The following is a 144,179-nucleotide window of genomic DNA, read 5'->3' on the forward strand; positions in this document are numbered from 1 at the left end:
CACAGATTTGTACCAAAAGGTAATCAGACATTACATTTGCCCTATAGTATCTGCCTGGTGAGTTTAATCTGAGTCTGCTCACCGGTTCTTGAGTTATCATTGGAACAAGTTAATATATCTAAGTTTTAGTGATTGTTATTTAGGCCAATGAAAAATCAAAGAAAGCTTAGAAAGGGCTCCAATGTATTTTGACCAAAGATGGAACAGTTAAAAATTGATTAGTCATCAAGAAATATTATTCACAATAATAACATGGCATGTAGATTACATCAATGTATATCCCTATCGAACTTGGTTCAAATATATTGCATTGTTTACATGACAATCACAATTTAGTGAAAAGAATATGCAAATAGCTAATTTACATATGTAAATTATCACCAATAGTAATATGGCAAGTCCTTAATGAGAATCCCAATGTAGTGAACAAATAGAATGCGAATTAGTAATTTAAATATGCAAATTACTCCTATAGTGAGATGTATGGCATGCAGATTACATGTTTATGCCTATCAAATTTGACTCAAATCCGTTGATCTGTTCATAAGATAATCTCAATTTAGTGAAAAAACAGTATGCAAATTAGCTAATTTACATATGTAAATTACCCCTAATAATGGTATTGCATGCACATTGCATCAATGCACAAGTCTATCAAATTTGATCGAAATTCATTGAGTTGTTGAGTTAAACAGTATGCAAATTAGCTAATTAACATAATCTAACAGATTTGGCTCAAAAAATAATCAGGTCTGAGGAATACTACAAAGCTTATATGTACTAAATTTCATTAAAATATCATGAATGGTTCTTGAGATTTACAGACAGACAGACAGACAGACACACAAACACACACACACAGACACATGCAGACACATGCAGACACCTTAACCATACACAGGTGCCAAACATTTCCAGTGACTGGATAAAAAAATATTGGGTAGTAGGTAGGGATTATATTTTTTATTTATTTTTTTCCCAGTTCAGTCTGATCCCATAAAATCACACGGTGTATTTTAAACAATTTTTGACATGATGGAATTAAAGGGCCATAAGCTGAGTTTGGTGTATTTTTGTTATTGTTCGGTTGTTAATTTATATTGTACAAATGATGTCCTTATGAACTATGGGCGAGTACAAAAAAATCCTGCTGTACGTGTTTCCTAGTACAGCCATGGCAAACATATCACTGATTTACACCAATTCACGGACTGATTTGGGGTTTGTCTGCCATCTTGATTCAAATCGGAAATAAATGATTATAGCGCCACCCACTGTTCAACTATCAACGCTCAAATCCTGCGCCCCTATAACTGTGATGTTAATTATTCTGTTTGAAGACAAAAATAGCATTTTTACTCTATACATTACGCTATTTGGCTTCCTTTTAAGTAAATCCTAGATTGATCAGCAGGAATTATATATTGTGATCGGTGGAGGGACCAGGGTTCTCCGCAGGACATTATAGCGCCGTGGCCCACAGCACCTCAATTTTGGAGAAGCAATGGAACCAAATTACCATAACAATGATAACAATAGGGGTGATTAACATATTCTTTTGTTATGCTTTTTTTCTGGGGAGAACCCTGGAAGGGACACAGAACTAAAGTCAGTGCATGCCAAATAACTACAGTTATACGGTAAATTGTTGTTCGAACAAAAAAGAATTTTCCCGTGGCTGTACTGAAAAACACGTACAGCAGGATTTATTTGTAACCGGCCAAATCTCATAAGGACGTCACTAGTATAATATAAGATAGCAGCCGAACCATAACAAAAATACGAAAAATTGCTCACCAAACTCACCTTAATGGCCCTTTAACGATCAACTATTGGTCATTTTAGAAAATAGTATGAAGAGATTTTTGAACACAGAATAATTGTGGCTGCTAAATGTGACCAAAGCTAACTCACTTACATAAAAATGAAATTTTTGCAGTTAAAGGAAAAGTAAACCCAGCAAATATGTCAAGCTACACATAAAGGAGAGCAAATCTTGAAACAAATGCCATTTACAGAATTATGTTATCATTTTTCGTTCTCAAGATATTTCATTTTAGATCTGGGGTATGGGGGCTGCCATTTTAGGTATGAGGGCACTATTTTTATTTATATATTTTTTAAAGGCAGCCATATTATGATGTCATATACCCTGATATGGAAAATGAGAATAATGTTTTCATATTAAATAACGCTTGATATACTTATTCAATTTCTTCAAAATTTCATATATGGTTCAAGTGGATGGATACCAATATACTTTCATTGGTAGCATGGTTGTCATGGCAACAACAGTGCGAATATTGACAAAAATTCAAAACGAGAAAAACATGATTTGTGCAGAGTTGAATAAATGTTAAAAGAAAAAAATCATAAACCAAGGCTGACGATGTTCTATCTAACTTATTTAGAAACTTTTTGTGCATAAATGTGGCAAATTTTAGAAAGATTGAAGAAATTACTTAAAATGTTTGAAAATTATTTGACACAATCCCGTTGCTATGGTAACATATTTGCTTGCTTAATTACATTTATATTGTTAAATACTATTCACTCTGAAAATAGTTAATGAATTAAGCTAATATGAACAGTTATTGATGAAATCATAATTTTCAATTTTTTGATCAGTGCCTGTGATGTCATAATATGGCCGCCTTTTAAAAATATGTGAATATAAATAGCGCCCTCATACTGAAAATTTCAGCAACCATACCCAGACTTTAAAAATGAAATATCTTGAGAACGAAAAATGATATTATAAATCTGTAAACTGCATTTTACAGTCGACGCAGAAAATAAGTGGTCAAGAACACTGCAATGTCCCTATCAACTTCCCTGGGAATATTGCAACACACATAGGAACATCACCGGCGTCGTTGTTTTGACTTTGTTACATTTTACTAACTAACACTCTGTCCTAGACACGGCCATTTTAACCATAGGGTGGGAATCATATAAACGGCAAAAACACGCCACAAACGAGTCATGCTTGTTTAAAAATTATACAGAACTATCACCAAGCTAAAGAGAATATTTTGTCGACACGAGTACTAAGTAGAGCTATGGACCCACAGCTATGTTCGTCGGTACATTTGAATCACTTTGTCGACCGTGCTTTGTGGGAAGGTTGATTTCCATGGCGATGTTCCGTTGAGTCGTACAATCCATCTATCTCTGTATTATGTGTTCTCATATGGATAAACTTATTGGACTCAAAAAAATAATTCACATTATAATAGAAAATTACGTGGACACTTATTTCAGGTTATAATGACACATAAATTATATCTACACGATCGTTTATGAAAGTGTATCTGTCTTATCAAAATTGCTCCCCTCCCCGGAAATGGAATGGTTGACTGCGGTGGTTACTTTGTAAGCAGACAAAACAACGGCGCCAGTGATGTTCCTATGTATGTTGCAATATTCCCAGGGAAGTTGATAGGGACATTGCGGTGTTCTTGACCACTTATTTTCTGCGTCGGCTGTAATGTTTATTCCCCGTTATGTGTAGCCCAATATATTTGCTGGGTTTACCTTTCCTTTAATTTGCATAAAATAAACTTTCTGATTTTAGTAAGGTTACTGGAAACATTCGCCTTATTTGATGTCGTGTTTTGTAAAAAATTTATGAAACCTGTTAATGAAACTGGTTCCAATAGGATATCGAAATAAATAAACAAATAAACCATCAATTCACATGCTGAATTTTTGGAACACTGATTCAAAGACTACAGTATTACAAAATTGGATTATATTGAGAAGCCATCCAATTAATTATTTTTGACTTTTAATATATCAGACTCCTTTCAACTTAATATAACATAGTCAAAATTAGTTCATATGTCAAAGGATTTAATTAAAATGCCATAAGCGGAGTTTGGTGTATTTTTGTTATGGTTGGGTTAATCTATATTGAACTAATGACATCCTTATGAACTATGGCGGGGTACAAACAAATTTGCTGTACATGTTTCTCCGCACAGCCATGGCAAACATATTGATTTGCACCAATTCACGTATTTGCGACCATCTTGTCTCAAATCGGAAACTGAAAAAAAAGGTTGTAGTGCCACCCAGTGGTCAAACCAACAATGCTCAAATCCGGCGACCCTGTAACTGTGATAGTAAATTGTGTTCCACAGCGAAAATAGTATTTTCACTGTATACATTACTTTATTTGGCTTCGATATTAAGTAAAGTCTATTTAGATCAACATGAACTATATGAGGTGATCGGCGAAGTGAAACAAAACTAAAGTCAGTACACACTAAATTACTACAGTTATTCAGCAATTTCTGTTCGAACAAAAAAGATGTTTCCCATGACAAACACGTACTGCAGGATTTTTTGTAACCAGCCAAAGTTCATAAGGACGTCAATAGTACAATATAAGCTAACAGCCGAGCCATAACAAAAATATGAAAAATTGATCACCAAACTCGGCTTATGGCCATTTAAACTAAATTTTACAGACGATATAACCTGTAAAAGGATCAGAAAAATAAAAGTAATTGCATATATTAGCCTTAGTACATGATATTTATGCAAAGAATGAGTATGGAAGAAATGGTCAAAGCATTTCAGAGTTATCGGTATATAGGGCACACATTTTTGGACCAAAAATTACCATTAATACCAAAAAAAAAACACTTTAAGGAGGTTCAAGCGAATTGTTAATTATATGTCAAATAGTTCATACTTTCGTGAATGAGAGTTACTAGAATACTAAAAATGAAAAAAAAAATACGGGGTCACCAGCCAAAGTAAGCTGTGGGAGTCCAAAAGTTACCATCTTTACCGGCTTCTTGCAATTTTTGCATTGGTTTCTATGTAATATATTTTTCATGAGCGATCCGATAGGTGTCAGGCCATGTGCATGACTTGATAGGAGTCATGGGGGGGGGGGGGGGGGTTACTGGCACTTGTATGCTCCCATTGCAGGACTATTTTTCTATATTGAGTTTTAAACGTACACAATAAATGATATTATTTTTTATTTATACAGTGTGCCCTCTAAAAAATGGACTAAAATTGCTTACTCGAATCAAATACAAAATGTTCAACATTTGTTTGCGTAGACCTTCAGGTAAACAAGCGACCTCACGCTCCAAATAGCTCAACTGTCTAATTGTCAATGAAATAAAACAAAGACAAAAATTGAGATATTAACACGAAATGAACAAATTGGAGAGAGAACCACCCAAGGTACTTGCATATCAAATTTGAAACCATTCTGAGTTGTGGTTCTGGAGAAGAAGTCGAAAATATCAGTTTTGATCAAAAATGACCCGAAATATTCACTAAAAACACAAAATTCAAGATATTGACAAAAAAAAGGAACAAATCTGAGAAAGAACCACCCAAGGTACTTGCAAATCAAATGTAAAACCATTTGTAGTTGCAGTTTTGGAGAAGAAGATGAAAATGTAATTGTTGACGGACGATGGACGGACAACAGACGACAACGGCAATTTACAAGGCTCTGACAAAAACTGTTGGGTTTATATTGTAAACCCATGCTATCTCATCATCATGGTGTTTCTTATACTTAGTGGGCACACCACACATGCACTTATACTAAGAAAACCAGGAAGTATGGCAAAAAATATCGCGACACTTTTTGGGAAAGGTGGCCATGGCCAAATATGATAATATGTGTCTTTATAAATAAAAAGGTCATTCATACCAAAGTTTTACAGTAAGGCAATTTTTTTTCAGCTGGGTTTAACCAAAGTGAAGGTAAAAAATACATGGTTACATAGAATAATTAATAATACAGTAACTGTACCTTGACTGGTGTGAGTTCCAAGTCCCTCTGCATTGGCACAATATAGCCTATAGCTTGACGAAGTGGACTTCTGTCCCGCAAATAAGGGATGGTGTAACCCTCTGCCGTCATTTCGATTGGAACAAGATTTTTTGTTGCTTTGTTATGCGCCGCCCGGCATATAGTAAATCCACCACCTTGTTCTAATTTCGGGAATGCTGTATAAAGGGTTTCACGAATATGGTTGAAACAACCATTTTTATCGGTGAAAACAACTTTCTTATCTCCTAGTCCTGCCATGCGCAGTTCGTCTTTAACTGCACTATTTGGAACCGACTTCGCATTTTGATCAGCTAACACGCAGAACTTGTGTGTCCACGATGTTGGGTAGACAAAATCAGCCATGTATGACCCAGAGCGGAGTTTCTTTTTTTTCCCAAACTGCGCTCCTCGTGCACTTTGATTTCTTCCCACGGAGAATAATTGCCTGAACTCACTGTCGGCCGATCCTCTTGGAAACGCTGACGTCATCACTGATGGCGGGGTTAAACTGGACGAAGTTCCAGCATCGGATCTCGACTCGTCTACAGACTCAGGCCCCGGGGATGACGATGGCGACGCGTTATTCAACAACTGTGCAGCGATACTTAAGTACCGTCTTGCTCTATTGATTGACCTACCACTCGTAGCCTGATCTTGACTATTCATTTTCACGATTTAGGATTCAAAGGCCAAAGCAGACAACCTATATTTACCATATCTATATTTATTTATTAACACACAACATCCCCCGGAGGGGATGAAAAGGGTTACAAATCAGATATTAGTAAAAGAAAAATAACCACATAAAGAGTAAGGGAACAAAAAGGCATAAAAAAAAAAAAAAAAAGATAATAATTTGAATACAAGGAATGTATTACTGGCTTAGTTTATGTAGGTGCTGCTGTCTTGTATTAAAACAGTTTTTTAAATATTGCGCTAAAGGAATAGACATTTTCTCGTCACTTAGTAATGATATGAATTTATTTTCATTACTAAATTTGTCAAAATTTGGTATACGTTTATTAGCTACAATGTAAAGTTTTAATCTTATTTCATTGTAATGAGGACAATTTATGACAAAATGTTGTTCATCTTCAACATGGTCATTGTCGCACATATTGCAGACTCTGTCTTTAAAATCCAATCCTGTATGCCGGCCTGTTTCAATTTTCAGACAGTGGTTGCCAAGTCTAAATTTTGTTAAGGATTTGCGAAGTTCACTGTTTTTCATAATTGTTAAGTAGTTTTCTTGTTCTATTTTGGTTTTAAAAAGTTTGTAGGTTCTTAGTTTATTTTTAGAATTTGATTTTTTCCTATTGTCATTATTTATTTCATTTTTCCACTCAGTTGTAAACTCTTCTTTTAATTTCTCATCAATTGTGACAACGACGACATGGCGTTAAAAGTAGCGCGTGAAAAAATCTATATTTTTAGCCACTAGAGGTCGCTCTAGCAAAATGGTTACAAGCTAAATGCAAACATGCAAAATGGCTATACGCATTGTCGAATGACATTTCACGTTGTACTCTGTGTGATTGAAAGGTACAGTGTAAAAAGACACTATTTATAGCAGAATGGCATCAGAAATATTCGAATGTTGACTTCAGGAATGAAATGATGTCATGTGAATGCACTGTGTATAGCAGAATGGCATAACGAATAGTCTAATATTGAGTTGTGCAATGGAATGATTCATGTAAAATGGCACTGTGTATAGCAGAATGGCATTACGCATAGTCGAATGTTGGGTTGTGGAATGGAATGAAATGATGTCATGTAAAATGGCACTGTGTATAGCAGAATAGCATTACGCATAGTCGAGTCTTGGGTTGTGGAATGAAATGATTCATGTAGAATGGCACTGTGTATAGCAGAATGGCATTACGAATGTTGGGTTGTGAAATGGAATGATTCATGTAGAATGGCACTGTGTATAGCAGAATGGCATTACGAATGTTGGGTTGTATAATGGAATGATTAATGTAAAATGGCACTATGTATAGCAGAATGGCATTACGAATAGTCGAATGTCGGGTTGTGGAATGGAATGATGTCTTGTAAAATGCCATCATTAATTTTGGCATGGATTCAACGCCATAAAATGATATTGAAGATGAACATCACTTCCTCATAATATGCCCAGTATATAGTAAAGAGAGGGTCATTTTATACAAAGAAGCTGAAAAGATTATCCATGACTTTACAAATCTGACACCTGAAAATAAATTCATAAAAAAATGTCAAATAATACCTTAACAATTCCTCTGGCTCAATATCTGAAATACAGCTTTGTTATTAGGCAGCAGCACCTACTTAGTCATTGACTTTTTTTATATATTCATTGAGTTTTCGTTTTTTTATTCAGTTTATAGTTTTCTGTGGGTGTTTCATTTTATGTTACTTTATTTTATTATATTTTTCCGTTACTAACTTTATTTTAGTCTGTTTTTGGCTGTCCTTTAAATTATTAGCTATTGTAATTTGATTATTTTTTATCTGTTATTTTCTTTTGTAACCTTTAAAACCTCCTTCAGTAGATTGTTTACGAGTTTATAAATACGGATACTTTCTATGAAGGCTTGTGAATCTTTATGTGATTATGTAGTCGGTACATCACTGATTGGTTGTCTCTACGACTTCAGTTGATTGCCATGCTAACACACAAATGTTCAGTTAGACCCACATATAAGGCCCACTTACAACACTTCAAACCAATTCACTGGTCTATGATTTTTAAATGGTCTCGAGATATAGGGGTGTACTCCACCCAAATATTAGAGACTCGAATTAAAAACATTGAGTTCAATTTACATACACATATCCTGTGAGCTATATGGTGACATTTGATCTTTGACCTTGTCTACCTAAAATTGTCATGCCATATGGGTTACATAGGGAATCTGTATGCCGAGTTTGATGCTCTTTTTTGTGTTACCTTTCGTGTTTATGTATGTTCAGTAATGTAACCCCCACCATTTTTGTGCCGTAAATGCTGCCAGGTGTTTTGAGTTACATGTGGAACACGTCTGCTATGCCTTAAAACCAAGGCTATTTGTTCCTGTAGTTATATAACAAAACATATATATACTCAAACTGTGTAAAGGTCTTGAGAATCGCACAGTGAAGATGTGTGCCAATTTTGATAGCACTGGCTATTTTTCTTATGTAGTTTTATTATTATATTATGAAGTACAAAAACAAATATAACCTTGACTTGACTTGACAAAAAGGTTACTGTGTCGTGTGGATGATATTTTATCTTCGAGTTATAACACACACGTCTTACCGTTGTTGAATTAACGCTTAATATGGCTGAATTAACTTTTAGTATGGCTGAATTAACTTTTAATATTATAGATGAATTAACTTTTAATATAGTTGAATTAACTTTTTATAGTTAATAATATTAACACGATTAAAACGCGTATATGATTGCGTTTTAATTGAAGTGTAATTAAACTCAATTAAATTACAATGCAATTAAACATAGAATTTGGATTGGTACCCTTTTAATTTTCACAATTCACTCGATTTCTTAATTTTAATTTTTTAATAAATCAATACATAAACAATTTTATTAATTCGTACTACTATATGGAGGACTAAATCAATGGCCCACCAGACAAACACATTTTCGACGTAAGCAGTCAACGAGGTCAACGACCTGTTAAAAAGCTGTGAAATGCTGACTCAAGATCATCGACAATCATTATTTTACATCAGATATCATTGATAGCAATGATTTCATTAATTTGTACCACATTGGTTATTAGTTGGACATTTATTAACGAAAAATCGACCGAATTAATGAACATGGGTGACGAAGATGAACGGACAAAGACCAAGAAGCAAATTTATCCCAAATTTCATATATATATAGTTATGAGTCCCGCAAACAGGTTTTCAGCAGGTCATACCGAACAATTCCTTAGTTGCAATAATTATTTAATTTTTTGGCAGCATTTATCCGTTATTAAAGTGTAATCTGTGACATTGTTTATTGTTTTTCTTTGAAAGTGATCTTTATTCCATTTGTTCGAAAAGTTTGGAAATGTTTAATATCTACATCACTACGGTGGCTTGTTAGGACCATTCACAGTTTTTCGAATTTTTCACATTTTCACCTGACAGTGTATTTTTCGGCTTCATTTCGAATTTCCGACAATTTCACTTTAATTTACACCTCGGTGGAATTATTTAAACCGCGGTGAGAATAATTTCCCCGCGGTAATAATATTTGCACCACGGTGATAATATTTAAACCGCGATGGAAATATCAAAACCGCGGTGAAAAAAAATTAAAAGGCCTTTAAATTAATACCATATATTATACTAAGAATAGCTGCATACGTGTGTCACAGTTGGTTGGGGTTTCGTCATGGGCCAAGCAACGTTGAACGTCAAATAGCACATCGTCTACTTTTACTACCCACAGGAACCTCAAACAATTAAAGTGTTTTCTGTCGTGTTTGACATACATAGCTGAACTTCTATTATACCATCTTAAATCAATGTCAGAACTCCCGATCGGGTTTGTGCATACCTGACAATTAATGAACTGTTACCACGTGATTCACTAGATTCACTATATACTAGAAATTAGAAAATTAAATGTATCATCACGAAATGAGCAAATTTCACCGATACAATATCAAAGGCTAGCCGTTTTTAACAAGAAGTCGAAAATTACAGAAATATTCGCTAAAATTAGGGAATTTAAGCTATCGTCACAAAATCAACAAATCCGATATAGAAGTAGCAAGACATCCAGTGGGAACGTCGTATGCAAATGAGATTTTAATGACACTTTATTTGAATTTAATGACCGTTACAGTGACAGTTTAAGAACAATTGAATTCCAAAACAACCTCACGGTGAAACCAAACGTCTTAGTGTGCGAATCGTCCAACAATTTCTTCCCTAGTACGTAGTTGATAGACTAGTCTGTTCTGCTAGTCATCAGTCAATGTACACATAAAAAATATACGGTTCTGACTGTTGTATTCATGTTACATAGTTTTCCTTTAAATTCAGCATTGAAAAAGGTACAATCTGTAAAACCTGAGTTTTTCAGAAATTTTCTTCTCTACAAGACGCCGTTATAGGCCTTCAAAACTACGTTGAGACATTCAATATCGCTCGACCTTGTCAACAATGGGGCTTAAAATAACCTATTTTTTTCTTTTTGAACTGAGGCCAAATCCTCTTTGTCAAATATGCTGATGTTTCTCTACTAAATAAACATGAAGCCAAAAAAAACTATGTAAATTGACACCGGTGGTTTGGTAGTTCGACAACCTTTCAATACGGTTTGTTACAACATCATGATGCGAGAGAACCACACCCACATTTTCAACCATTTTAGCAATGAAGTTGCCAACAAATACCGGAAAAACAAGTTCAAATAAAATAAAGCTAGCGATTGGTAAGAATGGCTATTAGTATATTACCCGATGCTCTTCGATGCTCTTTTTATGTACTTATTTTTCATTTCAAGGTGAGAAATAGATAGCTGAAATTTACTGTTTCACTGGGACAACTCTAGTTCTGTTCTATATATATTTATATTTGTTTAATTATTTGCGTTTTCGGCCCTCAAATTACTGAACATGATTCCAATGAATTACGGTCAATGTTTGTTCTGTTACGGCTGATTGTGTTGAATGACAGACGTCAGCACCGACGCCGTTCTAAACTCAGTGTGGACAAACCAACGACGATCGACATTCCAAACAAATTATTGCCGGGCCACAACTTGAATTGACCCCCCCCCAAAAAAAAACCGATGTACTTTACAAATTTAATATTCCGCTGTCCTTTTCCCTCAGCGCCATTTGAACGCTGTGAAAGTGTTGGCATTCTAATAAAGTCTTATGGTATAGTGGTCACGTGGTTGGCATCCATCTTGAATTTAAGACAAATAATTCTGTGCTATTTTTCTCGTACTTTATATGCACATGCTCTATCGATATAACGAATACAATTCTTAGTGATCATGTTACTTTAGCTGTCACATATTTATATATTTCGAGCCCTATAGGTTTAACCTTATTTTTGTCTACACTGCTTATTTGAGTTTCGAGTCGCATGCGTGAAACTATTTTGTAATTTGCTGTTTTTCATATATGCCGTTGTTCTAAATCAATTTTGTTGAGAACAGTTGGGCGTACTGCCTTAAAATTTAGCATGCTGGTAAAGATCCATGACTTTTGCAGAACTGATCAACTTACAAACAGTGCTCCAATGAACAACATACGTGACTGAAATATATCTCATTATTATACATAACTGTAATATCTCAAAACTGAAGCACTGTTACAGATATGGCCATGCAATCAGTGCTATAATGAAGGTATTTGACAAGAGATATGAAGAACATATCTTATATGGTCATGTGACCCCACTGATATGCAATATTACAGCACTGTTACAGATAAGGACATGATGCTATATGAGGCATAGAAAACCAGTAGTGTGTGACTAAAATATCAGATGATCATAAACGGTCGTTAATATATGAATAACTGTAATGTTGTAAAGTGTTGCCCTGTTTGTTGATAGGTGAGGACAGGTAGCGTATTTCCCGTCAACAGGTAGGGGGTTCTTTGGAGTGAAAATATATCACTAAGTGGGACTGGTGCGGGGCAAGGGAACACTTTGATAATCGAATCATTTTAACACAGTATACGCTATATAACACAGTATATTGTATTAATAATACAATAATGACATGAAGTACATGGAAGTCACGTGGGGTTACACAGGTCACAGTCACATAGACTTGCCAAGACAACAGCACATTGGTGCCCTACAATAAATCTTAACATGTGTAATGACCGAATTTGAGATTCAGATATAGGGGATACAGCAATTGCAACTCTTTGTAATTGTATTGTTGCGAAAGAAATTGTCATGGACATGTATCCTAACATGAATCAAAATCGGTCCAAAGGATTCTGAAATATGACTCCGGACGGACAGACGGAAGGTAGGAGGGCATGTATCCTAACACGTCAGTCGGCCAGTCGGCCATTTTGAATCGAATCGCTGAACCACTGCATGTGCATATGTCCCACATAAAGTACTAGTCACATGCAAAGAATGGACGGAATCGGTCCAAGGGATTCTGAGATATGACTCCGGACGGACGGACGCACCAGTCGGCCATTTTCGATCGAATCGCTAAACCACTGCATGTGCATACATATGTCCCACATAAAGTACTAGACACATGCTAAGAATGAACGAAATCGGTCCAAGGGATTCTGAGATATGACTCCGGACGGACGGACGCACCAGTCGGCCATTTTCGATCGAATCGCTAAACCACTGCATGTGCATATGTCTCACACAAAGTACTAGGCACATGCAAAGAATGAACGGAATCGGTCCAAATGATTCTGAAATATGACTCCGGACAGACGGACGCACGGACGGACGAAGACAAATTATAAGTCCCCGTTTTCGAACTTCGTTCGAACGGGAACTAAAAATGTTCTTTAGGCACACAAGTCACATGACCTGACAATCTTTGATTAACATTTTCTTTCGCACCCTTTTTGCATAATTGTTGGCAAATCACAAGTCTGGTAAATATGTTTATAGTGTTGCAGAGTACATACACAGCAAATTTCAGTTCAGTAGCTTCAGCCATACTAGAGAAGACATTTGGATATCTATCTGCGTTCGTTGCTTCTTTTTCGCCATAATTCATTGCGCTAGAGTGGTTTTTGTTTAATGTTAGCAATATGAGGTGTGCGAGACACATAGAGGCAACAGCAAGATTAAACCGAACAACGAAGTTCGAGAAAAGTATAACAACCAACCAATTCAAAATAATAGTGTGAATTCAAGTTCTCTTGTAACTTTGCATTTCCATTGAATCAGTGAGCGTGATTTGCGACTCGAATGTGCTCAAACCTTTCGATGCGAGTTTTGAACATTTCCAACTGAGCTTCCTTCCTGTTTATTTCGCCGGGAGATAGTGATAACAATATTTGCAGTGATAATGACAACAAGGAAAATACTTAACGAGAGTAAATTTACTTGAGTGTTGACGGGATAGAATAATGAACCACCGGAGAAACCGGCAAACCAGGCTGTAAAAGATTTTTAGAAATGCGAGAAATGAAACGACAGAGGGCGCCAATAAACGAACGTTCTTAATATCTGAAGGCAAGGACATTAGATCACGCCACACAGTGTCAGGTTTTTTTGGATGACGAGTTTTGTTCATAACCGTTAAGACGTCGTAAATTGCCCCCTTTTCAAGTTTGTACAATGGCAAAAATGTAACTTGAAAATGAGGTGACTAGATCGGTGTTGATTTATTATAAAGGATCTTCAGAGTGAGTAGCCAATATCAGGGGTTGGGAAAAACTATATAAGCGATAAAATAACTGTTATAAAAGCAAATTGTTGATTACAAGTTCACAACCTCTGTAGGATCTCACAGTAGCAAAATGCGCCCAAAAATCCATTTTAGTTACTATCTGAAAAAGTTTTGGTGTTACCCAAATACATCCCTAGAAGTTTTGATCCAATACATTAAAATACATATAAATAATAAATTGTCTGTTTGTTCGTTAACATTCAAAATATTATAAACAAACTTGCCCTGATTGTTGATAATAACACCCTGATTTGTACTTAGCAGAGGAAGAAACACTTTTTGTTTTGATACGGAAAGACTGTCACACTCAATTAGCGCATACAATTCATTACCAACAGACTGGTTAGAACGTAGCGTACATACGCTGGAGGTACAACCTGGTATTGGTAATTTATGTGATGAAATTCTGGTACAGAGACGGTGGCACGAAATTTTGCATGGGGGGGGGCGAAATCTTCTCACCATCCCTTGCGCCTTACTAAGGGGTCCGAGGGCATTCTCCCCTTTAAAATGTTGTAATCTAGACCCTCTGAAACCCTATTTCCTGCATTTTGAGGGTCAAATTTTGCTGACACAAAGAGCTTCAATTTTATTTTCGAGGAGCGACGCCCGCAATATTATTTTTTTCGAGGGGGCGATTGCCCCTCTTCCCCCTGTGCCGCCGCCACTGTGGGAATCGTTCTATTACTAACATTTTTATCTGGTTTAATAGGGCTTTCTGATTTATGAATAGTTGGTAACCAAATTACTTTCATTATGCAATTTAGTGATAAATGTCGTAGTCTGTAAACGTGTTCTAGATTTTGGTTGCACATTACATTCTTTAGTGATTCAAGCAAATACGTTCAGCCCATTGTAGAGTAGTACCATACAATTTAATAGCGAAACGTACATCCACACATTGGCATTAAATACAGAACAGAGACTGGCATTGTCAATTACTGTTTGCATAGTTGTTTCTTAGCTCAATATTCTAGTTTGTGATTGTAATTATCGAGTGCCAAAGTGTTCCTTGGCAATTCAAGTAATGTAATTAATGTCAAAACTAAAACTAAAGAAGAGACTATTTTGTTCTATTTGCAAATGATTGCAGTCGATTCCAACATTATTCAGCAAGCTTGTATTTATGAATACTGCAGTACACATGTAATGTAATGCTCTATTAGTAGCACATGCACTTATGAAAATGACAGAGGTGTGGCTATGATACAAATAAGCAAATAATTAATATACAGTTCATATACACACATTTCTAATGGATACGAACTTCTAATAAAGTAAATGCGGCATATGAACCTCATATTTAAATATTAATTAGTTTGAATAGATATGAACAGAAGCGGTTGTTTTTATGCTCCATCCATGTATAATAATGGACGTTATAAAGCATGTTTGAAATTGAAATATTGATATTAGTGCATCTGCCTATGTCTGATATTTGGGGCTAGCTAGATTTTTGTGCCAAAATAGATTTTATTGACTTACTTTATCAATTTTGATGTGCTGATTTCAAAAAAGTTAGATGCCATTTTTTTAATAAGCATCTTCAGCCGCCATTTTGAATTTCAAAATGGCCGCCATTTTTAGCATATTCATTTATACGTAATACTTGCTTATACGTATATGCTGTCACATGTAATACGAACTCATACTTTCACATGTGGGAGTCCAGTCACATGTTGTAGTCCAGTCACATGTGGCAGTCCAGTCACATGTTGTAGTCTAGTTACATGTTGTAGTTCAGTCACACGTGGCAGTCCAATCACATGTTGTAGTCTAGTCACATGTGGCAGTGCAGTCACATGTTGTAGTCCAGTCACATGTTGTAGTCCAGTCACATGCTGCAGTCCAATCACATGTTGCAGTCCAGTCACATGTTGTAGTCCAGTCACATGTGGCAGTCCAGTCACATGTTGTAGTTCAGTCACATGTTGTAGTCCAGTCACATGATGTAGTCCAGTCACATGTTGCTGTCCAGTCACATGATGTAGTACAGTCACATGTGGCAGTGCAGTCACATGTTGCAGTCCAGTCGCATGTGGCAGTCCAGTTACATGTTGCAGTCCAGACACATGTGAGAGTCCAGTCACATGTTGTAGTCCAGTCACATGCTGTAGTCCAGTTACATATGGCAGTCCAGTCACATGTTGTAGTCCAGTCACATGATGTAGTCCAGTCACATGTTGCAGTCCAGTCACATGTTGTAGTCCAGTCACATGCTGTAGTCCAATCACATGTTGCAGTCCAGTCGCATGTGGCAGTCCAGTTACATGATGTAGTACAGTCACATGTGGCAGTGCAGTCACATGTTGCAGTCCAGTCGCATGTGGCAGTCCAGTTACATGTTGCAGTCCAGACACATGTGAGAGTCCAGTCACATGTTGTAGTCCAGTCACACGTGGCAATCCAGTCACATATTGTAGTCCAGTTACATGTTGTAGTTCAGTCACACGTGGCAGTCCAATCACATGTTGAAAGACTACATGCTGTAGTCCAATCACATGTTGCAGTCCAGTCGCATGTGGCAGTCCAGTTACATGTGGCAGTCCAGTCACATGTTGTAGTCCAGTAACATGATGTAGTACACTCACATGTTGTAGTCCAGTCACATGTTGCAGTCCAGTAACATGTTGTAGTTCAGTCACATGCTGTAGTCCAATCACATGTTGTACTCCAGTTGCATGTTGTAGTACAGTCACATGTTGTAGTCCAATCACATGTTGCAGTCCAATCACATATGACAGTGCAGTCACATGTTGTAGTTCAGTCGCATGTTATAGTTCATCAGTCGCATGTTGTAGTCCAGTCACATGATGTAGTACAGTCACATGTGACAGCCCAGTCACATGATGTAGTACAGTCACATGTGACAGTCCAGGCACATGATGTAATCCAATCACTTGTGGCAGTCCAGTTACATGTAGCAGTCTAGTCACATGTGGCAGTGTAGTCACATGTTGTAGTTCAGTCACATGTTGTAGTCCAGTCACACTCTGTAGTCTAATCACATGTGACAGTCCAGTCACATGTTGTAGTCCAGTCACATGTGGCAGTGCAGTCACAAGTTGTAGTTCAGTCACATGTTGTAGTCCAGTCACATGCTGTAGTCCAGTCACATTTGGGCTCGTGAAAATACGCGGATAGCGAAAAACAGTCCGTAACTAGCGGAATCACCAGCGGTACACAACTAACCGACGCCGCCCGATCGTTACCGATTCAACCCGCGTTCTTCCGGTGCTTTGTTATGAGAGTCAGTTCCCATCAGCCTAGGGAGTTCACAATAGCAACTCAATGGCTGACATACTCGGTCATTTTTTTTCTCAGAATCGTTTCAATTGTGATATGAATGTAGCAGAAAGCTACGTTATACATTACTCGTCAGTATTTCATCTATAACATACTCTATGATGAAAGAATTTAAAGCGAGAAATGTGTTTCTCCAAGCAAATTTTATCAACAATCTGTGTTATAAAACATGCCTTCTCTTTTACCAGATATTTCATCTCTGCCTCATTTTGACGTAGATTTGAACAGTAATTTGTTCGTAATACCCACGATGCTGCCTCAAAATCTGTCAAACTATTTTCTTCTATGGCAGCTGCATTCGATGACAGCATCAGGGCTAATACTATGAAAATTGGTGATGCACCGACAAACCTGGCATAAGCAGCGCAACATTACTGTGTGTTTTCTGAAGATGTTTAATATAGCACTGGAGTTTTTTAAATTCATTTTTTCAAAACTAAGCCGACGCAGGAATTTCATGATAGATGTGGATTATATTGCATTATATTTTTTATGATTAAGTCAAACAAATAGTGTAATATACCCCGTCCGCTGATGAAACCATTTTCTGGTTAAGGAATGAGTTTATGTTTCTATTTCTTTCAATTCATTTTCTGAATAGATTCCATATTCTGCATCAAATGCAGAAATGAAACTTCTAAGTTTTTATACTATCAATATATTTGAGTTCGCTTCAATCACACTACTGAATGTGAATTGATTGGAACTCCATGTCCCAGAATGCATGTCCCAGACTAATTAGAATTCCATGACCCTAACTAATTGGAATTCCATGTCCCTAAGTACTCGGAATTCTATGTCTTAGACTAATTGGAATTCCATGTCCCAGACTGATTGGAATTCCATGTCCCAGACTGATTGGAATTCCATGTCCCAGATTTATTGGAATTCCATGTCCTTAAGTACTTGGAATTCCATGTCCCAGACTGATTGAAATTCCCATGTCCCAGACTGATTGGAATTCCATGTCCCAGATTTATTGGAATTCCATGGCCAAGATTAATTAGAATTCCATGTCCCAGACTAATTGGAATTCCATGTCCCAGACTGATTGTAATTCCATGTCCAAGACTGATTGGAACTCCATGTCCTAGAATGATTGGAATTCCATGTCTCAGATTGATTGGAATTCCATGTCCCAGACTGATTGAAATTCCATATCCCAGACTAGCTACTTCGAATTACATGTCCCAGACTAATTGGAATGCCATGTCCCAGACTGATTTGAATTTCATGTCCCAGACTGTTTGGAATTCCATGTCCCAGACTAATTGGAATGCCATGTCCCAGACTGATTTGAATTCCATGTCCCAGACTCATTGGAATCCCATGTCCCAGACTCATTGGAATCCCATGTCCAAGACTCATTGGAATACCATGCCCCAGACTAATTAGAATCCCATGTCCCAGACTAATTGGAACCCCATGTCCCAGACTAATTGGAATCCCATTTCGCAGACTAATTGGAATCCCATGTCCCAGACTCATTGGAATCCCATGTCCCAGAGTAATTGGAACCCCATGTCCCAGACTAATTGGAACCCCATGTCCCAGACTAATTGGAATCCCATTTCGCAGACTAATTGGAATCCCATGTCCCAGACTCATTGGAATCCCATGTCCCAGACTCATTGGAATTCCATGCCCCAGACTAATTAGAATCCCATGTCCCAGACTAATTGGAACCCCATGTCCCAGACTAATTAGAATCCCATGTCCCAGACTAATTGGAACCCCATGTCCCAGACTAATTGGAATCCCATTTCGCAGACTAATTGGAATCCCATGTCCCAGACTCATTGGAATCCCATGTCCCAGACTCATTGGAATTCCATGTCCCAGACTGATTGGAATTCCATGTCCCAGACTGATTGCAATTCAATGTCTCAGACTGATTGGAATTCCATGTCCAAGACTAATTGGAATTCCATGTCCCAGACCGATTGGAATTCCATGTCCCATACTGATTGGAATTCCATGTCCCAGACTGATTGGAATCCCATGTCCAAGACTAATTGGAATTCCATGTCCCAGACTGATTGGAATTCCATGTCCCAGACTGATTGGAATTCCATGTCCCAGACTGATTGCAATTCAATGTCTCAGACTGAATGGAATTCCATGTCCAAGACTCATTGGAATTCCATGTCCCAGACTATTTGGAATCCCATGTCCCAGACTGATTGGAATTCCATGTCCCAGACTGATTGGAATTCCATGTCCCAGACTGATTGCAATTCAATGTCTCAGACTGATTGGAATTCCATGTCCAAGACTGATTGGAATTCCATGTCCCAGACCGATTGGAATTCCATGTCCCAGACTAATTGGAATTCCATGTCCCAGACTCATTGGAATCCCATGTCCCAGACTAATTGGAATTCCATGTCCCAGACTGATTGGAATTCCATGTCCCAGACTGATTGGAATTCCATGTCCCAGACTGATTGCAATCCTATGTCCCAGACTGATTTGAATTCCATGTCCAAGACTCATTGGAATTCCATGTCCCAGACTAATTGGAATCCCATGTCCCAGACTCATTGGAATCCCATGTCCCAGACTAATTGCAATTCAATGTCTCAGACTGATTGGAATTCCATGTCCAAGACTCATTGGAATTCCATGTCCCAGACTCTTTGGAATCCCATGTCCCAGACTGATTGGAATTCCATGTCCCAGACTGATTGGAATTCCATGTCCCAGACTGATTGCAATTCAATGTCTCAGACAGATTGGAATTCCATGTCCAAGACTGATTGGAATTCCATGTCCCAGACCGATTGGAATTCCATGTCCCAGACTGATTGGAATTCCATGTCCCAGACTCATTGGAATCCCATGTCCCAGACTAATTGGAATTCCATGTCCCAGACTGATTGGAATTGCATGTCCCAGACTGAATGGAATTCCATGTCCCAGACTGATTGCAATCCTATGTCCCAGACTGATTTGAATTCCATGTCCAAGACTCATTGGAATTCCATGTCCCAGACTGATTGGAATTCCATATCCCAGACTCATTGGAATTCCATGTCCCAGACTGATTGGAATTCCATGTCCCAGACTGATTAGAATCCCATGTCCCAGACTAATTGGAACCCCATGTCCCAGACTAATTAGAATCCCATGTCCCAGACTAATTGGAACCCCATGTCCCAGACTAATTGGAATCCCATTTCGCAGACTAATTGGAATCCCATGTCCCAGACTCATTGGAATCCCATGTCCCAGACTCATTGGAATTCCATGTCCCAGACTGATTGGAATTCCATGCCCCAGACTGATTGCAATTCAATGTCTCAGACTGATTGGAATTCCATGTCCAAGACTAATTGGAATTCCATGTCCCAGACCGATTGGAATTCCATGTCCCAGACTGATTGGAATTCCATGTCCCAGACTGATTGGAATCCCATGTCCCAGACTAATTGGAATTCCATGTCCCAGACTGATTGGAATTCCATGTCCCAGACTGATTGGAATTCCATGTCCCAGACTGATTGCAATTCAATGTCTCAGACTGAATGGAATTCCATGTCCAAGACTCATTGGAATTCCATGTCCCAGACTATTTGGAATCCCATGTCCCAGACTGATTGGAATTCCATGTCCCAGACTGATTGGAATTCCATGTCCCAGACTGATTGCAATTCAATGTCTCAGACTGATTGGAATTCCATGTCCAAGACTGATTGGAATTCCATGTCCCAGACCGATTGGAATTCCATGTCCCAGACTAATTGGAATTCCATGTCCCAGACTCATTGGAATCCCATGTCCCAGACTAATTGGAATTCCATGTCCCAGACTGATTGGAATTCCATGTCCCAGACTGATTGGAATTCCATGTCCCAGACTGATTGCAATCCTATGTCCCAGACTGATTTGAATTCCATGTCCAAGACTCATTGGAATTCCATATCCCAGACTAATTGGAATCCCATGTCCCAGACTCATTGGAATCCCATGTCCCAGACTAATTGCAATTCAATGTCTCAGACTGATTGGAATTCCATGTCCAAGACTCATTGGAATTCCATGTCCCAGACTCTTTGGAATCCCATGTCCCAGACTGATTGGAATTCCATGTCCCAGACTGATTGGAATTCCATGTCCCAGACTGATTGCAATTCAATGTCTCAGACAGATTGGAATTCCATGTCCAAGACTGATTGGAATTCCATGTCCCAGACCGATTGGAATTCCATGTCCCAGACTAATTGGAATTCCATGTCCCAGACTCATTGGAATCCCATGTCCCAGACTAATTGGAATTCCATGTCCCAGACAGATTGGAATTCCATGTCCAAGACTGAATGGAATTCCATGTCCCAGACTGATTGCAATCCTATGTCCCAGACTGATTTGAATTCCATGTCCAAGACTCATTGGAATTCCATGTCCCAGACTGATTGGAATTCCATATCCCAGACTCATTGGAATTCCATGTCCCAGACTGATTGGAATTCCATGTCCCAGACTGATTGGAATTCCATGTCCCAGACTCATTGGAATTCCATGTCCCAGACTGATTAGAATTCCATGTCCCAGACTGATTGGAATTCCATGTCCCAGACTCATTGGAATTCCATGTCCCAGACTGATAGGAATTCCATGTCCCAGACTGATTTGAATTCCATGTGGCAGACTGATTGGAATTCCATGTCCCAAACTGATTGAAATTCCATGTCCCAGACTAAATGGAATTCCATGTCCCAGACTGATTGGAATTCCATGTCCCAGACTGATTAGAATTCCATGTCCCAGACTGATTGAAATTCCATGTCTCAGACTGATTGGAATTCCATGTCCCAGACTGACTGGAATTCCATGTCCCAAACCGATTGGAATTCCATGTCCCAGACCGATTGAAATCCCATGTCCCAGACTAATTGGAATCCCATGTCCCAGACTGATTGGAATCCCATGTCCCAGATTCATTGCAATTCCATGTCCCAGACTCATTGGAATGCCATGTCCCAGACTGATTGGAATCCCATGTCCCAGACTGATTGGAATCCCATATCCCAGATTCATTGGAATCCCATGTCCCAGACTGATTGGAATTCCATGTCCCAGACTGATAGGAATTCCATGTCCCAAACTGATAGGAATTCCATGTCCCAGACTGATTTGAATTCCATGTCGCAGACTGATTGGAATTCCATGTCCCAGACTGATTGGAATTCCATGTCCCAGACTGATTGGAATTCCATGTCCCAGAGCGATCGGAATTCTATGTCCCAGACTGATCCCAACTAATGTTTTGAACGGTTCACTGGCAGCGAAATCTACTGTCCAATGCGTTATGCCACGAACAGTATTGCAAACTGTAGGCATGTGGGTGTAAAGGCTGTATGCTTAAGTTTTTAGTTTGCAGTTTAGCGCCCTCACTTGGCTATTATTGGACATTCTTAGGGTCCTTTTGGTGGCATCAGCCAGCAGATCGTGAGTCGCTAGTGTGCTGCAACTTTGAGATTTTGTCGACCAATGCACAGAGTTATGGAATAATGTTTGTAAGGATCTAGATCGGGGAGTTTGAAAACTGACCATGTGCGCCATTGTACATGTCAATTCGATAAACCCATGTTGCAGAGAACTCATCATTTTAATTATTTAGACCAACAGTGAATTTCATTTACACTGCAATACATTGATTGATAGTTTTGTTTATTTTACCGCTTTTCTGATTACATTTTATTTATATTTGTTACAATTTTACGTAAATAGTAAAATATTGAGCTATTAACCACGCTCTGTGGAATGCAAGTCATTGTATGCAAATGTAGAACTTGACGTTGTATAGTTTATGGAAAAAAGCGTGAAACAGAAATCGGGTTTGGTATATTTGCTATTAACAGTTCCAAAAAGGGCGAATACATGTACTTCACACAAAACCAAAAAGGAAAGCGCATTGTTGCCGATTAAGAACTAATTACGTGTGCATTTAAGTTATCTAGAGTTGATTTAAGTTAATCCCACACATTTGTGGTGAGATTTGTTTGTGTATTGTCACCAAGTTGCATTGATGTTGTCATGACGATGCCATGGGGCGACGCCCTCACTGGCGGAGTCCACATGCCGTCATGACAACGCATGCAAAGTATTTAGACTATTGGTTGAACGATTAACAATGTCGTTTATAAAAAATGGGGGGTTCTAGCGTATTAAGTGAGAAGAGGACCGGGGGCGTATGGTGACGATTTTAGTGGTAATAAATATCCGGCTATACTATATTACTAGTGTCCTTATGACTGAATGGTGCGTATAAGTGTCGAGCGATCCTGGTGTACCACTCACTGCCTTGCGAGTTACCCATTACCCGTTACAACCACTTCCCGTATATTCAACCTGACGAACCATCCACCCATAACAACCCCTGATAGACGAAACCCGCATTGTTTACAGTATACTGTGACAAGCGTAATTCCTTGTTCAACTTTTGTTCGTCATCTTGGTTGTCTCGATTATGAATCACTTGTTTAACAATGGTGTAGACTTCAGTTATGATCGGTACACTGATGATGAAGACAGCACCAATCCACGCCCAGCCTTGGGACACACCGACCCAGATGTTGAACTCAGTAGCGTCCATAACATTAATAGCGATCATAGAGGCAGGCCATATTATTATAAGGATTGCTGTCAAAAGTACAGCGCTAACTATCGCTGCAATCTTGGCAACCCTGAACGTTTTCTCCACTAGTTTCAACTCAGGTCGGTTAGACAAACGCTTAGAATCGTAGTGCCCGATTTCGCTGAAATGAAAGTAACCAAAATAAAGGTAAGTGATTGCGTATTTAGACGTTTCACATACGTTTTCATAAATAATATATACTCGACTTCATCTTTGTATCTTCATTTTCTTCAATTTTCTAAAAATGTTTCCCATGCAAACATATTAGTGAGTCAACTTGGGAGTATCTAAATTCATAAGGTCGAATACCCATAAATTATTTGATTTTAGTAGCAAACCACAAATATCAACTTTAGAATCGTTTACGACCGACATTGTAGCAACAAAGGATTGCGTCTTGAAACAAGGCGAAGGGAAACCATTGTTGTGTCGGGAGACGATTGAACTACTTCATATTGGGTCAATTGACGGAACAGCTAGCTATCAGAAATTAACATTCTCAGAGAATACAAAAACATACTGTTTATTTGTTGTAGTCACGAAAGATAACACAATCAAATTTAACATTGCGACCACAGTTAAGCCAATTGCACAACCAGGTCGCAGAATCACGTACAGTCTCAGCAAGATCATTGACGGGAAATAATGAGAACCGTAAATGTGTCTATTTGATTGCGTAGTTTGCTGTGTATTCTTGGACTGCATACTCATCATATATGAATTCTTATATCTCTTGACTTATGTGTGAACAATTCAGATTCTAATTATTAAATGGTGGAGCTAGCTAGCTAGTCTATTTTTCAGTTGGTAGTTGTTTTATCTTGTTGAATATAGTAATTGATTCAATAAACATTAATTGTTGGAAATACACAGTTTTGGATTTGTTTTAGTATCTTATTTGGTTCCAATGGAAATTATGTCATGAATTTGTTTTTGCGTATCTGTTAACCGACTTAATTAGTTGATTATTAGCGAATTGCTGTGTTATGTCTGTCATCGTTTAGGCCTATTTGAAGTTTTGGACGGGACTTGGCTCAGTGATTTGGAACTAATTACCAGATAACCGCCGCTATTCAGACTACTCATTCTGACAGTTTATATTCATAGTTATTAATGTAATGAACGATTAATCAAAGATATGACGTATTCAGTACTTAGTGTGATTGGCTTTATGATTGAAAGTTACGCCCTAGAGTCTTTTTACTGTTTTGTAATTGGTTAGAGTTTTGAAAATGAATAAAGAGAGTTTGAGTTGGTCTTGGGGAGCACAGTACGATAGACGCAGTCGAGAGCAGTCCTGGAGAGCTTTGGGGCGAGCGTTGACGCAGTCTAAGAGAGTCTTGGGTCAGCCTTGCGATAGTCTTGGGGATTTTTCCCCAGGGCGCTGTGTCTTATAGAGTGCTCGATTGACCGACTAAGACGAAAGCTGAAACGTATTTCGTTGTGTGTGTCTTATTTGACTGTAAAGCTTAAGTGACTTTCCCGATCCCGCACCTCAAGGGGACGAGATATAGAGACGAGACGAGATTCCCCCCTGACACGTGTGGAGAACCCAGAGGAGAAGATTTTCCCCCTGATACGTGAGTGGAGATCCCGGGCAGGTGTTTAACACACATTGACATCCTGTGAAGGAAAGTGAAATGGCGAAGGTGTGTCTTTCTTGCGAACCGAACTAACTGGCTCGATGGCAGAGACAAAACTGCGCTTGACGACTAACGACTTTACCCGAACGACACCGATGTACAACGCTGAAGAGATGAAGACTTCGAAGCTCCTTCGGAAGGACCAGTATCGTATAGGACTGAATAATTAATTATTGAGCGACATTAAAGACAAGGAGATGATAAAGAACGACCCGGACTAACGCGACAAGAGAAGAGACGCTTATAGACTTTGACTTTAGCTATCTGTGTATTGCTTAGAGAACCGCTCCTTGGACACTGTAACTGACACTGTGTAACTCAGGACGTTGAACTCTTTTCCACAATCCCAACACCATTGCTCAGTAATGTAATGTATTGCTTGCTTTTCCTATCTTTTTTCTTACCGTTTTTTTTTTGTGGTGTTAAATTGTATGTTACTAGTATGTAAGCGCCCAGATCTTTCTTTTTGAAATGATATTTAGTGACGGGCGAGGTCCTTTATAACGATTTAAGCGCGCCTCAGTGGACAAGTATTTGCAACACAGTGTTTTGAGTTTTGTGATGTTTTATGGTGTTTTAATGAGTTTATGAGTAAGCATTATGATAAGGAAAGTAATGCCCCAATGAGTTTTTTTAAGAGTTGAGAGTTGTCGAGTACAGAGATATCGACGTTTTAAGAGTTGTTTTTGTTTATGTGTTGTTTCCGGAATACTTCTGACGCTTTTTGAGTTGATAGCACCTTTGTAACGTTTTTAATATCTTTTTGGAATGAGAGTGTGGTGCGCTTATATATGTATTATTTGATAACGCAAGCTTTTGTTCATGATTGACAGGTTTATATGTAATTCAGTAGTTTCTATCGTTTTAGTCTTTTTCCCGTCTTTATTGCCAGAGAAGTAATGTATTATGATAGCTTTATCTTTGCATTCCGTTTCCACGCCGTATGACTTTTGTTTAGATTAACGACTCGTGAGTTCAGTTGAAATTTATAAGCGTAGATGACAGGAGTTTGATTAATAGCTTGTTTATTCATTGTTTATTAGTTACCGCTTTGCAATGCTTTAACCGAGAGACGCATCCCTGGTAATCACGTGATCATGCTGTCGACTGCAGCGATTGGCTGATCGCTTGGTTACACCGCCACGCCTTAGTTTTTTTGACCTTTTGATATAGAGTTTGTAACCTTAGTAACGGAGACAGTGCAGCGAAGGGTTACCTCAGCGAACCTGTTTGAGAAAAGTGAGTCGATTGGTAGCCTTTCACTTGTTTTTACCTTGCCCGTACCATCAAAGATGGAAGGGAAAGGTATATTAAGAGAACATTTTTGTCCGGCGTTGTCGTTGTCGTTGTCGTCGTCGTCGTTGTTAATAATTGTTATTGTGTGCATAATAACTTTACTAATTCTATTCCAAACTTTATCAAACTTGGTCACCTTATTCATCAGTATAAAGTCTTCCCTGAGTTTGAACAACAGATGTCCTGTATGAAAATATCATGCAAAAATTGAGAAAATATGATAAAATATTTTGACTGTTTCTACTTGACTGATCACTGGTGATACACATCAAAGGTCACCGATTTCAGTGGAAATATGCATTGTTGTATGTGTTCAATGAAGCGAATGATTTATCTTGTAATAATATCCTTGGTAATGTATCTCAGAATCCCATACTGGGTTTCAAAACCAACTCATGGAGAGATTGCACAGTCTGATACACATTTGCAAACCTACAAATAAAATCTTTACAGAAAACAAGATGTCAGAAAATCAATATAAGCACTCCTATGAACTGGGTGCCTAACTTTGATCAAGATCTGAAGCTAATAGAAAATCTGTTTAGTTCAAAGTTATCAAATCAAAAACAATACACAAAAAATACATTAAAAGCAAAACATTTCATCCACATTTTAAAAAGACAATTATTCTAAAATATATGTATTCTGTATTTGACAAACAGTTCATTCGACAAATGAAAACTCACAGGAATATGTTTCAGCTATTAGAACAGAATGATAGAGTTTTTATAATACTAGTTTAAAAACGCACTTCAAAGATTGCAGTGTTTGAAGATGTAGATTCTCAGGAGGCAACGGTACTGTTGACTTCACCCTCCACTGGACACCAACTATTTACTGTGGAATACTTTATTTTCGCTGGAATAAATTTTCGCTGAAAAGGCTTTTTAGGCGTTTTGTGTGGAATTTATTTTCACTGATTTTTGATGAGTTTAATGTGAAATATAGAGAAAAAAGTATATTCGCTGGATTTTATTTTCACGGAAACATCCCTTCAGTGAAAATAAATTCCAAGTGAAAATAAAGTATTCTACAGTAAGTTGATTTGCATACAAAGCAGAGCTTGCAACATGATAGCTATTCATAAAGGGAGTTTTTTTTTACTTTTCATATAATACAGTAGTCACACAATGAGGCAGTTCATATTTGTCTCAGTGAATCATTAATTTTCGACAGACGCCTGTACAAAATACTTGGACTAAAGCCAGCTAAATTTTTCTGTTATCTTGCATGTTTTATGAATCTATTCACATCTAAATGCAGCACTTTTTTTTGCAATGAGACATTTGTTTTTATTCTAAAATATCTGAATTACTTTGAATAAAGCTGGAAATTATGTTCCTTAAAATAATTAAACAAATAAGGCATGTTTTTGTAAGATATTTACATCTTTTAAGGACATTCGGTAGACTGATTCCCCACTGTTGGTTCAACCCCAAAACTTGTTTGTATTCAAAATTAATTATGACAATGCATATTTATATTGAAACAAACTATGATAAAGGGAATTATATTATATAACAAAGGGCAAGGTCACCAGAGTTCAACTATGTTTTTTTTATAACCATTGATATTTGTGACTTTATAACCATTGTTTTTAGACTTTATAATCATTGTACTTAATTAGTGTGTTTTACTCTTTTGATTTATACCTTTTCTTAGTATTGTATTTAACCTGTATGACGATGAGTAGATATCGGTATCTTTGATTTGTGAACGTGCAATGCCGGGAGGCATATCTCTCAGTTTGGGTGAAGGGATGTGTCATGAATTTGTTTTTGCGTATCTGTTAACCGACTTAATTAGTTGATTATTAGCGAATTGCTGTGTTATGTCTGTCATCGTTTAGGCCTATTTGAAGTTTTGGACGGAACTTGGCTCAGTGATTTGGAACTAATTACCAGATAACCGCCGCTATTCAGACTACTCATTCTGACAGTTTATATTCATAGTTATTAATGTAATGAACGATTAATCAAAGATATGACGTATTCAGTACTTAGTGTGATTGGCTTTATGATTGAAAGTTACGCCCTAGAGTCGTTTTACTGTTTTGTAATTGGTTAGAGTTTTGAAAATGAATAAAGAGAGTTTGAGTTGGTCTTGGGGAGCACAGCATGATAGACGCAGTCGAGAGCAGTCCTGGAGAGCTTTGGGGCGAGCGTTGACGCAGTCTAAGAGAGTCTTGGGTCAGTCTTGCGATAGTCTTGGGGATTTTTCCCCAGGGCGCTGTGTCTTATAGAGTGCTCGATTGACCGACTAAGACGAGAGCTGAAACGTATTTCGTTGTGTGTGTCTTATTTGACTGTAAAGCTTAAGTGACTTTCCCGATCCCGCACCTCAAGGGGACGAGATATAGAGACGAGACGAGATTCCCCCTTGACACGTGTGGAGAACCCAGAGGAGAAGATTTTCCCCCTGATAATTAACGAACAGAGAAATATCAGCATGAATATAAATCCAAACACGTAGAAATACAAACCTAAAATTATGTTCTAACTACTGTTCTGTTACATTACGTTATTAGAGTGAACGAATTCATGAACATGGTTTATAATTATAGATTGTGTTTCATGCTCTTGAAATTGTATAATCAAATCAAGTCATTGTTGAAAAAACGTTCCCTATGAATGAACAACAATTATTAAAAATAGTCATACCTGGCACATCTGTCAGCCCAGGGAAGCAAATGGTTATCAATGTCACGTGTCTTCTCCCATTCCTCTTCCTTCTGATCATCAGTCATGTGACGGTTGGTGGCAAGGTACACAGTGATAGTTAGAATGGCACCTGTTAGTATTGCCGCAATGTTACCATTCAACATACTGAGTTCCTTACCTAAGGTATGTGAGCAGCCCAAGGACATTACTAATTATTATTATTATATCAATTTAAATGCAACATGGCTGATTTCATTATCATACATATTTATATCAACATTGGTTTGAGAAAGCAATCATTGACCTGTATTTGTTAGAAACACGTCAGAGCGCAATCCACCATCGAATGTTGATGCTGTAACTAACCATGCAGTTAGACAACACAGTGCGCCCCCAACTGTACCTATCACTGCAGCTTTACCATCCAATCGTGTCCAAAAAACAGTCAGCGCTATCGGGTCCACACTAGACTCTATAACCACACCCATGAATAGATACGCCCAACCAAGGCTAATCTGTGGGATATAGATATCAGTTACAAGAATGGTAGTTAGCAATGTGAACCCCGAGGGTGTAGAGCGGAGGTGTCATACGTCAAATGGAGCACTCAGCAAATAACCCATTCTATCATTATATGCGGAAATTTAGCTTAGAAATAAATAACCAGTCCTCCATGTCATTCCCACATTCATTACCATGCAAACCCACAGTTCCAGAACAGTGTACTGGACTCAGACTGAAAGGAAACCAACTTGCAATGAGCGCAGAATAGGTGTAGTGTAGCACAGGTGGGTTATTGAATATCCAACTGCATAATTAGCTGAAGAGGAATCATTGTGTCCAATCATCATGATTAAATTGTACGAATATCCACATGCACACTCCGCTTTATAGATGTTTGTAAAGGTTTCTTAAAATGATATTAAAGAGGTTTGATAAATATATATACTCGTCGTTAGTGCAGATCTTAAACTAGGCTATGAATTCATATAAATTTAGCATTTATGATATCTACAGGTCAATTGTGTCGTATTTATAGCGTACTCAATTGTCTACTGGATTACACTATGGTTGGTCAGAAGCTGGCTCACCGCACTGATGAACTCCCATTCCTTGGTCAACCTGGAGAAGCCTTGGTAAGCTGAGTGGGCTCTCTTTGTAGATTAGTGAGAGAGTTATCGCATTGATGGCAGTAGTACTAAAGGGCTGTACTAAAAACTCGCTATTCATGGTATCATCTAAAGTAGTGGAGTAATAAATGTATATTCGGAAGAGTTACCCAGTGTATTTTTAGATTTACATTCAGACCTGTCATCGTGTGACTATGAAAGCAATATCACATGTTTGCGTCAATAGATGGCATATAGAAATTTTGAGTGATAAAAAAGTCTATTTGGCTCGTGCAACACCAATGACATGAAAAGTGAACACAGCATGGCCTGAATGAAATAAAGTTCAACATCTTGGAGTTGGCATCACCAATACGTAATGCTATAGAAGCCATCATCTCATAATATCAGATGATAGGATCCCCTGTTTAATTAACATATCTTTCGTGGCCATAGCCAGGGTGAAGTAGAAACAATTATGCCAATGCATGCATATGTCACGGGTATGAAATCTAGCTTTGGGCAGCACGTCCAATAACCATTTTGCCAAGGTGACAATAGCCCATGGCGATGCCAGACATTGATGAGCATCTTTGCATCAGTAGTAAACATCACTGTATATAGAAATGATTTGGATTTGACGTAGAACTGCGCACATTACCAACATGGAGAACCCAACGAACACCTGCTAAACTAAGCCCTCCATCAAACATATGGCGCCATGGAGCGTCTACTGTATTCTCATTGGAATGCTTTGATACTGGTGCTACGACATTATATAAGCATATGCATATCATCTTTAGCTTTATTAAGTCGGTCCTTTATTTTACCCTTCTTAGAATTGTTGCTATAGCATTAACTTTCCTTGCAGTCACCTATCAAGGATATTTTGTGAGCTGCACATGAGCAATCTGAGGTGGTTATGTATGGGTGGGTTCTCAACAGATGTCATTGTCATTCTTTTCAGCATTATAATTTCTAGTACTCTTTGTAATATTGTATATTGTACATGGGCACACAGATCCAAATTGACAATATTTAGCTCTTGTTAAGGTCACAGTAAGAGAGGCTAATTACATGCTATAGCAGTGATACAGCTTCTAGGTAGCATTCCTAATGCATTCCTAATAAATGGGTCCGTCTCTAGACTAGACTAGATTGGCTGATTTGCAGGAGGATTGAGGGAAGCATGGTGGCTAACTCTGAGTATAGTTGAAGCATAGCTTGTCCGGAAGTCTTTGTCATAGCTGTTCCTGGCTTCATACCTGGCATATAGCCATAATAATCGCTCATGATGTCAATCTGATCCATCATCAGGGCAACATATCATTTACAACACGTGGAAATGGTCCTTTTTTGTGTGCCAAGCTTCGCTTTCAGACTGTGCATTTAGTTTCTCTGAATCATGGTTTCTCGAGGCAGTACCCAAGTACACTCTGAAGGCAATTTAAGAGCTAAAGGTTTAGTGGGATATGGAAATTGTTCTCAAAACCATTCAAGATGGCGGCATCTTTATCCATTGACCATCTTAGTACCATTGCCTGATGAACAGATATATACTTTGATAGTGTTTCTGTCAGTACTGGTGTCAATGCCTAATAATGGGTGTTATTCTGCTACGGAGGCGTGTATGGTATCTCGTTAACCAGGTGGCAGTGCTGAGGATGCATGTCCTGTTTGTGCTGAAGGCTAAACCAGGTGAATTGAGTTGAATTTCCCTTCAGCTGATCCTGGCCATTTCAATGAGTATTGGGCCTACAGGCTAATGAGAGACATAACAAATAAACTTGTGTTTGGGTTTGTTTGGATGAGGCCATCTGTCAGGATCCTTTAATCTATGTTTTTGCCATATTGTCACAAACCCAGCAAATAGAAGTGTGCAGGGAATCATGCAAATAAACAGGTTTGCATTGCTATGGGATAACAGTCATAAACGTTATTGACAGGTCATAATACTTCACAACTCTGGAAGGACAATTTGAATATACCAGGTGTGCTTGTTATTTACATAACAAAAGATATTTACGATCTACTGACTTGCCTACGTGAGGCAGCTGCTAGCAAGACCACATTCTGATTGGCTAATGTGGAAACCCAGGTGGTGTAGCTGAATCTGGGTCATTTATGCCTATAAATAAGCTAGATTGGAGACAGTTGTGGACCACTATTTCAACTGAGTACCATGTGTGTTGCTGCTGCGATATTGTGAGACAAGTGATACTGGCTTCAATCATCATTCTGTGAGACTTGTATTTATTCTTTGTATTATTCTGTACTTTGTTTCTTGGAATTATTCTGAGATGTATTAAAGCCAGGAGCTTTAACTCGATATTTTGGTGTGTGCGTATTTTATTTCTAGTACTATTGTCTTATCTACCATATCCTAGCAGTGTAAGAGCCCCTATGTGGTCCAGTGTGAGTTATGTGGTAGCCCCTCTCAATAGTAATAAGCAGGCCTTACATTGACACCATCTATAATAGCTCCTCCACACAGAATATAAACTCTAAAGTCATAGAAGTCTGCCAGTCAGTTACTCATAACTTTATCTCGGTCAATCATCCATTCTGTCTGCCTTACAGGAATTGCAAGTGGGTTGATGGTTTGTAGATATCCGTAGTGCCCTGCGCAGGTAGGTCGTTCAAATAATCTTTGGGCTGTTAACATATAATTCCCCTCTTCAAGACAATATAATCAATGGCTAGGATGAAGGCTGCTTTTTAGGGCTGACCTCACCCTGGGTTACATTGGCATGATCAAATAAACTAACTCGTTAAAGCTACATTAAAGTTGGAGGATAATGACCTCAAAACAAGTGGTAACATTATCATTACGAGTAGAAAAATGTCGTCAATTGTTATGTTATGCTACCACTAGGCATATGAATTTATAGCACTGCCAGCAGGGGTCATATCCAGATTTGTATACAGGTTGCATCTAATGTTCAGTTTAAAGGCTGTGATGATTTTAAATACCGTGCTAGAAAATCATACTATTATTATACATTGATACTATTACTCTTAAATATCCACTCTTGATTGGCATAAAATGAAAATCATATTAAATTTCAGTTTGTCTGACATTAAAAATATTGGACAGTTTGACGACTGAAAGGTTAAAAAACGGCGAAATCAAAACAGTCTTTATTCTAGTATATAAAGATGACGTAAATGAGATCCAACGAAAGCCCACCAATCTTATCAAAGCACAACTTTGACCATGCCACGGACCGTCGTCTCCTTGGTTTTCACATACACTCAAGTAGTACTCTTCATGTGACAGTCAATAACATACGGTATGTTGTGGATGCGTCAGGAGACTTTTTTTCTACAACATAATTTTATCAGAACCAGTATAAAAAAGAATTTATTTTAATTTGAAGTCAGTGATTTACTGACCTGCATAGCTTGTAAGAACAGAGTCAAGGGTATAATGAGGATAGCTACCCAAAATATACACCAGTTCTCCTTTCCAATCAACACTTCTAGATACGGTCTATATGGACCATGTATGGGACATTTAAATGTGGGTAGGACTGCTGCCTTTGAACTATCGCGATCGCTGCAATCACATAAAACTTTGTATAAGATTTATTTAAAACCTGTCATTGCTAATTAATTAACAATAGTGCAAACGATGATCGTTTCACAATGCATCAGTAGTATTACATATTACAGTACTTTTTATTGTTTCTTTTGTATGACGTGGTGTAGTGTAGAATAGTGCAGTGTAGTGTAGTGCAGCGGTATGTTTTTTGGTATGATGCGGCAGGTGTGGCGCAGTGTCAATGGATTAGCGTTGTGGGGGCAATACAGTATGAATTATTGTCTTTTGTCCTAGCCTCATGTACAATATATATTCAATATATGCATACCTGTCATCTATCCCACATCTTTCGCACTGAGACATGCTGTAACATGCACACTAATTATCTTCATTCTCTGCTCGGTCACGATGCTTTCCACATAGTAAACAACTCTTGTGTCATTCATTGCCCGGTATGATCTCCAGTGTATCTGATAAAGGTCGTATACCAAGATTGAAGCCACTGCAATAACTTCTGCAGACCCCGTCGACGTCACAGCCATCAAAATCATCAACGTCATCAACATAGCGCCATAGCTGGAGGTACAAGCCCTAGTAAGTAAAGTAAAACATCACATTCATCGTCACATTCATGATTCGTCACATGGCAATACATAAAACAAATAATCGGGTAATGAGAGCACGAATAATTTGGTCATGGAAATTCAATATAATTGATTTATTGAGAGTATTGATTAAGAAGGCATTGAGAATAAGGGAATAATAGGGTAATAAAATTATAGTAATCAAATAAGAGAGTTATCGGGCAATGGAATGTGAGAAAAATAGTTTTGATAATGCAGGAAAACAAGGATTATGAGAATAGGATAAATTAGAGTGTGGGGATAAAGGTGCAATAAGAAAAACGGTTGTAATGGAGTAATGGAAATAATAGGTTAGAACATGAATAGAACAATAATCCAGCAAAGGTAATAATGGGATAACCAAGCAATAACAATAGGAAAATAATAGGGTCATGTGCTTCAAATCCACATATGCCAGACCCATATTAGTGGCAAAAGTGAATGGTATAGCAAACCATGTAAGTCCACCAGTGATAAATCCCCAGACGCCTTGTCTTGGTTTGGCTGCCACTATCGCAAATTTCAAGACCACGTACTCACTTCCAGTATACAAATTTAGAACTCACCCACCACATTAATTATACCGAACATTAGAGCGCCTCTTGACAGGAATGTTAGATAACTATTATCTTTGTTGCCGTCTGGACCAATAGCACAATTGAGTAAATTGTATACTTTGTCTGGTGTGCCTGAAAAAAGTAAAAGTATTATTAACTGTATCCATGTCTTAAAATAAATTATAATAGGATAGAGCCAGAATAAGCGAGCTCTTCTAGTATATACCAATTCCCCAAAAATTGTTGAGGCAGTGGGTAAATCCAGTCAAAAATCCTGCACGAATATCGGCTGTGTTGGAATGACTTGAAGAACTGTGTGGGTATTACTTGAAGAACTGTGTTGGAATGAATTTAATAACTATGTGGGAATGACTTGAAGAACTGTGTTGGAATGACTTGAAGAACTGTGTGGGTATGACTTGAAGAACTGTGTGGGAATGACTTGAATAACTGTGTTGGAATGGCTTGAAAACTATGTGGGAATGACTTGAAGAACTGTGTTGGAATGACTTGAAGAACTGTGTGGGTATGACTTGAAGAACTGTGTGGGAATGACTTGAATAACTGTGTTGGAATGGCTTGAAAACTATGTGGGAATGACTTGAAGAACTGTGTGGGTATGACTTGAAGAACTGTGTGGGTATGACTTGAAGAACTGTGTGGGAATGACTTGAAGAACTGTATGGGAATGACTTGAAGAACTGTGTGGGAATGACTTGAAGAACTGTGTGGGAATGACTTGAAGAACTGTGTGGGAATGACTTGAAGAACTGTGTTGGAATGGCTTGAAGAACTGTGTGGGAATGGCCTTAAGAACTGTGTGGGTATGACTTGAAGAACTGTGTGGGAATGACTTGAATAACTGTGTTGGAATGACTTGAAGAATTGTGTGGGAGTGGCTCGAAGGATTATGTTGGAATGGCTCGAACAATTGTGCCAAAATAGCTTGAAGAACTGCGTTGGAATGGCTTGAAACATGTGTAAGAATGGCTTGAATAATGTGTAAGAATGGCTTGAAGAACTGTGTGCAAATGACTTGGAGAACTGTGTGGGAATGGCTTGAATTAACTGTGTTGGAATGACTTGAAGAACTGTGATGGAATGGCTTGAAGAACTGTGTTGGAATGGCTTTAAGAAATGTGTTGGAATGGCTTGAAGAACTGTGTTGGAATGCATTGAAGAACTGTGTGCGAATGACTTTAAGAACTTGTAGGAATGGCTTGCGGAAATATGTTGGAATGGCTCGAAGAACTGCGTTGGAATAATTTGAAGAACTGTATGGAAATGGCTTGAGGAATTGTGTTGGAATGACTTGAAGAACTGTGAGGAAATAGCTTGAAGAACTGTCTTGTAATTGCTTGAAAACTGTGTAGGAATGGCTTAACGAATTGTGTTAGATTGGCTTGAAGAACTTGACGAATTATGTTGGAATGGCCCGACGAACTGTGTTATAATGATTTGAAGAACTGTGGGAATGGTTTGACGAAATGTGTTGGAATGACTCAAAGAACTGTGTTGGAATGACTTGAAGAACTGTGTTGAAATGGCTTGAAAACTGTGTAGAAATGGCTTGAAAAATGTATGGGAATGGTTTGACGAACTCTGTTGGAATGGCTTGACGTACTGTGTTGGAATGGCTTGACGAACTGTTTTGGAATGACTTGAAGAATTGTGTTGTAATGGCTTGGAAATTGTGTGGGAATGGTTTGACGAACTGTGTTGGAATGGCTTGAAGAACTGTGTTGGAATGGCTTGAAGAACCGTGTGGGAATGACTTGAAGAACTGTGTGGGAATGGCTTGAAGAACTGTGTGGGTATGACTTGAAGAACTGCGTGGGAATGACTTGAATAACTGTGTTGGAATGGCTTGAAGAACTGTGTTGGAATGACTTGAAGAATTGTGTGGGAGTGGCTCGAAGAATTATGTTGGAATGGCTCGAAGAATTGTGCCGAAATAGCTTGCAAAACTGCGTTGGAATGGCTTTAAACATGTGTAAGAATGGCTTGAATAATGTGTCAGAATGGCTTGAAGAACTGCGTACAAATGACTTGAAGAACTGTGTGGGAATGGCTTGAAGAACTGTGATGGAATGGCTTGAAGAACTGTGTTGGAATGGCTTGAAGAAATGTGTTGGAATGGTTTGAAGAACTGTGTTGGAATGGATTGAAGAACTGTGTGCGAATGACTTTAAGAACTGTGTGGGAATGGCTTGCGGAAATATGTTGGAATGGCTCGAAGAACTGCATTGGAATAATTCGAAGAACTGTATGGAAATGGCTGAGGAATTGTGTTGGAATGACTTGAAGAACTGTGAGGAAATAGCTTGGAGAACTGTCTTGTAATTGCTTGAAAACTGTGTAGGAATGGCTTAACGAATTGTGTTGGATTGGCTTGAAGAACTTGACGAATTATGTTGGAATGGCCCGACGAACTGTGTTATAATGATTTGAAGATCTTGGCTTGAAAACTGTGTAGGAATGGCTTGAAAACTGTATGGGAATGGTTTGACGAACTGTGTTGGAATGGCTTGACGAACTGTGTTGGAATGGCTTGACGAACTGTGTTGGAATGGCTTGACGAACTGTGTTGGAATGACTTGAAAACTGTATGGGAATGGTTTGACGAACTGTGTTGGAATGGCTTGACGAACTGTGTTGGAATGGCTTGACGAACTGTGTTAGAATGGCTTGACGAACTGTGTTGGAATGACTTGAAGAACTGTGTTGTAATGGCTTGGAAGTTGTGTCGGAATGGCTTGACGAATTGTGTAGGAATGAACCAAGTTATACATTAAGTATTTAGCACGAGATAAAAAAAAACTGTGAGTATTGCAACAGAACATTGATCAAAACTATAATATTTTATTATTAAGTGGAAATATTAAATATGCATAATGTTTGCTAAAAAATCGTTGGTACTGAGCGAATTTATTTGAGAGTTCGTATCAACTAAATCAACTTACCAAGAGGGTTGTCCTCCACATCGGGTTCGTTATAAATTTTCATCACAAATATAAGAATAATGATGAATATTAAAGTTGTGTTGAAATAAGAGACGTAAAATGTAGCACCAAGTCCGCCAACAAATGTATATCCACCAATAACAGCCACTATAATCATTGCAGCTAACTCTAAGCTTAAGTTTTCAACTAGTGTTGTCATGACAGCAGCAGCACCTAATCAAAACCATACGAATACTAAATACATGTAGTAGTAAAATTTAATGAATACAATAAATAGAAACAATTATTTAGATCTATGTCGGCTATTTTAGACAAAGACATGCACGAACATACCAGCAACCACCTACAGTGTAATGTAAAAGTCTAAATGGCGCCACCTAGCGACCTTCGCAGTACAATGTCAGACCATATTAATACATCCACCTAACATCAACACTGATGTTACGATAACATTTGTCATCAGAGCAAAAAAACAAAACACCATGTGGACCTTTTTGCCAAACCTCGCTTGTATAACCTGGAGAAATGTTTTGGCACCAGGGGCTCGTATCTTCAATTGAATCGACAACATTGCAAAGAGAATGATCTGTATGGTGGCTGATCCCATACTGAAATAACAAGAATATAACAGTACGTTATTTATTATAGTGCCTCTTGTCTTTAATTAAACGTAAAATGCAACCGCTTTGCTGCAATCTTTTTGAAGTAAACCTTCAAGAACCAGTGAATTATTTTGTGTATTGTTATAGTCATTTCATTTGACAGAATAAACAGCAACGGTCAACACTTCAATTAGAACTAAAATACGGCCTTAATAGCATTATTTAAATTATGACGTTCTCAAGTTTTGATTTTTTCAAAGGCGAATCTTCGGTAAATAATGATATATTTTATAATGTAATACTTACCTTAGCCGCCACTGTGGACGACTGTAGCAGTGTTGCTGCCCACGTCCACTGTGAGACTATTGTGGTAGCTGTCAGTCCAACTGACACTTCACCGCCGGCATCAAAGTCAGTGTCAAAATTATCCTGCAACCAAAAATAGAGTACTTAAAAATATTTGTTGTGATGACATATTATTTGTATTGTTTATTTATATTATTTTGTATAGTGATTTAGCTATTTAGCTATATTTGTATTGTTTATTTATATTATTTTGTATAGTGTGTTAGCTATTTAGCTATATTTGTATATTGATCATTAACTCTCGTACTCAATAATATACCATCTTGTCATTAAAATATCGAAACCCGGATGTATTTATGAAAACATAGGTAAATAATGCGTCATACGGCACAGTCATTATTGGAATTATTTTCTAGGCCACGAATAAACATTTTTCACAAGTTTGCTTTCACTAAATTTTAATCTAGGAAAACAAACTAAAATGATGAACATTATGATATATTACGCATTTTTTTTTAAAAAGTAACTTTTTCAAAACCCAAATAAAAGTAAATGAAAATAGCTCCAAGGATCGGCTTGAGATATTGAACCATTATTTATTGATATGTCAAAGTATGAAAGTATTAGTAAAGGCATATTTGCAATACATCTCTGGAAATTAGATATGTGCTTACTTGACCGGGTCACTTGACCAGCTAATATTTTATTCTAATCATTTTATCAATGCGGACAATATTCAGTTAAGAATAAATGTGTAAATTAAATAGATTCACATTACTACAGTTAAATGTAATGTGAATGTATAATAAATAGTTCATCCTAATCTTCACCCTGTGCACAACTGTTCACTTAGTAGTGAATGTGTGTCTATAATTGATCAATGAAATTAGATATGTGCATATTTAAATAGGTTGCACGGAATTTTTTGTATGTAATAATATACAAGTTTCGATTAAATACATTGCACATTACGGCCAAATGGTCCAAGTGGTTTTCATTTTATGACGGCCAATAACATTGATAGAACGAGTGTGATATAAACCTTATTAATTAGAATAAAAAATAATAGGTTTTGCAGTCACCAATGTGTTAGCGCTGTGGATGTCTGCAAACCTAAAAACAATAGATTTTGCAGTCTCCCCGTGTGCTGGCGCTGTGGATGTCGCCAAACCTAAAAACAATGGGTTTGCAGTCACCCCATGTGCTGCTGGCGCTGTTGATGCCTGCAAACATAAAAACAATAGGTTTTGTAGTCACCCATGCGCTGCTGGCGCTGTTGATGTCTGCAAACATAAAAACATAGGTTTTGCAGCAAGTTACATTTTGTGCAAGCTTAAAAGTATTAATATTTAAAAAAACGTACAATAAAAGGGATTTCAATACAACCGAGTTTAATATTTATATAAACTGTACCTTTACTAACCCTAACTGTACCATACTTTACCCTTTACTAACCCTAAACTGTACCATACTTTACCCTTTACTAACCCTAACTGTACCATACTTTACCCTTTACTAACCCTAACTGTACCATGCTTTACCCTTTACTAACCCTAAACTGTACCATTCTTTATCCTTTACTAACCCTAAACTGTACCATACTTTGCCATTTACTAACCCTAAACTGTACCATACTTTACCCTTTACTAACCCTAAACTGTACCATACTTTACCCTTTACTAACCCTAAACTGTACCATACTTTACCCTTTACTAACCCTAAACTGTACCATACTTTACCCTTTACTAACCCTAAACTGTACCATACTTTAACCTTTACTAACCCTAATCTGTACCATACTTTACCCTTTACTAACCCTAAACTGTACCATACTTTACCCTTTACTAACCCTAAACTGTACCATACTTTACCCTTTACTAACCCTAAACTGTACCATACTTTAACCTTTACTAACCCTAATCTGTACCATACTTTACCCTTTACTAACCCTAAACTGTACCATACTTTACCCTTTACTAACCCTAAACTGTACCATACTTTACCCTTTACTAACCCTAAACTGTACCATACTTTACCCTTTACTAACCCTAAACTGTACCATACTTTACCCTTTACTAACCCTAAACTGTACCATACTTTAACCTTTACTAACCCTAAACTGTACCATACTTTACCCTTTACTAACCCTAAACTGTACCATACTTTACCCTTTACTAACCCTAAACTGTACCATACTTTAACCTTTACTAACCCTAATCTGTACCATACTTTACCCTTTACTAACCCTAAACTGTACCATACTTTACCCTTTACTAACCCTAAACTGTACCATACTTTAACCTTTACTAACCCTAAACTGTACCATACTTTACCCTTTACTAACCCTAAACTGTACCATACTTTACCCTTTACTAACCCTAAACTGTACCATACTTTAACCTTTACTAACCCTAATCTGTACCATACTTTACCCTTTACTAACCCTAAACTGTACCATACTTTACCCTTTACTAACCCTAAACTGTACCATACTTTAACTTTTACTAACCCTAAACTGTACCATACTTTACCCTTTACTAACCCTAAACTGTACCATACTTTACCCTTTACTAACCCTAAACTGTACCATACTTTAACCTTTACTAACCCTAATCTGTACCATACTTTACCCTTTACTAACCCTAAACTGTACCATACTTTACCCTTTACTAACCCTAAACTGTACCATACTTTAACCTTTACTAACCCTAAACTGTACCATACTTTACCCTTTACTAACCCTAAACTGTACCATACTTTACCCTTTACTAACCCTAAACTGTACCATACTTTAACCTTTACTAACCCTAATCTGTACCATACTTTACCCTTTACTAACCCTAATCTGTACCATACTTTACCCTTTACTAACCCTAAACTGTACCATACTTTACCCTTTACTAACCCTAAACTGTACCATACTTTACCCTTTACTAACCCTAAACTGTACCATACTTTACCCTTTACTAACCCTAAACTGTACCATACTTTAACCTTTACTAACCCTAATCTGTACCATACTTTACCCTTTACTAACCCTAAACTGTACCATACTTTACCCTTTACTAACCCTAAACTGTACCATACTTTAACCTTTACTAACCCTAATCTGTACCATACTTTACCTGTTACTAACCCTAAACTGTACCATACTTTATTCTCTACTAACCCTAAACTGTACCATACTTTACCCTTTACTAACCCTAAACTGTACCATACTTTACCCTTTACTAACCCTAACTGTACCATACTTTAACCTTTACTAACCCTAATCTGTACCATACTTTACCCTTTACTAACCCTAAACTGTACCATACTTTACCCTTTACTAACCCTAAACTGTACCATACTTTACCCTTTACTAACCCTAAACTGTACCATACTTTACCCTTTACTAACCCTAAACTGTACCATACTTTACCCTTTACTAACCCTAAACTGTACCATACTTTACCCTTTACTAACCCTAAACTGTACCATACTTTACCCTTTACTAACCCTAAACTGTACCATACTTTACCCTTTACTAACCCTAAACTGTACCATACTTTAACCTTTACTAACCCTAATCTGTACCATACTTTACCCTTTACTAACCCTAAACTGTACCATACTTTACCCTTTACTAACCCTAAACTGTACCATACTTTACCCTTTACTAACCCTAAACTGTACCATACTTTACCCTTTACTAACCCTAAACTGTACCATACTTTACCCTTTACTAACCCTAAACTGTACCATACTTTAACCTTTACTAACCCTAATCTGTACCATACTTTACCTGTTACTAACCCTAAACTGTACCATACTTTACCCTTTACTAACCCTAAACTGTACCATTCTTTATCCTTTACTAACCCTAAACTGTACCATACTTTGCCATTTACTAACCCTAAACTGTACCATACTTTACCCTTTACTAACCCTAAACTGTACCATACTTTAACCTTTACTAACCCTAAACTGTACCATACTTTACCCTTTACTAACCCTAAACTGTACCATACTTTACCCTTTACTAACCCTAAACTGTACCATACTTTACCATTTACTAACCCTAAACTGTACCATACTTTACCCTTTACTAACCCTAAACTGTACCATACTTTACCCTTTACTAACCCTAAACTGTACCATACTTTACCCTTTACTAACCCTAAACTGTACCATACTTTACCCTTTACTAACCCTAAACTGTACCATACTTTACCCTTTACTAACCCTAAACTGTACCATACTTTACCCTTTACTAACCCTAAACTGTACCATACTTTACCCTTTACTAACCCTAACTGTACCATACTTTACCCTTTACTAACCCTAACTATACCATGCGTTACCCTTTACTAACCCTAAACTGTACCATGCTTTACCCTTTACTAACCCTAAACTGTACCATTCTTTATCCTTTACTAACCCTAAACTGTACCATACTTTGCCATTTACTAACCCTAAACTGTACCATACTTTAACCTTTACTAACCCTAATCTGTACCATACTTTACCTGTTACTAACCCTAACTGTACCATACTTTAACCTTTACTAACCCTAAACTGTACCATACTTTACCCTTTACTAACCATAATCTGTACCATACTTTACCCTTTACTAACCCTAACTGTACCATGCTTTACCCTTTACTAACCCTAAACTGTACCATACTTTACCCTTTACTAACCCTAAACTGTACCATACTTTACCCTTTACTAACCCTAAACTGTACCATACTTTACCCTTTACTAACCCTAAACTGTACCATACTTTACCCTTTACTAACCCTAAACTGTACCATTCTTTATCCTTTACTAACCCTAAACTGTACCATACTTTACCCTTTACTAACCCTAACTGTACCATACTTTGCCCTTTACTAACCCTAACTGTATCATACTTTACCCTTTACTAACCCTAAACTGTACCATACTTTACCCTTTACTAACCCTAAACTGTACCATACTTTAACCTTTACTAACCCTAATCTGTACCATACTTTACCCTTTACTAACCCTAAACTGTACCATACTTTACCCTTTACTAACCCTAAACTGTACCATACTTTACCCTTTACTAACCCTAAACTGTACCATACTTTACCCTTTACTAACCCTAACTGTACCATGCTTTACCCTTTACTAACCCTAAACTGTACCATACTTTACCCTTTACTAACCCTAAACTGTACCATGCTTTACCCTTTACTAACCCTAAACTGTACCATACTTTACCCTTTACTAACCCTAAACTGTACCATACTTTACCCTTTACTAACCCTAAACTGTACCATACTTTACCCTTTACTAACCCTAAACTGTACCATACTTTACCCTTTACTAACCCTAAACTGTACCATACTTTAACCTTTACTAACCCTAACTGTACCATGCTTTACCCTTTACTAACCCTAAACTGTACCATACTTTACCTTTTACTAATCCTAAACTGTACCATACTTTACCCTTTACTAACCCTAACCTGTACCATACTTTACCTTTTACTAACCCTAAACTGTACCATACTTTACCCTTTACTAACCCTAAACTGTACCATACTTTGCCCTTTACTAACCCTAAACTGTACCATACTTTGCCCTTTACTAACCCTAAACTGTACCATACTTTAACCTTTACTAATCCTAAACTGTACCATACTTTACCCTTTACTAACCCTAACCTGTACCATACTTTACCTTTTACTAACCCTAAACTGTACCATACTTTACCCTTTACTAACCCTAAACTGTACCATACTTTGCCCTTTACTAACCCTAACTGTACCATACTTTACCCTTTACTAACCCTAAAATGTACCATACTTTAACCTTTACTAATCCTAAACTGTACCATACTTTACCCTTTACTAACCCGAAACTGTACCATACTTTACACTTTACTAACACTAAACTGTACCATACTTTACCCTTTACTAACCCTAAACTGTACCATACTTTACCCTTTACTAACACTAAACTGTGCCACACTTTACCCTTTACTAACCCTAACTGTACCATGCTTTACCCTTTACTAACCCTAAACTGTACCATACTTTACCCTTTACTAACCCTAAACTGTACCATGCTTTACCTTTACTAACCCTAAACTGTACCATACTTTATCCTTTTCTAACCCTAAACTGTACCATACTTTGCCCTTTACTAACCCTAAACTGTACCATACTTTAACCTTTACTAACCCTAAACTGTACCATACTTTACCCTTTACTAACCCTAAACTGTACCATACTTTGCCCTTTACTAACCCTAAACTGTACCATACTTTATCCTTTACTAACCCTAAACTGTACCATATTTTACCCTTTACTAACCCTAAACTGTACCATACTTTACCCTTTACTAACCCTAAACTGTACCATACTTTACCCCTTACTAACCCTAAACTGTACTATACTTCACCCCTTACTAACCCTAAAATTCCCAGAGCTCAAAACGATCCTCTAAAAAATTAAAGAATCGATAAGTTGGTGGGTTTTTTTTTTTTCGTTGTCTTTTTCTCCTACTGTCATTTTGTAGTTGATTTTTTCCAATTTATCAAAAATGCACTTGGTTAGCTGTTCTGAACCATTTTTTCGTGATATATTATTATTATTCAAATAATGTTGGCATCCTTTCGTAATGATGTCTATGAGCAGCAGGACCCACCTGATCGATACCTATCCGACGTCGAGACAATTAGATCAACTCTGAACTGTTGAAAAATAGTGCGTTCCTTTCCAAGCCACCATTTATTGGGTGTGTGTGTTGTACAAACATGTCTAAACATGGAACTATGATGTTTACAGTGGGGAACAATGAGGGAGGGGAGTGCATACGCATGCGTAGAACCACACGTGAAGCCGCCCACAACACTTCAGACTGATTCGCTAATCGATTATTCGTAGATTTTTCTCACGATCATAGACTTGATCTTGTCTACGCGATGGTTCGGTTTTGCTCCAAATCAATCAACACAATTCTAGATGTATTTGAATATGGTCACTTGCTAGTAAACATAATTTACTGAGCCTCAGGCGGGAGCACAGATCAACACAACCTTTATACTGCGCGATGTCTAGTGTTCAAATAGAATTTTACTGCATTAAAAAATTTTCATGAGTCATGATTTTATCAGGCTAAACTGGTTATATTGGCTGCATTGTGTTTCTGAACTTGAATGTCGTCGATGGATTGGTAGAGAATAACACTTTTAATGCGACTCTAGTGTTTTATGTGTACGTACATTTGAGTTACTCACTTTATCCATAAACACCTTCACTCTGAGTAGATTGTAAGTCTTTGCTAAGATAAAAGTAAACACCCTAATAAGCTTGTATGTATATATATATATATATTAATATCCCCATCACATTATTATATAGGGCTTATATTATGTATTGACACACTTTTCATCTATATTTTCATACATATTTTGTAATGTAAATTTATTTCTTGTCAATAATTAATTTGCATGATTGTAATGGGCCGGAGGCCATTATACAATTAATAAAAACAATTATTATAAGTAAACACCCCGAAACATATAACTAGCAGAAGTGCCTCTGTTAACGTGATCCCGACATCCTCATATGCGTCGAAGGTGTACGTATCGTTGTATTCTTTTAGAAGACTGTTGCAGAAGGCGGTATTCTTAGTCTCCGCAATCACATCACCAATATTTGTTAAAGTAAATATAACCACGAAGTAACAAAGTACGTCCATGTTGATAGATGTATGGCCTCAATATGTGAGGGTTAACACGAGCGAGTAGTTCGGCGAAATTCGGGTTATTTCAAACGGTATCAAAATAGGGGGTGTCCACCCAAGTAATTAACATTCGAAATAGATAAATATTAACTTATACTTTTTCATCTTTGGTTCACCCTCTTCTCCGCAATGAATAATAAAACATTTCGATTATGATTGACAGACATGACCTGAAACGCTAAAATTCGTCAGTTTGAAAAGTGGTAAGACCCGTCATATACATATGCTGAAAGCCGGTGTAAACACAGTCAGCTGGCGCACACGTGATAATAAGATAAATACGATATTTACTATATGGGGGCCGCCATCTTGAATGCAGTATAAAACTAAATAGACAAGTTGTGAAACAAGTTTTTCAGATTCCTACAAATCAGGACAACAATGCCAATCTTTCACAAAAATACGGGTTTACATTAAGTCAACCGATAACAAAATTCGGCCGAATTCGGCGTTTTTGTGTGGAAAAATCCCTTAAATACGAACACCTAATTACACTAAGAACATAGAACACTTTTCCGGGGTATTTGCTGCTGTTTGCTGCATTCAAGACGGCGGCCTCCATATATTAAATATCGTATTTATTTTATTATCACGTGTGCGCCAGCTGACTGTGGTGTAAAGGCAACTACCCTGTACATATAGTCATTGAGTTGTGTTAACGTTAAGGTTATGGCATCTTACGTTTAATGTATATGAACAGCTTTGCAAAGGTAGTAAATGCGGTGATCTATGCGATCAGATGTCATTGTGTCTTGTGTTTGTCACGTTATCATATAGCGCGTGGTCTGACTCAGTCATGTAAAAAGAAGATAGTTATCGTACCACATAGAGTACGTTGACGAAATTAATTGCCACTTTTCGGCCGAGGTCTAGTAAAATTTGTTGATGCGCAGCACAGTGGACATTTACACCGATGAGGATCCATACGTGGCCGTCATTTCCTGTTATACTACTCACTGGTCGCTATTGTTTTAATCATTATTTCTTTATCCAACAACCAACACTTTAAACGTTTGCTCGTTATTCCTTCAGTTTCAGATCGATGTTGTTCTCGAGTTGCTGACGAACGTGCATGAGACAACAACTTACTCTTTAAGATTGTTTTTAATGGAAAGATCTTGAACTCGAGCAACGTTTCTTCTTATCAGTCAAGCTGTGTAGTAGCCACTCTATCAACTAGGCTTAGCAGTTGAGGGAAATAAACTAGTGGCCCGTAATTACACATGCATTGTTTCAGATGCCGTGTCATCCGAAATGATTTTTCTGATATTACCTATACAACTATATACGGATGAAAACATCGGAAATACAAAGTAGAGGGAACATTGATAGTTCCCAGGCTTTGCCAAAACAGCCAAGCCTAGAGAGCGTCTTTCTTATGAGGTTTATAATGTGTTTATTTTAATAAAATAAATCACGTGGCTACGATGCTGTTATTGAAGAAAGTTTCAATGCACAATGCGTACTTGACACCTGCGATCGATGGAGGTTTAACGTTGAGCAATTGCGCGTGTTGCCCTCATTGACAATTTAGTAGTGGTAATATTTCCTGAACAACGATTGCCCTTCCCATCGATTACACGTGACTTCTTTTGTGTTTAAGCAAGCATTCTTCGTGCAAAATGTCGCATCTATGTAACGTGATACTCGGACTGTAGATCTCTTAATCTAGACATGCAAAACATTAAGTATGTTCAGTGACCGTATTTGGGAGTACAGTATGACATACTATTTAAAATACAGTTTTAAGTAACAAAATAGTAAAATATAATAATATAGCTATATTAAAATATAGCTTAAAACACACTGAATCATGAAAAGTACAAGTACAAACAATTTAGCGACGGAAGAATACTTTGATTGAAAGCGATTCTTAAATGATGCCCTGAATAGAATACCGAGTATAATAGAAGGATTTTTTTAGAAATGCGACCACAGTGTTTTGCAGTATGATACGTGAATGTTAACAATGAATCAATGTAACTGCATCTGACAAATACAGTAAAAAGAATGTTAAGAGTTATGATGTGTTGCGAACCATTACATTGTGTTAATTAACGAAACATAAACGCACCATCAAAGCCTAATAATAGAATCGATAATTGATGCTAGTTAATGAGCACTTGACTCCGATTGATAACGCGATTTCACGTTGACACTAAACCACCAAAAGCGATACTGTAAACACTTCGTCGATTTTGAGTTAATTTGAATGACTTTTTGAGATCCTAAATGTACCATTTGTATTTATGTCAAGAGTGACACATATTTATACGAAAAACGACTACAACCATCAAAGTAGTTGGAAATTATTTTTAAAGGTAAGATATCTTAAGCAAACAATGCAAAACATTAGCGAGCCATTCTTCGAAGAATTAAAATATATCTAAGATATATTTAATAAATATATCTTTAAAAAAACAAGAATAATAAAAATAAATATTCATGAAGTAAATGAGTCAGTGATTTAATAACCACAAAAAAACCTAACATATACAAACACTGTTCTGTGGCGTATTACAGGCTCAATCGGCTCTTCTCAACGCCTTAACGTTCGGTCGTTTTATCACTTATATAATATGTATCATTCGTATCAACTAGAGGCACTGTCAACTCGGCGACAAAAGCAATTCTGCAACAATATTTCCAGTGAGCACAACGCCGCGAAATGTACCAACACCGACGTGACACCCAAATTTCGTATACACCTTGCAAAAGAGTTATTAACTCGAAATGTTTCTTTGTTTCAAGACAGTTAGGTTGTGTAAATCAGGTCTTTTCCTGTTGTTTGATTTCTAAGTAAACCGTACAGTTTGTAACAAAAAGTGTCTACATACCAGTTGTATTGATGGGAACAAGAGACATGGTTGGGGCGGGAGAGTATAATAACGAGAATTAGTATACGGCTAGAACAATGGGTCACAATACCAATATAATAGTAGTGTAATACAAGTAATGACACTTATTATACATTGATAAGGGTGAATACATTCTGCTTCTATAGAAATAAAACGAAATCGTAAGTGTTTCAATTCCATTTATTGGAAGTTGAAAATGGGTGAATATTTTTAGCCTCGGAATACTGCAGCAACTGTTTACCGGAAATAAAAAGCTAGTATAACAATTTGACACGGACAGTTTAATAGCAAACATTTTAAATGCAAAGTTTACAAAGTATGATTACTTACTGAATGTAAAACCATTTTGACTATACAACAACAAATAAAATTTGTCGTACATACATTCATGTCAAAATTGTTATCCGATTCTATTTTTCTTTTTATTTATTAAAAAATTGAAAGCTTCTTGATTTAATCTATACAAGTATATTGGATATACAATAATAGGTCCACATAAAAAGACAAAGTACCGTGTATTATTATCATGCACATGTTCCAAATTAAATTAGCAAAATACTATTAAGTTGTGCGGAACATATTCCAAAACGTTTCTGCATGCTGTTACATTAAAAGGTCCAATAATAAAAATCAAATCTTATCACGTCTCAGTGATTTATAAATGATGTAATAGAGAATAAACGCGACATTTTAGCTGGTAATTGTGAATACAGATCTTTCTGAACAAGTATATCCACATGTTATGTAGAACAAAAAAACACGTTAAATACATAAATGATTCAGGGACCTGCCCATGACAGACGTTGTAGCGTTCAAAGTACAGATTATTATGAGAGTAATTGTTGATTAAAACTGCCATCGATTTCATTTCCATTGTTTATGGTGATGTTTGGTGAATTATTGGATGTAGGTTACTAGCTTTCTATCACTGACCGCCTTACGTGTCCCTGCAACATAAACAAAAGTAAATATATGATATGAAAATAATTTTCATATTTTTATCAGTAAAAATTATTCAAATTTGCATATATTATACATATAATTTTTGCCTCTGTATCATTGTAAATGGGTATGCATACAGACAACAGAAACATTAAATAACAATACAGCTCGGATTAACATACACCACACAACATAACTTTTCGCAGATACAATACGTATGCTTGTGAGTGACATTCACCCTGATTCACAAAATAATACAAATCTAGCTAACTGTGTTCAAAACTTGATGATGCAGAATATGAGATATATACACTGATTACAAATCAATTCCATGTGCACTGCGACTGATTCTAGTATTTACAGATTAGATAAAATGCAAGCAATGAAGATTTTTTAAATATATCTAGGTTTTTATGTTAGGTTACCATATTTGTTTACTTTGTTAAAAATAATTTATTTTTACAAGATACTTTTACAAGTCATTTATTGGAGCAGTATTCATTTTTCTGGTATACAAAAATGGCTATGGGACAAGGTGTTAAACGTAGTGCAAAGTTATTTTTAAACTCTTTTGTTCTTCACAAAACAAACATATATTAGAATTATTTTCATTTATCAAACTTCTGAACGCGTCCTATCATGAGCCCTGAAATCTTACCTATTAAACTCGCGTAGTTTTATAGAGGGATACCAGCTTGAAGTTAACCTTGCTCTGAAAGACGAAAAAAACTACTGTAAGCAAGCAAGTACGGACAAGCTACTCCCCAACCCTAAGTGCTATTGCCAATAAGACTAGAAGCAAAGTGCAATAGTTTTAGTTCTTTATGTCAGAAAACGAAAAAAGCTGACCACACGACAGAGGTAAGACAGGTTCGGGATAAATTTGCATTTTACAATTATTATTGTCATTGTATATGATAGTTATTAAAATTGAAGCAAAGTTTCTAGTGCGTGGGAAGACAAATATGATTTATCTTACTGTTTACCGTGCGTAAACACATATGTCTTTGTTGTATTTTGTACATTGTGATAGGTAATTAATCAAACTTGTTATTTAAAAACGTCAAATGCGATATATGTCAATACGCTAGAATAAAATTAATGGGACCAAATAAAACAAATCTGTTATGTACCTAGACTCCTTAGAGATAATGCTGCCCTCAAACAGAAGTTTCCTGAGGAGAAAGAGCACAGGATTACAGAACGCAAAATTAGGCAAAGGCAAAATAAACAGTTACGCGGACTAATACATGTGTGGCGAGACAAATGCGATGGGCGCAGAAAAGCGATGAAACCAATTTTCAAGAAGAGCACACAAACTGTTTTATAACAGTTTTAGATAAAAGTATTGCACACTGTATTACCGGCATATACATAAATGTTATCTGACATATGTTTTTTTTCTTTTGTTTACCCTTATTAACAAATTGTTAAGTAGAAACCAAATATCGGAATTATACAATAATAAACGAAGAACGGTTAAATCATTAGAGAATATGTTAATTAACGAGAATAGACTAATTATACGAGAATATATTAATTATACGAGAATATGCTAATTATATGAAAATATATTAACTATACGAGATTTGGTAATTATACGATGATTATGCCAATTATACGAGAATATGCTAATTGTATGAAAATATGTTCATCATATAAAGTTTTATTTAATTTTAGTTCAGTGATTTTAGTTCAGGGATTGGCATGTTTTTTTTTTTCAAATATCCAGGTATTTGCAATGTGTAATTCACATTCTTGTAGAATCATTAACGTAAGATTGTCCTCTTTATTCATTTTCATAATAATAAATTTGTTTTGACAATTGGAACTAGTGTAATGTTGCAAATACTGATTTTTGAGTTAAAAAATGGCTAATTGTTTATTGGTAGGTATTCAAGGCACATTATTTAGTTAATATGCACATGGCAATTCAAGTGTTTTGGTGTTCGTGTTATTGCTATTTATCTAAATACTACTAGAACATTCTACGTTTTGCTACGAGTTGTTGTTACCGTGCTCATTTCGGTGACCCCAAGGGCCGATGGGCTATAGGGGTCATATAACATTCGTCCTTCCGTCCATCGGCCATCTGTGAACTTCTGTTCTGAAAATGCTTGACTATCAGCGTTGGAGTTTGCAGATATGTAGATACCCTGTGTAGGTAGATAGTAGTTTGAAGGGTAAGTAATTCGGGTTCATTAATTACTTATACATTTGGTTCACAAATATTTGTTTTCGAATGCAATGACTTAAGCTGTTTTAGAAGCTAATTTAACTCATAATATCACATTTGACGTAATTGTAACTATCAATCGATACCCGGCGAAAACCTCTTTCAGTGTGTAGATTTAGGTTATTTATTTATTGCAAGGCTCCCTCCCTCAGAGTCATCTAAATATGTATGCTACATGTGATTACACAGCACTAGCGTGTGTGTATCTCATATGCTTACCCTGGCCTATCTAGGTGTCGCCCAGCAAATGCCATTGAATATATTTACCAATCATGCAATGCCGGTACAATTATATTTGTTTACGGTTTTGATTCGGTGGGACGAGACCAATAAACCACATCGTATAACTCAACTCGCGAGCCTAGCCTTTATGGGTTTAGAATAGTGAGGGCTTTACTAATAAACATGACTCATGGTTACCAAGATACCCAGGTGGAGTACTGTTGCTACCAGGAACAGCGGACAAGCGCAGTTAATAGCATACATGTGTTAATCAGTGTATATACCTTATGTTTTCCGCGTATTTAAACTATTCTGATGTATTTGAACAACACTATCTACATCACCATATGTCTACATTTATAAGTTTACATTGTATTTCGTGTCAACACAGCACCTGCTAAATTGCATGAATTATGGTGAGTATGAATTAAATGTTAAATTAACGCGTGAAAATGCATCACATGAGAAACAAAAATATATAAGTGCAATTGTGTCTCAATTAACATAAAAAGTATATCAATCAACGAACAAACAAATGTTTGAATTAATTAACACAGAATCATAATTACATTATAGTCATATTTTCATGATGGTGATCTCCATATATGTAAATACCTGTCTGTATTATTATATGGTAAAGTCACTGAATAGTATTATTTGGTCAAGTCACTGAATGGTATATTTTGGTCAAGTCACTGAATGGTATATTTTGGTCAAGTCACTGAATAGTATTATTTGGTCAAGTCATTGAATGGTATTATTTGGTCAAGTCACTGAATGGCATATTTTGTCAAGTCACTGAATAGTATTATTTGGTCAAGTCACTGAATGGTATATTTTGGTCAAGTCACTGAATAGTATTATTTGGTCAAGTCATTGAATGGTATTATTTGGTCAAGTCACTGAATGACATATTTTGTCAAGTCACTGAATAGTATTATTTGGTCAAGTCACTGAATGGCATATTTTGTCAAGTCACTGAATAGTATTATTTGGTCAAGTCACTGAATATAATTATTTGGTCAAGTCACTGAATAGTATTATTTGGTCAAGTCATTGAATGGTATTATTTGGTCAAGTCACTGAATGGCATATTTTGTCAAGTCACTGAATAGTATTAATTGGTCAAGTCACTGAATAGTATTATTTGGTCAAGTCACTGAATAGTATTATTTGGTCATGTCACTGATTGGTATTATTTGGTCAAGTCACTGAATGGTATATTTTGGTCAAGTCACTGAATAGTATATTTTGGTCAAGTCAATGAATAGTATTTTTTGGTCAAGTCACTGAATAGTATTATTTGGTCATGTCACTGATTGGTATTATTTGGTCAAGTCACTGAATGGTATATTTTGGTCAAGTCACTGAATAGTATATTTTGGTCAAGTCACTGAATAGTATTTTTTGGTCAAGTCACTGAATAGTATTATTTGGTCATGTCACTGAATGGCATATTTTGTCAAGTCACTGAATAGTATTATTTGGTCAAGTCACTGAATAGTAGTATTTGGTCAAGTCACTGAATATAATTATTTGATCAAGTCACTGAATAGTATTATTTGATTAAGTCACTGTATAGCATTTTTGTCAAGTCACTGAATAGTAGTATTTGGTCAAGTCACTGAATATAATTATTTGATCAAGTCACTGAATAGTATTATTTAATTAAGTCACTGTATAGCATTTTGGTCAAATCACTGAATAGAAGTGTTTGGTCAAGTCACTGAATATAATTATTTGGTCAAGTCACTGAATAGTATTATTTGGTCAAGTCACTGAATGGTATATCTTGGTCAAGTCACTGAATAGTATTATTTGATCAAGTCACTGAATAGTATTATTTGATCAAGTCACTGAATATAATTATTTGATCAAGTCACTGAATAGTATTATTTGGTCAAGTCACTGAATAGTATTATTTGATCAAGTCACTGAATAGTATTATTTGGTCAAGTTACTGAATAGTATTATTTGGTCAAGTCACTGTATAGCATTTTGGTCAAATCACTGAATAGTAGTATTTGGTCAAGTCACTGAATATAATTATTTGATCAAGTCACTGAATAGTATTATTTGATTAAGTCACTGTATATCATTTTGGTCAAATCACTGAATAGTAGTATTTGGTCAAGTCACTGAATATAATTATTTGATCAAGTCACTGAATAGTATTATTTAATTAAGTCACTGTATAGCATTTTGGTCAAATCACTGAATAGTATTATTTGGTCAAGTCACTGAATATAATTATTTGATCAAGTCACTGAAAAGTATTATTTGGTCAAATCACTGAATAGTATTATTTGATCAAGTCACTGAATGGTATATCTTGGTCAAGTCACTGAATAGTATTATTTGGTCGAGTCACTGAATGACATATTTTGGACAAGTCACTGAATAGTATTATTTGGTCAAGTCACTGTATAGCATTTTGGTAAAGTCACTGAATAGTATTATTTGGTCAAGTCACTGAATATAATTATTTGATCAAGTCACTGAAAAGTATTATTTGGTCAAGTCACTGAATAGTATTATTTGGTCAAGTCACTGAATGGTATATCTTGGTCAAGTCACTGAATAGTATTATTTGGTCAAGTCACTGAATATAATTATTTGATCAAGTCACTGAAAAGTATTATTTGGTCAAGTCACTGAATAGTATTATTTGGTCAAGTCACTGAAAAGTATTATTTGGTCAAGTCACTGAATAGTATTATTTGGTCAAGTCACTGAATGGTATATCTTGGTCAAGTCACTGAATAGTATTATTTGGTCGAGTCACTGAATGACATATGTTGGACAAGTCACTGAATAGTATTATTTGGTCAAGTCACTGATTGGTATTATTTGGTCAAGTCACTGATTGGTATATTTTGGTCAAGTCACTGAATAGTATTATTTCCTCAAGTCACTGATTGGTATTATTTGGTCAAGTCACTGAATGGTATATTTTGGACAAGTCACTGAATAGTATTATTTGGTCAAGTCACTGAATAGTATTATTTGGTCAAGTCACTGAATAGTATTATTTGGTCATGTCACTGATTGGTATTATTTGGTCAAGTCACTGAATGGTATATTTTGGTCAAGTCACTGAATAGTATATTTTGGTCAAGTCACTGAATAGTATTTTTTGGTCAAGTCACTGAATAGTATTATTTGGTCAAGTCACTGAATGGCATATTTTGTCAAGTCACTGAATAGGATTATTTGGTCAAGTCACTTAATAGTATTATTTAGTCAAGTCACTGATTAGTATTATTTGGTCAAGTCACTGAATAGTATTATTTGATCAAGTCACTGAATAGTATTATTTGATTAAGTCACTGTATAGCATTTTGGTCAAGTCACTGAATAGTAGTATTTGGTCAAGTCACTGAATATAATTATTTGATCAAGTCACTGAATAGTATTATTTAATTAAGTCACTGTATAGAATTTTGGTCAAATCACTGAATAGTAGTATTTGGTCAAGTCACTGAATATAATTATTTGATCAAGTCACTGAATAGTATTATTTGGTCAAGTCACTGAATAGTAGTATTTGGTCAAGTCACTGAATATAATTATTTGATCAAGTCACTGAATAGTATTATTTGGTCAAGTCACTGATTGGTATTATTTGGTCAAGTCACTGAATAGTATATTTTGGTCAAGTCACTGAATAGTATTTTTTGGTCAAGTCACTGAATAGTATATTTTGTCAAGTCACTGAATAATATTATTTGGTCAAGTCACTGAATATAATTATTTGATCAAGTCACTGATTGGTATTATTTGGTCAAATCACTGTATAGCATTTTGGTCAAGTCACTGAAAAGTATTATTTGGTCAAGTCACTGAATGGTATTATTTGGTCAAGTCACTGTATAGCATTTTGGTCAAGTCACTGAATAGTAGTATTTGGTCAAGTCACTGAATATAATTATTTGATCAAGTCACTGAATAGTATTATTTGATTAAGTCACTGTATAGCATTTTGGTCAAGTCACTGAATAGTATTATTTGGTAAAGTCACTGTATAGCATTTTGGTCAAGTCACTGAATCGTATTATTTGGTAAAGTCACTGTATAGCATTTTGGTCAAGTCACTGAATAGTAGTATTTGGTCAAGTCACTGAATATAATTATTTGATCAAATCACTGAATAGTATTATTTGATTAAGTCACTGTATAGCATTTTGGTCAAGTCACTGAAAAGTATTATTTGGTCAAGTCACTGAATATAATTATTTTGTCAAGTCACTGAATAGTATATTTGGTCAAGTCACTGAATTGTATTATTTGGTCAAGTCACTGAATAGTAGTATTTGGTCAAGTCACTGAATATAATTATTTGATCAAGTCACTGAATAGTATTATTTAATTAAGTCACTGTATAGCATTTTGGTCAAGTCACTGAATAGTAGTATTTGGTCAAGTCACTGAATATAATTATTTGATCAAGTCACTGAATAGCATTATTTGGTCAAGTCACTGAATAGTATTATTTGGTCAAGTCACTGAATAGTATTATTTGATCAAGTCACTGATTGGTATTATTTGGTAAAGTCACTGTATAGCATTTTGGTCAAGTCACTGAATAGTATTATTTGGTCAAGTCACTGAATAGTATTATTTTGGCAAGTCACTGAATGGTATATTTTGGTCAAGACACTGAATAGTATCTTTTGGTCAAGACACTGAATGGCATATTTTTGTCAAGTCACTGAATAGTATTATTTGGTCAAGTCACTGAATGGTATATTTTGGTCAAGTCACTGAATGGTATATTTTGGTCAAGTCACTGAATAGTATTATTTGGTCAAGACACTGAATGGCATATTTTTGTCAAGTCACTGAATGGTATCTTTTGGTCAAGACACTGAATAGTATCTTTTGGTCAAGACACTGAATGGCATATTTTTGTCAAGTCACTGAATGGTATATTTTCGTCATATATTTTTCCTGCAACGTAATTACCTTTGTTTTGATTGCCTTGCATTTCTTCTTATACACTGATGGCCTGTGCCAGATGTGTTCCACCACAACCGTGATGAAAGATAAAGCTGCTCCCATCATTAGAATATAGAAAACACCAGCTACAGTCTCCAGTCCTATATCGCTTGTATCCCTACTGCCTGTATTGTCATCTTCAGGACAAATACTTTCTCTTTCAAACCATTTCTTTTTCAATTCTTCCAATTTCCCTGTTTCTTGCATTCGGAGAATACTGCATCAAAATCAACAAATGATGTATTCAGATTTATATTTATGCCTGTACCTAAATTTGCTCCACTCAGATGCATACCTGGCTTTATATGTGTATATGTGATGTTATAGAGTCAGCTTTCGCATGTTTATCTAGTTAATAGTCATCTCGTCAAGCTACACGGGATCCCGACACTTATAAAGTAAATCCTATTCAAAATGCATGGATGCTGTAAACCCGATGATATAACAACATGGACGTAATTACGATGCCTCGACAACGATTTAAAACATAGGAAGATGACATACAATAGGTTGTTTTCCGATATGTAATATGCAATATGTAATATGTCTCCCTAAATAAGCAACTGGTAATAAGTGTTTTTGAAGCAGTTTCGTAACAAGTCTGCTTAAAGAGCAAAGCGCTTTGCCAGGATATTGAGTGTCGGGTGTGTGTGTTTATGATGTTGTAATCTACCTGTACTTATTTACGATAACAAATACCGCTGTCTAGTGTCAGTGTTTAATTCGTGTACATACATGAAATTTGTGCTATTAACATACCGTTGTTTATATTGTATCAATTACGTATCTTCAAACAAATGCCCATTCTGCAACATTATTAATTCAGTTTTTCAAATATTATTCGTTCAAAGAGTGTGAAAAATGGATAAAATAAATGTATGTCTGAGGTTACCTCAAGGATATTTGATCTCTATATTCAGCTCCTATTGGCGCAGCAATGCCGTATCCCTTCAAATTAAATGGCTTCCCAACTGTCATTACATCACACTCAGTTTGTTTAATGTATTCCAATATTGGAGCATCCCAAAAGAAAGCATACGATTCTTCTTTAACTCTCCTGTACCCAGCATCGGCATTAGGAACCCACGGTGATGGGTTTACATGGGTCATATAATTCCACATTCTCTCATAGATCCCAACAGTCGATCTTTTCTTGAAGAATGTTTGTAAACTGCTATCTTCGATAGTTCCATAGATAACTTTCGTCTGATATGCCAAGTCTTCTAGTGATTGTATAGGATTTACCATTCGCGTCACAGTCAAGAATGCAGCTAGATTGGCTGTGTACGTTGCAATAACGATAAGAGCAAAGAACCACCAAAATGCACTCAAAATTCTCCCGGAGAGAGAAATTGGAGTTGTGTCCCCACCTATGAAAGAGTTAAACAAGCTTATTATTGCCCCGATTAAGAGTGATAATTGTTCAGAGGTTATGGGGAAGTTTCCACCAAATAAATGATTTTTAAAAGCTTGCCTGAACAGTGAGCCTTACAAATTCAATTTCGGAGAATCATAAGGTTTTAATACACATGCCATTTCAATTAGAGCGACGTAACAGCTAACGGTATCATCACAACCAATGGCACGTCATTTCTGAAAATTCATTCAATGTATTGTTTTTATATTATTATATAAGAGCCAGGCATAAAATAGTCAAATAGATAATTATATTATTCGGTAATCATACATTAATATTGACAAATCGGCTCACACCCGTGAACATGTATAATAATATGCACATACATATTTGAAAACATCCATTGTTTAAACCATTCGCACTAGGGAATACTACTTCAGAATATATATAAATATTAATATAGTTTCAGCAGACATAAATATAGAGCAATCACAGATACAATTTTATCAGAGATATGTGAGTTGGTACAAAATAAACGTTAGTGGCCAGACGTACCAAAGATTTAAGAAATGCACTTCATTAATTAACCATCTTATTATATATCACAAAAATGGATCGTTTTGTCCCATTAGAAAGTGACCCTGGTAAGCATCAAGCTGGAAGTGATATTTTCCCTTCCACCAATAGACACAGGTGAGCATTGTCTTTGTATTATTTTGTACCAGCACACATTCACTTCCATTAGGGTTTAGGTTGGTAATAAACAAGGTACATGCTTTCCATGGCCACCGAGAAACAGGCCCACGATTCTGTGCCCTTCAATTGGCTGTGAAAGGTGGACTTCAAAAAAATGAGAAAATATCACTCTCCAGCTGGATGCAAGCTAGTTTTGTCAAGATAAAATAATCGGATTTGTTTAATTAATTGCTTTTTTCCCATGTGTTTTCACAGTGAACTGTGTTGACAGTGCTACACTGAGGAATCTCTTCATCCTTTCAAATCTCAGCACATTATCTTCTCACAGAATCATCGGGTCCATTTCCCGGACTGGTCGGGGAAATAATGCGTATGAGACAAGTAGCTTAACACACATTTGTTACTTCAAAAGACAATAGTGGTTATTCGAGGTAGTAGTTTCATAGGAGTATAAAATAACCTCGATGGATAAGGAGTAAATACAGTGGAACCTCTACATATCCCGAATACTAAGACAAAGGAAATGAATGGATACTGAGGTAGTGGAGCTACATATAGACCCATTAGCGGAACTACGTGGCAATGACAGCACACAACTTGGGATCATGCAAAAACAAATACAAAAGGGGTTGTACTGTTGCCTTCTTGGCTTGGTCCGTTTGTTTTCCAAGGTGCAGCTATACAGGCCACATAGGTTGAATCGGGCAGAACACGTACGTTGTGATTTTATCGATTGGAAAAAAAATAAACATTTAGGTAATGTCAATACTATACATAAAATGAGTTAGTTGTAAATAAATGTTCCATTATGGTCATTGTGTTGCATCATGGGTAATTCTTAGCATCATCGGTAATACATTGCATCAGAGTTGCATATGAATACGGATGTGTTGGCTATCGGAATCGGTACCCCTTTTTAAAACAAAGATGAAATATATGCAATAGTTCATTGAATTAGTGTGTATTGGTTATAAGACAATATCATATGTTGTTTTCATTCCCATTTTAAGAGTCTAACAAGGTTTAACTGTATTAAGACATATAATTATCCCAACTTAAAGTAAATGCTCTATATTTGTCCACGATAAACCATACATCATAATCAGGTTTTAAATTATATAAACATTAATAAATATTACATGAACAATAATCAAATTGTTTCAGTATATTGGACAGATATTTATAGAAATTGCAAAAATAGCCTTGGGGCGATTGCAAGCCAGCCTAGAGAAAATGAAATGTCAAAACGGTCAGTCCCCGTAAAAGCGAAATATCGTTGCAAGCCGTGTAGACTGTTCAAATATCTTGGCTATACCGGTAAGACGACAGAGGAGAATGAAACACCATTTAAGGGAAAATACTCAGGCTGATCCCGTGTATTTAGGTTTATTCTATAACGTTATGTGCAAAATTTGTATGGGTTGCTGGTCAAATGCTATTCAACCAACCGTTAGCATTTTTGTTCATTAACGATTATTATAAACTATTCGCAAAACACATGTTGAATCTGCCACGAAAATGACTGATAGATTACAGTCAAAGATGTATATACAAGTCATTTTGTATATATTGCAATATTTTTGGTCACATCATAAACTATAGCATGCGTTACAAAATCTAATATGCAAAATCGTACATATACAATGTCTAAATAATCATAACCTTAATTGCCCTAATCTTGTTTTGACTAAATAAGTGTTAATAAATTCATTCGTTTATACAGATAAACATTGAAAGAATGTAAATAAATAACGAGTCATTATCAACGGAACGATATGAATGGGATATATTATAATTATTATGTAATTACTTGACGTAATCATGGTTTGAATAATGTTCATATATTACAATAAAACACAATCTGTGTACAAACTATACTCGACCACAATATTAAAACAAACACGTACCTTGTTGCATAAATGATGCAAAAGTAAACCATAAACTATTCTTCAGATCAAATTCTTCGCTCTGAGCTGGTTCCTCGGTGATTTTCACATTATGGTTACTGTAAGGGCTGAGTCTATCCAGCACGTATAACAATACACCAACGATGAAGAATGCAGCTAAGATACAACCCCAGACCCAGATGTTCAATGGCTCCAGGAAAGCAAAGACGTTTGTTCTTTTACTTGGTTTTCGAATCAAGATTCCTACGCCGTAACTCATATATGGTTTGGTGAAATCAACTACTTTTTCTCTGTCTGAATTAATTATCATTCCGGCAACCGCCAGATCTGCTTTCTGAAGAAACAAAACGTACAATCATGTTCAATGCAATAGAAACAGAAGTAGCACTGTTTTTCAGGTATTGCTCTACCTGTCATGCATTCGAAGACTGATAGAAATTAATAGAAATATGTCGTGTTTTCTCATTAATTAAATCTAAAAACGATTGGTGGTAAAGTTTCTTTGCAAATCATCTTTTGTATATGTTTTATTTTATGTCATATTAGTTTTATTTCGGGTGATAAATCAAATCAGTAAGCTATGTGGTTGTATCTAGTGAGTTTAAGATGTTCGTCATGATGTATTCCGGTAGTAAAATAACGATATAACAAAACTGATACGCACTCCATAGTAAACCTGTCCAATCAATCCATTCCATGTGCCATCGTCGTTAGTGCCACCATACTTATCATCAGGTGTCAAATATAAAGTGTATTTAAAATCTAGTTCTTTTGCAATCTCGTTTAACATATCGATACAGTAACCAGAATACTTGACTCCAGTTACCGTCTCTTCTATCATCACAAATGGTGCCTCCTGTGTAAACCATAACAAAACAATTAGCAATTATCTGTTTCAAATTAGTATTTGCCAAGCAATGCGTTTTTACTCAATTAAGCAGATTGTTGCGTAGTCAAGTTGCCTTGAATGTAATAATGTCCAAACATTGTATTAATTAAATTGTGATTTTGAAACAGAAATAAAGTATTGCGAACATCTTAAAAATCCATTCAATTAGAAATATTTATCTAAGCTTTGAAAGAACCTCGGAAGGATGAGTAATATCTTTTTTGATAAAATGTCACATATTTCTATTACACCATTTAATATACAACTTAATTTGCGACTTTTTAAATTACGTAAAAACAATGACTATACACGGGTGTACTAGAGACAATAGAAAACATTTCTTATGTCTTGTTTCTTCCCCAACTCAAACTGTGATGATTGACTTGGTGTAACTAAAAGCATTAACGTGCGGAGGTCGTCGCGCCACGCATGCGCGAGATATGGGTCTCGTATGAACATAGATGGCGTCTTTGACTGTTACGCACACCAACGAGTACAAACTGAGACGTTACCAAGCTTTAACTAGATAATTTGTTTGGTGATTGGAGGGTATCGAAGGGGTCACTGGCGGTAGTTAGTACACGTTGCGTGTACAATGTCAACACTCGTACTCGTAAGTTATATTAGTAGAGCGCATTGACCTGTGGGAAAATCATTGTTTATCAAATGTAAATTTTTCCGAGTTTTATTAGTGTATAGCACCATCAACATAATCGCTTTATCCTGTTGATTAGTAGAGTTGAAAATGTGTGTTTCATAGTTTTCAGAGGGGAATAACAAATATGATTATCTCAAATAACTTGACAAAAATTGTATAGTTAGCGATGTTTATGCTTCTGTATCTTAATAATAAACAACAGACTATGGTAGTTCGATGAAATGCGGGAAAATAGAGTCTATCGTTTAATAAAGAGTGCCCTTGCATATACTTACGATGATGGTGACGATTTTATATGACTTATTTCCCAACTGTGAACCCGCTCCTCTCATAAACGGCATATGTGTTAGGTTAAGCTTATTTACAGGATCCCATTGACCAATCTGTGAAGAATATATATGATGTTCTCAAAGCATTACTCTGTATGGATCAAATATAAGTATGTACTTCTATGGCGTTGCTTACAAAATCGATACCTGACATACATGCTTCGTGGACCATAAACGTTCAATTGTTTAATTGATTGAGACTTAAAAACCAACCTTCCAGCTGTAAGTTTTGTTCAGTTCACTCTCTAGACTAACAATCTCTAAGTTGATATTATCGTTATAGGTTGTCCCATTAAAATGAATTCTTCCAAGTAGACCCTGCGAGTCGACCTGTAAAGATAGAGAACAAGAATGGTGTAATGTCGCTGTTTGGTGATTATGTGGGTATAGGTGTATAAGTGTAAATATTTGTTAAAATACTAATTAAATTTATCTATGTGTATTTCGTAAATTATTTGAATTTAATGCATTGGAATCGTTCTTGTATTTATTATGTAAATTAGTCATGAATTAGCAAGCAATTCCATTGACCAATAATAACATGCATGGTGACAAGCAACACAACATTTCACAACATAAACCAGTCTGCAGTTGGCAAACTAAAGCTACTTGATTTAATTTTCATTGCTTAACTGTGAGGGCGTGTACGAACAACCCTCGTCGTTAAACACTAGCTGTGAAACTAAAATGCACAATGATGCACACAAACCCTATAAAGCGCGTTTTTGAACTTTTTGCCATATTGCCACGATCTACTTCTTTCTGAATTGTAACACGTGACACTGATAGGGTCAGTCCATCTCCCTCTTTGGATCATATCGTTGATAGTGATCGCAGTGATTCGTATTGCGTCATACAAGTATCCGGCATTCAAGTTCAGCTGTGTGATAAGAATAAAAGTAAAATGATGTATTACTGAGTGCAAGTCTGTCGTCCAGTCATTGCAGTGTTGTATCAGCTATTCATTCCCTCTCACAGGTTTATACGTAACCACAGTTTACGTGACGTCACTGCCAGGGGCGGATCCAGCAAAATGTATTGGGGGGGTCTAAGCCTCGCTTAAAATTTACGGAGCGTAAATCGCAGAAAAGCTATGCGTAATCCAGATGATATGAATGATCCGCAACTGGTCACTGGGAAACAGTTTGGAAAATTGGAACGATGAATTATTGATTACTGTGTTTATATATATGTATGTAGTTACATTAGAACGGGCATTCACAGTGAGCAAACTAAGCTAATAAGTCACGTAATGATAATACATGCTTGACGAGAGACGACAAATAACATTCAATAATTACTTGATCGAAAACATAAGAAACTTGAAAAATGACAATCAAGATTTTCCCTGAAATACGGTGTATGAAAGGTTTCGTCAGCTACAAGCTATGACTTGAGCAAGTTCTAACAGAATTCATTTTCGAGGTTTTTGGTATCTCCGAAAAAGTGGTGTGAGACCTTGACTATAAAAACAATGCAGCATGTACGAATGTGGTACTGAGAATGTACGATTCATTTTTATGTTGTCTCATATTAGCAACATTACTTGCAAACATGCCACAGTTACTAACCTCCAAAGGCTTGAATGCTGGACTCAAAGCGTATGGCGTAGTTACGGTTGTTGATATATTATAACTCGACGACAGTGCATTGTGGGTGTAATTCGGATAGATCCGTCGCCAGGCTTCCAAGAAATGTCGAGACGTGTAATTAATTATAACTTCCTGACGAATGAGAGCAATGATTCCTGTACTCTGATTGAAGTGCTTCATCTCATTGTCGCTGATTTCCTACAATACACATATGACGTCACATATATCATATACAGCAGCGTTATTGCACGTGATAATTTTAATTAGTGAATCCATTATTGATAATTCAAGGGCGCACCATGATTCTTAAAAAAAAAAACTAGCAGGATTCGTTGTATTGCCATGCGTTCGAATGCTCCAATAAATAAATACAATGTTAGTTGTAAACTGTTAGGGGTTAGTTTAGTTATATGTTAAATCCCTTGATTTATTCACACTAGGATAGATTGCGCACCTATGCGAATTGAGCTTTAACCCAAATATTGAAAGTTAGTTAGTCCACACTATCAGACGACTAGTACGCATCGTAACGCAGTGAAGTACAGTAAGAGTCAGAGAGAATGACCGAGCAAGACTTGAAAATGTGATGAATTGTTTCCTTTTCACTTTATAACCCAGTGGAATGTTAAAATCATGCAAGAGTGGGGCACGTTTATTGCTTATGACTTGTGGAAATACAGATAAGCAAGCTCACATATACAAGCAGATCACGTGATGTCCCGATATCCTGCATTCGTGATGGTAACGGTGACCCATTCTGTTTTTTATTGAAACACACATTTCTTATATGTTGCGCCCTCTAGCGACGGGCTCTCTCTTGATGTGATTTGATGACAATGCAGCGTTAATGCTTTGTCCGTTAATAATTTTAGAGATTTATTAAAACCTTTAGTGACGAAAGACTACGCCACAAAGCAGTCTTCGAAAATCTGTCACAAAATCATCTAGTCGCTAGAGGGCGCTGGTTACAAAGAAAGTGTAGAGTAATTCAATTGTTGTTTTTGTTAGACATATGTATACGTATAATAATATAATACGACGATAGTATAGCTGTCACCGTCATGATGCAAGCACCAATCTGCTCAATTATACAAAAACTTAACCGTTTGACCCAGGAAAGCTGGACATACGTGTTGCATGCAGGGATGCATACGATAACAACTGCAGTGACACGTTCTTGCTGGCGACAATAAGCATAACAACATGTTGATAAAAAACGGACCTGTTGAAGCGGGGTTTGTACTGTATGATTTCTTGATATATAACTTTCTCTGACCCTGGATAAGTCACTCTAAATATATATATACATATATGTGTCATATATTAATAAAGGTAACATCAATTATAGCAACATATTATGTAACCAAATATGTGTTCAATGAATAATTGAATCAATCAATCAATCAATCAATCATTTGTTTGCTTTGATTATATTTATCAGCAAAACTGCATTTGCTAGAATAACATTTGTTTCGTTTTTTTAAAAAAAGAGTGTTCGCCTGACTATAGAAGGTGGTTGTGCCAAACCAATCAAAACAAAGTGAACGTGAAGCAGATCAACTTGAAGGTTGAGTGGGGTGGAGTAGAAGTTTAGCACGCGCAGTTCCACAATGAGACGTGACGTTTTATAACAGTATGTATGCAGTTCTAAATTACCATAGAATTCCTAATTGTGCGATATGTAATGAGGAGGTCGCTCGTTTTACCCAGCCTAGTATTCATCAGTCTTATAAAACATCATTATAGGCAGATTATTTATCCCGGGTGTTATTACCTAATATTGGCTAGCCAGAAACTACAATGAAGTGGAGCGTGGAATGCAAAGCAACCGTGGATCATGCATGCGACTTGTCACTCGGCACCCGGGAAACGCGATTCACATAGACGACACACAGACCATTTGCAAAACAATTAATGAAATTATGATTCATTCTTAACGTGACGTTTTTTACTGCATATTAAAATTAATATTTGCCTATTGCTGAATCTAACTAGCGCGCACGTTTATGCATGTTTGGGTGCATTGAAACATAATTCCTGGGTAGTGAGCAAATTACTGTATGTTCGTTTACTCAGACACTTGGGAACGATATTATACGTTTGTTTATTTGGTGACATGGATAGCAGATACAAGACTGTACGTCCGCACTCACGCATCTTGACAAGAGAGTGCATAATAACATTTCGATAGACTTGTAGGATTTCGACAGAAAGAGACACTTTGAAGTACACCGTAAACGTTGTACTTGATAATTCGAAGGTGGTTGATACAAGTTGTATTACACGGGTTTGTAAATCTTTCAGCTTCAATGGGATGAACGCCGAATGGGATGAAATCAAGTAAAGAATTAGTCATAAATTCTGACATTTAGATACTACGGGTGGTGCTAAGTACGGTAGTGGATTAAACGCATTACCTGTGTCGTGACAATCCAATGGTGGTCAGTCTGGGTCATACCAAATGCACTAGCCTGGAATACAAACAATAGTTGGTGGGAGTCAGTATTGGTAAAACTTTAACTCGGCGCACGTATCATATCAAATGTTTTCTTGTTTCCGTTGTTTCCAATGAAATAGCTTTGAAATTATTGCAACTCTCCGTATTACACATGCAAATATATTATTGTGACAAAGCACTTTTGGACGTAATTAAAGCGAGGGTGTCGTCACCTACGCATGCGTCAAATGGCCATAGCGTGTCATTGTTTACAAACAAGCGTTTACCCATGATCCTTTGCGTTTTTAAGCGCGTGTTGTTGTCGTCGCTTGTTACCGCGCGTGCGCAGGTGACGACCCTACCGTTTTAAGAGTAAGGGAGGACGTGAACGCATTGTTTTTATAATGTTTTAGTCTGAAGCGTAATTCAAACGCATGTGCAGTGATTCAATATACGTACTCCCAATTCAACCCACACGTACAGAGAATTCAGGTCCGTACTGCCAATTAAATTGGCATACACAATGAATCATGCACGTAATATAAATTAAAATCGCGTGTGCTGTGATTTTATGTACGTATTACCAATTCAAAGCGCAAGCACTGTGATTTCATGCACGTAGCACCAATTCAACTTGAAAGTATTTGCGCTGCAATTTCCTGAACGTAATACCGTCACTATCAATCCTAAAATACACTTACTTGGTCAAGTAAAGCATAGTTGTTATTTTTCTGACAGTAAACAATATAATTGTGTATCGTTGACGTCTTTGCTATGTGTAGTGGTTTCTTTACATTGAAATTATTTTCTGTTTGGTTCCAATCTAATTTTAGCAATATAACTTCCAGTGTTGAATCGCCTGCCGTTGCCAGACCAAGCAAGTTCTTGACGTTTCTATATGCTGCAATAAAAAAAAGCGAGTGTCACAATAGGACATCAGAAAGTGAATGTGAAAAAAACAATATGAAACCCCGGATGTACAGGATTTTAATTTAAAAATGTTATAGTCTAAAAGATCACATGAACCGTTTCATTATTCCATTGCATTCAAAAATTAGACCACAGAAGAGAACAACTACGAATTTGAGACACTAAGACAGAACAGTTATGAATATAAACTGGGCTGCTATACAAGTGAATACAAGTACTTCTGGTATTAGAATGTATCCTGAAAATGAAGGACGTCCGCGATTTGCAGAAATAGCATCATACCTGTTTCACTGTCGTAGAATATGATGGCCTCTTTCCAACCCAATCTTCTGATGACACCCAGGACCACGTGATCTATATGTATATAATTGGGTCGAATACTGAGTGAGAATCCATTGTTTCGTCGGATCTCGCAGTTATCCCGCGGTACCGCGATGTGTGGAATGTTCAGCTCCTCACAGACAGACTGAATCACTTTACTAGTGTCACATGACGTGGAAGACACAATAGCTGAATAATTGGCAGCGGCAAATGAACAAACTGAAAACGAACGAAAAAATGACAATATATAAATTACGTAATTATTATCACGTCATGAATGCGCAGTGGATGCTATTACTATTATTATTACCGCGGTCTAAGAATTGCTCCTGACCACATGAATTTTATTTCAGGAAATTGAAACGTGTACCAGCGGTGACTGGTATTTCGAGAGATGGAGTGTTACAGTTGAGTAGACTGGGTGAAACGTAGACCTTTCGCTTGTTTGCGTTTTTTATCTGTCACTCGTCAATAAAACTCTAACGTTCCTGAATATGTATTTTATTGTAAATGACGAATAACTAAACAATCCAGCAAATGTTGACATTTTTAAACGACATTTAAACATTTTATTTTCGTATTATTATTATTATTATTATTATTATTATTATTATTATTATTATTATTATTATTATTATTTTATTATTATTTTATTATTATTATTATTATTATTATTATTATTATTATTATTATTATTATTATTATTATTATATACATACTGATATCAGAAATTTAGTAAATAAATCAAACTATTTAATATATACGTACAATACATGCCGGCCGACAGGTGAATTCGAAACGTTCAAAGTTTTGAACAAAGTCCCTCTTTGCGTCAGATCGGTGTGAGAGAAGACGCCGACCTGCCGATGTCATATCAAGGGCGGTAGGCAAAATGTTTGCGTTAGAATAATCACAGACCCTCTAGATAGAGGGACTGTGTTATAATACTATAAATTTTGAAGCCTCCTCCTGAGTCATCCTGATAATTTACTTGTTTTCAATGTTTATTTTCCAATGATTCTATGTTTGTTTCTATAGGGTTTCCTGGAAATCAAACAAACTTGGTACAATTTTGGAAAGATGTGTACATTTAGAATTTGATTTGGATGGTGATTGCAACTGCTTGTTTGCTTCAGAGAAACAGTATTGAACCATACAATGAACAACCATTGCAAGCAATGTGTGCGAATTATTTTACATTTTATAAAAAAAAACGTTGATACCATAGCAGATGTTACATGCAACCAATTTTGCCGGTATATGGAAAGTATTGTATTTTGCTCTCCACACTGTCCCTCTATCCCGAGTCTGGAAACGGCTAGCGTTCTTTTATCTCGAATTGTGTTGCGGGTAAACAAATCTTCACACCCGGGCCAAGCATTGCACTATGAAATTTTGCGTTATTGAACAAAAACCTTTGACTTTATATAACTAATGACACCAATAAATAACAGTGCTTCAATTTGTTGGATATAAATAGATTTTCGTAGCACTGAATAGCGCACAGTGTCATTTCAAAACGTCGCCATTTGCATTTATGATCGAAAAGACCATCGATAAAAATCGTTCAATTTAACATTCATAAAATGCGGGGTGACAAATAACAAATCAGCTCACCGGTTTTTAATGATATGTTTCGATCATATATGTCAAAATCGAAGACGACAATTGGTTTCGCGCCGAGATGAAGGGTAAATAAAATAGAGTTCATTTCAACACGGTTACTAGTTACTAGTTACTAGTAACTGCGATTTCAATCACCCCAAATGTCAAACACGAAAAATGTCCGGGTAAAGGTATGATATTTTGTTGCGAAAATGTGTCGCTGGTGGTAAAATATATTAATTAAAGAACTACTCGCCGGTTAAATTATGACCTTATACTGATATCCTGATTAAAAAAATATGTGAAAAAGCACGAATTCTGGAATAAACAACTAAGTTGTAAAAAAACACATAGCACTGATATCAAAAATAGTGACAGGCTGTGTACTGATCACGTGACAATGCTTTTCCCACAACCGGCAGGCGCCTTTGCCAGGGAAAGAGGCCAATTCACACCGAATACAATGACCGTTTCCAGACCGGGGAAAGGGGGACTGTGCTTGAAGTCACCTTTTTTGGCTCACCCTATTTGTAACTATATAACCATTTACAGAGGTTTGTCTAAGACCAAAATAAGTGATATTTTAATGATCGATTATATAATAAATGCAATTTCTTGTGAGCTTCTATTGGATATGCGCTTCCAATAGAGCAACTACGATAACGATAGTTTTTAATAAAATTGAAAATTACTGGTATACGTCATCGTTTTCATTCTTTTATTATGCTTATGATGGATTGAAGTCACGAAATAAAAACAAAGATTAGGGTCATCGGACTATTATTGAGGAAAAGAAAGTCCAACATTTGCATGTTGAAATTATTTCTTCATATTTCAAAATTTGTGACTCATGGGGGAAATGAAATTGTTTCGTTGAGGGCGCACGTTACGAAAAAAAATAGATTGAAGGTGCTGGTCCCGCGCTGTTCTAACGATGGATTTAAATCATTAAGCGTACCTAAGCCCCTATAAACTATATAGACTATAAAACAAACATTATTTTACCAATTTGGTTAATTTTCTTACAATTACCTTCTGTCTTAGCTGCCGTTAAAACAAATTGACCGATTAACATAATAAAGTATTGTGAACGGACAGGTAAAAAGGTCTACTCCCTGAGCCATGTTCTAGTGATTCTTTAACTAGAAAATAATAATGTTTCGGAAAACCTAGCGTTCATTATCAAATGAATTTTCTCAGTAAATAAGCTTTTTATTTGCACATACCTAAAACAAATTTAACATATGAAACGCTTGAGTATCGATCTTTTTAAAAATCATCACGGTGTTGGTCCCATGTATATGGCATATATAAGTACAATTGGCGAACAATTAGGGTACGAGGTTTGATTGAAAACGAAATGTGTTGTGTCCTATGGGACTTCAAGACGGAGTTTTGCAATATTCATTAACAATATTTAAGTGCAAGGATTCACATTCATATTTATAAATGACATTGATATTAGTAAAAACTTTTGTGTTCATAAAATTTCCATTTGTATTACAAATTCGATTTTGATATTGTTAAATTTGCATTTATATTCGCAAAACTTTCATTTGTATTCATAAATCATCTATTAGTATTTATAAAATATGTGATAAGGGAACATATGGGCGCTATTTTGATAGAAATAATCTTTTTTGTAAAACCTCAATTTATCTTCGTAAACCTCCATCTGTATTCGTAGAATCATGTGCATACATGACAAGTGAACACAGAGGACGCTCTTCTTTATTGACTTCGATTTAAGACAGGCGGCAAGAGCGAATTAGCATTGTGTGCTTTGACAAACCATAGACTTATGGGTAAATGTTGCCTTTGTGGAACGGCATTTTATGCCGATCCAATCTACTGGTTTCCTAATTTCCTTTCGTTTGTGAGTCCGCATATGTCCTGGGCTTCGTTTGGTAGTGTACGCGGAAGCGTTAGTGTGCAGACCGGACCCTAACGCCAAACAAAATATCTTCTAGCGAAGACTGCATGCTAATAGTTACTCCGCAGCAACTTAGACTTGTTATACTTGTTAATAGAATTTGGACCGTTTATTTGTGAATAGGATTGCACCTGAACAGACGAAACCTGGGACCTATTTGTACACCACTGACGCAAAAATATGATGATTGATTTCGAAAATGCTCAAATGAGAGTTATGTATGATACAGTAAATGCACAGTCATCTGGGGGTATAACATCCAAATAAATCCATCAGTACATTTTGTTTCCAAATTTTCCATCGTTATTGCTATAATAATCGTCCATTTCAACGATTATGGCACACAGAAAACTGTACACTTGGTTACGTACAGAATGTGTAACTGCAAATTACATACACTTGACATCATGATAAACATATATTTCGCGTCATTATACGTAGCTCATGGCATGGTAGTCAACTAGTACAGATGGCGTTGTCAGAAAGCATATATCAAAGACCCATAATGTCTAATGTATGTACAAAGTTTTAACGAAATCCATACATAAACGACCGGGATTCGATTTCGTGCTTGATTTTTGAGGATTTTCAGCACAAAAATGGACACCATTCGGCCATTTTGAATCGGATCGTCAAACCAATACATTTGTATATCTATTACATGATGTATAATGACTATACACAATTTGAACATAATATATGACATGACACTAGAACCACATTCATTAAAAGAAAATGGCCGCCAGTCGGCCTTTTTGATACCGATCTGAAAACAAAATGACGGGCACCAATTGAAGGTCCCATAAGTTTGAACACAATCTATCCATTCGCTGAGATTCGGTTTCGGAATGCCATGAATGCTTGATTTTGATTATATTTCAGCACAAAAATGGCCGCCATTCGGCCATCTTGAATCAGATTGTGAAACAAATTAATGTGCACATGTAATGTATAAGATTATGTATGAGGTATGTGTAAAGTTTGAATGAAAACGGACGCGCGCACAGATGCACACACGGACACACGGACGTACGCACACTCAGTGGTCAATCCACAAGTCCCCTGCGTCCGAAAGAGGATTAAATATGGGCGATTGTATGTTAAACATGAGCAGAGGACCACGATTATATAATATATATCGGTGAAAACCACGATTATATAATAAATATCGGTGAAAACCACGATTATATAATAAATATGGGCCTGCTACACTAACAAACATAGGTATCTCGTCTATGCCCGCCCGTCTCCTATGCCTACTACCATATGTATGTTTTCTATGCCTGCTAGGCCGACGAACATAGATATGCCTTAGATGCTAACAAACATAAATATGTTGCCTGTGCTCACTACACTAACAAACACAGGTATGAAGTCTGTGCCTACTACAGTAACAAACCTTGATATGTCGCCTGTTCCTACTACACTAACAAACACGGATATTTCGTCTAAGCCTACTACACTATCAAACACAGATATTTCGCTTATGCATACTACACTAACACACACCGATATGTTTCCTATGCCTACTACACTAACACATACCGATATGTTTCCTATGCCTACTGCACTAACACACATCGATATGTTTTCTATGCCTACTACACTAACACACACCGATATGTTTTATATAAAGTGGCGCTAAATTTACACGCATGAACTATCTTTTAAATTTGACTACATGGACGGCACATGTCTAGTCACCGAAGGGAAATGATTGATTACAATACCAACTTACGTAATTCCTGTACAAGCATGTTTCAACCCCCGTGAGAGTATTGCTAAATTACGATGGACTGCAGAGATAAGACGTTGTCCACCGAGAACAAATACGCCGCTATGCATGACGGTAAATATGTGATCATTCTGTACATTGTAATGTCTAACGACCAATTATTTCAGTGAGATATACAACATAAATGGCAGTTTTCTTGTTTAGTATTCACCTATTGTAAAAGATTATGGCCATACAATAAAATGTCCTTTGGCGTCACTAAAAGCATGGGCTTGTATTAATTCCTGCACTATTTTAAAACTCCCATTAAATTCTAACACGACAGATTACACCTCGCGAGTTTATCTTAAATGAGATCAAGAAAATTAGTAGAACACAAAAATAACAGATTCCTGTCATGATAACATTTACTTAAGTGTTTTCCCAATGTATGTTTTTTAATTAAAATATCGCCTGAAGTGTAGAAGCCGGTAATGTGTGATTGCCCCCCAACGGCGTATCATTTCACATCTGACAAGCTTCCGAAAACACACGTACAATTTGGGTATTGCAATTTGATTACCAATTACGCTAACCTTGGGGGTATTATCCCCTCGCGCATGCGTATTGATGCATACTTTGACACTTTAATCAAAATTACAAATACTTGTATTTAAAGATTCAATATAGACGATACCATGCACATTCAATTGTTGCTGCTCGATACTGTATGTTAATGGGAACATTATGATTTGTGATAAACTAAACACGTTGTTTTTGTTGCATAAACCTAAGTATACTTTTTTATGAAACAATACATTTCAAATCCCCATGGGCAATAATTATTTTGATACGAACAAGATGTTTAATTTACAATAAAAATAACACAATTTGGTCTTCAATGTGGAGTTAACATTTTTGTCTTTGTTTATTTAAATAATGTATTGATTCCATCTTGTCATCCCGATTCCCGTGTTTAATATTTTATAGATATGTCTGTATGTGTGATAAAGTACTAGATAAATCATGCACGCATCGCAGCGTTATAATAAATTGATAATGAGTCGAACGTAGAGTTTCTGTTCAGTTGTTGCCAATATATAATTTAGCGTGTATGACCCTATCTATTGTAAGCAACGTGTTATTATCACGGTCTGAAGTGATGTCAGTGAGTAGACAATTTATTGGGGTTGTAGATTGAACGTACTAGTATATTTGTTAAATATTGTGCGTTTTATGAATGGCGTGATTTTGAAGATTGGGAGAGAAATACACGTCATACTCGGCCAGTGGCGGCGACACCGGGGGGGGGGGGGTTCACCCACTCGAAAAAATGGGGAGGGGCGTCGTCCATCCCCAAAAAATGTTGGGGGCGTCACCCACCCAAATCAAGTTTAAACCCTTTTGTGTCAGCAACATTTGACCCTCAAATTGAACGAAATAGCGTTTCAGAAGGTGTAGATTTCAGACCTCGCCCCCTCATGCAGTATTTCGTGCTGCTGTCTCTGTATGCTCTTTAAATGATAGTTTCCATGTACAACACCTGTCACATTGTGATCTAGATACATTGATCTGTATATGCATCGTGGTATCCCGCTTTGCTAATGTCGAATCACATGACGATGTGATCATGAAAACAACGGTTCTATGAATCGCGCCCTCTTTTGTCGAAGCGCACTGACAGGACGAATGACGTTTTACATTCTGGTAACTAAATAACATGTCCGTTTGAAAAAAACATCAACCATAGCCATCAATGCGATAAAATCGCTTTGGTGATAGAGGGTGCGACTGATAGGCTGGTTATATTGTACATTGTGGGGTATACAAGGGTTCAATAGGATATTAACAGAGTACAAATTAGGTTATTGAATACGTACACGTTTGTGTGTGTTGCAAATACATATGTATACATAGTTTAGACCTCGACATATATTTCAAAATATGGTTACCATGGCTTATTATTTCAATTATTATCTTGTTTAAGTTTTTGGTTTTCACCTGCTCCTCCCGAAACTCAAATAATTTTCCAATATTCTAGTTGCAACTTAGACTAGTTGGACATCATGACGTCAATTTCTCAGAATATTTATTGTTTAGTTTGAGATTTACAACAGTACTCATTTAGTTTAAAAAAAATAGTTCCCATAACAATAAGTATTTATATGAAGAAAACGCGGATACTTATATATCATGCTCGGAGACTTGGTTTCGTAGACTTGAATACAGTTTGTCGATCATTATGATATGTTGCTGTGATTACAACTCCGGGTGCCGTGAGCCGCTTGTGGGTGGGAACTGGAGAGATATTATGTATAGTTTTGTATCGCGCAAACAAATACATGCAACATACATGAACTGGAAACTAATAGTCATAACAGTCGAAGCGGAATACGAACTAGAAATCGATTCAAGTAGTTTTGCAGTTGTTGGGAATCTCGGTCATTGGTCAGTATGTGGGGGTTATGTAAATGATGGTTTGTTTTACAGTTATAATGGTTTGCATTACGATGTAAGTAGATAGTCTTTGGTTGTAGAATAAAATAGAAGAGTACTTGTATTGCTGTCGTATATAACAAAGTAAACAAAAAAAGAAGGAACGTTACAAAGAAAATCACAAACAAAAAATTAGAATTTTTAGACAAATAACAGGTTAATTTTATTTTCTAAAGCATTTCACTTTTGATTGAATGTTTTCGTACGAATGTTTTTATCTTTATTGCTCAAATTATTAATTATTAACTTTTTCTTGTTGTTGTCTTGAGTTAGGTTTTCTGAATAGAAAGTGTACAGTTGGCATGACAACCAAAAATGATACTCATTTTCGACCGACGTTCTAAGCTGAACGTTTTCTATCAGAGATTGTAACATTATTCTACCGTCTTATTTCTATCTAGTTATATATGTATATGGATTGCTGCTTGAAAGCTGTATAACATTTATTCTCCGCATTTATCATGACTATTCTAATGTGTTATACAACTGTTCTCAGTCCTGTGCACGATTAGCCAGGCATGTCGAGTGTCATCAAGGGAAATTTTGAAATTTCTATCATATACCAATATGAACTTTGACCTTCCATTATCTACGTGGAGGAAGTGGGGAATTATAAATGACACGACCCATTGTGACTCGATGACATGTTCTATAAAATATGCATTGGATATACAGGAGTTGACATTAGAGTATGCACTATTATGTGCAAGCACTTCAAATTAAACTGTATACGTTTATAATGATGCCCTGGTTTGACCTCGTAAGTCCGGAATGCCATTTAATTATCGATGTTAAACACGTGTATCATCGAACACTCGAGTCCCGGAGTTCTCAAGTGGATCTTTTAATAACAATATCATGTATTTTAGTAATATGTAGTCTGTGGCGCATGGGGCTGATGCTAATCACACAATGCTATATGCATCTAGAAAACCTAGCTGTAAAGTAAGAAAAACGCTCTGACTGGAAAGCCAATTCTATTTTATGCTTAAGGACGAATTACATCAGGCGATCGGTAAAGCTTGTTTTTATATGGCAGTTTCGATAAAACTTACACAACTTTTAACGCACAAACGAAGAAAGCCGAGCATCCATGCGATCATCTATTTAGTAAGTAACGCAAATAACCAACTTCTCTCTATTAGGTCATGGGTCAAACGCTGTATAGCTCTCCGTGGAACGATGAACGTGTTTAGTTTCAAATCGCTTTGCTTCTCCGACACAATTATAGTTATCACCGCCTCGTGCATTGAGAGTGAATTGTTAAAAGTGCCGGAGGGAGAAGAGACCGAGCATCTCAGAAGAGGCTCACAAATATAGATTAGCTTATTCTTCCAGTCTTTAATCTAATATATAAATTAATTCACCTGCGACACGTCTGCGATAAGCCTAATTGACTGTCGCAGGTCATTTTTAGAAAAATAAATTGGAAGACATCGCCAGTGCTTCCATTGATTCTACGTTCTATTGCAGTAATATGCATACGATGAATACATAGGCGTAATCAGTATTCTACCCACGACCCCTATACACGAACTATGATTTTATATGTAAATATATGTGTTTTTTACGTCTGTAAGATTAGCTCGTCTATTGGAATGTCTTAGTGGTATCGTTACATGTGTGTTTTACCAAGTCCAAATTTGGTTGTGCACTGTATTTATCATCCCCACACTAGATTGCACAAATTACTGACACAAATTTATTCAAGATTGGCACTCAAATGTTTTTTTTTTTTTTTTTTTAATATGTTTTTTTTTTTTAACTTGATAGTTGATAACCTTTTTCTGTGATCCGGACCAAACACGCCGAGATCATGTGAAAATCCGGACCCAATGTGATCGTCACGATCACGATCCCTAGTATCGCCCGTGGCCAAGGTTAACGTCCATGATCTCGGGGAACGTGCACGGTCAATGATAACGTCCGTGACTGTGGTTAAATTTTCTGATCCTTGATAACGTGCATGGTAACATCCATAGCTTTAGTTAATGCCCATGACCTTTGGTGACGTTCACATACTGACATGGGTGACGTTCATGGCCCTGGGTAACGTCTATTGCCCTGAGTGGCGTTTCTGGCCAAGGGTAACTTTCGTAGCCTTGATTGACGTTCATTACTCTAAGCTCAGACAATTATTAGTTTTCTGAGCTCTAGGTAACGCACATGGCTTTGGGGAACGTTCGTGGAACTGGGTAACATCGACGGCTATGGGTAACGTTCCCGTCCTCGGGTATCGCCCATAGTCAGAGACAAATTCAGACACCTTAAGGCAGCATTAGGCAGCGTGTCATCACAAGAGCCCTGTTATCATCTAAATAGACGTAAACATGTATAGCTAAGTGCACGCTTTGATGTAAACCCGGACGATAAACATGACAAACTGCCATAACTGCACAGATATGATTGACATAAATATTAAGGAATTCATTGAACGCTTTATCATTTTCAATATCATAACTCTACCACGTCTTCCGTAACATTGAATAATTTAAATACATTCATTTACATGATGCTTCAACCGAGCCCCCTATAGCTGTATTTGCCGTTGTTGGAGTTGTGGGTTCGAGTCTCGCCCTACGCCATGCTTTTGAATATATGAAGAACCCCCCACCCCAGACCTTGCCTCTAGAATTGCAACGTGTGATCATCTACGCTCTAAGTTATGTGAGCAAGCCTGTAATTCGAGTAGTGGATCTCCAGACGCAGCGCGTCTTATTGCTGCTAAATCTTATGCTTAAGCTAATCAGGTTATTTATGAGAGCAATAAACGGCCCTATGTGATACGCATATGTTAGTTGTGATATATACATCATCAGTCTATTGTTCATCTACACACACATATGTTAGTTGTGATATATACATCATCAGTCTATTGTTCATCTACACACACATATGTTAGTTGTGATATATACATCATCAGTCTATTGTTCATCTACACACACATATGTTAGTTGTGATATATACATCATCAGTCTATTGTTCATCTACATACACATATGTTAGTTGTGATATATACATCATCAGTCTATTGTTCATCTACACACACATATGTTAGTTGTGATATATACATCATCAGTCTATTGTTCATCTACACACACATATGTTAGTTGTGATATATACATCATCAGTCTATTGTTCATCTACATACACATATGTTAGTTGTGATATATACATCATCAGTCTATTGTTCATCTACATACACATATGTTAGTTGTGATATATACATCATCAGTCTATTGTTCATCTACACACATATATGTTAGTTGTGATATATACATCATCAGTCTATTGTTCATCTACATACACATATGTTAGTTGTGATATATACATCATCAGTCTATTGTTCATCTAAATACACATATGTTAGTTGTGATATATACACCATCAGTCTATTGTTTATCTACATACACATATGTTAGTTGTGATATATACATCATCAGTCTATTGTTCATCTACATACACATATGTTAGTTGTGATATATACACCATCAGTCTATTGTTCATCTACATACACATATGTTAGTTGTGATATATACATCATCAGTCTATTGTTCATCTACACACACATATGTTGGTTGTGATATATACACCATCAGTCTATTGTTCATCTACATACACATATGTTAGTTGTGATATATACATCATCAGTATATTGTTCATCTACACACACATATGTTAGTTGTGATATATACATCATCAGTCTATTGTTCATCTACATACACATATGTTAGTTGTGATATATACATCATCAGTCTATTGTTCATCTACATACACATATGTTAGTTGTGATATATACACCATCAGTCTATTGTTCATCTACATACACATATGTTAGTTGTGATATATACATCATCAGTCTATTGTTCATCTACACACACATATGTTAGTTGTGATATATACACCATCAGTCTATTGTTCATCTACATACACATATGTTAGTTGTGATATATACACCATCAGTCTAGTGTTCATCTACACACACATATGTTAGTTGTGATATATACATCATCAGTCTAGTGTTCATCTACATACACATAGACTGAGTTACGTAATATAATCACACGCAATATTTTTTTTTACCCCAAACAAGTAAAACCAGTCACTATAAGCTGCTTCTCGATTGGCTATTTATTGTAGGGTTGGCTAGCCAATCAGTCACAATATTGTAAGTCAGTTTAACTTTACTCCCCAACGTCGCTGAAGTACAGGGATGTGTATTATAATTACCAGTTATAATATCGATTATTTCTAGGAGACAAAACTGATTATCGTATCGAAAATATTCCTGCACCGACACACCTGTCATTTATTCAATTTAAATGCTGCGGAATGCTCAGGGGGAATATCAATAATTTAATAATCATTCTACAGTAAACATCTGGGCCAATACCACATCCTAGTTTGAATATTGTTGTTATAATGTATACTAGTATACAACACATTGAGAAAGTGAAGTGAAAAATATGAGATCACACGTGCAATTTATAATAGTAATCGTAATTATATCCCAAACCCGACCCTAAGATTACCAACCTGCATCATCTTCACCAAACAAGGTACGTTTATTCAACCATTCCTTTGCCACAGTGACTTTGCAGATGCTGATCAGTATTTTACCGAGCTCAAATACACGTGTCCTCTCGGTAGAATCATTTATGAACGTGTTTATAGGATATTAGTAAATGAGATAAATCTATATACTCAAATTTAGAATGTTTTGTCATGGAGTACCCCTGTGTGGAACACCTCAGTCGTATAACCTCAACCCGGAGTTTGCGAGCAGTGCTCATGGATAATATGTCATTGCTTGTTCCAAATCACATGTGTTTGGTGTACGGAGACGCGTAAAAACAAACCAACAATGCAGTCATTCTTTACGAACGATACTTTAAGTTGGTGATGTAATTGTAGCCTATCACACCCTTAACATTATTACATATTCGGGAAACTGTATTGGGTGGTGTATTTCCATTAGTGATACAGCACAATATGGACTACAGCGACCGGAATATAGATTTATAAATTATAGTGAATAGGTATATATATGATTGACTGTTTTTAAAAATACATCATATTTCTAACAAGACGTGATATTTATAAATATGTATCTGATTTGAGAATGAATTTTATAACTCTGTTTTTGCAAGTATATAATCACATATACAAGTTGCGCCTGAGAGCCTCAAAGTTTGGAATGTTGTTATATAAACGAATACTTCTAGCGCTGTGGTTCTCTGTAAATCCAATTTATATAATATCGCCTAGAACGTTTCACTGAGTACTAACAAATCTGATCTTAGTACATTTATATTGTAAACGTTTATTATTAATAATCTTTCAGAATGGAGGTATGCGGGAAAGCGATATAAAAGACACAAATCGCGACTCAGTGTCATATTATGGGATATAGTCTGGAGCAATATAAATAGGGGTTTGAATCTAAGTTCGAAAAACCTATCTTTACCTATCTATCCGGGTTTACATCAAAATTGTTCCTGTCTATGCAGAGTACTAGTACTGATAATATCTTATCGATAGTTCTATCTGCCATTATGTCGAACCCATAGTATAAACACAGTTTATAATATTCGGAAACCAATATAATCAGTCTGTGGTACGAGATTCGAACCCATGTGATCAAAGTTGCCATTTAAGAAAAACGCGTGGTAATGTCTCGCCAGGATCCTCCAGGGATACATTAGTTTATCATTGTGATGCAAACATACCGATAAAAGAGCTTATGAATGGTGTCATTAAAATCTAGCCCAATAATGCCAAATTGGATTAAGAACGTGAAACTTTCATTAATTCTCATTAACACTACCACATACAAAGAATCAATATTTTATTAGAGGTTAAGCCCATGAATTGAAAAGTCGACCTCTGTCGATACTCTGCATACCGACTGCCATTCCTCATTATTTGCACTTCATCTACACACTATCGGTGACATTCTTATTAGCTAGTGTGTACAGGACGAACACGGGTATCCATGTCAAGATGATAATAATACAACGAGACATTAACGTCATAAGCAATATAATACAAAATCAAGTTTGCAGTGACATAGACATCATAATTACCGTCAGCATAATTTTCTTTATTCTGAACATTTTCTCGAATGTTCAAGATACGATTATTACTTGTTTTTGTAGAGTAAATCGTTGTGTACCGTTGTGTAAACGCATCGAGAGATTCACATCGTGCTTCCTGCTGTGTAAGTAAATCAGGCATAATAATTTAATATTACCTTCGATGGCATTTATAATCCAGTATATCATTTAGCAGTTGTGCCTTGGGTAATAATTGTAAAGCAATGGTACACTTCGATGGTTTTATGTTTTCCAGTGTTGTCATGGTGATTAAACATAACACTTAAATCCGTCTTTATATATATTCACATATTGCTTAGCTCCAGAGGAGTGATGTAAGGCATTTTGACCAACCATAGTAATCTATCATACTATGCGGTGCAACCATAGTAATCTATCATACTATGTGGTACAACCATAGTAATCTATCATACTATGTGGTGCAACCATAGTAATCAATCATACTATGTGGTGCAACCATAGTAATCTATCATACTATGTGGTGCAACCATAGTAATCTATCATACTATGTGGTGCAACCATAGTAATCTATCATACTATGTGGTGCAACCATAGTAATCTATCATACTATGTGGTGCAACCATAGTAATCTATCATACTATGTGGTGCAACCATAGTAATCTATCATACTATGTGGTGCAACCATAGTAATCTATCATACTATGTGGTGCAACCATAGTAATCTATCATACTATGTGGTGCAACCATAGTAATCTATCATACTATGTGGTGCAACCATAGTAATCTATCATACTATGTGGTGCAACCACATAAATCTATCATACTATGTGGTGCAACCACATAAATCTAACATACTATGTGGTGCAACCACATAAATCTAACATACTACGTGGTGCAACCATAGTAATATATCATACTATGTGGTGCAACCACATACATCTATCATACTATGTGGTGCAACCACATAAACCTGTCATAATATGTGGTGCAACCGCATAAACCTGTCATACTATGTGGTGCAACCACATAAATCTATCATAATATGTGGTGCAACCACATAAATCTATCATACCTTGTGGTACGACCATAGTAATCTATCATACTATGTGGTGCAACCACATAAATCTATCATACTATGTGGTGCAACCACATAAATCTATCATACCTTGTGGTGCAACCACATAAATCTATCATACTATGTGGTGCAACCACATAAATCTATCATACTATGTGGTGTAACCACATAAACCTGTCATACCATGTGGTGCAACCACATAAACCTGTCATACTATGTGGTGCAACCACATAAATCTATCATACTATGTGGTGCAACCACATAAACCTGTCATACTATGTGGTGCAACCACATAAATCTATCATACTATGTGGTGCAACCACATAAATCTATCATACCTTGTCATGCAACCATAGTAATCTATCATACTATGTGGTGCAACCATAGTAATCTATCATACTATGTGGTGCAACCATAGTAATCTATCATACTATGTGGTGCAACCACATAAATCTATCATACTATGTGGTGCAACCACATAAATCTATCATACCTTGTGGTGCAACCATAGTAATCTATCATACTATGTGGTGCAACCATAGTAATCTATCATACTATGTGGTGCAACCACATAAATCTATCATACTATGTGGTGCAACCATAGTAATCTATCATACTATGTGGTGCAACCATAGTAATCTATCATACCTTGTGGTGCAACCATAGTAATCTATCATACTATGTGGTGCAACCATAGTAATCTATCATACTATGTGGTGCAACCACATAAACCTGTCATACTATGTGGTGCAACCATAGTAATTTATCATACCTTGTGGTGCAACCATAGTAATCTATCATGCTATGTGGTGCAACCATAGTAATCTATCATACTATGTGGTGCAACCATAGTAATCTATCATACTATGTGGTGCAACCATAGTAATCTATCATACTATGTGGTGCAACCATAGTAATCTATCATACCTTGTGGTGCAACCACATAAATCTATCATACTATGTGGTGCAACCATAGTAATCTATTATACTATGTGGTGCAACCATAGTAATCTATCATACTATGTGGTGCACGACTGGATAACTGCTCACAAATGTTTGTGTATCTGACTTCTCGTTCCGTCGTATACAAGAGGATTGTTTTCTCTAGAATGAGAACCAAGAATCCACCTAATGCCAGTCACCGGTAACATGGTGGTTGTTGCCTTGGATTCGTGATCAGACCCGATTTCTAACCCTGGCTGTGTTGAACAAAAAAACACAAAACTCCACTGCAGTTTCATATGACCCCCACCCCGAGTCAGTTCGATGACGGAATAGTGGATCAAATTGACATAATGATAATGTAGTTTCAAACATGGAATATGGTTTCAGTGGCAATATGCATTAATGGCAGCACATGCATTTGCAATTTGTACAACAAAGGCAGAAGCAATATTCAATGGATAGAACTCTCGTCTCGGACACACAAGGGGGATACTAAACAAAAGTTTATCTTCCACGACAAACAGACATATTCCTGGTCTCATTGCATGCCACTCCATCCATTCTGGTTATTAGCATTCCCATGGAACAGTCCACCAATCACCTAGCCTCATTGACTCTACTCATTCGTGTTGTCAACACCCCCACGGCACACATACCTCCAATCACCTAGCCTCATTGACTCTACTCATTCGAGTTGTCAACATCCCCACGGCACACATACCTCCAATCACCTAGCCTCATTGACTCTACTCATTCGAGTTGTCAATATCCCCACGGCACACAGACCTCCAATTACCTAGCCTCATTGACTCTACTCAAAAGAGTTGTCAACACCCCCACGGCACACATACCTCCAATCACCTAGCCTCATTGACTCTACTCATTCGAGTTGTCAACACCCCCACGGCACACATACCTCCAATCACCTAGCCTCATTGACTCTACTCATTCGAGTTGTCAACATCCCCACGGCACACATACCTCCAATCATCTAGCCTCATTGACTCTACTCATTCGAGTTGCCAACATCCCCACGGCAGACAGACCTCCAATCACCTAGCCTCATTGACTCTACTCATTCGAGTTGTCAACATCCCCACGACACACAGACCTCCAATCATCTAGCCTCATTTACTCTACTCATTCGAGTTGTCAACACCCCCACGGCACACATACCTCCAATCACCTAGCCTCATTTACTATACTCATTTGAGTTGTCAACATCCCCACGGCACACATACCTCCAATTACCTAGCCTCATTGACTCTACTCATTCGAGTTGTCAATATCCCCACGGCACACATACCTCCAATCATCTAGCCTCATTGACTCTACTCATTCGAGTTGTCAATATCCCCACGGCACACAGACCTCCAATCACCCAGCCTCATTGACTCTACTCATTCGAGTTATCAACATCCCCACGGCACACATACATCCAATCACCTAGCCTCATTTAATCTACTCATTCGAGTTGTCAACATCCCCACGGCACACATACCTCCAATCATCTAGCCTCATTTACTCTACTCATTCGAGTTGTCAACATCCCCACGGCAGACAGACCTCCAATCACCTAGCCTCATTTACTCTACTCAAAAGAGTTGTCAACACCCCCACGGCACACATACCTCCAATCATCTAGCCTCATTGACTCTACTCATTCGGGTTGTCAACATCCCCACGGCAGACAGACCTCCAATTACCTAGCCTCATTGACTCTACTCATTCGAGTTGTCAATATCCCCACGGCACACATACCTCCAATCACCCAGCCTCATTGACTCTACTCATTCGAGTTATCAACATCCCCACGGCACACATACATCCAATCACCTAGCCTCATTGACTCTACTCATTCGGGTTGTCAACATCCCCACGGCACACATACCTCCAATTACCTAGCCTCATTGACTCTACTCATTCGAGTTGTCAATACCCCCACGGCACACATACCTCCAATCATCTAGCCTCATTGACTCTACTCATTCGAGTTATCAACATCCCCATGGCACACATACCTCCAATCACCTAGCCTCATTGACTCTACTCATTCGGGTTGTCAACATCCCCACGGCACACAGACCTCCAATCATCTAGCCTCATTTACTCTACTCATTCGAGTTGTCAACACCCCCACGGCACACATACCTCCAATCACCTAGCCTCATTTACTATACTCATTCGAGTTGTCAACACCCCCACGGCACACATACCTCCAATCACCTAGCCTCATTGACTCTACTCATTCGAGTTGTCAACATCCCCACGGCAGACAGACCTCCAATCACCTAGCCTCATTGACTCTACTCATTCGAGTTGTCAACATCCCCACGACACACAGACCTCCAATCATCTAGCCTCATTTACTCTACTCATTCGAGTTGTCAACACCCCCACGTGCACACATACCTCCAATCACCTAGCCTCATTTACTATACTCATTTGAGTTGTCAACATCCCCACGGCACACATACCTCCAATTACCTAGCCTCATTGACTCTACTCATTCGAGTTGTCAATATCCCCACGGCACACATACCTCCAATCATCTAGCCTCATTGACTCTACTCATTCGAGTTGTCAATATCCCCACGGCACACAGACCTCCAATCACCCAGCCTCATTGACTCTACTCATTCGAGTTATCAACATCCCCACGGCACACATACATCCAATCACCTAGCCTCATTTAATCTACTCATTCGAGTTGTCAACATCCCCACGGCACACATACCTCCAATCATCTAGCCTCATTTACTCTACTCATTCGAGTTGTCAACATCCCCACGGCAGACAGACCTCCAATCACCTAGCCTCATTTACTCTACTCAAAAGAGTTGTCAACACCCCCACGGCACACATACCTCCAATCATCTAGCCTCATTGACTCTACTCATTCGGGTTGTCAACATCCCCACGGCAGACAGACCTCCAATTACCTAGCCTCATTGACTCTACTCATTCGAGTTGTCAATATCCCCATGGCACACATACCTCCAATCACCCAGCCTCATTGACTCTACTCATTCGAGTTATCAACATCCCCACGGCACACATACATCCAATCACCTAGCCTCATTGACTCTACTCATTCGGGTTGTCAACATCCCCACGGCACACATACCTCCAATTACCTAGCCTCATTGACTCTACTCATTCGAGTTGTCAATACCCCCACGGCACACATACCTCCAATCATCTAGCCTCATTGACTCTACTCATTCGAGTTATCAACATCCCCACGGCACACAGACCTCCAATCACCCAGCCTCATTGACTCTACTCATTCGAGTTATCAACATCCCCACGGCACACATACATCCAATCACCTAGCCTCATTTAATCTACTCATTCGAGTTGTCAACATCCCCACGGCACACATACCTCCAATCATCTAGCCTCATTTACTCTACTCATTCGAGTTGTCAACATCCCCACGGCAGACAGACCTCCAATCACCTAGCCTCATTTACTCTACTCAAAAGAGTTGTCAACACCCCCACGGCACACATACCTCCAATCATCTAGCCTCATTGACTCTACTCATTCGGGTTGTCAACATCCCCACGGCAGACAGACCTCCAATTACCTAGCCTCTTTGACTCTACTCATTCGAGTTGTCAATATCCCCACGGCACACATACCTCCAATCACCCAGCCTCATTGACTCTACTCATTCGGGTTATCAACATCCCCACGGCACACATACATCCAATCACCTAGCCTCATTGACTCTACTCATTCGGGTTGTCAACATCCCCACGGCACACATACCTCCAATTACCTAGCCTCATTGACTCTACTCATTCGAGTTTTCAATACCCCCACGGCACACATACCTCCAATCATCTAGCGTCATTGACTCTACTCATTCGAGTTATCAACATCCCCATGGCACACATACCTCCAATCACCTAGCCTCATTGACTCTACTCATTCGGGTTGTCAACATCCCCACGGCACACAGACCTCCAATCATCTAGCCTCATTGACTCTACTCATTCGAGTTGTCAACATCCCCACGGCAGACAGACCTCCAATCACCTAGCCTCATTGACTCTACTCATTCGAGTTGTCAACATCCCCACGACACACAGACCTCCAATCATCTAGCCTCATTTACTCTACTCATTCGAGTTGTCAACACCCCCACGGCACACATACCTCCAATCACCTAGCCTCATTTACTATACTCATTTGAGTTGTCAACATCCCCACGGCACACATACCTCCAATTACCTAGCCTCATTGACTCTACTCATTCGAGTTGTCAATATCCCCACGGCACACATACCTCCAATCGTCTAGCCTCATTGACTCTACTCATTCGAGTTGTCAATATCCCCACGGCACACAGACCTCCAATCACCCAGCCTCATTGACTCTACTCATTCGAGTTATCAACATCCCCACGGCACACATACATCCAATCACCTAGCCTCATTTAATCTACTCATTCGAGTTGTCAACATCCCCACGGCACACATACCTCCAATCATCTAGCCTCATTTACTCTACTCATTCGAGTTGTCAACATCCCCACGGCAGACAGACCTCCAATCACCTAGCCTCATTTACTCTATTCAAAAGAGTTGTCAACACCCCCACGGCACACATACCTCCAATCATCTAGCCTCATTGACTCTACTCATTCGGGTTGTCAACATCCCCACGGCAGACAGACCTCCAATTACCTAGCCTCATTGACTCTACTCATTCGTATTGTCAATATCCCCACGGCACACATACCTCCAATCACCCAGCCTCATTGACTCTACTCATTCGAGTTATCAACATCCCCACGGCACACATACATCCAATCACCTAGCCTCATTGACTCTACTCATTCGGGTTGTCAACATCCCCACGGCACACATACCTCCAATTACCTAGCCTCATTGACTCTACTCATTCGAGTTGTCAATACCCCCACGGCACACATACCTCCAATCATCTAGCCTCATTGACTCTACTCATTCGAGTTATCAACATCCCCACGGCACACAGACCTCCAATCACCCAGCCTCATTGACTCTACTCATTCGAGTTATCAACATCCCCACGGCACACATACATCCAATCACCTAGCCTCATTTAATCTACTCATTCGAGTTGTCAACATCCCCACGGCACACATACCTCCAATCATCTAGCCTCATTTACTCTACTCATTCGAGTTGTCAACATCCCCACGGCAGACAGACCTCCAATCACCTAGCCTCATTTACTCTACTCAAAAGAGGTGTCAACACCCCCACGGCACACATACCTCCAATCATCTAGCCTCATTGACTCTACTCATTCGGGTTGTCAACATCCCCATGGCAGACAGACCTCCAATTACCTAGCCTCATTGACTCTACTCATTCGAGTTGTCAATATCCCCATGGCACACATACCTCCAATCACCCAGCCTCATTGACTCTACTCATTCGAGTTATCAACATCCCCACGGCACACATACATCCAATCACCTAGCCTCATTGACTCTACTCATTCGGGTTGTCAACATCCCCACGGCACACATACCTCCAATTACCTAGCCTCATTGACTCTACTCATTCGAGTTGTCAATACCCCCACGGCACACATACCTCCAATCATCTAGCCTCATTGACTCTACTCATTCGAGTTATCAACATCCCCACGGCAGACAGACCTCCAATCACCTAGCCTCATTGACTCTACTCATTCGAGTTGTCAACATCCCCACGACACACAGACCTCTAATCATCTAGCCTCATTTACTCTACTCATTCGAGTTGTCAACACCCCCACGGCACACATACCTCCAATCACCTAGCCTCATTTACGATACTCATTTGAGTTGTCAACATCCCCACGGCACACATACCTCCAATTACCTAGCCTTATTGACTCTACTCATTCGAGTTGTCAATATCCCCACGGCACACATACCTCCAATCATCTAGCCTCATTGACTCTACTCATTCGAGTTGTCAATATCCCCACGGCACACAGACCTCCAATCACCCAGCCTCATTGACTCTACTCATTCGAGTTATCAACATCCCCACGGCACACATACATCCAATCACCTAGCCTCATTTAATCTACTCATTCGAGTTGTCAACATCCCCACGGCACACATACCTCCAATCATCTAGCCTCATTTACTCTACTCATTCGAGTTGTCAACATCCCCACGGCAGACAGACCTCCAATCACCTAGCCTCATTTACTCTACTCAAAAGAGTTGTCAACACCCCCACGGCACACATACCTCCAATTACCTAGCCTCATTGACTCTACTCATTCGAGTTGTCAATATCCCCACGGCACACATACCTCCAATCATCTAGCCTCATTGACTCTACTCATTCGAGTTGTCAATATCCCCACGGCACACAGACCTCCAATCACCCAGCCTCATTGACTCTACTCATTCGAGTTATCAACATCCCCACGGCACACATACATCCAATCACCTAGCCTCATTTAATCTACTCATTCGAGTTGTCAACATCCCCACGGCACACATACCTCCAATCATCTAGCCTCATTTACTCTACTCATTCGAGTTGTCAACATCCCCACGGCAGACAGACCTCCAATCACCTAGCCTCATTTACTCTACTCAAAAGAGTTGTCAACACCCCCACGGCACACATACCTCCAATCATCTAGCCTCATTGACTCTACTCATTCGGGTTGTCAACATCCCCACGGCAGACAGACCTCCAATTACCTAGCCTCATTGACTCTACTCATTCGAGTTGTCAATATCCCCATGGCACACATACCTCCAATCACCCAGCCTCATTGACTCTACTCATTCGAGTTATCAACATCCCCACGGCACACATACATCCAATCACCTAGCCTCATTGACTCTACTCATTCGGGTTGTCAACATCCCCACGGCACACATACCTCCAATTACCTAGCCTCATTGACTCTACTCATTCGAGTTGTCAATACCCCCACGGCACACATACCTCCAATCATCTAGCCTCATTGACTCTACTCATTCGAGTTATCAACATCCCCACGGCACACATACCTCCAATCACCTAGCCTCATTGACTCTACTCATTCGGGTTGTCAACATCCCCACGGCAGACAGACCTCCAATTACCTAGCCTCATTGACTCTACTCATTCGAGTTGTCAATATCCCCACGGCACACATACCTCCAATCACCCAGCCTCATTGACTCTACTCATTCGAGTTGTCAACATCCCCACGGCAGACAAACCTCCAATCACCTAGCCTCAATTACTCTACTCAAAAGAGTTGTCAACACCCCCACGGCACACATACCTCCAATCATCTAGCCTCATTGACTCTACTCATTCGGGTTGTCAACATCCCCACGGCAGACAGACCTCCAATTACCTAGCCTCATTGACTCTACTCATTCGAGTTGTCAATATCCCCACGGCACACATACATCCAATCACCCAGCCTCATTGACTCTACTCATTCGAGTTGTCAACATCCCCACGGCACACATACCTCCAATCACCCAGCCTCATTGACTCTACTCATTCGAGTTATCAACATCCCCACGGCACACATACATCCAATCACCTAGCCTCATTGACTCTACTCATTCGGGTTGTCAACATCCCCACAGCACACATACCTCCAATTACCTAGCCTCATTGACTCTACTCATTCGAGTTGTCAATACCCCCACGGCACACATACCTCCAATCATCTAGCCTCATTGACTCTACTCATTCGAGTTATCAACATCCCCACGGCACACAGACCTCCAATCACCCAGCCTCATTGACTCTACTCATTCGAGTTATCAACATCCCCACGGCACACATACATCCAATCACCTAGCCTCATTTAATCTACTCATTCGAGTTGTCAACATCCCCACGGCACACATACCTCCAATCATCTAGCCTCATTTACTCTACTCATTCGAGTTGTCAACATCCCCACGGCAGACAGACCTCCAATCACCTAGCCTCATTTACTCTACTCAAAAGAGTTGTCAACACCCCCACGGCACACATACCTCCAATCATCTAGCCTCATTGACTCTACTCATTCGGGTTGTCAACATCCCCACGGCAGACAGACCTCCAATTACCTAGCCTCATTGACTCTACTCATTCGAGTTGTCAATATCCCCACGGCACACATACCTCCAATCACCCAGCCTCATTGACTCTACTCATTCGAGTTATCAACATCCCCACGGCACACATACATCCAATCACCTAGCCTCATTGACTCTACTCATTCGGGTTGTCAACATCCCCACGGCACACATACCTCCAATTACCTAGCCTCATTGACTCTACTCATTCGAGTTGTCAATACCCCCACGGCACACATACCTCCAATCATCTAGCCTCATTGACTCTACTCATTCGAGTTATCAACATCCCCACGGCACACATACCTCCAATCACCTAGCCTCATTGACTCTACTCATTCGGGTTGTCAACATCCCCACGGCACACAGACCTCCAATCATCTAGCCTCATTGACTCTACTCATTCGAGTTGTCAACATCCCCACGGCAGACAGACCTCCAATCACCTAGCCTCATTGACTCTACTCATTCGAGTTGTCAACATCCCCACGACACACAGACCTCTAATCATCTAGCCTCATTTACTCTACTCATTCGAGTTGTCAACACCCCCACGGCACACATACCTCCAATCACCTAGCCTCATTTACTATACTCATTTGAGTTTTCAACATCCCCACGGCACACATACCTCCAATTACCTAGCCTCATTGACTCTACTCATTCGAGTTGTCAATATCCCCACGGCACACATACCTCCAATCATCTAGCCTCATTGACTCTACTCATTCGAGTTGTCAATATCCCCACGGCACACAGACCTCCAATCACCCAGCCTCATTGACTCTACTCATTCGAGTTATCAACATCCCCACGGCACACATACATCCAATCACCTAGCCTCATTTAATCTACTCATTCGAGTTGTCAACATCCCCACGGCACACATACCTCCAATCATCTAGCCTCATTTACTCTACTCATTCGAGTTGTCAACATCCCCACGGCAGACAGACCTCCAATCACCTAGCCTCATTTACTCTACTCAAAAGAGTTGTCAACACCCCCACGGCACACATACCTCCAATTACCTAGCCTCATTGACTCTACTCATTCGAGTTGTCAATATCCCCACGGCACACATACCTCCAATCATCTAGCCTCATTGACTCTACTCATTCGAGTTGTCAATATCCCCACGGCACACAGACCTCCAATCACCCAGCCTCATTGACTCTACTCATTCGAGTTATCAACATCCCCACGGCACACATACATCCAATCACCTAGCCTCATTTAATCTACTCATTCGAGTTGTCAACATCCCCACGGCACACATACCTCCAATCATCTAGCCTCATTTACTCTACTCATTCGAGTTGTCAACATCCCCACGGCAGACAGACCTCCAATCACCTAGCCTCATTTACTCTACTCAAAAGAGTTGTCAACACCCCCACGGCACACATACCTCCAATCATCTAGCCTCATTGACTCTACTCATTCGGGTTGTCAACATCCCCACGGCAGACAGACCTCCAATTACCTAGCCTCATTGACTCTACTCATTCGAGTTGTCAATATCCCCACGGCACACATACCTCCAATCACCCAGCCTCATTGACTCTACTCATTCGAGTTATCAACATCCCCACGGCACACATACATCCAATCACCTAGCCTCATTGACTCTACTCATTCGGGTTGTCAACATCCCCACGGCACACATACCTCCAATTACCTAGCCTCATTGACTCTACTCATTCGAGTTGTCAATACCCCCACGGCACACATACCTCCAATCATCTAGCCTCATTGACTCTACTCATTCGAGTTATCAACATCCCCACGGCACACATACCTCCAATCACCTAGCCTCATTGACTCTACTCATTCGGGTTGTCAACATCCCCACGGCAGACAGACCTCCAATTACCTAGCCTCATTGACTCTACTCATTCGAGTTGTCAATATCCCCACGGCACACATACCTCCAATCACCCAGCCTCATTGACTCTACTCATTCGAGTTGTCAACATCCCCACGGCAGACAGACCTCCAATCACCTAGCCTCATTTACTCTACTCAAAAGAGTTGTCAACACCCCCACGGCACACATACCTCCAATCATCTAGCCTCATTGACTCTACTCATTCGGGTTGTCAACATCCCCACGGCAGACAGACCTCCAATTACCTAGCCTCATTGACTCTACTCATTCGAGTTGTCAATATCCCCACGGCACACATACCTCCAATCACCCAGCCTCATTGACTCTACTCATTCGAGTTATCAACATCCCCACGGCACACATACATCCAATCACCTAGCCTCATTGACTCTACTCATTCGGGTTGTCAACATCCCCACGGCACACATACCTCCAATTACCTAGCCTCATTGACTCTACTCATTCGAGTTGTCAATACCCCCACGGCACACATACCTCCAATCATCTAGCCTCATTGACTCTACTCATTCGAGTTATCAACATCCCCACGGCACACAGACCTCCAATCACCCAGCCTCATTGACTCTACTCATTCGAGTTATCAACATCCCCACGGCACACATACATCCAATCACCTAGCCTCATTTAATCTACTCATTCGAGTTGTCAACATCCCCACGGCACACATACCTCCAATCATCTAGCCTCATTTACTCTACTCATTCGAGTTGTCAACATCCCCACGGCAGACAGACCTCCAATCACCTAGCCTCATTTACTCTACTCAAAAGAGTTGTCAACACCCCCACGGCACACATACCTCCAATCATCTAGCCTCATTGACTCTACTCATTCGGGTTGTCAACATCCCCACGGCAGACAGACCTCCAATTACCTAGCCTCATTGACTCTACTCATTCGAGTTGTCAATATCCCCACGGCACACATACCTCCAATCACCCAGCCTCATTGACTCTACTCATTCGAGTTATCAACATCCCCACGGCACACATACATCCAATCACCTAGCCTCATTGACTCTACTCATTCGGGTTGTCAACATCCCCACGGCACACATACCTCCAATTACCTAGCCTCATTGACTCTACTCATTCGAGTTGTCAATACCCCCACGGCACACATACCTCCAATCATCTAGCCTCATTGACTCTACTCATTCGAGTTATCAACATCCCCACGGCACACATACCTCCAATCACCTAGCCTCATTGACTCTACTCATTCGGGTTGTCAACATCCCCACGGCACACAGACCTCCAATCATCTAGCCTCATTGACTCTACTCATTCGAGTTGTCAACATCCCCACGGCAGACAGACCTCCAATCACCTAGCCTCATTGACTCTACTCATTCGAGTTGTCAACATCCCCACGGCAGACAGACCTCCAATCATCTAGCCTCATTTACTCTACTCATTCGAGTTGTCAACATCCCCACGGCACACATACCTCCAATCACCCAGCCTCATTGACTCTACTCATTCGAGTTGTCAACATCCCCACGGCAGACAGACCTCCAATCATCTAGCCTCATTTACTCTACTCATTCGAGTTGTCAACACCCCCACGGCACACATACCTCCAATCACCTAGCCTCATTGACTCTACTCATTCGAGTTGTCAACATCCCCACGGCAGACAGACCTCCAATCATCTAGCCTCATTGACTCTACTCATTCGAGTTGTCAACATCCCCACGGCAGACAGACCTCCAATCATCTAGCCTCATTTACTCTACTCATTCGAGTTGTCAACACCCCCACGGCACACATACCTCCAATCACCTAGCCTCATTTACTATACTCATTTGAGTTGTCAACATCCCCACGGCACACATACCTCCAATTACCTAGCCTCATTGACTCTACTCATTCGAGTTGTCAATATCCCCACGGCACACATACCTCCAATCATCTAGCCTCATTGACTCTACTCATTCGAGTTGTCAATATCGCCACGGCACACAGACCTCCAATCACCCAGCCTCATTGACTCTACTCATTCGAGTTATCAACATCCCCACGGCACACATACATCCAATCACCTAGCCTCATTTAATCTACTCATTCGAGTTGTCAACATCCCCACGGCACACATACCTCCAATCATCTAGCCTCATTTACTCTACTCATTCGAGTTGTCAACATCCCCACGGCAGACAGACCTCCAATCACCTAGCCTCATTTACTCTACTCAAAAGAGTTGTCAACACCCCCACGGCACACATACCTCCAATCATCTAGCCTCATTGACTCTACTCATTCGGGTTGTCAACATCCCCACGGCAGACAGACCTCCAATTACCTAGCCTCATTGACTCTACTCATTCGAGTTGTCAATATCCCCACGGCACACATACCTCCAATCACCCAGCCTCATTGACTCTACTCATTCGAGTTATCAACATCCCCACGGCACACATACATCCAATCACCTAGCCTCATTGACTCTACTCATTCGGGTTGTCAACATCCCCACGGCACACATACCTCCAATTACCTAGCCTCATTGACTCTACTCATTCGAGTTGTCAATACCCCCACGGCACACATACCTCCAATCATCTAGCCTCATTGACTCTACTCATTCGAGTTATCAACATCCCCACGGCACACATACCTCCAATCACCTAGCCTCATTGACTCTACTCATTCGGGTTGTCAACATCCCCACGGCACACAGACCTCCAATCATCTAGCCTCATTTACTCTACTCATTTGAGTTGTCAACACCCCCACGGCACACATACCTCCAATCACCTAGCCTCATTTACTATACTCATTCGAGTTGTCAACACCCCCACGGCACACATACCTCCAATCACCTAGCCTCATTGACTCTACTCATTCGAGTTGTCAACATCCCCACGGCACACATACCTCCAATCATCTAGCCTCATTGACTCTACTCATTCGAGTTGTCAACATCCCCACGGCAGACAGACCTCCAATCACCTAGCCTCACTGACTCTACTCATTCGAGTTGTCAACATCCCCACGACACACAGACCTCCAATCATCTAGCCTCATTTACTCTACTCATTCGAGTTGTCAACACCCCCACGGCACACATACCTCCAATCACCTAGCCTCATTTACTATACTCATTTGAGTTGTCAACATCCCCACGGCACACATACCTCCAATCACCTAGCCTCATTTAATCTACTCATTCGAGTTGTCAATATCCCCACGGCACACATACCTCCAATCATCTAGCCTCATTGACTCTACTCATTCGAGTTGTCAATATCCCCACGGCACACAGACCTCCAATCACCCAGTCTCATTGACTCTACTCATTCGAGTTATCAACATCCCCACGGCACACATACATCCAATCACCTAGCCTCATTTAATCTACTCATTCGAGTTGTCAACATCCCCACGGCACACATACCTCCAATCATCTAGCCTCATTTACTCTACTCATTCGAGTTGTCAACATCCCCACGGCAGACAGACCTCCAATCACCTAGCCTCATTTACTCTACTCAAAAGAGTTGTCAACACCCCCACGGCACACATACCTCCAATCATCTAGCCTCATTGACTCTACTCATTCGAGTTATCAACATCCCCACGGCACACATACATCCAATCACCTAGCCTCATTGATTCTACTCATTCGGGTTGTCAACATCCCCACGGCACACATACCTCCAATTACCTAGCCTCATTGACTCTACTCATTCGAGTTGTCAATACCCCCACGGCACACATACCTCCAATCATCTAGCCTCATTGACTCTACTCATTCGAGTTATCAACATCCCCACGGCACACATACCTCCAATCACCTAGCCTCATTGACTCTACTCATTCGGGTTGTCAACATCCCCACTGCACACAGTAGCAGTTTCTAAGCCCATCCTTTTTTGATTTGCGGTTATTGGACCTTACATATCAATTTAATCCTGTCAGCATTTATTTTATATTAAAAGAAGAAAGGAGTTTTTAAACAGACAAACAAGTAAACAATGGGTTTCAAATTTTTCATTTATTTCCCCCAAAACGTCAATATTATTAATATTAAAAAACAGTAAGATAATTTGAACTGCCCGAAAATTATTTACGTTCTAAGGTTGCTAATCGTTGTGAATCGACGCAATCGGCGTTATTTGTGCGATGATGTTTTGATACATTGTCAATTAAAATGTTGATCATATAGAGCTACTGCATTTGCTTTAGTAACAGTATTTTTTCATGAAAGGTACTGAAATACGAAACAGGCTCGCCTTACGTCGAGATCGTCACACGACAATTTATCAACTTACAGGAGGTCGAGGCGAGATGCCATTAATTAAACCAACAGCACACCAGCACACTACGATATATGGCCTACATTGAAGCATATTTAAAGAGATAGGTTTTGTGGTGGCAAAGGCGGAACTAGCACAATTATAACACGATCAACCTGGTGGAAGTGTTGACTCACGTCGTTTAAAGTGGAAGTGGCCTTGAGCTGGAAATCGACAGGTACCCTATAACACTGCTACTCCAAATTGAACATTCCAATTCCACGCCTTGCTATTAAAGTTGAGGCATAAATACTAGTCGATCAATCAACTAATCCCGCGGGCATATTCCTCCTTGAAATTTGATTTGCGGCGCCGGACAAACAGAGGGTCGCCGTCGATTGTCATCATACGCAAGTATTCGAAGGGCATGTGTCAGAAAAGTACGATATTTCCAGGTCAAATGATTTGTAAAATTGTAAAATGTTTGCTATCAGGAAACTGATGTTCTTCATCTCTTACAAATAAGACTGGTATTTAAAGATCTCATAACTTTTGCAAAGTAAATAATTCCGTTTTTTACGGACTGTCTTAAATAATATATATGTAATGATGATAAATAATAATAAAATACCGTATCATTACAGATCAATTTAATATGAGATGTAATAAGTGTACACAAATTTACAAGACAAGGAGAAACGTAATTGTGACTGAATAGAGTCATTTGTGGTATAAATAAGACTTTAAGAGATATATGTATATGTCTGCTATATCGTGTTCCAGTCCTTTGATATGACAATAAGTGAAAATGATATAGGACAATTTATTCAATGTATTTTAGTAGAAGTGTACTACTTTTAGTACATTTATTCAATGTAAATAAAATTAAGCGAATACAAACAAATTCCATGCAAAATACACAAAACGTCTTTTCAGCGAAAATTAATTCTAGCTAAAATTAAGTATTTTAAAGTATATGTATATATTATACTAACATTGTTTTGTAAAATGTTAGCAGTTTATACGGCCGACATGGTACAACAATGAATACTTTGGTCATTGTGATACAACACTGACTACGTGTGACTGTCATAGTAAAATAATGGGATGTTCTAAGTTGAAAATCCCACAACGGCATGTAAAATCCGAGAAATTATGTCAGACATTTACTCGTTTCTAGAGTTGAACGTTATGCAAATATAAAATTTTACGATTCCCAATATTCCAACATAAAGCAATACACAATATATTAATATTGATCGTTCAAGCTTGTATGGTATTAAACTATGGCACTGCTCACATCGGCTGAATGGGTGGGCATCGTAAATGCTGACAAATGAAAGCATGTTTACCGCTGCTGAAGGCAAACTCGATTGATTATTGATTCATTCGCCGTATAAACAGAACTCAACGACAGAATAAAACACAACGAAAATTGTTAATCTTAACCACAGTATGAAAACAAAAGCATTGATCTAGAATCTGCTTTAGGCTATTATTTTCTGTTTTTTCACTCACACAAACACATATTGATTTTACTGTGACGTAAACACAAGAGGTTCACAACTAAAGTGGGCACGGGTTCATGACAAACGTCCAAATCTCACCACATGATGAAACGAAACACAAAAAGTTGAATATTGCCAATATGAATACGAAAATAATGTCGCTCATCTCACGCAGTTCACTAATTTGCCATTGTCAATCGAATAACGTTTTAATCACTTTTCTTTCTCGCAAAAGATATGAACTGACTATTCACCAAGCATTGACTCGCAGTGTTTCAAATAGGTATTTGCGGGCGACGACATAATGTCGAGTACATACCGCAGACTGGACTCTTTTGAAAAAAAAAAGTGTTTTCTCATATATCAAACGAGTTGTCTAGTTTGCTGTCAACACCAGGGCGTGCACAGAAGAGTGTACGTCACCGATAATCTCAAATTTTAATCTCATTGACTATAGCAGTGTGCTAAACTGACAAAATACACACATATCATATTTGAATTTTGGTAGACAGGAATGTATCCGATTCAAACCACGTGCAGTCCACCGTAAACAACAATAGTTCAAAGTAAACAGAAATAGTCATAATAAGGTTGGATTACGTGTAGAAGTGTAATGTTTGTTGGGGATCACCAAACAGTTTCTTTGTACTATCGCGTCGGTACTATTAGGTGTACTGTATACTCGGGTCACTTTAAGTGTCCATAGCCCACCATGCACACTGTAACGTTCACGGGGATTTGGGCACGATCTAGCTGTCAAATGTAATTTATGACCCATAAGTAGAATTCAGTACTGGGGGTCATTGACCACAATATGTGCACATCTGATAGAAGGAGAGTTAACTTAGCACAGGAGTAGCAGGCTGCAGAGATCACGGGAATGTGAATAAAATAAATAAATGAATAAAATACAGTTGCAATTTTTGTAACGGACTGGAGAATGCATATGGCCATAGCTATAAAGTAGACACATATAGTGGGGTCGTGGGTTCTCAGCCAGTCAACAAAATCGATTCGTTTAATTACATATTGTGTATTACAATACAAAAGAATAATTTGCAGAAGGAAAAAGATAGGGCCATCGAACTTTGTGCTTTCAATAGGAGTGTTGCTCGACACCACATACATGCTATCAGTGGCGCTATAGCTTGGCAGCTCAGTTTCTGTTGTGTTCATTTGTAATGATTAGGTTAGTATTTAACGAGCATGTAGTAAGCGGTCTCGGTTTGCTTTTAAATTGAACTTATTTTATTTATTTATTTATTTATTTATTTATTTATTTATTTATTTATTTATTTATTTATTTATTTATTTATTTATTTATTTATTTATTTATTTATTTATTTATTTATTTATTTATTTATTTATTTATTTATTTATTTATTTATTTATTTATTTATTTATTTATTTATTTATTTATTTATTTATTTATTTATTTATTTAGAAAAAAAATGCGAGAAACAGTTTATTCCAGTATTGTCGACATTTGTCACCACATATTATAATTAAATTGAAATATTCTTAGGTATTGTTAATTTTCACTTACGGTTATTTGCGATTAATACCATTGAGTGATTGAAAATGTAAATATTGTCTTTTGCAATACCACAAGATAATCCAGGTATTAGCTGCGAATGTAGTTTGTATCATATTTTCAAATTCGTTGGCACGAAAATATCAAGAAAATGACCACGAATAAGAACACGGGTGTGAAAAGTAGCAGCCGAAACACGTGACAGCGGCGGAGAGCACAGTGCGCGTAATTCTAGTGCACGTTAAATATTTCTGATTTCTTCAGAAGTACTAGGTAAATTTGAATCTGTAAAATTAAATTTTTGAACTGTTTGATTGTGCAAATAATAAGAATAACCATATTTGTTAATAGAATTGATGAGATTTTTGCCATGAAACGTTCTAAAGTATACAGGACCTCACCGAATCCACCACGAGAAATTGCCACAACTTAAATAGCGGAACACCGCGGAAATCACAGCTCTCATATGATAACGTATATTTTTTTCGACTGATTACAATAACGCAGTGTTATACCGCGGACCATATATATAGCAACAATAACGCAGTGTTATACCACGGACCATACGTATAGCGACAATAACGCAGTGTTATACCACGGACCATACATATAGCAACAATAACGCAGTGTTATACCACGGACCATACGTATAGCGACAATAACGCAGTGTTACACCACAGACCATACATATAACGACAATAACGCAGTGTTATACCACGGACCATACATATAGAGACAATAACGCAATGTTATACCACAGACCATATATATAGCAACAATAACGCAGTGTTATACCACGGACCATACGTATAGCGACAATAACGCAGTGTTACACCACGGACCATATATATAGCGACAATAACGCAGTGTTATACCACGGACCATACATATAACAACAATAACGCAGTGTTATACCACGGACCATACGTATAGCAACAATAACGCAATGTTATTTATACCACAGACCATGCGTATAGCAACAATAACGCAGTGTTATACCACGGACCATACATATAGTGACAATAACGCAGTGTTATACCACGGACCATATATATATAGCAACAATAATGCAGTGATATACCACGGACCATACATATAGCGACAATAACGCAGTGTTATACCACTGACCATATGGACCATAGAACATGTGATACAGTCAGTCCAGTAATGCCCCTTACGCCCACGTACTAAGTGATTCATGTCACGTGACATGGTTAGGAATAGAAAAATAATACGCGCTAACATTAAAGCAAAATCAATAGTCGTATCGAAACATAGTACAAAGAGAATCTAACAATAACAATATACATAGTACTTTTACATACATAGGTCAATGTGTACAGTGGTGCAGAAATTAATGTGTTACACGATGGTGAATGATCAGCCTCGGAGCATTGCCAAAGACAGACCGGAACAGGAAGTCAGTAGAAGACAAACGATTTTTTCGTTAGCGTGGGGGAAGACATCTTCTAATCCGAACATCATTGTCTATCGTGTTTGTGATTGGTCCTGGCAACGTTTGGGGATGATAGATGGACCTCAAGGTTAAGACCAAGATTTGATATCAGTTGTAGAAATAACAATTGAACATACACGCAAGCTATACGAATCAATATCACGAACAAACATTCTGACAAATAGTCGACACGTCCACCACAAAACAAACGACTGACAAATAATCCACAATAAGAAAACAACTGACATATAGACTACAGTACATCAGTAAGAGAAGGACCTAACGGCATACATGAACACATACTGTACACATAAACGATTAGCAAGTAGTATATATTAGGATGACATAGTTCACTATGATTGAGGTTTTGTCATATAAAATGTTTATGCCGGATGTGACGTCATCTTAAACGCTTATACAAATGACAACTCTAATGAGAGTTTACGTCAGTTATATGACACGTAAAGAAGTGATAAAATAAATCAGTTGTAATGCTTACTAGCGTTACTGGCATCACAGAGACTGTAGTTAAATGAAACCACAGAATGTTTAGTAATTGCTAAAGAAATTAAGGAAAAGAACAAACATTGTTCTGCAGTGTGTAAATGAAGTAAATGCAGAGTAACATGAGCCTAATGCACTTGTTCATTAATACAAAGGCTGTACTAATATTGGTTTATTCTCACGTATCTGTGTAATCAATGTGAAGCAGACTTTATAATGTATTTGTTCTACTGATCTCAACGTAAATACTACCTCTAATGACTTATATTAGGTTATTAATTTTTGTTAATTGCATATATATAACATTATACAAGACTATTTATTTATTTAGTAAGAGTTTCCTTTGTAATGTGCTAAACATTGTTGTAATAAAAGTGGACATGATTTAAACATTCTTAATCATAACGATATGTAATGTACGATAAACCTTTACATCTCACTTTAAATGTGACGAGAAACATTCGAACATGATGAATTTATTTAGTGTATGACTTTTAAAATAAAAAGTAGCGTAGAAACTTCTGGGTGTTAAATTTATCGATATTTGTTACATAATTTAATACTCAATATCGAAAATATTTTTCTTATGAAGTTTTTTTAACTTCAAATGGAATTGGACAAATAGTTCAGGGGACATGTTTGTTTGGAAATACATGACGAAAGTAGGTCAAAAGATATTGAGAAAACTACTTGCCAATACGAGGCGTAAACACACACACAATGTGAACTCAATAACTTCCATAGCGTTATTCGCACACGGTAATCATGTATTCCACCATTATAAAATGGCTGTATCCAAAATGAAAAAGGGTTAAAATTACGATATTAGTTTATTCCATGGTCAGCTATATATTATATTTAAGTTAGGAAGACCCAATATTACGTAAAAATAGGAATGTACTGCCGATAGACTATTAAATTAGTTGTATGCTATTAAGTCATTTGTAAAGACTACTCGGCCAGACGACTACTCAAAATAAACATATACAGTGAGCGACGTAAACCTGCAATTAAAATGAGTTTTACTGAAAACGACTTGTCTGATGTGTTATACTATATGCTTGACGATGACGATGGTGTGATATTATTTTCAGATTAATACAAGGCTTTTAACAATTCTATTTTAAATTCTAGATGGCATAATGTTAGTAATGTAGTTGGCAATGTATCATGTATGTATGTGCGAATATATTTAGTTACAGTAAAATCGCGTATTATTCTTTGAATAAAGGTGACAACAAATTGTTGGATATACTATCAACCACATACTCCAATATGAAATTTAAATACTGATTCGTGTTTATTGCGTAGACTTTTGAATGACTTTGTGCTGTCGTCATCCACTCAGATAGGCACACACTTTCACGCAGTTCCGTTTAAACACAAGCCCCATGGGAATTTTATAACAAATGTTAGAAAAATGTGAATGACTGAAATATCATAATGAATAATGCGAGCTAGCATGATGGATTGTTAATATCACTCGTGGAGTAAAAACCTCTTCTCTGAATGAAAAGTGCTCTTTGACTACATAAAATGCAGCTAAGATTTTCCCCTTTACCCACTTGAAATGCGTGCATACAGTTTTGAGTACGTATTCATAGCATCAGCTGTAATTTTCACACTGAAATGAACAGCACGTATCAACCTGGACATAACATGACAAGCTGAAATGTACTTTAGTAGTTGCATAAATGTGACCCAATAATATGACCTAATTTATATACTAAGTTCTAGTTCATATGGTCACGGCTTTGTATAACGTCGATAAGAATTGGGGGTAAGCATATTATTACATTTTTTACTCAATAAAAATCTAAAGACATCAACAAACATACATACATACATACATAAATAGATAAAAAAAATAATAATAAATACATTTTTAATTCTTCAAATTGTCGAAGAGGCATCTCGAATACCTACCTCTTTATGATTACTCATTAGTAAACTTTTATTAGAAAATAAGCATTGAGTGAATCTTTTTTTTAATATTAATACACGAGGAAAACAATAATCAGTGCTCGATTCACAAATGATTTTGTATACATTACTTATTAGAAATTAGTGACACATAGTTATTTATTACCTGTATAATCTAAGTAACCTGAAAGGGGATGGGTTAGTACAAACAAATCATCGATATTCAATTCCACATAATGGATCACTTTAATATAGATTACACGTTCAATCTTCTAGACAGCAAATTGAAGTTCAAGACAATATTTCATAATTAGTGTATGCGTAATTGTTATATCGTAACGGGGATCGCGTCTGCCTGCAGTGGCGATGCCCATTGGCCAAGTTTTATGTTTATATGTACCTGTAATTTCGATTTTTTCAGACATTTCTCACTAAAGTATGATAATATTAAGAATATTTATTTAAATTTCAACATCCGGCCTGGTTTACACCGATATACCTTTTTTTCTACGCGAGATGACGATAGCGTACTCAAATTGAACGTCACGCTGGCACACATGATTTTCAGACTAACTGTTTAAAATTTAAAGCTGGAGTGACAAACTTGATATTTCGCAGATAAATGTGTTCATGTGTTTTATGCCAACGTTACAGATGGAATGCAATGATTTGTTGAGACATTCAGTCGTCGACAGTGACTAGTATATCACACGTATACGCAATTTTCGACCAATTGACAATATACTTAAAATAACTTATATTTTGTAGCAGGCTTAGAAATAAACTAATTATGTTAAAATTTCGTCGTTTGCACGTTTGAGTGCATGTCTACACATACATTTTCCAATAACAAGTTGCAAACGTCACAAAGTTGCACACAGTAAGTACATACAACTGTAAACGAAATACTTTCATGTCGTAAGAAGCAGTGTATCAAGGTTTAAAGTGCGGTTCTCACCGTGGGCAATACTTGCCAATATAACGTAGTAATACGACACTAAAGGAATACTAAAGTGCAATAAGTAACGAGCACTCACCAAGGTGTAAAATTAAATAAAAAATATGCAACTGTCAGTGATTATTATGTTGCCATTTATAGAAGACTAGCACAAACATTTCAGTTTGTATAAGACAGACACGACACTTTGGTGGGCAGGGCGTTGCTGAGTCGACAATTGTCTAAACTCATAATATCCTGTGGGAAAGCAAACCACACGATCTATCTATATTGAAAGAACTTATTCCCAGGTGACCAGAGTTTGAATAATTTATGAGGCATCATTTTATCAGAAGTCTCCCAGAATACATAATTATTGATGGATCACTGATAAGTCATTATTCCAAGTATAGATTCCTACTTTTGGGCATTACCAGGAGATTTTTTTTTCTCTTGTAACATTTGGATGTTTTTGGACTCATGAACGTCCACCGTGCCTGTGTGTCTGTGTGTCTGTTTGTATCTGTGTGTGTGTGTGTGTGTGTGTGTGTGTGTGTGTGTGTGTGTGTGTGTGTGTGTGTGTGTGTGTGTCTTTCTGTCTGTATGTCTTCCTGTCTGTCATTCTAATAGCTACAGAAACATAAAATTCAAATTTGCATTGAGATAATCGGAATTGTTGTACATGTAGGTATATACTTTGCAATGTTTGTCATATAAATTGTATAGTATATGTTGAAGGATAGATTGTAAGAGATTTAAAAAGTGCTTTGCCACTCGCCATTTTGGAATTTGTAAAAAGTAGGATATACTCACGATGCTCATTTCGCTGTTCTGAATATTATATCGTTATTGTTTGAATACAAAATACCAGTTAACATATAGCTAACTACTGCATGTGTACAGAAGGTTAATGGTTGGTTTAGTGAGTTTTCGGTCTGTTTGTAACATTGTGTTATGTGTGTGCAGCTAGTTAACTTGGCAGTGAATGGTTTGGTTTGGTATGTTTGTTTGTTACTGAACAATGATGTTGAATCTTATATTATCTGAGCACAAATTAACCCTCTCTTGTAGATGCACATACCACAATACAGTTTATTTCAAGTGAAGAGCAAATCAATTTATATTTGGATTTGCACATACACCTGCAATATGATTAACATAATTATATAATCTAGCATCTTTCTCAGCTTTATTTTTATGTCAAACATTCTTGGGAGATGTTTGTGAAGCCATGTGGAAATTGCAAATATTTTTATCCAAATATAAGTTTATCCAAAATTAGTATAGGTATCACCACAGGACAGAGGGGTTTCGTGAATGTTGTCCAGCGAATGTGCCTACTTATACTCTGGTTGTTTTTCAATTTTGGCAAGAACAATATAATTTCACCATCAACAATCTGTTGACACTAACCGCTTAGCAGCTAAGATCACACCTGACTTCAAAGCTCATAACTTGATAATTCTATCTTCTCAACAACACGTTGAAACTTGCAGCGGGGAATTGTGACCAATGACAGCATAACATGTCTACTATTACTGCAGAGTATCACCAGCTGTGACGCTATCTCTAACTCGCTGTTAACTCGTGTTGTCAATCACTTGGTCGATGTCTAAGTTATGGTAATTTATTCATAGTCTAAAGTTCGCAATGTGTTCCAATGATGCGTACACGAATAATAAAAGTAGACATGGCATATTATGTATAAATAATATTATGCATGATGTCAAAAAACATATATGTATCATTCTTTCATCATTCATGTTTTTTTAATTGTCTGTATTTTGGTTGTGTTTTTGTGTTCATGGACTTGTATTTCCTCTACACGACTCTTGTTTAACGATCTACGGATGGTTATGTTATTCCTACTTAATATGTAAGTTCATCATTCGTAAAAATAATTACCAATTCAAAGTACACAAAATAAATATTTCAATAGTAAAATATTCTAAATAATTCAATGCGAAATAAATTACCAACTTTTAAAGTGGAAAGTTTAATTGTCATATTTCATATTTTGCCTTTTTGAACAATAATGACGAATAAAGTCGGTTGTCATCTGGTGACGTGTTCTTAAAACTTGATTAAACTGGTGTATTAATCACACAGTTAACGTTTTAATAAATTGAATTGATTATAATAAAAAGTCACAAGGAATGTACAAAATGAGATTTAATCAATTAAGGTTTAAAGTTAGTGTGAGATATGTACCTTGCTGGATGTTTTCCCTCATGTGGTCGTTAGCCAAAAGTAAACGTAATTATACAACTTCACATTACGGTACAATTATAGCATCTGTCATGTATTGACGTGAAATATACTATCCACAGACGTTATTGGAAACAACATTTCGGGTGAGTGTTTAGAGTATCACTTACACTCATATAACGTGGCATATGATATCGTGAGTGTCTGTTTCCATCCCTTCCAGGAGTTAATTGAGTGGCTGTTACATCAAAGTCATCCACCCAAGTTCAAAATAGAAATTCGTATTTCAAGATAAGGGCGCGTGGCACCGAGTTCTACTTTGGGCGCGTGAGGCAGCCGACCGGATAAAAGTTCACGTGACCTTGCGGGAAGTATGTACTTGACCTATTCCCATCCATCAAAACCCATTACTGTGTTTTACAAACTGTGGGTGGCAGGATATATGGATGAATTTTAATCGCCGTTCGCAGTATTGTTTCTATGAATTGAATAACATCAACTTCCAGATTGATTCGATTCAATTATGTATAACGGGTACTCAATACGGGTCATTTTGTGTCAACATTTAACTCAACATTAATAACTGGCAGCCATTTTGGTTTGTATTGCATTTTTTGTTGTATGGGCAGTGTAAATTCTACCAGGATTATAGACATGCATTAATTCCTAATATTACGATCACAATATGATAATCCCCATCATCGAATACATATGTTCTTTTCTTCGGTTACCAATGATGTTCCATTGAGCATATCCAAATGAATTGAATCCCCAGATTCACATTCAATGTCACGTCAATATTTGCATATGAAAATGATTAAATGAATATATAGACACAAATCCATTTTCCAAATTCCATGCATTCAATGGAAATATATTATTTGCACAGCACGTGCACGTTTTAATAACCGCTTAGAACGGTATCGAATATTAGTACGTGTGTGGAATAAGAATATATATCGGTTTGGCGTTTTAACACTAACAAGACCATGCTAGAGTTAGTGCATCAGGGGGCTGGCATCGATATCAAGTATTTATGAACACGAAAAGTATCAAAATAATACAAACTTATGATATGGGGTGAGCTGCCATTTCGTTATTTCTACAGATAACAACATTACATAACCTTAGTGTCCCACGTATCTGTGAGTGTTGTTTTGCCTGGCATCAAAGGATGGCCTTATACATTAACGATGGCGGAATTCGTCCTCGAAATTACTGCAACATTCGAAACTTATCTCTAACCAATGAAGCTCCACTATTCCAGTTAAGCATTTAAGATATCTTACCTTTCTGGACAGCGGCAAAAGTGTCATCTTTGTTTATTATTTTTAATGACGTTACAAGCAGCGTGTTGGGTAGAATGATAGCGTCTGTGTTGATTTGTTCTGTTGCTAGGAGAATTATGTCGTCTTCCTTTTCGGATGGACTGTCAAGAATCACACCTATTAAAAGATGGCAAAACATTATTTCAAAATATTTCATTGAATTTCACTTTTAGGAGACTTTGTTGAGTGTTAGGGATTTTCCAAAATGCAATGTAGATAACTTCAATTATTATGAATAATTGTTTCCAAAATTGTATATGGTGTTTCACACAATAAAACCCTTGTATTTATTGCAAATATATCATTATTATGGAATACTAACAACTTACATGCGTCCTGAATTTACCAAAATTGCGGATAATGAAAAACCGATTTAAACATGCTCCACAAATATCTATATTTTAAGTCCCTGTGCCAACTACTCTTTTGTATTATTGAGCGTGGGAATAAATACTTAGTTTTAGGGCACAATTAAACGGGCATTTTTCGGAATACAGTTTAAACGTTTCGAATTGCCGTTTTGGGAATTTGTTTAAATGTGAAGACCGTGACTAATTTAGTCTATTTAATATTTTTCAATCTGAGGGTGAGTGTAGGTACCTCACACAGGGAATCGTTTTTTGAATAGAGAACGAGACTACAGTGAATTTCATAGACATTTTGTAACCCGCTTTACCATGTGTCACAACAAGTTTTCTCCAATAATTAGACAATTTACTGCCATGAGGTCGTTACGTGTTTTTTTCTCGGCCGTCATTTAAACATTGACAAATAATTCATATCAAAAACATTCATGCCTTCATGGAATTCACTGTAACATGAATAACGATTCAGCTTTATTTAACGTGAAATTATTAGAGTATGGAGTAGAGTATTGTAGACGAGAACCCGTAATTGACACATTGCATATCTGCGTAGAAAAAAATAATTATAACATGATTGGGCTCATATTACGTGCACGCACGGCGCAATAAACAGCGAGTTCCCCGGCAGTTTAAAACACCCATCTCACTCACTCATCACTTCCTAGTCAATACTAGTGAAGTTTATTTGTGAAGTTTTAGGGGAGTCTCACGGGGTGGTCTAATAAGTAGAAATGTATATATATAAAGAAGTCACGGTGGCCTTGGATTCAAGCGTTAACCGCGCGTCCTACTTTGTCGCAACTGATTCCTCTTAGTAATCAGTCTAATACGGAACGTATTCAGTAGAGATTCGTCCGCCTGTCGGTCTGTGTGCCAATTAAAAGGTCATTTTCCCCTAATAAATGTCAGTTTTGGTCAATTTCATTTCATGTTCATTTCATTTTCGCCTCTTAACACCAATCTGGTTTGATTACGCACATGCACTTATTGTCGTCAATTGAAATTCTATGCTCCTTAATTGTATTACTTCGGAGTAATTTTTTCCGTAAAAAAATCTTTATTTTCAACAGAACGTGTAGACATTTCAACCCGGAAACTTTCAAATGGTAAACAGGAAGTCAGTTTAATACCCAACCACACGGTACGATGTGATCTCATAACCTTTCTCGCAATTAAGCGAAATTGTCCCAAAGTATACGCGCAGTTAGAACAATGCCGTATTCGTTCGCGGTACTAGAAGGCGCCCCTCGCAGTAGTGAACTCGTTAAGCGAGATTGTCTGGCTAGTTTAACGTATGTGTTTAAATGAACAACTCGATCACGACCATGGGCGGCCTACTGAAAATTAGAACTCGTAATGGCAAATAATGATTTGTTTCAAATAAATCCCCGTGACAAACTCAGCAATCAGGTGTCATTCTTCGCTGCATTTCATCGGAGTACACATTACTAGTGTGCATCCCGAACTAGGCGAATTTGTTATCACCGCTTTTTGATCGCTTGATAAAATTGCATGGTTGCTGCGAAGAAATTTCGATAAAATTGTTTTGTTTGTCTTCGTGCTTTCAGATCAACAACAACAACAAAAACAACTACCCTGTGCTTGATACTCAATTATTGAATGCCGTGTGCAGGGAATCCTGGTATTAAATAACTGCCCGTTACATGTTAGTCAGGTATTAAATAACTGCCCAGGTATTAAACAACGATATATTTTTGAGCATGGGATCCGGTATTTGCTGCATAGTGTAGTGCTTATTGGCAAAGGTCGCCGGACTGATACATGTATTGTTGTATGTAATTTTGTCCTCATGATATGTTATGCGAAATAGTATATATTAAAACTCGATCATGTTAGAGACGATGCTATATATAAAATCACACAACCGTTGTGGTATTTCTATTATATACTCGTAAACGTAGAGTAATCGTCCTTATCCGTCGTATATTTTGGTTTACATATTGTTATTAGTATTATATTGGCGCGACGTAGCACTGAGACGTTAACCGTATACCAGTCGAGGAACAAAATTCGCTCTACTGCGCAATATACCACTCAAGAGAATAGAGGGTAATCATCGTGCGCAGTATGCCTCTCATGAGAAGCGAGAGTCACCCTGAGCGCAGTATGCCTCTCATGAGAAGCGAGAGTCACCCTGAGCGCAGTATGCCTCTCATGAGAAGCGAGAGTCACCCTGAGCGCAGTATGCCTCTCATGAGAAGCGAGAGTCACCCTGAGCGCAGTATGCCTCTCATGAGAAGCGAGAGTCACCCTGAGCGCAGTATGCCTCTCATGAGAAGCGAGAGTCACCCTGAGCGCAGTATGCCTCTCATGAGAAGCGAGAGTCACCCTGAGCGCAGTATGCCTCTCATGAGAAGCGAGAGTCACCCTGAGCGCAGTATGCCTCTCATGAGAAGCGAGAGTCACCCTGAGCGCAGTATGCCTCTCATGAGAAGCGAGAGTCACCCTGAGCGCAGTATGCCTCTCATGAGAAGCGAGAGTCACCCTGAGCGCAGTATGCCTCTCATGAGAAGCGAGAGTCACCCTGAGCGCAGTATGCCTCTCATGAGAAGCGAGAGTCACCCTGAGCGCAGTATGCCTCTCATGAGAAGCGAGAGTCACCCTGAGCGCAGTATGCCTCTCATGAGAAGCGAGAGTCACCCTGAGCGCAGTATGCCTCTCATGAGAAGCGAGAGTCACCCTGAGCGCAGTATGCCTCTCATGAGAAGCGAGAGTCACCCTGAGCGCAGTATGCCTCTCATGAGAAGCGAGAGTCACCCTGAGCGCAGTATGCCTCTCTCGAAAAGCAGGGCCACTTTTCTGTTTTCATAAATAACCAATTCTATTACGTTGCTATGGTTACACTCAAATTAAGACTTGTTTTCCAGCAAGTTCGATAATGTTAAATAACATGGAATCATTCAAATGTATGAAATTGTCACCAACATGTTCTGATGGGAAACTAACATCAAACAGCAATGTTGTTGTCCACCTGTATACTGTCGATATGATACCCATGGGAGAAAATCAGCATTCTGCCTGTCAGTGATGCGAAAGAAGATGTCCACAGCTAATTCTCATATTAACATATCACACTAACACAAACAACCATTGCTGTGGGACTGAATTATTGCGCTTTGTAGCGACAAATACACATGCACTATTTGAAAAGAACGATATCCGAATTCTGAACCATTCTTAGCCTGACCGTATTTCATTTTAGTTCTTTATTTTAGTTGCAGTCCCTAACTCGTTAAAGGGCGGCGATGCGTCGTCGCGAAGAGCCGTTTTCAGGACACTGTAACGTGTATATAACGCCTGTAAAATACATTGTTTACACCGAACCAAATCGTGCAGCTGTTTATCCTGTGCCATATGAACAATGTCACCTGAAGTTTTTACGTAACATATGAACAATTTCACGTGCATTTTTCTTACGTAGTACGCTGGTTTTTATGTAATTTTCTACAAATTTAACTTTTTGGAAGAATACAATTATTAATTTTTCGAATTGACTGACAGTGAAGAAAGTGTGCCCGGAAGACGTACATTCATACATATATACCATACTTACGGTCGTTTTAACTTTAATGCCATGTCATGTATTCAACGCAATCAATATCGATTTTTGTAGCGAGTGACGCATTCGATAACTTTCTCAAGGACAATTATTCTGTTTGTAGTCCTTATTAAAGTATATAACTAAATCGTACAATAGTATACTGTGTGAATACTTCATTAATTTACAACGTAAACTCATTACGTCACTGCGCAGGATGTGTGTTATATTAGTAATTAGTTAGCTGTATTAATTATTGATATTTCATTAACTGATTTCCGGTTGACCTATTTAAAATAATAACCTGACAGTGAATACGGAATGTTCTCACCTGTGCCGCGCAGTGTAGTGCAGTGCGTGCAATTCTCCAGTAAACACAACGTTACAGTGGTCCTAGGTGCTATACACGTGTATGCGTCGTTTCGCATAGCATAAACTCTCAGCCAAATTGATGACATTGGATTTAGCACTGTGATATTGTGATTAGTTGACAGTTGTGTACCACTTTTTTAATATCATTTAATATTTTAATTTCAACTTTTTAGATTTAAAAGATTGTTTTATTTCCGCAGATGGTTAAATATATATACATATATAACCAAGATGCCTCTCAATTCATGTTATGACAATTCGGCCGGGCAACATTCCACAGTGAATACTTCTAGTAAATATTATTGTACATTCGAAACATTTAATAAATTAATGCTTAGTCATTTTTTTAGAATTTTGTAATTCATTGACTAATTTAGAGTGGTTTGAACATTGTCAAACTATGTGCACATTCAATTTATAGATACAAATGTTAAAACATACAAATTCTACAAACATTACTATCTAAAGCACGAAAATTATTTAAAAAGAACTGCTATTGAAAAAAACTGGCGATATTAAGAAAAAAATAAGTAGCATAAATCAATAAAACATGGAAAAAGAATGAAAAATGAATTAAATATGTATATTGTACTAAATGATGATGGGTCACCTTTCAAATACACTGCTACTGTATTCAAATTCAGGCATCCTAAGATAGGCTTCGACTCATCTCTGCTTATGTCGACTCGGAAACACTAGACTCACGCGAGATTTGAATACACACTTGAGAATAGATTGTGTTCTTAGAGGTTGACCCTTTGACCGGCGCCCGGACAGACACCTTATATTCTATGATACATATCTGGCAGGTTAACACCAATCCGTCATTTGCCCTGATCACTATGGAAACATGCGCTACGCAGAGTGGTCAATTGTTATTGGACCGATGACGTAAAGTGTCTGAAACACAGACTTCGATAAAGGTAATCATAGTGCTAAGCACATCGTACACTGCCCTTATAGTTATAGGCATCGTGATTCAGATGACAATCGGAACTACTGGACAGCATAATTATTCATGCGATGCGGAGACCGGGGTAGCGAGGTCATGTTGATGGGTTTTCATTCCAGTGAATTTATTTTCTGCAGATAATGATGAGTATTAATTTAATCAATTGATTCCAGTATTAACCCCCCCCCCCCAAACCATCGACTACTACCTGATACATCTGGGTAATAAACAAATCACATATGTGATCGAAGAGGCCGTCATATGAAGTCGTTATATTTCACAGGGTCAATTATATGCTGTATACTATGGTATTATATTTCAAATAACAAAAAAGAAAAGAAACATCTGTCACCAAATAATAAATAAAACGATATTTCATTTTGTATACAATACTAGTACACGATAAAATGTACACCGCTGGTCACGTGGTTTGCATCACTCAGGTAGAACGCCGCAGTCTTTGGCAGTCAGGATTTTGGTGCAACGTTTTCTTCTTTTGTACATATTTGTCTACATATGTCTTTGTTTTGAAACAAGTTGACCGAAAAAATACGAAACTCAACCACGCGACTTCATTTTGTGAAATGTTTGCTTCAAAAGCAGTTAACGAATAAATTGTCTGTATGTTCGTTTTTTCTTCAGTTTCCAAAGAAATATGGAATACACATCAGGATTAAATATTCCGGCGACCACGAATAGAGACTGAGCACACTTGCGTCACAAAAAAAATAAAATCTCACTTTCACTAACAAGTAACGACTTGATCACATGCTGTCCAGAGAACGTGTATACTGGCTACTGATATTCTATATTAAAATTTCGGATCAATTAGTCAGCAAAAAAGGTATTGAATTCTACATTGATTCCTATTCAGATGATCTATTATTAAAATATAAAAACATACTCGAATTCACCGGCACGCGTAACGACGAAAACATAAATAGTCTATGGGGGTTATTTGCCGGGAAAGGTCGCGACAACCCTCTCACCATATCATTTTCAAGATATCTTATTACGTTCCGTATACGCGCCCGACAATATACCAACGGTAATAGCGCTCACGCTTCTACCACAGTACACATTTCCAAACAGCCTGGAAATAAAAAAACTTGCACATTTTTGTTTTCGTTGTTGTGAAAAAGTAGAAAGGTGGGCACAGAACACATCAACGGAGAGGTAACTAGTGAAGGTATTATGATTAGGCCCTGTGATTATGGTTTTAACAACGCAGTGGAAAAAAGTATACACCGTATTTTTGTGAGTGTCGGTACACCAGTGAAAATGTATTGAACTTGAAACTTACCTATTCGAACCGCAGAGGGGGCAGCATGTAAGCTTCCAAGCGACATCAGGGATAGTAACATTGCTTGTAATATAATTAAATAAGCTAGAGAGATCGCGTACATATCTGCTCAGAGTCTTCATTAAATTGTATAAAATAGTCTCGGCTTACTTTCTTCTTTACATGCGTCCCGGATTAAAACAACGGCTGACGTTTAAATGTCTTATATACACACAGATTAACCATCACGTCATCGAGGCCGACATGCGAAGATTTGTACGACTGAGTAGCACCTAGAGACAGACAAACATTCAGATAACTGTGGTTAGTTTGATAGATCCATCGCCAGCCAAAGTTAAACGACAAAGATGATTATTATTTATCATATGGCTTCGCACATTCCAAAAACTCTACGAAACGACACGGAAAAGTCTTGCCGCTGCCCTAATATGGCGAAGATAGTGTGTATGGAGAAAACTGTAATAGCGCAACACTCAGACAAGCGCTCACAAACCGAACTCGGCAAACTCAGATTGTCGATTCATGTAACTGCGCATGCGCTAATACATTACCACTATCGGTGGTGAATGATGAATAATCCATGCGGAATTAAATTTTAAATGAAAAAAAACTCGGTGGTCAGGGAGTTGATAAACGACAATGCTAATTGTGTATACTGCTGTGAACGATCGCATTGTGGGTATCAAGTTGCAGTATGAGATATCATGGTTTTGTTTATGCTTACCTGGCGATAATGCTATTATTGTGTCAAACAGTCGGTTCGTAACAATAGCAATTCATTGCCAGTAAATAGTAATTGTAATATATATCTGAACTTTCATCTAGTGTACAACATGAACTTGAACAATTTGAAATGCTCAAATGCACTTGAAAAGAGTGACCTGTTCAACCAACGGCGCCTTAGTTACACCCATAACGCAACGTTTAATCCATGCAAACATAACCTTTTAACGATGAAATAAAACAGGTCTAGAACTACATTCGTATTGTTTTGATACTTGTTATTGTGTGCGGAAACAGTAACTGATTTCAAACAATCTTATTTCATTTGTAATTTTGTGTGTAATTAACTTTTAGGTAATCATTCAGGTAAAGTCCAATTTTGAAACTCTTATAACTGTTCATTTTACCAAATGTCGTTGCATTTTGTACTGAGAAACTACAAAAAGCAACCTATAGGCTGGAATCCTATAATAACAATTGTTAACAACAGTGTACATACACCCACACAAGCTAAACGAATTTCTCAATCAAATCGGTTTCTTTTGGTGAGGAGCGACTTTAATTTTACTGAGATAAATCTAGAAAGCATAATGATCATCGTTTTCCTTTTTTTATCATGAAAAACAAATCAAACCCATTTTGAAAAATTGATGATTGATCATCAAATCACAATATAATATAATAATGAAACATGAAATAAAAGAGTTCTAAGATTCTGATTTAATGTTCATTATTTACTATATGGCACGATTTTCAGAGGCTTACGTAACAGTGTTTCAGTATTACGTCATAATAATGGTATGTCGGTCGACCTAAAAGACAACGACGTAATAAAGTAATGGGCATACAGGTATAATATGACATTAATTGCCAATGTTTGGCAATGCTTTCACTGTTTTATGTATTGCATATATACCACTCATACATTCTACCATGAATAATTTATTACGTGCCGCTACTTTAATGCTATAATGAAAATTGCTTAGATATCAAGTTACGCGTTAAATTGATTGAGTCATTTTAAAAACCTGAACGTAGCGTTATAGTGGTCTGGGAAAGTCAGCCATAGGGCTGTCTTCAGCAGCCACGACTATTTACAAACTATCACTGGCAATACACATCGCCACTATTATGAACGAGTATATGTACGTGTCGATTGTGAGGCTTATCTAATGGTATATACCATTAGACTAGAATCCACGCGATATACGCCACTCCTCTAGTAACATCCCAATATCTAATCATGCCAACGTTACATACTATGATATAGTCGATGATAAGCAATCTAGGGAAAGCGTATGCTCTCTTTCCATTGGTCACTTCATATGAATGGGAATGAAAGTAGGAAATCTGTAAACGAGAGAGTGGAGTGGCGTATAGCGGGTGGAACACCAACTAGATTCTAAGTGTTAGTGGAGTAGCGTATAGCGAGTGGAACATCAAACAGATTCTAGGTGTTAGTGGAGTGGCGTATAGCGAGTAGAACACCAAATATATTCTAGGTGTTAGTGGAGTGGCGTGTAGCGAGTGGAACACCAAATAGATTCTATGTGTTAGTGGAGTGGCGTATAGCGAGTGGAACACCAAATAGATTCTAGGTGTTAGTGGAGTGGCGTGTAGCGAGTAGAACATCAAATAGATTCTAGGTGTTAGTGGAGTGGCGTGTAGCGATGGGAACACCAAATAGATTCTAGGTGTTAGTGGAGTGTCGTGTAGCGAGTAGAACATCAAATAGATTCTAGGTGTTAGTGGAGTGTCGTGTAGCGAGTAGAACATCAAATAGATTCTAGGTGTTAGTGGAGTGAAGTGTAGCGACTAGAATATCAAATAGATTCTAGGTGTTAGTGGAGTGGCGTGTAGCGAGTAGAACATCAAATAGATTCTAGGTGTTAGTGGAGTGTCGTGTAGCGAGTAGAACATCAAATAGATTCTAGGTGTTAGTGGAGTGGAGTGTAGCGAGTAGAATATCAAATAGATTCTAGGTGTTAGTGGAGTGGCGTGTAGCGAGTAGAACATCAAATAGATTCTAGGTGTTAGTGGAGTGGCGTGTAGTGAGTAGAACATCAAATAGATTCTATGTGTTAGTGGAGTGGAGTGTAGCGAGTAGAATATCAAATAGATTCTTGGTGTTAGTGGAGTGGCGTGTAGCGAGTAGAACATCAAATAGATTCTAGGTGTTACTGGAGTGGCGTGTAGTGAGTAGAACATCAAATAGATTCTAGGTGTCAGTGGAGTGGCGTGTAGCGAGTAGAACATCAAATAGATTCTAGGTGTCAGTGGAGTGGCGTGTAGCGAGTAGAACATCAAATAGATTCTAGGTGTTAGTGGAGTGGATTGTAGCGAGTGGAACATCAAATAGATTCTAGGTGTTAGTGGAGTGGCGTGTAGCGAGTAGAACATCAAATAGATTCTAGGTGTCAGTGGAGTGGCGTGTAGCGAGTAGAACATCAAATAGATTCTAGGTGTTAGTGGAGTGGATTGTAGCGAGTGGAACATCAAATAGATTCTAGGTGTTAGTGGAGTGGCGTGTAGCGAGTAGAACATCAAATAGATTCTAGGTGTTAGTGGAGTGGCGTGTAGTGAGTAGAACATCAAATAGATTCTAGGTGTTAGTGGAGTGGCGTGTAGCGAGTAGAACATCAAATAGATTCTATGTGTTAGTGGAGTGGCGTGTACCGAGTAGAATATCAAATAGATTCTAGGTGTTAGTGGAGTGGCGTGTAGCGAGTAGAACATCAAATAGATTCTATGTGTTAGTGGAGTGGCGTGTAGCGAGTAGAACATCAAATAGATTCTAGGTGTTAGTGGAGTGGCGTGTAGCGAGTAGAATATCAAATAGATTCTAGGTGTTAGTGGAGTGGCGTGTAGCGAGTAGAACATCAAATAGATTCTAGGTGTTAGTGGAGTGGCGTGTAGCGAGTAGAATATCAAATAGATTCTAGGTGTTAGTGGAGTGGCGTGTAGCGAGTAGAACATCAAATAGATTCTAGGTGTTAGTGGAGTGGAGTGTAGCGAGTAGAACATCAAATAGATTCTAGGTGTTAGTGGAGTGGCGTGTAGCGAGTAGAATATCAAATAGATTCTAGGTGTTAGTGGAGTGGCGTGTAGCGAGTAGAATATCAAATAGATTCTAGGTGTTAGTAGAGTGGCGTGTAGCGAGTAGAACATCAAATAGATTCTAGGTGTTAGTGGAGTGGCGTGTAGCGAGTAGAATATCAAATAGATTCTAGGTGTTAGTGGAGTGGCGTGTAGCGAGTAGAACATCAAATAGATTCTAGGTGTTAGTGGAGTGGCGTGTAGCGAGTAGAACATCAAATAGATTCTAGGTGTTAGTGGAGTGGAGTGTAGCGAGTAGAACATCAAATAGATTCTAGGTGTTAGTGGAGTGGCGTGTAGCGAGTAGAATATCAAATAGATTCTAGGTGTTAGTGGAGTGGCGTGTAGCGAGTAGAACATCAAATAGATTCTAGGTGTTAGTGGAGTGGCATGTAGCGAGTAGAACATCACATATATTCCAGGTGTTAGTAGAGTGGATTGGTGAAAGTGGAACACCAAATACATTCTAGGTGTTAGTGGAGTGGCGTGTAGCGAGTGGAACACCAAATATATTCTAGGTGTTAGTGGAGTGGCGTGTAGCGAGTGGAACACCAAATAGATTCTAGGTGTTAGTGGAGTGGCGTGTAGCGAGTGGAACACCAAATAGATTCTAGGTGTTAGTGGAGTGGCGTGTAGCGAGTAGAACACCAAATAGATTCTAGGTGGTAGTGGAGTGGCGTGTAGCGAGTAGAACACCAAATAGATTCTAGGTGTTAGTGGAGTGGCGTGTAGCGAGTGGAACACCAAATAGATTCTAGGTGTTAGTGGAGTGGCGTGTAGCGAGTGGAACACCAAATACATTCTAGGTGTTAGTGGAGTGGCGTGTAGCGAGTAGAACATCAAATAGATTCTAGGTGTTAGTGGAGTGGCGTGTAGCGAGTAGAACATCAAATAGATTCTAGGTGTTAGTGGAGTGGCGTGTAGCGAGTGGAACACCAAATAGATTCTAGGTGTTAGTGGAGTGGCGTGTAGCGAGTGGAACACCAAATATATTCTAGGTGTTAGTGGAGTGGCGTGTAGCGAGTGGAACACCAAATAGATTCGAGGTGTTAGTGGAGTGGCGTGTAGCGAGTGGAACACCAAATAGATTCTAGGTGTTAGTGGAGTGGCGTGTAGCGAGTGGAACACCAAATAGATTCTAGGTGTTAGTGGAGTGGCGTGTAGCGAGTAGAACATCACATATATTCCAGGTGTTAGTGGAGTGGATTGGTGCAAGTGGAACACCAAATAGATTCTAGGTGTTAGTGGAGTGGCGTGTAGCGAGTAGAACACCAAATAGATTCTAGGTGTTAGTGGAGTGGCGTGTAGCGAGTAGAACACCAAATAGATTCTAGGTGTTAGTGGAGTGGCGTGTAGCGAGTAGAACATCACATATATTCCAGGTGTTAGTAGAGTGGATTGGTGCAAGTGGAACACCAAATAGATTCTAGGTGTTAGTGGAGTGGCGTGTAGCGAGTGGAACACCAAATAGATTCTAGGTGTTAGTGGAGTGGCGTGTAGCGAGTGGAACACCAAATAGATTCTAGGTGTTAGTGGAGTGGCGTGTAGCGAGTGGAACACCAAATAGATTCTAGGTGTTAGTGGAGTGGCGTGTAGAGAGTGGAACACCCAATAGATTCTAGGTGGTAGTGGAGTGGCGTGTAGCGAGTAGAACACCAAATAGATTCTAGGTGTTAGTGGAGTGGCGTGTAGCGAGTGGAACACCAAATAGATTCTAGGTGTTAGTGGAGTGGCGTGTAGCGAGTGGAACACCAAATACATTCTAGGTGTTAGTGGAGTGGCGTGTAGCGAGTAGAACATCAAATAGATTCTAGGTGTTAGTGGAGTGGCGTGTAGCGAGTAGAACATCAAATAGATTCTAGGTGTTAGTGGAGTGGCGTGTAGCGAGTAAAACATCAAATAGATTCTAGGTGTTAGTGGAGTGGCGTGTAGCGAGTAGAACATCACATATATTCCAGGTGTTGGTAGAGTGGATTGTAGCGAGTGGAATACCAAATAGATTATATGTAATAGTGGAGTAGCGTGTAGCGAGTAGAACACAAAATATATTCTAGGTGTTAGTCGAGTGGCTTGTAGCGATTACAACATCAAATAGATTCTAGGTATTAGTGAAATGGCATATAGTGAGTGAAACACCGCATACATTAACGTGTCATATAGGGAGTAGAACGTCATAAATTATAGTCATATGTGGAGTATGTACAGTGATACAGTGACATAAATTCTAGGTGTCAGTGGAGTGATGTGAAGTGAGTGAAACACGACATAAATTCTAAGCATTAGCATGCCAAATAGTGAGTAGAACGCTATATATATATTATAGGAATAAGTGGAGTGTGTATGCGAGTGGAACACCGCGTAAATTCTAGGTATCAGTGGAGTGGTGTATAGTGAGTGGAACATTGAATGGATTCTAGGTGTCAGTGGAGTGGTGTATCACGAGTGGAACATTGGATGGATTCTAGGTGTCAGTGGAGAGGTGTATAAGGAGCGGAACATTGGATGATTTCTAGGTGTCAATGGAGTGGTGTATAGTGAGTGAAACACTGGATGGATTCTTGGTGTCAGTAGAGTGGTGAATAGTGAGCAGAACATTGGATGGATTCTAGGTGTCAGTGGAGCGATATATATTGAGCGGAACATTAGATGGATTCTAGGTGTCAGTAGAGTGGTGTATAGTGAGCGGAACATTGGATGGATTCTAGGTGTCAGTGGAGTGGTGTATAGTGAGCGGAACATTGGATGGATTCTAGGTGTCAGTGGAGTGGTGTACAGTGAGCGGAACATTGGATGGATTCTTGGTGTCAGTGGAGTGATGTCTATCAAGTGGAACACTGCATAGATCCTAGGTGTTAGTAGAGTGATGTATAATGAGTGAAACACGACATAAATTGTAGGCATTAGCGTGCCATATAGTGAGTAGAACGCTATATATATTATAGGAATAAGTGGAGTATGTATGCGAGTGGAACACCGCGTAAATTCTAGGTGTCAGTGGAGTGGTGTATAGTGAGCGGAATATTGGATGGATTTTAGGTGTCAGTGGAGTGGTGTATAGTGAGTGGAACATTGAATGGATTCTAGGTGTCATTGGAGTGGTGTTCAGTGAGCGGAACATTGGATGGATTCTAAGTGTCAGTATAGTGGTGTATAAGGAGCGGAACATTGGATGGATTCTAGGTGTCAGTGGAGTGGTGTTCAGTGAGCGGAACATTGGATGGATTCTAAGTGTCAGTATAGTGGTGTATAAGGAGCGGAACATTGGATGGATTCTAGGTGTCAGTGGAGCGATGTACAGTGAGCGGAATATTGGATGGATTCTAGGTGTCAGTGGAGCGATGTATAGTGAGCGGAACATTGGATGGATTCTAGGTGTCAGTGGAGTGATGTCTAGCGAGTGGAACACTGCATAGATTCTAGGTGTTAGTAGAGTGATGTATAATGAGTGAAACACGACATAAATTCTAGGCATTAGCGTGCCAAATAGTGAGTAGAACGCTATATATATATTATAGGAATAAGTGGAGTGTGTATGCGAGTGGACCACCGCGTAAATTCTAGGCATCAGTGGAGTGGTGTATAGTGAGCGGAACATTGAATGGATTCTAGGTGTCAGTGGAGTGGTGTATAGTGAGCGGTATATTGGATGGATTCTAGGTGTCAGTGGAGCGATGTATATTGAGCGGAACATTGGATGGATTCTAGGTGTCAGTAGAGTGGTGTATAATGAGTGGAACATTGGATGAATTCTAGGTGTCAATGGAGTGGTGTATAGTGAGCGGAACATTGGATGGATTCTAGGTGTCAGTAGTGTGGTGTATAGTGAGCAGAACATTGGATGGATTCTAGGTGTCAGTGGAGTGGTGTATAGTGAGCGGAACATTGGATGGATTCTAGGTGTTAGTAGAGTGGTGTATAGTGAGCGGAACATTGGATGGATTCTAGGTGTCAGTAGAGTGGTGTATAGTGAGTGGAACATTGGATGGATTCTTGGTGTCAATGGAGTAGTGTATAGTGAGCGGAACATTGGATGGATTCTAGGTGTCAGTGGAGTGGTGTATAGTGAGCGGAACATTGGATGGATTCTAGGTGTCAATGGAGTGGTGTATAGTGAGCGGAACATTGGATGGATTCTAGGTGTCAGTGGAGTGGTGTATAGTGAGTGGAACATTGCATGGATTCTATGTGTCAGTGGAGTGGTGTATAGTGAGCGGAACATTGGATGGATTCTAGGTGTCAGTGGAGTGGTGTATAGTGAGTGGAACATTGGATGGATTCTAGGTGTCAGTGGAGTGGTGTATAGTGAGCGGAACATTGGATGGATTCTAGGTGTCATTGGAGTGGTGTATAGTGAGTGGAACATTGGATGGATTCTAGGTGTCAATGGAGTGGTGTATAGTGAGCGGAACATTGGATGGATTCTAGGTGTCAGTGGAGTGGTGTATTGTGAATGGAACACTGCAAAGACCGAAAGATTGTTGATTGAGTCTTGTCCTAAGTTATAAATTGGAATAAAAACAGAATACCGACAATATCGTTAAAATAGTGGTTTACTTCAAAGAAGGCAACCGAGCGTGACTCAGTCGGTATGTCAGATATTGCCTATGTGTTGTACTGATGCATTTCTGCAAACGTTACGTGTTAAGAAATCTGACACTTCTATATTTGTGCGGCAAGACATTACTGTCTAAATACAAATATAAAATTGTGAATACATATTTGGATTCAGTCGTCATGGCGACTGTAATTATGTGATTATGCTGTTTCACCATGGTAACACATTGCAGCCCCTATGGCGCACTGTTTATATGCACAAATTCACTCAACAGGAACGGCGCATTGAAGATGGGTCAATTAAATTCTTCTTCGTGTGGCGCGGAACGTTTGAGAAAGTGTGCTTTTGAACTGAGTCGAAAATAATATGACGTCACAATTAATCTGAACCCACCATCATTCGAAACGGTTCAGCCTTTACCTACCAGCAAAGAGGCAATACAATACGTTTTTTGTTAGCGATTGAGTGTACACTGCTAGAACTGTGGTGAAATCTACCTCAGCCACGTCGGGTTAATTTCTTTTAGCTGTTTAGTTGTAGAAGTACACAATTGGTCTGTTAGTGAGCAGACAGTTGCTTTCAATATTGGGTTAGTATTGGCGATATTGGAAAGAATATCTTTGATTTTGAATACGTTGGTGACTCAGACCGTCATCCAAACAAATCGACAATACATGCACAGTGACTACCTAATGAACAGAGTGATGCTTTATAACATATACCAATCGTCAAAATCTAACATTGGGAAAAAAACCTGACTAAATTGGAAATTATCAACATTCGAGCTTTTCAGAGAGACATGCAAAGATTAAACAAACACATTAAATAGTTAGTTAGTTTCATTATAACAACCCTTCTCTTAATTTTCAAGATAATTAATAAAAAGTCGTCTCAGTTATTGGGTTTTTGTAGTCATTGGGTAGTTGTAGTTTCATCCCAAAGTTTTATCTTCATTCAAATCTATTATGAACCAGTTATTAGTACAACAATTATATGTGGGATAATTGATACGAGATGGTGGTGAATACGACGTTTGTATCTTACAGTTGAGAGCATGAAGAGCTTTGACCTTGTGAAGATAGGGCCTCTAAAAACAATAAGCGTGACAGAAATAAGACATAACATTAAGTTCAGGAAACAAAACAAATAGATACAACAGTGAACATTTATTTTGAATCATCAAATCAGTGACCTCAAAGCAAGATATGTCAGTAACCAGTGACCTCAACACAAAACATGTCAGTGACCAATGGCCACAAGATATGTCAGTAACCAGTGACCTCAACACAAAATATGTCAGTGACCAATGGCCACAAGATATGTCAGTAACCAGTGACCTCAACATAAAACATGTCAGTGACCAATGACCGCAAGATATGTCAGTAACCAGTGACCTCAACACAAAATATGTCAGTGACCAATGGTCACAAGATATGTCAGTAACCAGTGACCTCAACATAAAACATGTCAGTGACCAATGACCGCAAGATATGTCAGTAACCAATGACCTCAACACAAAACATGTCAATGACCAATGGCCACAAGATATGTCAGTAATCAGTGACCTCAACATAAAACATGTCAGTGACCAATGACCGCAAGATATGTCAGTAACCAATGACCTCAACACAAAACATGTCAATGACCAATGGCCACAAGATATGTCAGTAACCAGTGACCTCAACACAAAATATGTCAGTGACCAATGGCCACAAGATATGTCAGTAACCAATGACCTCAACATAAAACATGTCAGTGACCAATGACCGCAAGATATGTCAGTAACCAGTGACCTCAACACAAAATATGTCAGTGACCAATGGCCACAAGATATGTCAGTAACCAGTGACCTCAACACAAAAACATGTCAGTGACCAATGGCCACAAGATATATCAGTAACAAGTGACCTCAACACAAAACATGTCAGTGACCGATGACCACAAGATATGTCAGTAACCAGTCACCTCAACACAAAACATGTCAGTGACCAATGACCACAAGATATGCCAGTAACCAGTGACCTCAACACAAAATATGTCAGTGACCAATGGCCACAAGATATATCAGTAACAAGTGACCTCAACACAAAACATGTCAGTGACCAATGACCACAAGATATGCCAGTAACCAGTGATCTCAACACAAAACATGTCAGTGACCAATGACCACAAGATATGCCAGTAACCAGTGACCTCAACACAAAACATGTCAGTGACCAATGACCACAAGATATGCCAGTAACCAGTGATCTCAACACAAAACATGTCAGTGACTAATGGCCACAAGATATGTCAGTAACCAGTGACCTCAACACAAAACATGTCAGTGACCAATGGCCACAAGATATGTCAGTAACCAGTGACCTCAACATATGTTATAATATACGAAGCGCTGGTTATTACTAATATGCACATACAACAAACTGTGGCGATTATTTCTCTGCTTGTGAAAATAACTACGGCAATTGTTTTAGAATGTACTAAAAATGTGTGATCAGAGGAGTTATGCAGCACTAGTACAATGTTCATTATCAAGAAATGTTACTATTACAAATTAATTAAATCAATTTAATTAAATAAGATTCTAGTTAGGGATTCATTTTGTTACTTCTTTTAAGCATGCATTTCATTACTTATTTTCTATATATTTTGTTTCATTTGAGATTATTATTTATTTGATATCAAGTTTTTAAAAGTGTTGGTAACCGCGAAAGCCTATAAGCATTAGATTAAATAACAACCCACAATATAATACATGTTATTAATTACAAAATAACAAAACATAGTACAAATAAAAATACAAAGTACAAATATTAAAAAAAAAATACACGCATTACAAGACTTCATATTTGTTATGAAATTGATACTACATTCATTATTGGTTTGCCTTCATTATATTATACTGATACTATACGCTTCTTTGAATTAATTATTAGTTTGACCATTATAAGCTTTGTGACAAATAAAACATATTATATACACACACACTTGACAGTAAAAAGGTACACAAATTACAGCAACAACCTCGAAAATCAATGAGTCAATGAGAAAAGAGAAATGAGAAAGTCAATGTGAAACATAATTTACACGGTTTTGTTGGCGTTATTTCTGCTGATATACTACTAACCGTTTTAAAAAAATAATGTATGTCACCGTCCAGTTTATTTACTTAGTCATAGAAGTCAATGAACAATAATTTGCACAGTTTTGTTAGCATCATTTCTACTGATAAAGTCCTAATTGTTTTAGAAAAATATTGTCGGTCACCGTCCAGTTTATTTACTTAGTCAAAAACTATTGGAATGTAGTGTTGTAATACATGTATTCGACAGGAAATTGTTAATTATAGTGACATTTACTTTACTGAGTGATAACATTCAAATATGGAAAAGTAGATGACGTCAGGTTACGTTACAGTTGCTTTGGTATTGACTTTGAAGTAAACGCAACTTATTATTGCATTGAAGGGACGATAATGTAGAGGTAATGTAATTATGTAAAACCGGTTACGTTAAGTTTACTGTGGTATTACATTTGAAGGAAACACAACATATTATTGCATTGATGGGATGACAATGTAGATGTAATATAATTATGTAAAACCGGTTACGATAAGATTACTGTCACACGCAACGTAATATTACCGTAATTGGTATAGTACAGGTGTGATGGTTCAAATACCAAAATGGCAACAGTAACAGAAAGACTTCCCTGGCGGCGATGATAAAATACAAACACGGAGCCAACAGATGAGGTTTCAACTGGTACTGGTATTATTATACTCTGCAAACATCAAGTACAATAATGCGGTAAAACTCCACTACTCCAATAACTAGATACTTAAACTCCAATACAATTCAACGAGATCTCCGATCTGAACTCAGTGCTGAACAACTCCCCTATATATACCCACACTGTCTATAAATAGACCATTACATCAGCTTACATAATGAGTCTGGAACTTACTACCAATTTATATAATGTTCCATTACCTTCTATTGCCTCCTACAGTGTTCTATTACCTATTCAACCAGTTTCTAAACAAAATCTAGAATATTCCACCCAGACACAGTACGGTTCTAGAACATTCTCAGTGACACGGAAGTGGTACATAAGTCGTATGCGACATGCCTCCCCTCTCAAGAATATTATAACATAAAATATTACATGACTAGCAACGACGTCAATAATACGAATACGATAACAATTTCAAATAAAACAACAATACAACATATCAAATCGAACTGAATAAAGCTCTGAATACATAAATTCGAAAATCACATACAGTAGAATATAATAAAATATGAAATACAGTCATAAACGAATAACATTCTACTATACTGTTCAAAAGTTCCTCAGTCCATCACTCTACTCAGGTAGTCCGCTACCACATTGTCCCGTCCAGGAATATCCTCAACACGATAATTATATCCTTGCAGAATCATCGCCCACCTCATCACTCGGTCATTTGCAAACTTGGCTTTATCCAGGTAAGACAATGGTTTATGATCCGTCTGCAAAATGAACTCCACACCGGCTAAATATAGGCAAAATTTATTCACGCCCCATACAATGGCTAAACATTCCCTTTCTACAGTTGAATATTTCTTTTCTGCATCGGATAGCTTCTTACTTGCATACGCAACTGGATGAAGCTTCTCACCATGATTCTGCATATGTACTGCTCCAATTCCTACCTGAGACGCATTCGTCCGCAACACAAATGGTTTCTGTGGGTCTGGCAACTTCAAAATTGGTTTGCCCAATAAGTATTCCGCAAAGTGTTATATGCTTTCTCCTGGGCCTCTCCCCATACAACTTTGTCGGGTTGTCCTTTCCTTAGTAGATCACTCAGGGGTGCTGCAATAGTTGCGAATAAGGGGATGTGGTCTCTGTAGTAATTGACCAGCCCAAAGAATGATCGGACACCTTTCTTGGTCGCTGGTCTTTGCGCTTCTCGTATTTTTTCCATGTTGTCGTGACTCGGACTCACCCAATTGTGTCCAATTTCATGACCCAGGAATTCTACTGATATTGCACCCAGAACACACTTGGATGGTCTAGCTGTTATGTCCGCTGCCCTTAGTCTTCGTAACAACTCAGATAATACTTGAACATGCTCATCCCAGCAGCTTGAATAAACTATCAGGTCATCTATATAGCTTCCAACCACCTCTATACCTGACAATAATTTCCTGATTCCCCGCACCAGAGTAGCTCCCGAATTCTTCATTCCAAATGGCATCCTTAAAAATTCATAAGTTCCATCGGGAGTAACAAATGCTGTCTTTGGTAAATCTTCTTCAGCTACTGGTATCTGCCAATAACCCTTACTTAAATCAATTTTTGACAGGAACTTACTATTATGTAGCCTCTGAAATATGTCCCCTGTTGTTACCATTGGCTCAGGGTCGGTTACAGTGGCCTTATTTAATTTCCTATAGTCTACACATATGCGATTTGATCCATCTTTCTTCTTTACAATCACCACCGGTGATGCATAGGGTGATGTGGACTTCCTGATTACTCCCATTTTTAACATATCTTCAATATCTTGCCTAAGGTTCTCCCTTATTGCATATGGTAGTGAGTATGGCTTAGATCGTATTGGTCTATCATTTGTCAGGTCAATCTTATGACTGATTATCTTGGTCTTTCCTGGCAAGTCAGTAAACACCTTATCATAAGTATTGACTAAACCCACCAGTTTCTCTGGTGTTCTGTCAGTGCTGTACCAATTTGAACATCTTTACCTGACTCCTTTGGTTTAGAAGTTCCTAACTCTAGAAGATCATCTTCGTGTACAGCATTCTCTTCATCTGACTCGTTGCACCCCGCTGTAGCTGCGCGCACAGCATTCATCAAGTCTATGGCCGTATTTGGTGAGCAACTTGTCTCACTTCCATCTGGTAGAGGTGACGTCTCCCGCTCAACATACAACTTTAACATATTTACATGATACGTCTTCACTATGTCACCTACCCTCACTCGATAATCGTTTTCGCCTATTACCTGCTCCACCAAATAAGGACCCTTCCACTGCATCAATAGCTTGTTGTTGTCAGTTGGCAGCAAAATTCACACCTTATCTCCTTCCTTAAGCACTCGCTTCTTCGTTTTACGATCATAGTAACACTTGTATCGGTTCTGTGCCTTTTGTAATTCCTCTCGAGCAATCTCTAAAGTCTGTTCTAATTGATCTCTCAACTCAAAAACACATACTGGTAACTACTAACTATCTTAGGAGTATCGCTTTCTTTGGTCCATAACTCTTTAAGGATCTTCATTGGGCCTCTAACTGTTCGACCATATAACAGCTCAAATGGGGAAAAAACAGTTGACTCCTGTGGTACCTCTCCATATGCGAAGAGTAAAGCACTAATATACCGATGCCATTGCCTTGGTTGTTCATGGCACAACCGCTTTAACATCTTCTTCAAAGTACCATTAAACTTTTCCACCAGTCCATTACAAATGGGGTGATAGGGCGTAGACATCAGTCTCCTAATGCTGAGCAATCTTGATACTTTTTGCATACATTCTGACACAAACTGAGTCCCCATGTCACTTAGTACTTCTTCTGGAACCCCCAATCGGCTATAAAAGTCAATCAACGCCTCGGCTACAGTCTCTGTATCTATATTTTTAAGTGGAACTGCCTCTGGATACCGTGTAGCATAGTCCACCGTAGTTAAGATGTATCGGTGACCCCCGTCACTGGCTGGCGTAATTGGTCCAACCAAATCTATAGCCACACGCTTGAATGGCATATCAATTAAAGGCATCTTACCTAAAGGGGCCTTCACAAATGATCCCTTTGATACAGTCCTCTGGCACACATCACACGACCTACAAAAACTGGTAACATCTTGATGTAGCCCATGCCAATAAAAGCAAGTCACAATCCGGTCTTCTGTCTTCTTTATCCCCATGTGTCCACCAAATATTTAATCATGGGCAATCTCCATAACACGAGTCCTCAACAGTTTAGGCACAACCACTTGACGTACTGTCTTGCCTCCTGGAACTGAACGATCCCGAAACGATATAGCAAGCCTCCATATACCTGGAACTCGGTTGTATGGTGCCCTCTCACTTCTGGTTCTCTCTTATTATAATATTTCTTCAACGATGTGTCTTCATGCTGCATCTCGATTAATTTGTCTTTTGTTACATGTGCTCCAGTCTTTACATCACACACTTTGAGCGGCTTCACCTTACCAGATTTCTTCACTTGCGCTCTGGTTGTTACTGCTCCACTCACATTCTACACTGGATCCGAGTCATCTGGTGGTCTTGTTCCGGGCACATTCCCAACAATTAACTCATAGATTGGATCCTGCGCACATAATGCTTCAACCATGCCTCTCAAATATGACGTATCAATTTCCACCATGGCGACTGGAACCCTTCTTACAGTACGATCAACCATCAATATATGACCCATCCTTTTTGTATACTGGTCATCTGGTACCAAGCTCTTCTTGACTATAATGCCATTACACCCAGTGTATCTCAACATGGTCACAACTGTGTCACCAACCTTCCCTTGACCCACAGGCAAAGTCCTGTCCTCCACAACACCACTTCGATCCATACATGCACCAGTCACAACCTTTAACTGCTCCCCCGATGCCAACAACAAATGGTCCTTCTCAACCATTTTAGGCACATCACTGTCAATTTGAACAGCACAGCTAGCACTGATATTAGACTCCTCTTTAACCACTGCAGCTGCACCAGTAGTAGTGCTGGGTTTGACACTCTTTCTTTCTTGACCCTTGTGTTGTCCACTACGGCAGAACTTAGCCACATGTCCTATGTCACCACACTGAGGGCACTGTTTACCTTTGTCATGGTTGACATCAGTAACGCGGGATGGACATTGTGCTGCTCGATGACCAACACCCTGACATACATAACACCGGATACTACTACCCTGTCCCGCATCAGTATTTCTAATGGCAGTCTTATTATCATTACGCTTCACCTGGTCCTTCGTGGATAACTGTCGACCATGTGCCACTAGGTACTGCTTTGCTATTACTGCCAACTCATCTAAATCTTTGGGTGCTCTTTCTTTAAGATAAACTGCAAGATCTCTTGTACAGGCACCAATAAACTGCTCCTTCACCATCAATTCGGTAACACCATCATATGTTGCTGCAGTGCCTGACAAATCAACCCATTTAGCAAAATAATTCTTAAGCCGCACAATTAACTGGTCAGGACTCTCGGAACTTTCAGGGTTAATTTCACGGAATCGCTTCCTGTACCCATCCTCTGTGAAATCGTATCTTGTCAATAGCACCACCTTCACACGATCATAGTCAACTGCATCAATGTCGGACATCCTGGAATATACTTCCAGTGCTCTACCAGTCAACAGTGCACTCAATTTTGTGGCCCATCCATCTCTATGCCAACTCGCATTCGTTGCAAACCTCTCACACCGCAATAAATAACTATCAAGTTCGTCCTTACCATCAACAAATGCAGGCAACTTTGGTGACTGTGCATCACTGACCACATTTCGTTGACCGCCAAAATCAGCCTGTTGGAACCCCGGCATTGCTGCTTGAAGCTCTAATCTCCTCAACTCAAATTCTCTTTCCTTTTCTCGCTGTTCTGCTTCCGCTTCCAGTCGCAACTTTTCCTTTCTTTCCTCAATCTTCATTTTCCTTACCTCTGCTTCCCTTTTCTTTTCTCGCTGTTCTGCTTCCGCTACCAGCCGTAACTTTTCCTTTCTTTCCTCAATCTCCATTTTCCTCACCTCTACTTCTATTTCCATTTTTGCCTTTCTCTCTTTCCTCGCCGCTTGTCTGTCAGCCCGCTGAGAACTCAATTGCTCCAAAATAAATTTCCTTTTGTCTTCTCCAGTCATTCCCAGTTCATCTGCCCATTCCATCAACTCTTGTTTCGACATATATTTCATCTCGCTGGCCATGTTGTCTTCTAAATGTCTTCACTGTTCCCGGTTGAGCCCCCAGATGTCACACGCAACGTAATATTACCGTAATTGGTATAGTACAGGTGTGATGGTTCAAATACCAAAATGGCAACAGTAACAGAAAGACTTCCCTGGCGGCGATGATAAAATACGAACACGGAGCCAACAGATGAGGTTTCAACTGGTACTGGTATTATTATACTCTGCAATACAATAATGCGGTAAAACTCCACTACTCCAATAACTAGATACTTAAACTCCAATACAATTCAACGAGATCTCCGATCTGAACTCAGTGCTGAACAACTCCCCTATATATACCCACACTGTCTATAAATAGACCATTACATCAGCATACATAATGAGTCTGGAACTTACTACCAATTTCTAGAATGTTCCATTACCTTCTATTGCCTCCTACAGTGTTCTATTACCTATTCAACCAGTTTCTAAACAAAATCTAGAATATTCCACCCAGACACAGTACGGTTATAGAACATTCTCAGTGACACGGAAGTGGTACATAAGTCGTATGCGACAATTACTTTGGTATTACATTTGAAGGAAACACAACATATTATTGCATTGAAGGGACGATAATGTAGATGTAATATAATTATGTAAAACCAGTTACGTTAAGATTACTTTGGTATTACATTTGAAGGAATAACAACATATTATTGAATTGAAGGGACGATAATGTAGATGTAATATAATTATGTAAAACCGGTTATGTTAAGATTACTTTGGAATTACATTTGAAGGAAATACAACATATTATTGCATTAAAGGGATGACAATGTAGATGTAATACAATTATGTGAAACCAGTTACGTTAAGATTACTGTGGAATTACATTTCAAGGAAACATAACATATTATTGCATTGAAGGGATGATAATGTAGATGTAATATAATTATGTAAAACCGGTTACGTTAAGATTACTGTTATATTATATTTAAAGAAAACAAAACATATTATTGCATTGAAGGGATGATATGTAGATGTAATATAATTATGTAAAACCGGTTATGATAAGATTACTGTGGTATTACATTTGAAGGAAACACAACATATTATTGCATTGAAGGGATGATAATGTAGATGCAATATAATTATGTAAAACCGGTTACGTTAAGATTACTTTGGTATTACATTTGAAGGAAACACAACATATCATTGCATTGAAGGGATGATAATGTAGATGTAATATAAATATGTAAAACCGGTTACGTTAAGATTACTTTGGTATTACATTTGAAGGAAACACAACATATTATTGCATTGAAGGGACGATAGTGTAGATGTAATATAATTATGTAAAGCCGGTTACGATAAGATTACTGTAGTATTACATTTGAAGCAAACACAACATATTATTGCATTGAAGGGATGACAATGTAGATGTAAAATAATTATGTAAAACTGGTTACGTTAAGATTACTGTGGTATTACATTTGAAGAAAACACAACATATTATTACATTGAAGGGATGACAATGTAGATGTAATATAATACTGTAAAACTGGTTACGTTAAGATTACTGTGGTACTACATTTGAAGGAAACTAAACATATTATTGCATTGAAGGGATGACAATGTAGATGTAATACAATTATGTGAAACCAGTTACGTTAAGATTACTGCGGTATTACATTTGAAGGAAACACAACATATTATTGCATTGAAGAGACGATAGTGTAGATGTAATATAATTATGTAAAACCGGTTACGTTAAGATTACTTTGGTATTACATTTGAAGAAAACAAAACATATTATTGCATTGAAGGGATGATATGTAGATGTAATATAATTATGTAAAACCGGTTATGATAAGATTACTGTGGTATTACATTTGAAGCAAACACAACATATTATTGCATTGAAGGGATGATAATGTAGATGTAATATAATTATGTAAAACCGGTTACGTTAAGATTACTTTGGTATTACATTTGAAGGAAACACAACATATTATTGCATTGAAGGGACGATAGTGTAGATGTAATATAATTATGTAAAACCGGTTACGATAAGATTACTGTAGTATTACATTTGAAGCAAACACAACATGTTATTGCATTGAAGGGATGAAAATGTAGATGTAATATAATTATGTAAAACTGGTTACGTTAAGATTACTGTGGTATTACATTTGAAGAAAACACAACATATTATTACATTGAAGGGATGACAATGTAGATGTAATATAATTCTGTAAAACTGGTTACGTTAAGATTACTGTGGTATTACATTTGAAGAAAACACAACATATTATTACATTGAAGGGATGACAATGTAGATGTAATATAATTCTGTAAAACTGGTTACGTTAAGATTACTGTGGTACTACATTTGAAGGAAACACAACATATTATTGCATTGAAGGGATGACAATGTAGATGTAATAAAATTATGTGAAACCAGTTACGTTAAGATTACTTTGGTATTACATTTCAAGGAAACACAACATATTATTACATTGAAGGGATGACAATGTAGATGTAATACAATTATGTGAAACCAGTTACGTTAAGATTACTGCGGTATTACATTTAAAGGAAACACAACATATTATTGCATTGAAGGGACGATACTGTAGATGTAATATAATTATGTAAAACCGGTTACGTTAAGATTACTTTGGTATTACATTTCAAGGAAACATAACATATTATTGCATTGAAGGGATGATAATGTAGATGTAATATAATTATGTAAAACCGGTTACGTTAAGATTACTTTGGTATTACATTTCAAGGAAACACAACATATTATTACATTGAAGGGATGACAATGTAGATGTAATACAATTATGTGAAACCAGTTACGTTAAGATTACTGCGGTATTACATTTGAAGGAAACACAACATATTATTGCATTGAAGGGACGATAATGTAGATGTAATATAATTATGTAAAACCAGTTACGTTAAGATTACTTTGGTATTACATTTGAAGGAATAACAACATATTATTGAATTGAAGGGACGATAATGTAGATGTAATATAATTATGTAAAACCGGTTATGTTAAGATTACTTTGGAATTACATTTGAAGAAAATACAACATATTATTGCATTGAAGGGATGACAATGTAGATGTAATACAATTATGTGAAACCAGTTACGTTAAGATTACTGTGGAATTACATTTCAAGGAAACATAACATATTATTGCATTGAAGGGATGATAATGTAGATGTAATATAATTATGTAAAACCGGTTACGTTAAGATTACTGTTATATTACATTTAAAGAAAACAAAACATATTATTGCATTGAAGGGATGATATGTAGATGTAATATAATTATGTAAAACCGGTTATGATAAGATTACTGTGGTATTACATTTGAAGCAAACACAACATATTATTACATTGAAGGGATGATAATGTAGATGTAATATAATTATGTAAAACCGGTTACGTTAAGATTACTTTGGTATTACATTTGAAGGAAACACAACATATCATTGCATTGAAGGGATGATAATGTAGATGTAGTATAAATATGTAAAACCGGTTACGTTAAGATTACTTTGGTATTACATTTGAAGGAAACACAACATATTATTGCATTGAAGGGACGATAGTGTAGATGTAATATAATTATGTAAAACCGGTTACGATAAGATTACTGTAGTATTACATTTGAAGCAAACACAACATATTATTGCATTGAAGGGATGACAATGTAGATGTAATATAATTATGTAAAACTGGTTACGTTAAGATTACTTTGGTATTACATTTGAAGGAAACACAACATATTATTGCATTGAAGGGACGATAGTGTAGATGTAATATAATTATGTAAAACCGGTTACGATAAGATTACTTTGGTATTACATTTCAAGGAAACATAACATATTATTGCATTGAAGGGATGATAATGTAGATGTAATATAATTATGTAAAACCGGTTACGTTAAGATTACTTTGGTATTACATTTCAAGGAAACACAACATATTATTACATTGAAGGTATGACAATGTAGATGTAATACAATTATGTGAAACCAGTTACGTTAAGATTTCTTTGGTATTACATTTGAAGGAATAACAACATATTATTGCATTGAAGGGACGATAGTGTAGATGTAATATAATTATGTAAAACCGGTTACGATAAGATTACTGTAGTATTACATTTGAAGCAAACACAACATGTTATTGCATTGAAGGGATGAAAATGTAGATGTAATATAATTATGTAAAACTGGTTACGTTAAGATTACTGTGGTATTACATTTGAAGAAAACACAACATATTATTACATTGAAGGGATGACAATGTAGATGTAATATAATTCTGTAAAACTGGTTACGTTAAGATTACTGTGGTATTACATTTGAAGAAAACACAACATATTATTACATTGAAGGGATGACAATGTAGATGTAATATAATTCTGTAAAACTGGTTACGTTAAGATTACTGTGGTACTACATTTGAAGGAAACACAACATATTATTGCATTGAAGGGATGACAATGTAGATGTAATAAAATTATGTGAAACCAGTTACGTTAAGATTACTTTGGTATTACATTTCAAGGAAACACAACATATTATTACATTGAAGGGATGACAATGTAGATGTAATACAATTATGTGAAACCAGTTACGTTAAGATTACTGCGGTATTACATTTAAAGGAAACACAACATATTATTGCATTGAAGGGACGATAGTGTAGATGTAATATAATTATGTAAAACCGGTTACGTTAAGATTACTTTGGTATTACATTTCAAGGAAACATAACATATTATTGCATTGAAGGGATGATAATGTAGATGTAATATAATTATGTAAAACCGGTTACGTTAAGATTACTTTGGTATTACATTTCAAGGAAACACAACATATTATTACATTGAAGGGATGACAATGTAGATGTAATACAATTATGTGAAACCAGTTACGTTAAGATTACTGCGGTATTACATTTGAAGGAAACACAACATATTATTGCATTGAAGGGACGATAATGTAGATGTAATATAATTATGTAAAACCAGTTACGTTAAGATTACTTTGGTATTACATTTGAAGGAATAACAACATATTATTGAATTGAAGGGACGATAATGTAGATGTAATATAATTATGTAAAACCGGTTATGTTAAGATTACTTTGGTATTACATTTGAAGAAAATACAACATATTATTGCATTGAAGGGATGACAATGTAGATGTAATACAATTATGTGAAACCAGTTACGTTAAGATTACTGTGGAATTACATTTCAAGGAAACATAACATATTATTGCATTGAAGGGATGATAATGTAGATGTAATATAATTATGTAAAACCGGTTACGTTAAGATTACTGTTATATTACATTTAAAGAAAACAAAACATATTATTGCATTGAAGGGATGATATGTAGATGTAATATAATTATGTAAAACCGGTTATGATAAGATTACTGTGGTATTACATTTGAAGCAAACACAACATATTATTACATTGAAGGGATGATAATGTAGATGTAATATAATTATGTAAAACCGGTTACGTTAAGATTACTTTGGTATTACATTTGAAGGAAACACAACATATCATTGCATTGAAGGGATGATAATGTAGATGTAGTATAAATATGTAAAACCGGTTACGTTAAGATTACTTTGGTATTACATTTGAAGGAAACACAACATATTATTGCATTGAAGGGACGATAGTGTAGATGTAATATAATTATGTAAAACCGGTTACGATAAGATTACTGTAGTATTACATTTGAAGCAAACACAACATATTATTGCATTGAAGGGATGACAATGTAGATGTAATATAATTATGTAAAACTGGTTACGTTAAGATTACTTTGGTATTACATTTGAAGGAAACACAACATATTATTGCATTGAAGGGACGATAGTGTAGATGTAATATAATTATGTAAAACCGGTTACGATAAGATTACTTTGGTATTACATTTCAAGGAAACATAACATATTATTGCATTGAAGGGATGATAATGTAGATGTAATATAATTATGTAAAACCGGTTACGTTAAGATTACTTTGGTATTACATTTCAAGGAAACACAACATATTATTACATTGAAGGTATGACAATGTAGATGTAATACAATTATGTGAAACCAGTTACGTTAAGATTTCTTTGGTATTACATTTGAAGGAATAACAACATATTATTGAATTGAAGGGACGATAATGTAGATGTAATATAATTATGTAAAACCGGTTATGTTAAGATTACTTTTGTATTACATTTGAAGAAAATACAACATATTATTGCATTGAAGGGATGACAATGTAGATGTAATACAATTATGTGAAACCAGTTACGTTAAGATTACTGTGGAATTACATTTCAAGGAAACATAACATATTACTGCATTGAAGGGATGATAATGTAGATGTAATATAATTATGTAAAACCGGTTACGTTAAGATTACTGTTATATTACATTTAAAGAAAACAAAACATATTATTGCATTGAAGGGATGATATGTAGATGTAATATAATTATGTAAAACCGGTTATGATAAGATTACTGTGGTATTACATTTGAAGCAAACACAACATATTATTGCATTGAAGGGATGATAATGTAGATGTAATATAATTATGTAAAACCGGTTACGTTAAGATTACTGTGGTATTACATTTGAAGCAAACACAACATATTATTGCATTGAAGGGATGATAATGTAGATGTAATATAATTATGTAAAACCGGTTACGTTAAGATTACTGTTATATTACATTTAAAGAAAACAAAACATATTATTGCATTGAAGGGACGATAGTGTAGATGTAATATAATTATGTAAAACCGGTTACGTTAAGATTACTTTGGTATTACATTTCAAGGAAACATAACATAATATTGCATTGAAGGGATGATAATGTAGATGTAATATAATTATGTAAAACCGGTTACGTTAAGATTACTGTGGTATTACATTTGAAGAAAACACAACATATTATTACATTGAAGGGATGACAATGTAGATGTAATATAATTCTGTAAAACTGGTTACGTTAAGATTACTGTGGTACTACATTTGAAGGAAACACAACATATTATTGCATTGAAGGGATGACAATGTAGATGTAATAAAATTATGTGAAACGAGTTACGTTAAGATTACTGTGGTATTACATTTAAAGGAAACACAACATATTATTGCATTGAAGGGACGATAGTGTAGATGTAATATAATTATGTAAAACCGGTTACGTTAAGATTACTTTGGTATTACATTTCAAGGAAACATAACATAATATTGCATTGAAGGGATGATAATGTAGATGTAATATAATTATGTAAAACCGGTTACGTTAAGATTACTTTGGTATTACATTTGAAGGAAATACAACATATTATTACATTGAAGGGATGACAATGTAGATGTAATACAATTATGTGAAACCAGTTACGTTAAGATTACTGCGGTATTACATTTCAAGGAAACATAACATATTATTGCATTGAAGGGATGATAATGTAGATGTAATATAATTATGTAAAACCGGTTATGATAAGATTACTGTGGTATTACATTTAAAGAAAACAAAACATATTATTGCATTGAAGGGATGATATGTAGATGTAATATAATTATGTAAAACCGGTTATGATAAGATTACTGTGGTATTACATTTGAAGCAAACACAACATATTATTGCATTGAAGGGATGATAATGTAGATGTAATATAATTATGTAAAACCGGTTACTTTAAGATTTCTTTGGTATTACATTTGAAGGAAACACAACATATTATTGCATTGAAGGGACGATAGTGTAGATGTAATATAATTATGTAAAACCGGTTACGATAAGATTACTGTAGTATTACATTTGAAGCAAACACAACATATTATTGCATTGAAGGGATGACAATGTAGATGTAATGTAATTATGTAAAACTGGTTACGTTAAGATTATAGTGGTATTACATTTGAAGAAAACACAACATATTATTACATTGAAGGGATGACAATGTAGATGTAATATAATTCTGTAAAACTGGTTACGTTAAGATTACTGTGGTACTACATTTGAAGGAAACACAACATATTATTGCATTGAAGGGATGACAATGTAGATGTAATAAAATTATGTGAAACCAGTTACGTTAAGATTACTGCGGTATTACATTTAAAGGAAACACAACATATTATTGCATTGAAGGGACGATAGTGTAGATGTAATATAATTATGTAAAACCGGTTACGTTAAGATTACTTTGGTATTACATTTCAAGGAAACATAACATATTATTGCATTGAAGGGATGATAATGTAGATGTAATATAATTATGTAAAACCGGTTACGTTAAGATTACTTTGGTATTACATTTCAAGGAAACACAACATATTATTACATTGAAGGGATGACAATGTAGATGTAATACAATTATGTGAAACCAGTTACGTTAAGATTACTGCGGTATTACATTTGAAGGAAACACAACATATTATTGCATTGAAGGGACGATAGTGTAGATGTAATATAATTATGTAAAACCAGTTACGTTAAGATTACTTTGGTATTACATTTCAAGGAAACATAACATATTATTGCATTGAAGGGACGATATTGTAGATGTAATATAATTATGTAAAACCGGTTACGTTAAGATTACTGTGGAATTACATTTCAAGGAAACATAACATATTATTGCATTGAAGGGATGATAATGTAGATGTAATATAATTATGTAAAACCGGTTACGTTAAGATTACTGTTATATTGCATTTAAAGAAAACAAAACATATTATTGCATTGAAGGGATGATATGTAGATGTAATATAATTATGTAAAACCGGTTATGATAAGATTACTGTGGTATTACATTTGAAGCAAACACAACATATTATTGCATTGAAGGGATGATAATGTAGATGTAATATAATTATGTAAAACCGGTTACGTTAAGATTACTTTGGTATTACATTTGAAGGAAACACAACATATCATTGCATTGAAGGGATGATAATGTAGATGTAATATAAATATGTAAAACCGGTTACGTTAAGATTACTTTGGTATTAAATTTGAAGGAAACACAACATATTATTGCATTGAAGGGACGATAGTGTAGATGTAATATAATTATGTAAAACCGGTTACGATAAGATTACTGTAGTATTACATTTGAAGCAAACGCAACATATTATTGCATTGAAGGGATGACAATGTAGATGTAATATAATTATGTAAAACTGGTTACGTTAAGATTAC

General features: G+C 37.5%; 2 protein-coding genes and 1 pseudogene across 9 annotated transcripts; all 3 read right to left on the reverse strand.

The window, feature by feature from the left end:
• Positions 1-15,850: 15,850 nt before the first annotated feature.
• LOC146733834 (uncharacterized) lies at positions 15,851-17,821 on the reverse strand. Its single transcript, XM_085490997.1, has 2 exons — positions 17,696-17,821; positions 15,851-16,852 (listed from the first exon to the last, which is right to left on the reverse strand). Exons 1-2 carry the CDS (start codon positions 17,819-17,821, stop codon positions 15,851-15,853), a joined length of 1,128 nt encoding a protein of 375 aa, XP_085347123.1.
• A 6,038-nt stretch (positions 17,822-23,859) lies between these two features.
• LOC146733835 (uncharacterized) lies at positions 23,860-47,168 on the reverse strand (annotated as a pseudogene).
• Positions 47,169-50,235: 3,067 nt separating this feature from the next.
• Positions 50,236-118,117, reverse strand: LOC100366333 (glutamate receptor ionotropic, kainate 2-like). 8 transcript variants are annotated; one of them, XR_014926641.1, is made up of 19 exons: positions 117,618-118,117; positions 111,028-111,183; positions 69,547-69,804; positions 69,036-69,235; positions 68,315-68,368; positions 67,120-67,188; positions 65,877-66,095; positions 65,015-65,185; positions 64,519-64,635; positions 64,252-64,359; positions 63,094-63,285; positions 62,430-62,763; positions 61,158-61,199; positions 59,362-59,839; positions 58,437-58,686; positions 53,029-53,169; positions 52,147-52,188; positions 51,672-51,725; positions 50,236-51,018 (listed from the first exon to the last, which is right to left on the reverse strand). XR_014926641.1 is itself a non-coding variant. In XM_085491391.1 (18 exons), the coding sequence occupies exons 2-18, from the start codon at positions 111,052-111,054 to the stop codon at positions 50,986-50,988; spliced, it is 2,823 nt and encodes a 940-aa protein (XP_085347517.1). In that variant the 5' UTR covers positions 111,055-111,183; positions 117,618-118,117; the 3' UTR covers positions 50,236-50,985. The 8 variants fall into 8 exon arrangements, 6 of the variants coding, with proteins under 6 accessions (XP_085347517.1, XP_085347514.1, XP_085347513.1 ...); XR_014926642.1 differs by lacking the exon at positions 53,029-53,169; XM_085491391.1 differs by lacking the exons at positions 51,672-51,725; positions 52,147-52,188 and adding an exon at positions 83,420-83,549.
• Positions 118,118-144,179: the final 26,062 nt, after the last annotated feature.

This window comes from Saccoglossus kowalevskii, chromosome 16, assembly GCF_978046115.1.
Source record: "Saccoglossus kowalevskii chromosome 16, keSacKowa6.1, whole genome shotgun sequence".
NCBI classification, from domain to species: Eukaryota; Metazoa; Hemichordata; class Enteropneusta; family Harrimaniidae; genus Saccoglossus; species Saccoglossus kowalevskii.

What these genes read in the sequence shown, in the direction of transcription:
- LOC146733834 (XM_085490997.1), bottom strand. Translation starts at nt 17,821, where the DNA reads ATGCTGTCATCGAATGCAGCTGCCATAGAAGAAAATAGTTTGACAGAT. An exon ending in AGGCAGAGATGAAATATCTG is followed by an intron (nt 16,853 to 17,695) that starts GTAAAAGAGAAG and finishes ATTGGACTACAG; the next exon opens with CATGTGACTGAACTACAACA.
- LOC100366333 (XM_085491387.1), bottom strand. Translation starts at nt 117,720, where the DNA reads ATGTACGCGATCTCTCTAGCTTATTTAATTATATTACAAGCAATGTTA. An exon ending in GCAAGGCAATCAAAACAAAG is followed by an intron (nt 53,170 to 58,436) that starts GTAATTACGTTG and finishes CTACCTACACAG; the next exon opens with GGTATCTACATATCTGCAAA. An exon ending in GGGTCACCGAAATGAGCACG is followed by an intron (nt 51,019 to 53,028) that starts GTAACAACAACT and finishes TTTATGTTGCAG; the next exon opens with GGACACGTAAGGCGGTCAGT.